The sequence below is a fragment of the Harmonia axyridis genome, chromosome 4, assembly GCF_914767665.1.
Source record: "Harmonia axyridis chromosome 4, icHarAxyr1.1, whole genome shotgun sequence".
Classification (NCBI taxonomy): domain Eukaryota; kingdom Metazoa; phylum Arthropoda; class Insecta; order Coleoptera; family Coccinellidae; genus Harmonia; species Harmonia axyridis.
Window position 1 is genome coordinate 40,823,025 of NC_059504.1, and position 144,179 is coordinate 40,967,203.

At 34.7% G+C, this 144,179-nt stretch overlaps 1 protein-coding gene and 2 non-coding genes across 3 annotated transcripts; all 3 read left to right on the forward strand.

Annotated features, from left to right (window-relative positions):
- Positions 1–62,654: 62,654 nt before the first annotated feature.
- Positions 62,655–83,742, forward strand: LOC123678443. The gene is made up of 2 exons (XM_045615471.1): positions 62,655–63,233; positions 83,460–83,742. The coding sequence occupies exons 1-2, from the start codon at positions 63,061–63,063 to the stop codon at positions 83,725–83,727; spliced, it is 441 nt and encodes a 146-aa protein (XP_045471427.1). The 5' UTR covers positions 62,655–63,060; the 3' UTR covers positions 83,728–83,742.
- Positions 83,743–99,596: 15,854 nt separating this feature from the next.
- Trnar-acg lies at positions 99,597–99,669 on the forward strand. Its single transcript has one exon. It is a non-coding gene; the product is annotated as a tRNA-Arg (tRNA).
- A 595-nt stretch (positions 99,670–100,264) lies between these two features.
- Trnar-acg lies at positions 100,265–100,337 on the forward strand. The gene has a single exon. It is a non-coding gene; the product is annotated as a tRNA-Arg (tRNA).
- Positions 100,338–144,179: the final 43,842 nt, after the last annotated feature.

A 144,179-nucleotide genomic window follows, 5' to 3' on the forward strand; every position in this document is an offset into this window, starting at 1 on the left:
GCTAATGAACTTACCCCTGCCCTGAAAAAACCTGACGGAATTCAAGTGAATTTTATGCGAGCGATGAAGCAAAAAGATGCTCTCTAAGCTGAGTGCTTTCGGATGAAAAGTAGTTCTTTTCATATTTTTCAGGTCTCTGGAAAATACTGGAGTTGTCGCGGGGATATTCTTTTTGTTCTGTTACGTCTGTATTTTAATATCTACGCATTATTTCGCTCATTGCATAGGCGTTGGTTTAATGAGTACCGAGAATAAAAGATACCTATATGAGAATTTTTAAATTTTCATTTCGTTACATCGGCATTTGAATTTACATAATTTCATGTATTGGATATGGTTTGATGAATATCTTGAATTGGGAACATTTGAAGTAATTCTTTAATTAAAGCACTGATGTGAAATTATAATTATTATAACTTTTGCTCATTCATTCATGCCTCAATTGCGATCATGAAGACACAACTATATAAAGGTAAAAAAATAACTGATAGAAAAAGAATATATGTGCCTGTCATATATCAAATGCTGTAAATAATTACGAAAGACCCAGATCATTGAAGAGGATATTTCAGAGATATTTTGTCCATATGGCTCGAATATTATTGACACAATGCCTCGAGAACTCGTCCATACAAGGAATAAGACAATATTGAAACAAAAAAAAATTAGGAAGTTGATTATTCATGAAAGATCAAAATTAATGAAATTATCATCTATAGGGATAATATGGAATAGTTCATCAATTGTTTACATGATCGTTGGGTTTAGTTTATAATGAAATGGTTTAGATGATTTGAATAATGAATTATGCTCCTGTTGTTTAATTTGTGGCAACATATTTGCGGAATTTTCATATATTTTATACAGAGCTTTTACCTAAACTTAGATAAAACAGTCTACATAAACTTGACACCTAGAACTAAGAAAAGTACAAAGTCCCTTTTAATAAGAAATGAAAGTAAAATAATAAAACTGGTCCCCAAAGCGAAATGTTTAGGCTTACGGCTCGAAAATAATTTAGGTTGGGAGAGTCAAATTGATTCGGTTTGCAAGAGTTTTTCATCCTCATGTTACGCCCTATACAGATAAAAATGTTTGAAAAATTTGGAAATAGTGATGATGTACTATAATTCCCACATCTACTCAAAAATAAAATATGGCGTGATATTCTGGGGTTATTCTTCGTTGTGTTTGAGAGTTTTTCGATTGCAGAAATGAGCTGTTAGGTTGATTGCCGGAGTACGAAGGTACACTTCTTGTAGGCAATGATTCATTGATCGAACTCTTCTCACAGTACCGTGCATATATATAATGGAGGTATTGATGTGTAAGTCTAATTTGAATAATTTCATGAAGAATAATGATTACCATGATTATTGCACGAGATATGGAAATGAGCTCTATATACCTTCTCCTAAGTTGACAGTTTGAGAAAATGACCCAGCATACATGGGAATACTAATGTACAATAAACTACCAGATGACCTAAAAAAAATCAGCATCAGAATATGCATACTTTCAAGAAAGCCGTGAAGTTGTTACTTTAAAAAACATATTATAGTGTTAAGGAATTTTTAGATGATGAATTTCTCTAAAATAATGGAGGAATGTTGTTTATTGTTGTTTATTTTGACTTATCTATATTGTATTATACAATCGTTGGGTCAATAAATTTACTTTATTGATATGTACCTATATATTTTTTTATATCGCCTACCCTAGGGATCCAAAATTCAAGAGAGCATTTCAAGCTTGATCAACCAAAAACCCTTGTGTGTAAATTCAAAATGATGTAAATCAGTCGAAAACAACAGGAATAATAAAGACATGTACTTTTTACCTGTGCTGACACTAAATCTCATGCACACATCAGGCTTTCCAGTATTCTCTTTGATGTTCTTGTCGACTTTTATTCCATGTTATTACAGGAATAATTTTCATTTTCAATTCTCCAATCAGAATATTTCCTCAGAGAAATACAAATTATAGGAGATACGATTCCATTTCATTATTTCATTCTAAAGAAATAGAGACAGTTTTTTCATTTCACCACAATTACTAATATTTTCTGATAGTCTGGGGTACATGCAAAGTGAATAATAATAAGTTTATTCACCAAAAAAAAATGTTTTACATAGATAACAAAAGAATAGTTGAGATGTAAATAAACATTGAAATCCCACTAAAACTAAAGTTGCGCGTATGTTTTCATATTCTTCCTTTTTCAATTTAATCTTTAATAAAAGGAACGGCTATATTTTTCTTTATTTTTAGCATTTTTTCGAAATTTTCTCTCTTGAATTAGTGTATAATCGAATATTGTCTATGCTCTTGTGATATTATAAATGACTATTTCCCCTCTCCTTAATTGCCAGCAATCACAAACCCTCAGTTTATGGTTCCTAGATAGAAAACTGTATGACAGCACCTGTCAGCAGTTTTTTCGAGTTTACCCGCAACAAAATTTCATAGCCAAGAACTGTAATACCTTCAACAACAAGTTATTATTATTAATTGTCTCATCAAATAGTCTTGTAGAAACCCATTCGAGTATTCAATTTGTCCAGTGAAAAAAAAATCTAAAAAATCCAATGTGAAGTAATATTTTTTCAAGAAAAAGCATTCGTGTATGTGGAAAAATCCTCGTCTTCGATTCGGATTTTTGTTGCCACCAGCACTGATGCTTTTTGCTAAAATATTACGTACCAATGTATTTTATCGTTATAAGATAAGATGCTGTTATGATTACATAAAATGTTATTCGAAATTTATTGTGAATACGGCCGAATGGATAGAATCGAATTCGAAGAATAATTCGTCTTCAGTGAGTAAACCTTATAATATCAAAATATCAGATAAAATGTCAAATCTCACTTTGGAATAATGCAGATCTCTTACAAAGCGGTCCCTCCACTCTTTCGCATATTTTATTTATCCCTTGCAGCCAAGGAAATATCCCCGTGATAGTGACAGAAGGGGGAGAAAATGAAAACGAGCAGTAGACAGCCACCCTTCAAGTTGGGGAAGTGGAAATTAAGAAATATCTTTGAAATATGACACCCGCTGTCGAGTGGTTGTCCTATTTTTCATATAGGGGGTGTAATTCGGAACGTTTAAGGCAGAATGCGGTGTGTGGAACATGTGTTAGTGCTCCGTATCAATATCTGAGGCTGTAATTCATCTGAACTGCTAAGCTCTTGAGCGCCGTTGAAATATGAATTTGTGGTGGGATTCATTCATTCCGGGAATTCATAATAACCACCTAGTTGGGAATTTTGTGGGGAGATATTCCAACCACGTATTGTTCGACAGACGACGGGAGACCCATTGTCCACGACTAGAAAAGTGTAGTGGATTTTTTTGGAATGAACTACTCGACGTCTGAAGAATATATTTTTCCACAAACTTCAAATTATGTCGACTTCCTTAATTTCAACATATGTGACTGCTATCTCAGTGACATCTGTGAAATGACATAAGGAAGGAAAGTAAATATCAGTTGAACCATATTGACGGTCATTATTAACGTATAATTGCATTTTGTTGAGATTATATCGCACTAATTTAACACACTTCCTGATTTATTGACTTTTGTTAGCGTTTAAAGCCTTGGATCTTTGTTCTTTGGTCATGAGAAACTGTATTCGCGGAAAATAACTTTCCATTTTTGGTTTGGTGAAATTGTCAAGATGAAAGTAGCAAAATTTAAAATTTTTTAATTACTAGAACAAGAAAAAGCAGAATATAGAAAAGAATCTAATATTCGCATTGTAACAGTTTTGCTACAATGCGAATATAGGGACGAAATTAAGATAATGCAAGTGAATTATGTTCACTTACACACACACACAAATTTTCCAAAAAATGGAATTGGTATTTTTACCAATTCCAAACTTTCGCAAAATTTTGTTTTCAGAACAATCTACAGTGGACATGGAAGAACAAGTGGGTATAAAGTGAGCTGCAAAATTTCTATAACGGTTTGATATCAATTATGAAATTCTACCATAAGGAAAATTTATTGCATAAATTTTGTATAAAACTTTCTTCAAATATCCAAACCCTTCTGTCGATGGCTTGGAGTATGCTAAAGGTTTTTTCAATGAAAGGTTTCATTTTGATATTGAAAAAAAGAACTTTGAGAGAATCTCTTAGCCAAGCCATATGCTTGAAATCAACTCAAGTTCAAGTCAAGTATTTATTTATAAAGTACTTGACTTAACATTGAAAAACAACTGCTTGACTTGAACTTGAGTTGATTTCAAGTCAAGCTCAAGCTACTTGAGCTTGAGCCAAGTAGCTCGAATATCAAGCCAAGCCCTGAAAGGATTAATGATTGAAAAAGGATATCATCTAAATGACCACCACAGTTACGGTTGCGGCACATCCTTTCCATAACCAGTTCGCACATTTGCGGCAGTATGTCTTCGATAACTTCACGAATTCCATCTTTAAGGTCTTGAATCGATTTGGGAGCATTGGCATAGATATATTATTTCACGAGACCCCTAAAAACGTCTAAATATGTTAAATCATATGATCTCGATAGTCAATTTTGATCACCTCTCCAAAGAAAAATACAGCCTTCTCTTGCAAAATTGTGATTGTCTCGTAGCACCGTCTTGTTGAAAATAAACATCGTCCACACCAATTTCTTCCGATTCAGGCCATGAGCAATCATTAATCATAGGCCATAGCTCAGTAGCTCAATTGCACCGTCTTCGTTTTCGAACAAGTATCGTCCAGACTACAACAGCAATATTCTGCATTGCACTTGAGTAACGCACACGGTTAGGATTCTTGACATCACTAACTTGTCTCAACAGCTAAAATTTTTCCAGCAGTTTTACTATTGCTGGCCGAGAAAGTGCTTCACGAAGACCCAAAAGTGTTTTGGTTTTGCGAATTGTGTCTGCAAAATTTTGACCATTTTGGTAGAAAATATTAGCAATTTCAGTACGTTGTTGAAATATGTATCGCTCCATTTTTAGCAATGACATATTTTTACATATCAAATGTTAAAATATGACAGTTTCAAAGGTAAGAGCTGCCCACTAGCGGTAAATTCAAAACAATACGTCTTATTGGAAAACCCTTTATAATTTGTAAGTCGGTTAATCTCATACATTCTTCGAAAATTTCAAAGTCAGACATGTTTTGAATTGAATAGTTATTTTAGTTAGGAAGATTCAAGATTGACCAATTTCAAGAAATTATACTCGGTTCAATTTTAAAGAATTTGTTCTGAAATCACTTTCGTCAAGTAGTTTCTAGTTTTGTCTTCCTAATTTATATAATATATCAACTGACAAAGAAACTGCAACACCCAGAAGAAGCTGTTTAAATATTTTTTCATTTGGTGAAACATAGATAGTATAGTAAGGAATAGATTATTGAATTTGGAGAAAAAAATGGTAAAGCCTTTTTCATGTAAACAATTTTTTTTACTTAAAATTGTAGTCGCTTGTTCCAAGTTTTTCAGATTTTTCAACAAACCGGCTGTTCGAGGAGATCCAAAGTCGATGTTTAGTTGTTGTTAAAATGCCTAAAGTACGTGTACGCGGAATTTGAAAAAAGTCGAATTATTGGTTTACGGGCGGCAGGCTTGTCATTTAGAGAAATCGTTAACCGCACGAACAGACATCCAACTGCTGTTATGAGATGTTGTCAAGTGTGGTTCAATAATGCCCAAAATAGAAGAAGAGAAGGCACCGGACGTCGAAGGGGCACAAATGAAGTTCAAGATCGACATCCAAGACCACAAAAAACGATTTGCGACAACTCGATCTTTGGCTGATGAGTGGTTTGGGGAACAAGACCATCCTGTAACTGTCCGAACGGTTGACCGTCTGATAAGGTCGTTTGGACTGCAAGATTATCGACCCCATCTTGTGTTACCTTTGACGGTTGAGCATCGCCGGCAACGACTACAGTGGTGCAGAGAACATCAACATTGGAGTGTGGAATTGTATCAGGTCGTCTTTTCTGATGAATCTCGATTCTCCTTGGGTGAAAATGATAGCCGAAGAAGGGTTAGACGACGTCGCGAAGAAAGACGTGAACCTCAGTTTGATGTTGAGCGTCATGTAAACCAGACAGTAGGCGTTATGCTATGGGGTGCTATTGCTCATTCAAGTAGGACCTTCAGTCCTTATTCGAAGTAACATGACAGCGCTGCGTTACCTTCAAGAAATGGTGGAGTCATAGGTTCTCCCTCTCCAGCAAGATAGTGCCCGTCCTCATGTGGCCAGAGTTAGTTCACACTTTTTCGATGCGACTCATGTGATCCTCCGATCTTTCGCCCATAGAGCTTGTTTGGAACATCATGGGTAAAGTAGGACAGGTAGCTTGGGATAGTATTCCTTTAGAAGAAATTGACTATCTTATTGCATCAATTACTAGACGTGTTGGGGAATGTATAGATAATCGCGGTGGACAAACACATTATTAACAAATTTATTGAAAAAAATTGTAAACGCTTCGTTTTTTCTCAATCATTCACTCCTTACTATACTATCTATGTTTTACAAAAAAAAAAATCTAAATTTAAACAGCTCCTTCTGGGTGTTGCAGTTTCTTTGTCAGATAGTATGTCTGGTCGTTTATTACTTTACTAGATGAATGCCTCACCTCACATTCAAACAAGTTTTATCAAAACAACATAAATAATTCCGGGTGTTCCATTTCCTCCGAAATTTCAAGAATTAATGGCTCGAGCATTAGCTTCCTATTCCCCTAATAGTCCATATACCTGTATAGAGCCCAAATTTCATACTAATGTTCTCAGTCGCTAATTACCAAATGCCCTCTGAAAATTCTGCCGTAACCAGCACTTCCTTCTCATAAAAGGATCTGGACTCTACTGCGAAATAATTTACGATTAACGTCAAACGAAACGACTTGCTAATTGCCGAATCGGTTTAGAACGATTCTCTGGAAGGAAACGATTCAGGTCCAGAGTAGAAACTGTGATAATGCTGAAATATAACGTGCAATCCCAACGTTGAGCATGAATATACCAAGAGAACTTCTTTCGAATAATTTGATGAACCTTTACGATGATAAAAGCAGGTTAATTCATTTTCAAAACAAATTATATACGGTGAACCAAATCAGGTTAAGGGGTAGAGAAAGTTTAAGGTTTGACGCTTCATGGACTCTTTGGAAACCAACTCAAGAAAGTACACATTTCAGAAAAATTTATTTATTGGTTAAGATACGTAGGCGATAATTTATGTTTATTCAATGTTACTACTGTTTGTTGATTTCATTAATGAATTATATCCAACTATAAAGGGGGTCACTATCTTTCTCGATAGATTCATCACTGAAGATTCATTTTGATTCGGCGCTAAAATTGATTTATCGATTCTTTCAATTTTTGGAAGAAACCTTCTCTGATTTTTTTCAACAAACAAATTATTGTTTTATATCACTTTTAAAATTAAAAGTTTCTTGAATCGTATCTCAATAATTTCAATGATGAATTTGAAAATCTTTTCATTATCATGAATTAACCAATTCTCCTGAAACATTCCTTCAAACCTTTTGTCATTTATCGATTTTTCATTTGAAAATATTTCCACTCATTGATATTCTGAATTTTCGAAATGAAATACTCGAGAAGGTATATTTTTCTTTGAAAAAGTCGAATTTGTTTGTATGTAGAATATAAAAATTCCGAAAATTTCGAAAATCATTGAAATACGATTGAGAATCCTTTTGGATGATTTAAAACAAAAAGTATCATTTTCTCTTGTGAACAAAAATCAGTGAGATTATTCCAAACTGCCATTCAAAGAAATTGATTCCTCGCATATTTTCTTTTATTAATATTAAAAATGATTTTGCACTAAGAAAGATAGTATACACCCTTAAGAGGGTTCTTGTGATCTGTCAATATTTTCCCAGAGGATGAGGGACAAAAATGAAGTGCGGTGTTGTGAGAACGATTGAAGGATCAGTAGATGTTAGGAATATTACAATAGTTTCAACTTTCGTAGAAAGGAAGTACTTTACTAGTGTTCTCAAAAATTTTCACAGAAATAGAGTTTTGCCTTTGTTGTAATGAATTTTGTAGTATTTTTTTTTGACAACTATTTTTCAAATACATACTAGTTTTTTCCTGGAAAACTGGTATCGAATACGAGAACTCTTCGTTGTCAATGCTGTTGGAAAACGTACTGCTGGCTTCGCGAGGATGTTTCCCTGGTCCGCTAGATCTCCTGAACTAACCCCATGTGGCTATTATATTGATGGTCACATGAAAAGTTTAATTTACAATAATTTAGTGGCGACACCTGAAGAAGGGAGAGGAGAGCATTTCCACTAGGAATTCACAGCTTGGCTTGATTTTCAAGACACATGGCTTGTGTTTGACTTGATTTCAAGTCAAGTAGTAGTTTTTCAATCTCAAGTCAAGTATTTATTTATCGGGTACTTGAATCATATCAAGCTACTTGATTTTCAGCAGTTTTATTGTGTAGTGTAACATCAATGAAAAAATGAAGAAACCTTGCAAAAAACACATTTATTCATTAAACTTATTGTATACCGTAAATATCAACTTTTGTGAAATAGAAACATAAATTAAATCACTATAACTTATAACAAAATAAAGTTTCTTAATATTGAGAAACCTCCAGGCTTTGATTGATTTCATAATTTTTCATCCAGGATCTAAGACACATAAGGCATCCTTTGCCTTATCCAGAGTAGCTCTGGAAAATTGTCTTTCAACAGGAGCTGAAAATGCTGGGGTTGTTTAAGAATCCTTGGCCATTTTGGACAAGTTTGGGAAGATATTTCTGAAACTACAAAATTCTACCAATAGATTCCATAGAAATTTGAGAACACTACTAATAAAGTCACTCTGGTGAATACTTCAGTCTCGGCGCTCGAGGAATCCCCTTATTCAGTCTAAACGCGCATGAGATTGTAGAAATATATGCCGTGCGACACGTGCAATCAAACTCAAGTAATATCAAGTCAAGCAATAAATATTTGAAATCAAGTAAAGTCAAGCTCAAGTATGTAATTTTTCACGAGCTTGATTTTCAAGTCAAGTAGTTGGTTAAAATGTCAAGTTACTTGGCTTGATGAATCCCTAAGTTTGATGGCTGCCCAGCATATAAAATACCATTTTTCATCGCGACAAACTGTCTCTGAAGTGCGCCATAGGTTACGTGCCTGCATAAGAAATCGGGGCAACAAGCAATTTCAACAGGACCTCTGAATGTTACTTGTATTTTTTGAAAATTATCTCTCTGTGTTAAATAACGTTATTTTCAGTTTTAAGTAAATTTTTTGTCCGATCCCATGGAAAAAGTAAGAAAGGTAAACATTTTTACCATTTTAGAAAGCTAATGAAACAAAGAATTGCTTAGCCGAGTTCGACGAAGTTTTCTCGAGTAATACGCAACTGATTAAAAAAAAAACCTCAAAAAAAAGTTGTGGCCACTAACACCAATTATTTCTAAGATGGTATAAGTTTTTGACGTGCATTCACTAAAAGTGTACTCTCATTTTTAGCTTTCAAGAAAGTTAAGCATTAATCGAATTTTGAAACTCTAACAGTTTTTTTCTACAAGCGTGCATTTTCATCCTCTTTCCCGCACGTATTTCAATTCGTAAAGAGTCACATTGCCAAACAGTGTGGGAAAAACCCCTGCTATTCCATTACCGCACGCAAATGCGTGTGGTTATGGATTAGCAAGGGTTTTTCTCGCACGCTTTTTCTAAAGAATAAACTAAATAATGATATATCTCTATGCCACCGACGACGTTACTATGGAAACGGCATGTGAATAAGAATTAATACATTGTCATTATATTATGAAATTGTGTTTAAATATAAATAATATCAACTCGAATTCAATCAGTACGCTCCGGTAAAATTGATACTTCGGGATCTGATGATGGCCTGCCCGAAGAAATAATAATAATAATAATAATAATATATTTATTGATCCCTTAAGACATACAACATGCATAGGATAAGTCAATTGGAAAAAAAGAAAAATGAAATTTCTGAAACTAATTCTACAAACAAAAAACTTAATTAAGCTGTGACAACACACTTGTCATCCAGATACTCCTTAACACTATAATAACATTTGTTATGTAAAATACATTTGATAGTTTTTGTAAATTTTATTTTAATGAGCAACTTAACAGTATTAGGCAGATGATTAAATAATGTTATGGCCTGATATACTGGGGAGGTTTCATATTTGGCTGTTGTATGTGATGGAATGTACAAAGTAGCATTATTTCTGGTAGAGTAACCATGAAAACTGGATAATGTTACCATTAAGTGTTCATGTTTCTTGATATAGGTTAAACATCTATAAATATATAGAGAAGGTAGCGTTAAAATCTTATGTTGACGAAAGAAAGGTCTACAGGAATCACGTGGGTGTAGGTGGAAAATCAGACGCATAATTCTCTTTTGAATAATAAACACCCTTTTAGCATCGACAGAGTTACCCCACAACAGAATATTATAGTTCATATGACTATATACCAAGCTATAGTAAACAGATATAACCGACTGGAATGGTAATGAATTATTTATCCTACTAATCGCATAGAAAGAACTACACAATTTTTTGCAAACAGCATCCACATGGAAATTCCACCTTAAAGAACTGTCCAGATGAATACCTAGAAACTTTATAGTCTCTTTCGATACAACATCTTGGTCGAGGCATCGAATAACTAATCGATTATTATTAATATTTCTGATACTGAAATAAATGCATTCGGTTTTGTTTGCATTGAGAATGAGCGCATTTGAACGACACCAATTTACAAAATTGAGAATCAATGTATTGCAAAGCTTAGACAGTTCCTCAAGACTCCGAGCCGAGATCAACACTGACTTATCATCAGCAAATATAATCATTAATTCGGATATAATGTGTTCAGGTAAGTCATTAATGAACAAAAGAAATAACAACGGACCAAGGACCGAGCCCTGAGGCACTCCCAAATCGACACTAAATTTTTCTGACCAACATTTATCAACTCTAACAGTCATCCACCGATCGGTTATGTAGCTTAAAATCCACTGGAGAAAAACACCGCGAAAACCAATGTTATATAGCTTGCTCTCGATGAATTTCCAAGGAAGAACATCGAAAGCACGCGAGAGATCAAAGAAGAGACCTGCAACATGAAGGCCTCTATCGAGGCTCTTGTACACGTAATCAGTAAAGGAGAATGCTGCAGTCTCTGTGGATCTACCCTCTCTAAAGCCATGCTGGCAGTCGCTTATCACCCCAAAACGGTTTAGAAATGAGATCATACGACCATACACGATTTTTTCAAATACCTTAGAGAACACACTTAAGAGTGAAATGGGTCGATAATTGGCTATATTGCTGGGATCGTTTTTCTTCAAAACAGGTATAACCGAAGCAATTTTTAATATAGAAGGAAACTTGCCTGTGTTGACAGATAAGTTTATAAGATCAGCCAAAGGTTTGGCAACAACATCAACCATCGCCTTCAATATGCCAACAGATACCTGGTCAATTCCTGTACTTTTCTTGTTTTTTAAAGTCTTCACAATTTGAATTATCTCTTCTCTCAGGACTGGATAAAAGAAAAAAGTGTTCATCGAAAGGGCAGATGTGGTGCAAACCTGAGACACAGAATTACCAAAGTGATTCAAATATTAGCAGCTTCTTATGAAGCGAGTTTAAATTTGTTACCGGCCAAGTCGAAGATAAAATATGAGAAGCAATATTCAGAATTCATTGATTGGTGTAATTCCAAAAAGGTTCAACCGAGGAAGGAGGAAGTGTTTTCGGCGTATTTTTTGGAAATGTCCAAAATTTGGAGACCAAACACATTATGGTCCCCATATTCAATGATAAAGAGTGTTTGTAAACTGAAACAGGATTTGGATATTGGAAAATTCCATAAATTAACTGCCTTCATCAAACGACAGAATATAGGATTTCGTCCAAAAAAGGCTAAAACTTTTAATGAAGAGGAAATAACAAAATTGATGAGTGAGGCATCTGATGAAATTTACTTGATGATGAAGTTGGTAACAATTTTTGGATTAGCTGGTGCCTGCAGACGAGAGGAACTTACAAAACTCACCATCGACGATATAGATGATAAAGGAGACTTGATCATCGTCAATATCAAGGACTCCAAAAATCATTCACCAAGATCGTTTGTTATATCCCAAGACACCAATAATGGATATTTTCTGAACATATACAGAAAATATATGAATTTACGTCCAAAGGAAATACCTCATCGCCGAATTTTCATAAAGTATAATCGGGGAAAATGTAAGATTCAACCTGTCGGAATCAATACAATAGGAAAAATACCGTCCGAAATTGCAGCTTACTTACGCCTACAAAATCCGGAATTATACACAGGACACAGTTTTAGGCGCTCCTCGGCTACTTTCCTAGCCAATTGTGGAGAAGGTATCACAAATATCAAACGTTTAGGAGGATAGAAGTCAACTGCTGTTGCTGAGGGATACTTGGAAGAATCTATTAACCAGAAAAAAAAAATGTCCACTAAAATTCTTAATTTGAATGGTTCTTCCTCTTCAAACTGTAATACAGAATCATTACCTTCCAAAGAGCCTTCGAACAATATGATGGCAAATATTCAACGTTTTGCTTCTTCCTCTTCAAACTGTAATACAGAATCATTATCTTCCAAGGAGCAGCTGACTTCGACCAATATGATGGCTTCTGCTATAAATTTGCATAACGCGACCAACTGCACGTTTACAATAAATATAACTAATAACTGAATATTTCTAATGAATATCAAGATAATAATGGGAAGAAACAGAATGTACATAGATTCCTTATCAAAATTCATTTTTATGTGCTGTTAGTCTAGTTTTCTTTTCAATTAATAAAGAATTTATGAATATTATTACAGTTTAAATTCATTTCATAGGCTTGTAGTCTCTATGGACCGAACGTCAACGATGAGAGTACAATGATAACGACTTGTCAGAGACTTTTGTCATTCATGTGTATTTAGAATGATCAATTCACATTTGATCTGTGTGTTGAAATAGATCTCGTATAAGCGCTTGTAGAAAAAATATTGTTCCTAACTCGTGCGGAAAATGTTTTTCTCTAATTCTGTGGTTATTCCGTTCATTCTTCCACATCTTGTAGAACAAAATCGTGCGAGAATATATCAGAAACGCACAGTTTTCATGGTAATATTTTATTATTCTATGTTGGTACTCCGAACTTTCCGCCACGGCTTTATCTGTCAATTCATCAATTTGCCTTAAAGAAATCAGTTCTGCCAACCAACATTTTTCAATGCAAAAATCACTAAAATATATTTATGGAAATATTTCATTAATTTCAATGAAAATGCAATGAATTAGAGAAAATAATGTATAATACTCGTACAGAAGGCTCATTCTACCACTCGTTCATTCCAAAACTCGCCACTTCGTGGCTCGTTTTTGAATTTTGAACCCGTGGAAGAATATCAATGCCTTCTGCACTTGTATTATAAATAACTATTCCCGCACTCAACTGCTTACCCAAACTCCGCTTCGCGTCGTTTGGGTAACGGCAGTTTCGTGCGGGAAAATATCACTTTCCCCACTTGTTAGGAAAATAACTATTACACAATTCTTTTCCGAAACAACTCAGAGGTTTTCAGAAAAATCGGAAAACCGATATAATAGTACCCATCCACTTTTGACTGGAATTAATTTGTTGCAAATGTCCTCTAGTATGACCTCTCCAATGGATGATCGAATTATTAAGCACCCTGTCATAATGGTAATAATAAATGGAAATATGTTTCATAACACCTTGAATAATCAACACAATATAAAATGTTAATACGTTGTGTTTTCCGAAATACATTTTTCATCTGGACACAGACAATGATTCCTGCTGTGTTTCAATTTCCTGTGGTATTCTCCTCCATCTGCAGCCCCGTATTTCACGTTTCCTCTCCAGTCTTTTCCTTATCTCCTTCTCGCTCTAAATCATACCTAATGCTACCAGTTTAATTCGTTCCCTGAAATTTGATACTTTAATTCTCGTCGATGATTTAAATACTTGGTCTTCGAATAATCCCCATTTCACCTCCGCCGTTGCAACCAAAGCTTTATTGCAAACATCCCCCGCCGAATTACAGGGTCGCTTTTGTCTGCTACCCTTGTTTCAGTGGAATAAACCGAGAAATATCGTTTGGACGCTTGATGTAGCGGAAGACACATTTGGTTGGGATCATCATAAATCGCGGTAATCAAACATTTTGATTTAAATACTCAACAGGGTTCGAATTTATTACAAAAGTATCAGATGCTTTGGCGTTGAACAAACGGAAAACGTAGTAGGAAAATTGAAAGAAATGATGCTGGATTTTTGCTTCCAAGTCTGCCGTAGGTAGTGGAAGCATAGTAGCAGGAATAAAAATGATAATAGTACTAGAAAAATTGCCATTTGCTAAGGAATAGATACTTCAAAACTAAGAAGGTAATCCTTCTTTTGAAGTAGGTACTGGAACTATCATCTGCTTACTACCGAAACCAGATAAGTAACATTTTGTTAACGTTGTATAAATGAGGTTTGAAAGTTTCTGCCTCTAATGAAACATCTCCATGAAAGAAAACCTTTTAATAATAGAAGAAAAGTAGAAAATGTTGAATTTATTGTGATGATGTGAACATAATTGAAGCCAGAAATCAGAAAAATATAGTTACGAAAATGCACTTAATGCAAAAATGATACAAATATACTTATTTTGTTTCAGCAGTACATCGACGATATATGATCGTATGCATTTTGTCATTAAGGCTGGAAAAACTATACTGCAGCCATTTTTGATGTGAATACTAAACGGGAACACTAAGATATGTGTAGACACACCATTAATTGATTTCAGTTACTTGATGTAGTAACTTATTTCAGCTACTTGACACGTGTAAATTCGCCTTTAGTGAAGTTGGTGTAATAGCAGCTCCATTCATTCTACGGTAAATTCTCTTGAAAAATGGATGGAATACACAGAAGAAAATTATACAGTTGCACTGTATAATTTTCATTGAAATTTGAATAACTAGATTTTCATTTCCGTTCAATAGATCATAAAATTTGGTTGCCACTCATTTTCCCATTACTGAGACTCGTTATGAACATTTTGGAAAACATATTTGATGTTATTTAGCATCAGAAATATACGGATTCAGTTATTAGGGTCTCCCTTCAAAAATACCCAAAATACGTTTTCTCGAAAATGTGAGTTATTCCCAAGTTTGTTGATTCCTCGTCTACCTTAGGAATTGATCATTCCACAAACAATATTACCTACTCCATACTTTTTATAGACTTAGGTCTTATTAAATTAGAGTTTTACTAACACTAGAGGCCAGTAAATGCCACCAATGTAGCTATTGGGCCCTCGACATGCATCAAATTTCCTCGAAAAATCATCTTCAATGATGAAGCCTATTTTCATCTCAGTGGCTAAGTTAATAAGCAGAATTATCGCATTTGTGACTTGAACAAGCCAAGAATGATCGTTGAAAAGCTTCTTCATTCTTAACGTTTCACTGGTTGATGCGATTTTTTGGAAGTTGGTGTGATTGGACCTTATTATTTCGAGAATGAGGCTTATACAAAGTTTTTGGTGAATGCATTGCACTAATGAGCTATAACTATTTTTTTTCTTGTCAAAATTGGAAGATATTGATGTGGAGCCTTTTATTCTCAACAAGACTGCGCTACTTGCCATACAAGCACCGACTCGTTTGCAATTTCGCAGGAAAAGTTTCGTGGTCGAATTATTTCGGTGAGGTGAGGTTATAACAATTAGCAACGGAGATTTTGTGATTTGAAACCTTTAGACTTTTTTCTTTTGGGCCACGTGGAAGATAAGGCCTATGCTATTGCTCCACAATCAATTCACAATCTTGAATTCTGGAAGTCATATATGACATCCAGCCGCAAATTAGTCATGGAAAATTTCATGAAAAGTATATGGCCAACTGGCTGATATTGTTTTTCATCGTTCTTGACATATTTTCCTTTTTACAATAAAATGAATATCCATTGATTCCTCTTGAAATATACTTATATTTTATATATTTTTTTTCAATATCAAAAATGAAAGTGAAACTTCTCATTACAAAATTGTGACATATCGAATGGTGAAACGCTTTCTTCATGTCATTCAATTTTTTTATTTGCTAAATTAGTTGACTTTTCAATATTGAAAATTCACGACAAAAATACCTGAAAATTCGTACAGCAACCTATAGTCAACCGACATTCCCATTGATGAAAATATATCCAAAAACGTTGTTCCCAAATGAAACGATAATTCCATATTTATACGGTAAGATCTTGCTGTGAAGGAGGATTACAAGCAAATTACTGAGTCAAGGTTTAATATCGTATCTTGTTGAAGGTACCCCGTGCCTTCCTGTAGGAGACAATCTAAAGCTGCATGTGCTTCACATGTTAAATATATCTTCACCCCTAGTAGGTACACGGATAGTAGAGCTCTTTCCAAACGAGTCCCTAGTTAATTATGTTGTCCTCAAATTAGACGTTCTGAAATATGAAGGCCCACCTACCAATTAAGAAATTTCGGTATGTTAATTGATGAAAACATAAGATGTGTGATAGCTAGGTTACTGAAGGTAAACCTAGAGCGGAAACGGGATACTCGAGATAATTTTTTTTATTAGTTAACACTTCGTCAGCAGCTGAATTTAAGGATAGAATGCGATCCCTTCCAGTTAACGTTGAAATATTACTCCCTTGTTGAAGATTTCGTTATTCAAGTTCGCTTAAAAAAAAATCAGTTAGTGATGTGGTGAAAGGACAGAGGATAGATAGCATTCTCGTCGAAACTTCTTTCTTTAGCTAGAATAAATTAGGAATGTTCACTCAATACGTCTGATTTTGGTTTAGAGAATTACTAATTTTGAGTTTTAATTTTTATCATTTTTCAATCATGTTTCTGTATTGAATTTTCCTGTTTTAAGCCCTCATTCTTTAAACATATCGCTCTATCATTTCGTTACAGTGTCTGTAACTTCCGAATGGAAATCAGGTATTATGAAGAACGTATTTATTTACAAGGAATACAAATAGAACAACTACAAATTCCATATCTCGTTTTCAATTGAGAGTAAATAAGTGACTTTTCTAATTACAAATAACAATACATGTCGTATTTATAATAAGAGGCCAATTGAAAAGTCCCTGGTCTACCATAGTAAAACACATTTTTTAGACAAAATAGTTGCCTTCGAGGGCGATCTTCCATTTTTGCGATACCATTTTTTGTAGTACGATTTGTCTTTCGCTTCAAAATTGGCTCAGTTTCGGCGATTACTTCTTCACCGGCGCTGAATTTCTTTCCAGCGAGCATTCTTTTGAGGTCTGAGACCAGAAAAAAGTCGCTGGGAGCCAGATCTGGCGAATACGGTGGATGCAAAAGCAATTCGAAGCCCAATTCATGCAATTTTGCCATTATTTTCATTGATTTGTGGACGCATTGTCTTGATAAAACTGCACCTTTTTTTCCTTCAAATGGGGACGTTTTTTAACGATTTCATGCTTTAGACGATCCAATAACGCTATATAATAATCGCTGTTGATGGTCTGGCTCTTTTGGAAGTAATCAATGAATATTATTTATACCTTGCGCGTCCCAGAATACTGATGCCATAACCTTTCCAGCTGACTGTTGTGTTTTTTCTCGCTTTGGATTCGGTTCATCGTGTGCAGTCCACTCAGCTGGCTATCTATTGGATTCCGGAGTGAAATGATGGAGCCATGTTTCATCCATTGTCTCAAATCGACGCAAAAATTGAGGTTCATTGCACTTAAACAGCTTCAAACACTGCTCAGAATCATTAACACAATGTTGCTTTCTATCGATTGTGAGCTCGCCCGGCACCCTTTTTGCACACAGCTTTCTCATGTACAAATATTCGTGAATGATATGATGTACACGTTCAGATGATATCTTCACAATGTCTGCTATCTCGATTAACTTCACTTTACGGTCATTCGAAATTATTTTGTGAATTTTTTTGATTTTTTCGTCAGTGACAGCCTCTTTTGGGCGTCCACTACGTTCGCCGTCTTCGGTGCTCATGTCACCACGGTTACTTAGCATACCAATCAATCATGGTTGATTTTCCTGATGCAGATCCCGGAATCTCTTCATCAAGACTTCGTATTTTTTCCCTTCACAAAGCAATATTTTATCAGCACACGCAATTATTTTTTTCCATCTTTTTTCAAATAACAAAAGTAGCTACACTCATAACGCAATATCTCACAAACTTATAATCGGACTTCTGTCAAATTTTGACACGTATCGTTTGAAGGTTGGTACTAACTAAGAATCATATGGATTTAATACTAGCACCGCCATCAGTGCATCAGACCGAGGATTTTTCAATTAGCCTAATACAAGGGTTTTCCAAGTTCCCAGGAATTTATTAGGGAGCAGAAAATTTATTAGCTTACCAACCGGTTCGAATGAATCCTAGTATGCTAGTTTATCGTCTATTAAAACAGTTTTTGCCTAAATCGACACATACGATTTGGTCACTTTCATTGATCACGTGCTACCGCATTGCATATTGATCGCTCTTGGTGATCTCGCTGTTTGATCTCGCTTGTTGGGAGTTGTCCTCATTCTCCAGATCACATCCAAAGAATTGGTTTGGAAAGTTATTAAGAGCCGTTTGAAAAAATTTAATCAACGAAGGATTCTACAGTTATCGAGAGAATCATAGACGTTTTTGATGATTTCGATTATGACGTTTAGCAAATTTCTGTAGCGAGATGAATAGTTTGCGATCGAATCTATTCTTCAGGAGCTTGAGGAAAATGCTCAAAAGCTCCTGAATTAACTAACGTTCTTGTAATAACTCAACTCAAATCATCAAATAATTTGTTCTATAGTCGGTTAATATCTCTACAAAATCCTGAAATACTAATTGGATCATCAATGTACAGATGAACAAACATAACGGATCTCATTCGAACTAATTGCTTCTCTAGAATTTTCATAAATAATTCACCAAAATTAATATTCACCGCTGTATGTGGTACATCGCATTTCACAATTCACTTTATTATCGATCAACGGCCATTTAATTGGTCTGAACGATTTTCATGGAAGAACGAAATTGATACAAGATATCGAGTTAATTTCATTGAACGAAATGAATGATAATTTGCCTGATCGTACACGATACATTAGCCACAGCGGATTGGATGTGTATCATGATTAAATTTTGGTTCCATGGGCACCGGAATAGATATGAGCCAATTACCGGTTTTGGTTTAATTGCTGTCAGTGTAATACCACATCAATTAACGCTGAAATTCCGCAAATCTATGGGATTCATCCTGAAAGAGGGAATAACCCAAAGGCATTCAAATATAAATCCTTTATTAAAAAAACAAATGAACCTCTTATAAAGGGTGTTTTTCTTAGAGCTATAGAACTTTAAATTGCAATAAAACAACTATGGATTATTCGATTTACATGAATTTTATTTATCCGCAAGATAATCTTGTGGCATTACATTTTGAATATGATTTCTGGCATATCACCGCCACGGCTGGCTCGGATGTAGTCCAATCTGGACGTCCAATTTTCGATGACTTTCTCCAACATTTGTGGCCGTATATCGGCAATAACACGGCGAATGTTGTCTTCCAAATGGTCAAGGGTTTGTGGCTTATCCGCATAGACCAATGACTTTGCATAGCCCCACAGAAAGTAGTCTAGCGGTGTTAAATCACAAGATCTTGGAGGCCAATTCACAGGTCCAAAACGTGAAATTAGGCGGTCACCAAACGTGTCTTTCAATAAATCGATTGTGGCACGATCTGTGTGACATGTTGCGCCGTCTTGTTGGAACCATAGCTCTTGGACATCATGATTGTTCAATTCAGGAATGAAAAAATTAGTAATCATGGCTCTTTACCGATCACCATTGACTGTAACGTTCTGGCCATCATCGTTTTTGAAGAAGTACGGACCAATGATTCCACCAGCCTATAAAGCGCACCAAACAGTCAGTTTTTCTGGATGTAACGGTGCTTCGACATACACTTGAGGATAAGCTTCACTCCAAATGCGGCAGTTTTGTTTGTTGACGTAGCCATTCAATCAGAAGTGCACTTCATCGCCAAACAAAATTGGCTTATGAAAATCAGGAACAACGGCAATCTCATTTTGGGCCCATTCGACGAATCTACGCCTCACTTGATGATCGTTTGGCTTCAATTTTTGCACGAGTTGGATTTTGTAAGCACGCAAACCAAGATCCGTCCGCAAAATCTTCCATAAATTGAATGGACACAGATCCAATTCCTATGCTCGATATCGGATAGACTCATTCGGGTCTTCCTCAATGCTACGCTCTACAGCAGCAATAGCTTCTTTTGTACGCACCGTACGGCGTCTCTGGGGATGCGAGTTATCAATAAGATTAAACGTGGTGCAAAAACGTTCCATGGTTAATTGAATTAACTGCTCTGATGGCAGATTTGGTCGACGATAAAATGGACGTAGTGTGCGATACGTATTCCGCACAGAACCATTATTTTCGAAATGAAATTGCATTATTTGCAAGCGTTTTTCAGGCTTGAGTCTATTCATGATGAATTGCCAAACCAAACTGAGAATAAATCACTTGACAGCTGTTAAATCGGTCGCCATCTTGAACAGTAATGCCAATTTAAAGTTATATACCTCGAAAAAAACACCCTTTAGTATTGTTTTCCAATGGCATATCTTTTTATGTAGGTATTGCAAAATATAATTTAGAAATGTTCGTGATATGAACAAATTTTCTATCCATTAAGAACACTATTTCTTATGGGACTTCAGTGATACTAAAAATATATGAAGTTTCAATCGGAAAGCTATAATATCAAGAATAATTATCTTAATGTGCATCAGAGCTTAATTAGTGAATTTTCTGCACCGTTTCTGATATTTTCTCACTTGTGTGGATAATGGATATGTTTGTGATTTGTATGTGATGACACAGAAACGATGAGACCTATAAAGAGAGTTAATTATTTTTCTTACAACTGAAACAAGAAGTTGAAGTTTTCAGCACATATCAGGGAACAGCCTCCTTCTATGAATAGGAGAAAAATGTATATTAACGAATAATACAATACTACGAGCCATTATCATGAGATCGGCCGAAAACATATTGAAATGACAACTTTTTTCAAGAGCTGGCGGAATATTAATCATTTTATAAAACCAAGAAGACACCCGAAGTAATTTCCCATCTTTCTGACATAGATATTAATTGTCAATCGGTGAAAATATCATAAGAAGTGAAAGTAAATCCAACAAAATAATGAATTTAATTAAATTAAGGCTGAAACTAAGAGAATGCTTGGTTACAAGAAGCAAAAACATAGTGGTAAGGAGAAAAATGTGAAGAATGTTAAGAACCCACAAAAAACACTTCAAAAAGCGGACATACCTATGCAGTGCGAAAGTAAGAGATGCTATGGTTTTAACATTGGCCTTCCAATGATGAGTGGACCACGATGTAGGAATAGTGGAGACGATAGTCGTTCAAGAACAAATTGTATCAAGTGAATGCTCATTCTTGCATGAACGAATCAAATATTTGTTTTTGTCGATCCACAAAAAAGGTTATAATACTTTTGATTTGTAAGACTTTATTGCAGAATACATTTATATGATCACAATTATGATCTGTTCACTAACTAATCTCAAAATAATTGTGAACGTCCAGTAAATACTGAACAAGGCTAAAAACAGAAACTGTTTTGTTTTGCAAAATGTTTATTAAAATATAAACATGTTTTCAAATGCAGGTGTAGGTCGTCATTAACTTCACAAATTGTATTGTTAAGATCTTGAATAGATTGAGAAGGATTGGCATAAATCTTTCAAGTGACTCCAAAGAAAAAAGTTTAAACTGAGATCACCTATGCGAGACATAACACGGCAAGGAAACTTATCTTGCAAAATTGCGATTGTTTCGTAGCTTGTGTTGGGTTATAGTGCAGTTTCGTTGAAAATAAACGTCGTCCACATCAATATATTCCAATTCTAGCTAAAAAAAACATTAATCATAGACTAAAATCGACTAGAAATCGACAAACCTGGGTTGTCGTCAACGCTACAGGCAACAGAAGCAATATTCTCAGTTTTTCTTGAGTGACGCACACGGTCTTGATTTTTTTCATCACTTACTTGGCCCAACTTTTCCACCAGTTTCACCTTTGCAGGCCAAGAAGCAAGAAGGTGCTTCACAACGAAAAAAAGTACTTTAGTTTTGCGAACTGTGACTGCAAAGTTTTCACCATTATTGTAGTGAATTATAACGATTCCAATGCGTTGTTGGAGCGTTGGTCATTCCATGTTCAGTTATGGCGAAGTTTCTACTTGTCGAATGTCAAAACATGACAGGTTCAAAAGTGACAACTGCCCAGATAGCAGGCTATTCAAAATGAAACCTCTTATTGGAAAACCATAACGTTCTGAGAGCATTAATTCTATAACTCGAATAGAAACGAACGAATCGAATCGTAATCTGAAAAGTCTGAATGTTTCACTTTCATCGCGTCCAAATTTGGAATTCTGTATGCAATTCTTCTATCGCCAAATGTAGTTTGTAATTGATATCCATAGTAATTCTACTTGATTTACAGAATATCAATTCGAAACGATATTCGGTGCATTTCTTTTCGATCTATTCCATCTCTATTCGATTCGATCCATACCAGTTCTATTCGATTCGATCCCTACCAGCTCTATTCGATTCGATCCATACGATCTCTATTCGATTCGATCCATACCATCTCTATTCGATTCGATCCATACCAGCTCTATTCGATTCTTACTTACAGTATAGGGTTGAATAGATTTGGTTTAGACAAAAAAACGGAATGGATTTGCTCTTTTGAGTGTGTCCATGGTCTCACATTACTGTAATATCGCATTTCCTCGATGCAGCTATCATCAATCGTGAGAAATTTTAGGTTATGAATTTTTGTCAGATGAATGACGTTCGACTCATTGCAATATTGACATGCCACAATAATTCCGTATCGAATTAACAAACATCCATGCATAATCTACGTATGTATTTCGCGAACGGATGAACATTTTCCCAATCGCCCTCCGAAAAATCGAAGGTTTCAACTCCGTTCGAAGTTATGCGGAAATTCATCGCTCCGAGGGTCGCGTGGAAAAAGCAGCGGAACCATCGAAGTGCACGTTTATCCAGCTATCTGTGTTGCCGAGGGCGAAAACTAGATGGCAGCTCCGTTCGCCCCGATATATACGGAGAAAAATAGACGTGCAGCTTGCTCTGAGCGTTCGTCACATATGCAGCTGGGCGAATCGAATTTCCGATTGCATTTTCCGAACCAATCTGGAAGTTTTTCGGGATTTTCGGTCGAGTGCCTTCGTGACGGTTAATTTGAAATTAAATAAGGCCGTCGTTTTGGCAGAGCTGCATCGATTGTACGACAACAATGGGGATATAGAAGGGTTTATCGCGGATTTATTTGGGATAACTTCGTGCTGATTATTTCGCATGATTTTTTAATATTTTAAGAGTTATTTGTGTAACTATCCGATAGATTATTATTGGGACCTTCTGATGAATATTCTTTAGTTTTGTACCATCTCATTTCTCCAATTACAATACTATTTTTGCGGTAATTACTTCTCAATTAATTAGATATGGTATTCATTTTCAAGAATTGCTCCGATAACTAGTTTTCCGCATTCGAATAATAATCGATAGAAATCTTCAAAAATAGGTTTAACTAGAGAAAATATAGCAGAATTGAAAGGAATCGTTAAAGAGACAGTAGTGGCCGTACTGGATTGCTATTTAGATACCATTACTGAGAAAATAATGCTCAAGATTAAGGACAGAATGGAGAAGGAGTTTAAACGGCTGAATTTTCGATTGCAAGATGATGAGTTTCCTTCTACCGACCGAAATTTGGAAGAACTAAAATCAAGGCTTCACAAGACCGAGTCTAATTTGGAACATTTACAACAGGAAAGTGAAAGACACAATGTTATTGTTTTTGGAATTCCGGAATCTGATAATTCGGATCTGAAGAAGAAACTTATAGCCACGTGTCAAGATAAAATGGTAAACATTGATGCACGATTTATAAAATCCTGCTACCGTTTAGGAAAAGGAGTCAAAAACAAAACACGTCCGATTATTGTCAAATTTTTAGATGAATCATATCGTTGTGAATTTTATTCATCAAGAAAACTTTTTGTGGGATCAAAGGTCTTTGTGAAAGAAGATCTAACCAGTAAAAGAATCGATATATTCAAGTATGCTATAGCGAAATTTCCCAAGAATGTGTGGACTGTTGATGGTATAATTGAGGTTAGAACTGAAAAAGATGTAATTTCAGTTAATGATAAACAAGACGTAGATTCCTTAGTTTAAATGAGTTGATAATGATTGAATTGAATTGTATTATTATGTTGTATGATGTAGGTGATTTCTATATAGGTTCAGCTCTTATACGTTTATAGGGGTAGTTTCACTGTACATACTGCCTACAATTGTTGTAGAGTTTGATTGTGGAATTTTTTTTACTATATTTTTACTATTCTTTTGCTATTGTAGTTGTATAATGGATTGCTTCGAATCATTGGATGATACAGAGAACAAATAGTTTGGTGTTGATGATGCTAGAAAGGAGATTGAATTCGACATGTCTATCGAATATAAATATGGTACATTTTAATATACGTAGTTTACGAAAAAATTGTGATGATTTGATGTTATACTTAAATGCCTTGGAGTTTGATAAAAAAAAATGTTATAACCTCCTCTCCCAAGAACTTAAATCAACAACCAATGTAAAAAGTAAAATTTTCAGATGTCATCTCCGAATTTATGTAGGTAATTGTTAATTCTGATAGATTCGGAGCCATCCTATCGGCATAATTTTTTGTTTTCTGTTTTTTTTTTGCATTTCTTTGGCTTGTTATGCCTTTCAATTGGTAATCTACATTTTTGTTGTTTCTCTTTCAACAAATGTATTGATTTTTTGTATAACTGGGGAGAATGTTCATCAGTTGTAGAAGCAGATAAGGACAGCATACAAGCTTGCTTAGGCTGTATATTTCGGCAAGTGAAGTTTTTGTCTGATGTATATTTATACCTATTGATGAATAAATTGAATTGAATTGAAGAAGAGCTATGAATCAATAATTCTAATGGAAATAAAATCAGAAATTCTCTTCAGGAGCAGGAGTATTTAGCGTGAGTATAGAGTGGACTTCAGCCTAAATTCTAACCAAATAATTTTTGCCTTACAGATAGAGGGGAGACCATGGATAGTACACTCAATAAAAAAAAAGTTTTTTTCAGTGGAACTTATACGAACTCTGATTCTACTAGTATATTTATCTGTTGAAGTTATATCTAACTTATGAACTGGTCACTTCAAATTGGCATTTGGTATATTCAAACGGAGTCATGTTATTATTATTGTTCCGCAGTTATTGCATATAACGGGTGTTTTTGTTCGAGGTCCATAACTTTAAGCTGGTATTACTGTTCAAGATGGCGACCGATTTAACTACTGTCAAATGATTTATTCTCAGTTTGGTTTGGCAATTCATCAATAGACTCACGCCTGAACATCGCTTGCGAATAATGCAATTTTATTACGAAAATAATGGTTCTGTGCGGAATACGTATTGCGCACTACGTCCATTTTATTTTGTTTAGCGATGAAGCGCACTTCTGGTTGAATGGCTACGTCAACAAACAAAACTGCCGCATTCGGAGTGAAGCTAATCCACAAGTGTATGTCGAAACACCGTTACATCCAGAAAAACTAACTGTTTGGTGCGCTTTATGGGCTGGTGGAATCATTGGTCCGTACTTTTTCAAAAACGATGATGGCCAGAACGTTACAGTCAATGGTGATCGGTATAGAGCCATGAATACTAACTTTTTCATTCCTGAATTGAACAACCATGTCCAGGAGCTGTGGTTCCAACAAGACGGCGCAACATGTCACACAGCTCGTGCCACAATTGATTTATTGAAAGACACGTTTGGTAACCGCCTAATTCCACGTTTTGGACCTGTGAATTGGCCTCCAAGATCTTGTGATTTAACACCGCTAGACTACTTTCTGTGGGGCTATGTAAAGTCATTGGTCTATGCGGATAAGCCACAAACCCTTGACCATTTGGAAGACTACATTCGCCGTGTTATTGCCGATATGCGGCCACAAATGTTGGAAATTGTCATCGAAAATTGGACTTCCAGATTGGACCACATCCGAGCCAGCCGTGGCGGTCATATGCCAGAAATCATATTTAAAATGTAATGACACAAGATTATCTTGCAGATAAATTAAATTCATGTCAATCGAATAATCCATCGTTATTTTATTGCAATTTAAAGTTCTATAGCTGTGAAAAAACACCCTTTAGATGTGGAATTCAATAAGTGTGGTATCCTCCAGGGTCGATACTGAGAGCTGTTCTGTTCTTAGTCTATGTGAATGATCTATCAGCGGATATATCGGTATCAGGTGATTTTTGCTGATAATGCTAGCTTTCTACGAAAATGTAGATACCCAAATACTATCTATAACCGAATGAAGAAGATTCTTGAGCTGGCAAAACTATGTTTCGACGCCAATAAACTCAAAATGAATGACGAAAAAACTCAACAGAAGAGATGTGCTGTCTTGGTCTCGGTCTCGATTCTTCACCCTCTTAAGAGTCCGTTCACACGGCGCAAATTCAGGCGTTTTCTTAACTAATTCGGTCTTGATTTTCTCAGGAACGGTAAACGCTATCGAGATGATTCAAAACAATATTGGAAGGTGTTTATCCCTTGTATGTTCGTTAGGTAATAATTTCACTTTAAGTTGAAAATTAATTGTTTTATTGACGTAGAAAGTACGATTTTCAATACCAATTTTGAATAATTTATTGTCGCTTCAGTTGACCTAAACTCGAAAATCTAATACAACATGGTCATAGCCTATTTCTTCTTCTTTGTAATGATACCAATTAGAAATATATTACATCATAGTTATGCAAAATTCTATGTGACGTTGTTAATCTGTTTTTAGTGCCAGAATTTTGAACTAAAATCGTTGCTCCTCCCTGAGGGGCGTGGCTTGTAGCTATCAGGACCGTCTTTTAGGAAAAATATTATTGAAAACCTGAATTATTTGTCACAAACAAAAAAAATATTTTGTCGCTTATACCTGCATGTTACTATTGCACCATTGATTATCTTTAGAGCCATACGACCGATTTTCATGTAACTTTCTCGAATGAAAAAATGGATTCCTCATGGAAAGTTTTGGATTGGATCCAAAAGTCAATTAATTACTTCGGACCGAAGGTTTCGTAAGTTTGGGAAAAAGTAAATGTCTGTTATTATGAAGGAAAGCGATTCGGATGTAATGATGGCTGGCAAATTACCTTGTTTTCACCATATTTCATATAATACAAAATTTGGGAAGTTCAGAAGCTCTCTTAGATTCGGTATTGTGCATGAGGATAATACTTTGGAAGTTAACAAGAAGTGATTTCGTGTAAATTTATTTGAGTTATTTCACGATTATATTGCCACATCAGATAAACATCAGTTGTAAATAAAGGTTATTCGGTACTCTTTTGTGTACCGTATTATTTCATTGCTGGACAATTTGACAGTTTCTAGGTAGGTTCAGCATTGCATAGGTACCTGAAAGAAGGCAATTTCGTAGTAAAGATTTAAAATAGTCTATTTTTGTACCGATACGTATATTTCTACTTACTCAATGATTTTATGTAGAAATGAAGAATATTAACTATACCTGACTTTAAAATAACGCATTTTCAAACTGAAATTTCGAGAATGGTATTTTCAATTTGGGGTTGAAGTATTACTAGAAGTTTTCATATCTATTTGGCCTGTGCAGTTCCTCTTATAATTTTGTTTATGTGTATTGAATCGAACCTTTTTTGCTGGGAAATATCTTTGGATCAATTTCGAATTGTTTATATCCTGCAATTGATAGATTCTCTGAAAGAACTTTCTAATCACTCCGTTATTCTTTTTGAATGAAATTTATCTAATATGCGTTTGGTGAAGGAAATAAAAATTGGGTTTCAGTCGAAATTAGTTTTCATACGTGATATGTGTAGAATTTCGAAAACAATATGTACTTGTCCAGAACATCCAGAAATACTTGATATAAGCACATCCGCCGTCAGTAGTGTCATGAATCCTGGTGATGGTTATGCACAGCTGAAGAAAATAGGAATGATATGAATATCCCTTGTTTTTTATTTTCACTGTAAGAAAGAAAGAAGAAGAAAGAAAGCTTATTCAGAAGTAGGTAACAGAAAATCATTCAAATTTTTTTACAATGATCATAACTATAATAATTTCAAAATAAAAGACTACACAATAGAGTATGTAATGCCTGGGAACAGATAGGGTTGGAATCTATGGAAGAAGCCGCAGCAGAAGAAGTGAAATAAGCGATCGAATGTGGAAGTATCGACATAAATGGTACACCTTCAATAACGGTATTTTGTGATGATAGTTGGGCTAAACGATATTATGGAAATTGGGGAAATTATAATTCACTCTCCGGAGTTCCTCCAATTGTTGGGATGCAAACTGGAAAAATTTTATACTTGGGTGTGAAAAAAAGTATTGCATAATATGTCAAAGAGTTCAAACTAACAATGACACACCAACAGAGCATACATGCTATAAAAATTGGAATTCATCTTCGACCGCCATGGAAGCTGAAGGATTTTGTTCCAGTTTATCTATGTACAACTTGATACAGCAAAATGATTGCCGATGGGGACAATAGTTGTTACAAAAGTAATCATTCAATTAAAATCAAATGCCCTTTTTCAGTAAGAAATAATATGATAAAGGACGTTAATTAAAGGAAACAAATCACATATTTGGAAAAAATGATGATCAGGAATATCGATTGAAACAAAATCAGAATTATTATTTTCAAGTTCAGGGACAATTAAAAATAGCTAAAAGAGAAAAATGCTTTTGTCGTGTGAACTGTGAAGGACACTTTATTCATCGAAGTCAACATCGATGAAGAGTTTTTCGAAGGAAAATTTCATTAGAACTGTGTTTTACCTGTAATAATTGACCTAAGACATAGATGCTTAAAAATAAGGATCCTCAATACAAACTAGATCTTCAGGATAAAAAAAATTGAAGAAAACAGAAGGCAATTAGAAATATATCATTATGAATCAAGCTAATTTTTTTTTCAATTATAACAAAGTACTATTCCTTAAAACTGTAGATATTTATGAAATGAGTTCATCAAAGTTTTCAATGAAACTTTTTTATTTCGGATTAGATATTTCAAAATTCATTCCATTTAATTCATAAGGGTTTTTAACAATTCAAAAAATGAGGATAATGGTATATCAAAGCGTATTTGGATTCTCAATTCGGCATCAAGTAATTATGGAAAGTAGAGTCTTTTGCAAAACCAAAAAAATAGTTCGTGTTTCTCAACTCTGTTCTTATTATAAAGAAACCGTCTTTACAACCATAATCATAGGTGACCATTTGACAATCATTTAATTTCATCAAAATGTCGAATATGCGGCTGCATATTCCGACACGCACTAGTAGAACTCGAGAAAGAAACGAGATCATCCCAATGCGTTACAAATTCATTCAATCTGGGCTGAGGGCCTAATACGGTCTCTATATTTTTACTACGATAGTCGACGCCCACCCGCTCTTGCCCCTTCACGTTGCGACCCCTCTGCTTTCCAAACAGTGTGGTGTAAACAGACTCTTAAATTTCAACATTGGTTGTTTACACAGTGTGCCAACCTGCCTTGGTTTTGATTTTGTTATAATTGATTTGAGTGGAAACAATAAAGTAGATATTTTCATGGGAATCATTCTTTAAAATAAGCTAACATAAAAGCATACTAGCAATCCACCGAAAATTTCAAAACCAACTGAAAGTCTTTTTTTTTTTGATCCATTTCAACTAGAAAAATTTATTGACTGAAACCAGAAATTACTTTATCAAAAATTGCGTTCCATCATCGAATGACACAAGGCTCTTATATTTATTGTAGCTTCTGATAAATGCCAGTATGTTGCTCACAACATTTAGTAGAGTTTAAACTGCAGATTTTTGAATTATGGTCTCTTTGTCAATCTATCTCTGTATTCAACTTAGTCCCCCTTTTAATTTTAATGATCCTTATTCGAGACTCGTTTTTCGAATTTATTTGTCTATAATATCGCCACAATGTCTGTATTTTTCGAATTTTGAACCTGAAATGGTAACAAACAATCAGGTTGGACTCAGTGAGGAAAAATCCGTCCTCATATTGCCCTCATCTGGCCATATGCATGCAACTTTCAAACGGAAGGACCTGGCAACATGATATTTTCACGCTTGATTTGAATCTCGAATGTTGCGGTTGGGTTCGTTAATCACCAAAATCCCACTAGATATTCCGTAAATATGGCCATTCGGAATTTTGGGTTAATTTCAAAACCGCAAGTGAATTATTATTGAAATCATCGTGCGAAATTTCATTTTGATCGAACGATCAGAACCGGAGAAAATTTAAGAATAATATAAAAAAAAAATCACCCAACATATCCGTGACCTAAGAAAAAGAATATCCAAAAAATCTTTTCCAATAGATTCGTAGTCACGAAACCGAAGAAATTTCAAGCTATGTACACAATGTTAAGCTGATTACATAATTAGTTGACAGTTCCATAGAAAATTCAAGCATAATGTTGGGAAAAAGACTACCTCGGTAGTACAGTGGACTGAGAAGTTGGCTGTGGTGCCGAAGGTACCGGGTTCGAATCCTGGCTAGGTCATGGATGTTGTGTATGTCTGGTGGAGGTTTATGAGTTCGATATAATAAATATGACATGTTCGCTGTGTAGATGGTCTTAGTAGCCAAGCACATATAAAAGAATAAAAAAAAAAAATGTTGGGAAAAAATACTCAATATATCTGTGATTAATGATCTGATCGGGTGAGATTTTGGGTAAACACCCAAAATCTCAAGAAAAACCATAACCATTGATAACATTATCGGTGCTATAAATAGCTAAAAATAATACATAAGAACAAAGAATCATTCTCGAAATAAATAATTCAATATTCTGTTCTTCAGATGGATCTCTCCCCTCTATTCCCCGTGCCTCTTCCCATTCCCTTCTCCTCGTCCATTATTCTATCAGGATTAATTTATTGAAATTATGTTAAGATTTCTTCGATGTATAATATGTAACTCGGAAAACTCAAATTGTAACAATATTGAGTTGTAGATTATTCTGTAAAGGATGGCAGGAAGATATCGTTTGGCGACATTCATGCCTATTGGAATCTGTCAAAAAACTGTTGTATAGGGTGTTTTTTTCGAGGTATATAACTTTAAGTTGGCAAAACTGTTCAAGATGGCGACCAATTTGACAGCTGTTAAGTGATTCATTCTCAGTTTAGTTTGGCAATTCATCATGAATAGACTCACGCCTGAACAACGCTTGCAAATAGTGCAATTTTATTTCGAAAATAACGGTTCAGTGCGGAAAACGTATCGCGCACTACGTCCATTTTATTTTGTTTAGCGATGAAGCGCACTTCTGGTTGAATGGTTACGTCAACAAACAAAACTGCCGCATTTGGAGTGAAGCTTATCCTCAAGTGTATATCGAAACACCGGTATATCCAGAAAAACTGGCTGTTTGGTGCGCTTTATGGGCTGGTGGAATGATTGGTCCGTACTTCTTCAAAAACGATGATGACCAGAACGTTACAGTCAATGGTGATCGGTATAGAGCCATGATTACTAACTTTTTGAACAACCATGATGTCCAGGAGCTGTAGTTCCAACAAGACGGAGCAACATATCACACAGCTTGTGCCACAATCGATTTATTGAAAGACACGTTTGGTGACCGCCTAATTTCACGTTTTGGACCTGTGAATTGGTCTCCAAGATCTTGTGATTTAACACCGCTAGACTACTTTCTGTGGGGCTATGTAAAGTCATTGGTCTATGCGGATAAGCCACAAACCCTTGACCATTTGGAAGACAACATTCGCCGTGTTATTGCCGATATACGGCCACAAATGTTGGGAAAAGTCATCGAAAATTGGACGTGCAAATTGAATTACATCGGAGCCAGCCGTGGTGGTCATATGCCAGAAATCATATTTAAAATGTAATGCCACAAGATTATCTTGCAGATGAATAAAATTCATGTCAATCGAATAATCAATTGTTATTTTATTGCAATTTAAAGTTCTATAGCTCTAAAAAAACACCCTTTACAACCTTTTATACAATGAAGCATTATATAATATTATTTTAATAATCTAGTATTGCGAACGGTAAGGACATTTTACCGATCTGTGACAATAGTTTGGAGGAGGAGCGCATCAGCGACGACTACAATTATTGTCTGAGATCGGTGGTCCTCAACTTTCGAGATACATACTTATAGCGTTTCTTGCACGATAGACTTTTCACTTGAACTTCAAATTAATTATCCAAAAATATTAAATAGTCATTCGTAGCTTCAATGTCAATGCTGTATAATAAAACCTTTGTTGAAAATTTTTTGCATACTTAGGAACGTAGCGGGTTGAAACAACAAATAATGAATTTAGCAGCAGTTTCTGTGAATCAAGCTACTTCTCAAGCCAGCGGTTTTTCTATCAGTAATTGTTATAATTGTACTTTTAATTGCAATCAAATTGCTTTTGAATTATTTCATTATTTCAATGATTAGTTAATCATTCTCAATTACTGTTCTGTTCATCTTAGCAACTAGTAAAAATAATCTACCGGTCTAACAACAAACTAACGAAAGTTGTTCTATCGTACAAGAAAAATATTTACGCTCATATCGAAATATATGGCAATAGTCCCGTGAAATATAACAAATTGAACATTTTGCAAGGTGGGGTGGATATTTCATTTCATCTGAAACTGAGAATATAAATCAATACTCTGGTGTAGATTTCCAATTTTTTATATTTTTGTTGACATCGTGTTACTCGTTTTCTATATTTTTGAATTTATTTTGATGAAATTATCATTTATTTTTTATTAGAGGTCTTACTTCATATCATTGTTTGCTAAACAAACAACCCGAATTGTTTCATGTCTTCCACATCCCAAAACCAACAAATGCTTGAATATTTTCTAGATAGGTTCAATCGAATGCACAAAATGCATTAGTGGTCGATCCTGGCACGCCCAATTCATCAATCACCCGATGTCTGCACGGACTGAAGCGTTGAAATTGGCACTAATAAATCATGAAGTATATTCAATTCACACGGAACACGATGGAAAATCTGATCGGGAAAACTGATACACAGAAATAATAGAGTGTCCACCACAAATTCCAACCTGAATGATCATGTTTGATGCCACATTCAATTTACAACGTTTCTGATTTATCCACAATTCGACAGGAAATTGTTGAAACAGTGGAATTATTTTCTTCATCATCAATTCATGGATCTAGCCACAACAAAATTCACACAGGCCTCTAATAAATTAATATAACACCGTTTTATGTACGCTGATTGGTCCATGATTGGTGGAAAATATGATGTATTTTTCTCATTTGATCACATTCAAGGAGAAGCCAACTACCAAAATGCCAGTAGGAGAGCGCCGAATCATGGACATCTCAACATCCTTGGATCGAGATTGAGGAAATTGGAAAATACAGGGCAAGCTCTAAAATAAGAGAAAAAGAAGATGGTATTAACAGAAATGGAAATTTCGTTAAATAAACCAATATTACTAGTCACATGATGAAACCAACTTATTTCGAATTAGATATTCAAGAATAATTGTTGAAAAGCCTCTCCATTCTCAACGTGTACTCTTTGGTGCATATTTTGCGCTGATGGTTTGATTGGACCTCACTTATTCGGAAATGAGGCTTAAGCAACTGTTCTTATGGCCGGAATTGGCAGATATTGATGTGTATTACGATCATTCTCAACAAAATTTTTTTTTGTAACTGACCTATTCAATTGTTAGCCACAATTGTTTCGCCACACTGACGCTTCGTCATTCTAAATTTTTTGACTGATGAGACGTTAACAGAAAACGTTCTGTCAACGTAGAGTTTTTTGTTCATATAAAGGGTGTTTTTTTAGAGCTATAGAACTTTAAATTGCAATAAAACAACGATGGATCATTTGATTGACATGAATTTTATTTATCCGCAAGATAATCTTGTGGCATTACATTTTGAATATGATTTCTGGCAAATGACCGCCACGGCTGGCTCGGATGTAGTCCAATCTGGACGTCCAATTCTCGATAACTTTTTCCAACATTTGTGGCCGTATATCGACAATAACAAGTCGAATGTTGTCTTCCAAATGGCCAAGGGTTTGTGGCTTACCCGCATAGACCAATGACTGTACATAGCCCCCACAGAAAGTAGTCTAGCGGTGTTAAATCACAAGATCTTGGAGGCCAATTCACAGGTCCAAAACGTGAAATTAGGCGGTCACCAAACGTGTCTTTCAATAAATCGATTGTGGCACGATCTGTGTGACATGTTGCGCCGTGTTGTTGGAACCAAAGCTCCTGGACATCATGGTTGTTTAATTCAGGAATGAAAAAGTTAGTAATCATGGCTCTATACCGATCACCATTGACTATAACGTTCTGGCCATCATCGTTTTTGAAGAAGTACAGACCAATGATTCCACCAGCCTATAAAGCGAACCTAACTGTCAGTGTTTCTGGATTCTAAATTTTAGACATTTCCAAAGAATACGCTGAAAACACTTCCTCTTTTCTCGGTTCACCTTTTTCGAAGAATACCAATAAATGGAATGAGAATATTGCTTCTCATCTTAGAATATGGATAGAAGGAACGGAAAGTGAACATTTGTGCGATCCTGAATACAAGAGAGATGGAAGTTTTGTGTCAACAATCACAATCAAGCTAGCGAGTGTGCGAGCCATAGGCGTGAAGAATCCTGATTTGTTTGTTGAACTTCATAGCTAAATCATTAAATTCGAAAAAACATTGACCCTTTCGAAACACGAAAGAATTTTTATGAATAAACCACATTTTAAACAAGGAGTGACGAATGGCCTCATGAGGTGCTGTTAATATTTCAAAGGGCAGTTCATCATCAGATGTCAATTGTTTTAGCAAAATACGATTATTAAATAGGTAATTTTTAGTACAAATTCCCAACTAACCCTTACTATCGACTATCCTCCGTTACTAGGCAACATTACTCAACCACACAAACTTATATTACAACAAATAATACACTGATATACAGATCTAATTTGATTTGATTAATTATTCATACATGAATGACAGACGTATTTCTGCATGTCATTTGCATAGTTATCTCATCATTGGCGTTAATTGGGTGTTCGGTGCATAGAGCCATGACAGGATTAAATTTACTCTTTAATACTTGCGTGCGGTAAAAACCCCTGCTATTTCTTTTCCGAACGCTTGTGCATGCGAAGAAGAATTAGCAGGGGTTTTCCCGCACTCTGTGGGAAAGTGACTTTTTGCGACTCAAAATGACTGCGGGAAAAGGGTTAAAAGCGCACGGTTGTAGATTAGTATATTCTAAAACAAGTAGCAAATTACAATATGAAATTGTAATAGGTGTGAGTGTTGGAATTGCCTTCTGCAACGAGTATTAGACGATATTTTCTATATTTCAAGTTTTGTGGAATATTGTCGAAATTCAATGAAAAATTCAGATTATACATCCTAGTGATTTTTGTATTGTATTTTAGGAGTTGGTATGACTGTAAAACTAATTCGATTTAACACCACCAGAATTGAGAGAAATTGCGAATAATGTTGCAAATAATTTCACTATATCCAAATTATATTATATTGACCATTGTTGACGTTTGTTGAAATTTGATAGGATTGGAAGTCAGTAGAGACAACCACAAAAAAAATATAACTGAAAACGATGCTGTAATGAGTTCATTACAGCACTGGTTCTATGCACTGGATTAGAGAGAGTGTCAGTACTTCTGGTCGAATAATTGTGGAAATCAGACAGGATGGTAAATCTATTTATATTATTTTTCACATAAATCAATGCTCTATACATATATATATATATATATATATATATATATATATATATATATATATATATATATATATATATATCGTGAATCTTTAAGGGAATTCGACTGATAAGAAGGATTTCAGTTTTACTCTTTATTCATACCAAGCTTTCGGAACTGGTTAGTTCCTTCCTCAGGGTTACTACAATTTTAACAATTAAAATTAAAATTACACATACAAAAAGAACTTTCCCAAATCTTTAAAAACAGTCACTTACAGAATTTGAGGTTGTCTCCTTAATAAGTTAAAATTCATCAATTAACGCAAATTTTTAAGTAAATTAGTCTCAAATACTCTATCAGTTGGATTAATCTTTCTTTGTCAATTGGATGTGAAGTATAAACAGTGTGTCTATATATATATATATATATATATATATATATATATATATATATATATATATATATATATATCAACAATTTTAATTCCCAATATACAACAATAGTTATAAGTATGATAAGGGGTGTGGGAAAATTGATAAGTGTTATAATTTCACTCTTCTTTATTTCATTTAGTCGACGTTTCGATCCTTTTGACTGTTTTCTATTGCTATTGTAGAGTCCTGAAGAAGGTCCCCATCGGGATCGAAACGTCGACTAAATGAAATAAAGAAGAGTGAAATTATAACACTTATCAATTTTCCCACACCCCTTATCATACTTATAACTATATATATATATATATATATATATATATATATATATATATATATATATATATATATATAAGGAGCAGTGAGAATTTTGTTATCTTTAAAAGTTGGTCGGCAAGAAATGCTGGATGCAGACTAAAAATCAAGCGTATTATACGTTTTTGGGATACCAGAACTGTGTTAAAATCAATAGAATCACCCCAGATCAGAATGCAATAGTCTATATGACTATATACCAAGCCATAAAAGAGATTTAGCAAAACTTCAAAAGGAAGGGAATTCTTCAAACGGTATATAATGTAGAAAGATGAGCTAAGCTTCTTACAAATCTTTTCAATATGATGACACCACCTCAAATTTGCGTCAACATAAACACCCAAAAACTTGACAACTTCTTTCGCTTTCAATGATATGTCATTGTAGCATATATATTGAAGGACACTTTAGAATTATCATATTTATTGAGTGAATTATATGTAATAAGTACCTGAAATCGAGCTTGAAATATACTCGTTACAATCATCAATTACTAATTTCTCGCATTTGTTCGATTTGAATACGGATTAAGTTCGATTTTTGAATTTCCAACCACTCTAAATAATTGATGAGCTTTTTATCAAAGAGGTTTAATTGTCTATTATAAATATCCACTCAAATAATTATATTGCAAGAAAATATCTGTGACGGTTATACAGAAGCAAAACGATGTGACTAATGCACATTTCATTGAATTTTCGATATTAACCAATAAAAAAATATAAGCGAATTCAAATAATTAAATAGAATGATGAAATTTCTGTTAAATTCATTAGTTCACCTCTATTTTCGTGCTAGTTTGTATTGAACAAGAATGCGGACGCTTCTTACCTATTAGTCATTATGAAATTAAACAAATAGTTCCAGGTGACAATGATGGATTTGATGTATTTTCCTCTAATCCCGAATTCATATTTTCATCAACCATTAAGCGTTAATATCAAGGTTCGAAATTTACATAATACGTAATAACGTTTCACCAGCGAATTGTGTCACCATAAAGATAAAACAGAGTCCAATCCTGAATTCGCTTCATGAATTTTTATAATCAGCTCCGATGTGATAAATGAAGTAATTTTGAGATTTTGCACGTTCAGTCGAAGGTAATCCGAAATGAAACGGTTTCATTATATGCCACCATTCGCCGGATTATGCAAATCGCACTTAAACATTGTTAAACATTAAGAGTGGAACTAGGAAATCGAAGAATTTTCGGCGGGAACTTAAGACTAACCCAATTTCCTCTATCGGCGGATAAAATTGCTTCTTTGTATGGAGGTATTAGCGGAAAATACGAGGATGGACTTATTATGGTCGGATTATCTGGGACGGTGATTATTTTTTGATATTTTCAATAATAAACCTGAAATCGATAGGGGACTAGGTAATTGAGAAAAGCGCTGAGTTGACTTTCAGACTTGAATATATCACGATGATTTCGGTTATCTGAGTTTGCGCCTTGCTACATTATGTATTAGATGAACCATATTAATATTCCCTCCTGAAAATGCACTAAGAATACATTTTAAAGGGTTTTCCAATGAGAAGTTTCATTTCAAATAGCCCGCTATCTGGGCAGTTGTCACTTTTGAAGCTGTTATATTTCGACATTTGTCAACTAAAAACTACGCCATTACTTAAAATTAAGATATAAATACTTTATCAACGAATTTAAATTGTTAAAATTCAATATAAAAATGATGACAATTCTGTAGACACAATTTGTAAAACTGAAGCTCTTTTGGGTAGTCCTGAAGCACCATCTCGGCCGGCTATAGTGAAACTGGTGGAAAAATTTGTGCTTTTAGGACAATTAAGTGATGTGAAATATCGAAACCGTGTACGTCACTCAAGAACAACGAAGAATATTACTGCTGAAGCCTGTAGTGTTGACGAAAATTCAGGTTTGTCGATTCGTCGTCTATATTGGGAATTAGGTATTCTACTTGGCCTGAATTGGAAGATACTATGTGCTCGACGTTTATTCTCAACAAAGCAGTACTACGTCTCACACAAATAACGAAACAATTGCATTTTTCCAGAAAAAGTTTTCTAGCCGCGCTATTTTTCGAAGAAGTCATCACAATTAGCTACCAATATTTTGTGCTTTGAAACATTTAGACTTTTTTCTTTGGGACCACAATCGATTCAATACCTGAAAGATGAAATTCTAGAAGTTATTATGGAGATACAGCAAATGTGCGAATTGGCCATGGAAAATGAAAAGGATATAGTGCTGCAAGTTGGCTAATATCGCTTTTCATCGTTAATGGCATACTTTCCCTTTCGTAATGAAATAAACATCCCTTGATTTTTCTCAAAATATACTCGTTTTTTTCATTATCAAAATGAAACCTAGATAACCCTAAAGAATGTTTTTCTCTTATATAGTTAGTGAAAAGTGGAAGACTGTGGAGAATGCAGCATTCAAGCGTAGTAGATACCAACTGTACCAGAGACCCATAATTACTTCGTACTTGATTAGCAATAGTTATTGATTTGAACAGGATGCTGCAATATATCACACATACAGAAATTGGCAATGTTCAATGGTTGAATTAACACCCGATATTGTGATTAGGCCGCTTCCAAACTACTATTGGACAGCTTTGGACTATTTTTTGGAGAACAACTAGTCCACAGAGAATTAGAATTATTTTGTTCTAATTGGTAATTATTGATTTAAACTAGAAAGAGCCAACAAACTGAAAATCTGTATGTATTATATTCGATGGTAGAATTATCAGCACACAGTCTGATGTGGCCACTTCAAAGCTACCATTTGACGCGGTTGAACACAATACTATTTTCTCATATACTATCTTTTTTTATAGCTTTTACATGATTATTCTTCCAATCAATTTCAGCGTAAAGTTTTATTCAACATTAATTGCCGAAGAAAATATAAAGCAATCTTTCAGAAATAAAGAGGACATAGCTGATGAAATATTTTAAAAGAAAAATGTGGAAGATAAATCGATACTATTATTACTGAAGAAGAAAACAGCAATGTAGCAGTATATTCAGGTGATATGTAAAATGATCGATGAATTTAGAGCAGCTTATAAGTTAGAGAATGTCGTTTTAGGTAGAGTTCAAGCTGTGTTTGATAATTGTACAAACTGCAATATAACTATAAACATAAAAATAATGTCATCATAGTGCCAAAACCTACACTATCTGATATATATCTTATTGATAATAAATTATATACTTTTTGTCTGAAAATACAATTTCAATTGACCAAATATTAAAACCAACCAGAGGAAAAAGAAATTATCCAAAAATGTACAGACCTACATCGACATAAACATAAAATACATGGAAGCATATAATTGTTGGAAGTTTCTGATAAAATGCATAAAATATACTGAATATACGTATCAGATGCCCCTACTCAATTTTTGAGAGAATTAATTTGGTGGAAACCGCAACCTCATAAGTTCAAAAATGGAGTGAAATGAAAAGTTCTCATAACTTCTTCATTACTAGAGCTATAAACATAAAACGAAACAATTTTAAGCCACTTTTTTTAGTAAAATTCATTGATGTTATCATTTGTTTTTCATTGCAAATAGTTTTGGATTTAGAATACAAACACATTTTTTTTTTTTTTAATATATAAAAACTTAAAGAAAAAATAAAATCACCTTTTCTTCTTTTTCAAGAATATACTACATGATGTATAAATTCCTTAACAAACTTTAAATATAAGAAAAATGTCAGATTCACGCACTGCAAAACTGTAACTTTTCGTTTCATGTTGATAGCGCTAGCCAATAAAGAAGTCATGAGAACATTTCACGCCATTTTCTAATTTTCTCTTATAGCTTGAATTTATGCAGTTGTAGTTTTCACGAAATTCATTCTTTCAAAAATCGGGCCCGAAAATGTGCCATGCATTTCTTCTAGCTAGAAAGATATTCCAAACTAGACTATGAATTCAGGACACCCGATAAATACTGAACACCCCATATAATGTAAAATTTTGAAATCTCATACAATATATTACATTATAGTCTGAAGGCGAATCCTCCATTCTCTGGGAATATCCGAACAGTAAATTCCTCCACGGTTTTATAAAAGTGTCTGTTTAAAATTCGCGTAAGTGAATAAAATATGAAATATAAGCATGATAAGACTTGAAATCATTTTCTCGCTTTATTCAGAACCCGTCGTGTGACACTAAATATTCATTGAAGATTAGCACGAAAGTTATCGACCTCTATGGAAGTGTCCATTGTCTAATTTAATTCCGCTTCAGTTTCTATCATCAAAGCAGACTGAGAATCTGCGAAACTATCCCAAATAACCTTGGGGCCACTTACTGACCTGTTCTCTCGAACAAAAGGGAGCAGGTGGAATATTATGAAGCAGGTGCTCGCTGTCGTCTACCACCGAAGTGGTGGACCACTTGGTTTTTTTGGGATTTCTTGAATCTAATTGAAGATGATTGTTGGAATTCTAGTTTTTTTGGGGTAGCAGGGTGGACAGGTGAGCAACTGAGGTGGTATCTCGTGAGACTGAATAGGGAAATCTTCATTTTTTTTTTTAGTTTAGATGCAAGTCGACAAGCACCTGCAAGGGTTGAATACATTTGAATATACGGATTGTTTTAGGTACAGAATGTGGTATCAACGAATATCATTCGCAACTCTGGGAAAAGGCATATCCTTACGACTAGTGAATCAACCATAGTTACAGTGTTTTTTGAATGAAGAAATCCAAATTTTTTCCAATAATTCCACAATAAAATTCCTAATATTCTAGTGAAATAGTTGTGGAATTGCTAAGCCAATAAAGATTGGAAATTTCGAAGAAAGATATATTATGTTGATATTAATTAAATAAAAGATTAAATAAAAATGTTACATACACATATATGTATAATCTTATATTTATCATATTTCAAATCATTTATATTTTTTGTTACCTACAATTTCTATTTCTTGCTACAAATAAGTTCTAAGTTTTCTGTTACAGACGTCGTATAATATTGTCTGAGAGAAAAAAAACCAAATTTACACACAGTTAGAGTTAGTGTAAAGCGACAAATAAAAGCAAATAGTAAATTAATTCTGGCCTCAGAATCTGTGGATGATAAAAATTAGTTGACGGAAAAATCAGCTGTTGCAAAAAAAGATAGGCTTCTGCCTATCTTTTTAATTTAATCTATTTAATTTTTAGGAAATAATTTAATTCTATAATTTCATATCATTTTATAAATGAAGCATATTCATATAATTCATTCCATTGATTTTTTATTTAACAAAGGACCTTACATAGAGAGAACAGACAAAGAAGCAGAAATGATTTGGCATAATATTTGAGTTCACAGATTGACATAGATAAGCACAAGATTGATATGATGTGTGAAATCGGAAGTTTTGATAATTTTTATAATTTGATACAAAATTTATATATCATGTATTTTTTAAAGAAAAAAAAAGCGATTTGATTGGTTACAGAAATTCATATGGTTCACATTAATACAAAAACAAATTTGTATTAATACTTCAAAAATAATAGCAATAATAGACAAATGATTACACCAATAGATTCTACTGAAAAGTGGCCTGTAGAATTGTTTTATTTCATGTTGATAGCACCAGTAATCAAAAAATTATGAGAACTTTTCATTTCACACCATTTTTCAATTTTCTCTTATCTATTAGGTTGCGGTTTTCACAATAATTATTTCTCCCAGAAATCGAGCTCTTAAATGGGCCATTCATTTATTTCTAGCTCAGAAGAATTTTGATCTTCCCTCTCTAAAAAACCAATTTGGGGCACTCGTTGCTCACTACGAAGTACAAAGTTCACAATAATATGTATACGTTTTATCAAATTAAAAATAAAAAATAAAATATCTATTCATTAGAAGAGGTTCACAAAATTGATATACTTTTCCTCTACAATTATTCATAAGGATTGCTCGAATATTGTACTGTTTCAGCAAAAAAAAATGAAAATGAAATAACTTGATAAATATACTACACAATCAAAATATACAAAATTAAAAAGTATTTTTTTTTAAGTATTGATTTGTGCTGCATGCATTCCATCACCAATTTGTGTATTTTAGGTTTATAACTTGGTAAATTTTTCAGAGTGTGGCAACGGAAAACGCAGATTAAAAACATTGTTAAAAACATTTCAATGAACAGGATTATAGGGATCAGGAAAATTACACAGGGTGTCCTAAAATTTACCCAAAATTATTAATACCATATTCAACGTCAACTTCATATGGTTCCTTTCGTCCAATAATGGCATTTTCACTAAACCAAAACCTACCATCAACTTAACCAGATTTAAATTCAACTAATAACAGTATTTGGCGTAGCAGATTTGAATGGGATACTTGCCAAACAATCAAGCCTCCCTCTAAAAAAAATTACCTGAACGCTTTGAGTCTCTCCCGCGTCCCTCATTACAACGTAACAACCCCTATTTAAACCAAAGAGACACACCACCCACTGCAAAACGCAGAATTTAAACGAGACAACCGCAATGATTTATCGAGTCAAACCAGACGTCATTGTCGTCGCCAGCGGGGACCTTAAAAACCGGGAATTTTCCCGTAATTGAAAGCCGCTCGAAGTTTGGTTTTCGTTTGGGGATCGCAAATTTGCTAAAAGGTTGTTCTGGGGACACGCCTTGGGAACCTCTAAAGTAGACCGCTTCCTCGGTGCCGATCTATATAAGTATATCGAGTTTTCAAAAGTTCACCGAAGACTGCACACAAACATAAACTGTGGAGCCAGGGGGCGTATATCCCACTCGATCGCTCCCATTCATCTTCTCGATGACGGTATTTTTGTATATTGGAAGAAAGCGACAGGAATTCGATAAGTACGGGAGATATGTGGAGGCTATTCCGTATAGCTTATGTATATCTGGAAAGCTTTTTGATGATGTACGTATACGGTTTTCCAATGAGAGGTTTCGTTTTGATACTGTAGAAAAACGAATATATTTTAAGAGAAATTGATACGAAACAAAATGCTTTTTCGTTTTTATTTTCTGTTGATGTTCTGAAACTTTTACACATTTATGTTATTTAGGTTCCCCTGTATATTCAAATTATTCTGTGTTCTAAAGCATATGAATACCAAGCTTCGTTAAATGCATTTCCATTCATCTTCTCGATGACGGTATTTTTGTATATTGGAAGAAAGCGACAGGAATTCGATAAGTACAGGAGATATGTGGAGGCTATTCCGTATAGCTTATGTATATCTGGAAAGCTTTTTGATGATGTATGTATAGGGTTTTGCAATGAGAGGTTTCAGTTTGATGCTGAAGAAAAACGAATGTATTTTAAGAGAAATTGATACGAAACAAAATGCTTTTTCGTTTTTATTTTCTGTTGATGTTCTGAAACTTTTACACATTTATGTTATTTAGGTTCCCCTGTATATTTAAATTATTCTGTGTTCTAAAGCATATGAATACCAAGCTTCGTTAAATGCATTTCCATTCATCTTCTCGATGACGGTATTTTTGTATATTGGAAGAAAGCGACAGGAATTCGATAAGTACGGGAGATATGTGGAGGCCATTCCGTATAGCTTATGTATATCTGGAAAGCTTTTTGATGATGTATGTATAGGGTTTTGCAATGAGAGGTTTCGTTTTGATGCTAAAGAAAAACGAATGTATTTTAAGAGAAATTGATACCAAACAAAGTGTTTTTTCGTTTCTTTTTTTGGTGATGTTCTGCAACTTTTATACATTAATGTGATTCAGTTTGTTAATTATTGAGTATGTATTGTAAGTTTAGTTTGTGACACGATCTATACCTTTCTGTATTTGTAAGGAAACATCAATCAAAGTATATCAATCTAAATATCTATTTCTGTTTTCCAATAAATTTTAAATTTTTCTGTGTTTTAGAAAATATGAACTCTCCAGTTTATGCAGTAATTTTTTTAAAGGAGATGCAATGTCAGAAAAGTATTATAGAGTTTTTCAATAGGAGGTTTATTTAAGATGACGAAAAAACTAGTGTAAAGGGTGTTCCTGAATTGGAGGTACAAAACCGACAGATTCCTCGGATCAATTCAAGAAAAAGAAGAAAAAAAAATTCTGTAAATATTGGCCGACAAATGTTTTGTTTCCTAGATACAAAATCTTGAAGTTTGATTTTTTTCAAGTTTTTTTCTCATAGCACCTTTCCTTCACAAAATATTCAACTTAAATTTGGAATCTAGATAAAACAATTCAAAGTTTTCCTCATGTCGACGTGGAAGTATGGCCATATTCAATAAATTTTCATATTTTTGACTTAGATCTCTTGTATCGGTACTGGTATTGACGGCCTCCTTAAGTTTCATGAGTATAATTTAACTGTTGTTCCTCTTCCTTTGATATGTTTTTTGATCCACTATCTTCTTGTTGTTGCAGTCAAATGATCTTGGTAAAACGATGCGCTACAAAGGCAATTGCACATGTGAGATTTTGTTGAACAAGCAATCTCGAACAGAATTAATCTTCCTAACACTCTCCAGGAACACATACTTGCGGCCCAAGAAGAATGGAACAACATCCCAATGGAAACCATCAACATCAACTCTATTATTGTTTCCAAGCACAAGCGCTTTATCACTTTACCACAAAATGGGAAAGGATAGATTAAATATTAATGCATTTTTGATTTCGCTCTGAAGTGGTTTTCTTCTTCATTTTAGTTTCTGGTAATCATTGTATATAAATCGGATGTTTTTTTTCGAGGTATATAACTTTATGTTGGCATCACTGTTCAAGATGGCAACCGATTTAACAGCTGCTAAGTGATTTATTATCAGTTTGGTATGGCAATTCATCATGAATAGACTTACGCCTGAACAACGCTTGCAAATAGTGCTATTTCATTTCGAAAATAATGGTTCTGTGCGGAATACGTATCGTAGCGAATTTTGTTTAGCGATGAAGCGCACTTCTGGTTGAATGGCTACGTCAACAAACAAAACTGCCGCATTTGGAGTGAAGCTAATCCTCAAGTGTATGACGAAACACCGTTACATCCAGAAAAACTGACTGTTTGGTGCGCTTTATGGGCTGGTGGAATCATTGGTCCGTACTTCTTCAAAAACGATGATGGCCAGAACGATACAGTCAATGTTGATCGGTATAGAGTCATGATTAATAACTTTTTCATTCCTGAATTGAACAACCATGATGTCCAGGAGCTGTGGTTCCAACAAGACGGCGCAACATGTCACACAGCTCGTGCCACAATCGATTTATTGAAAGACACGTTTGGTGACCGCCTAATTTCACGTTTTGGACCTGTGAATTGACCTCCAAGATCTTGTGATTTAACACCGCTAGACTACTTTCTGTGGGGCTATGTAAAGTCATTGGTCTATGCGGATAAGCCACAAACCCTCGACCATTTGGAAGACAACATTCGCCGTGTTATTGCCGATATACGGCCACAAATGTTGTAAAAAGTCATCGAAAATTGGACGTCCAGCTTCGACTACATCCGAGCCAGCCGTGACGGTCATATGCCAGAAATCATATTTAAAATGTAATGCCACAAGATTATCTTGCGGATAAATAAAATTCATTTCAATCGAATAATCCATCGTTGTTTTATTGCAATTTGAAGTTCTATAGCTCTAAAAAACACACCCTTTACAAACTATTTTTCGTTTGTAATTCATTTGCTTGTTCAGTTAGGATTAAATTCGGCTATTGCATTGGTTACATAAACTATTTGAATGTACTGAGAATAATTCCACTGTTGTTCCTACAAAAGCAATTGTATTTTTTCTATACTTGAATATCTCATCGCATTCATTTTGTGCTTTTCTATTGCCAATAATTTCAATGTTCCTAACTCTTCAATTCGACCTCCAACATTTCCTTGAATTTTCACTTCGCATTTTTCAGTTCTGAATGATGAGATTTTTCACCAATATAATATAATTGTTTGCCTCTCTTAGAAATGAATTTCATTCAAACGCAGATATTACCACAACAAAACGAAAACAGAAGTTGCGGCACCATTGCGTCACGATGGCTGAATTGGGACACGACAATGGACGGAGATTAATCTCAATTTTTTTAATAAGCCCCATTCATCCTGGGAAATGCCTCATATCGGACAAAAGATGAACAAATAATATGGACACATTTCATCAGGGTTTTCAATTTAGCTGAAAGCGTTTCAGTGTACCGTAGCGGAGTATTCTGAAAACGAGCCCACTCACTTTTACCCACCTTTATATTCCTCTGGTTTTTATACGCGAGATGCGATGAGCATCAATTTGATGTATGAAGTATAATATATATAGGAAGTCTCTTTCAACGAGAATCGCAAAAAAATTGAAGTGGTTGCTTACTGCCTGCCGGTTGACTTTCCTGGAATTGAATGCTCGGAGCTATGTGAAGTTTGAAGAAATCGTATTTTATCAACGAACCGCCGGAACGCTGAATATTGATCTAGTCAGTTATTCCTACATATTCACATGAGAATAAACAGAGTTTTGGAAAGGTACGGCAACGTTGGATATCAACAGTAAATTGAAAAAATGCCAAAATATTGGATAATTATGATGTCACATTTATTCATTTGTGTGAGATAAAACTATTGATATGTATATATTCCTTCGAGAAAGAGCAATACAAAAAATTAAACTTCACACAATAAGCATGTGTGTATAAATCTCTTTAGGAAATGTGAACGTATAATACAAGAGCACCTATGAAAACCTCAGAAGAATTCTGTCAACCCGTATAGTTAGTAGTGATTGGTTTGTGTAATTGTTTACATAAGCTGATATAATATATGTATATTGAAGGGCTTCCTCTTCATTCTAACAAAATCTTTTCATCCTTCCTTTTCGCCAAAATTAGTTATATATTATTTTATAATTAAATCTGAAACTGAATGGATAGCTCGGAAACCATTAAATTTACAAAGTGGACAACTATTCATCAAGTGGTTAAGTCGAAGATATTACCAGAACAGCAAATTTCCTTGTCACTTCCATTAGATTTGAGGAAAGTATTAATCCATAATGGTTCACATGAATTTAAACTGAAAGTTCTAGTATTTAGGAGGTAAGATGCAGTTGGAAAGAAGTTCTGGTAGAAATGAAATTTATCCCAAGATTTCTTGACGACAACCTGTCTACGAATATGAAGCGGAGGTATAATGTGATAACGCTGGTAACCATTGTAAAGATTTGGATCTCTAATGGTTCTACTGATAATTGTCATAGAAACTTTAAGCTATGCATCAATTTCATAAATATGATCACTATTAAACCAAACAGAACAACAGTAAGTATTCAGCAGCAGAAAAAAAACCATGGTTGCCGAACGAAGAGTGTTGACATCAGAACCTCATGAGTACCAACTATTTACCAAGTGGACTTCGACAAAAAAGAATCAAGTTCAACCCCAAGATATTTGGGAGTATGATTATGATTCAAGACGGAATTTTGAAAGCTACTTTCAAGGTTCTATATTTCTCTTGATTATTTCAATTATAACATTCAATTTCTGTTTTTTTTTGGATTATCAGTGTTCAATACAGCAAAAATAGTGACTTTGCATGATGAGGGTCTGTCGAATCATCAAATCACGGATAGACTAAGGATTCCCCACACTTCAGTTATCCGAATAGCAAAGTGCATAGTTGTCCAGTTGTCGTATGCAGCTTATTCCCATTCTAGACACTATGAGAGGGGATGGATATGTTCAAAACATTATTGAACACATTACTTATACTCTCAAACATGAAATGCTGAGCTCCATCGCACGATAAGAGTATAAAACACACTAGATATTTCGAATATTCATAGATTACCGTGGCCATCAAATTCGCATAAATCATATTGAGCGCATGTGAGATTTTGTTAAACTAGCAATCTCGAACAGAATTAATCCTCCTAACGCAGGAACTCATACAAGATTGGAACAACATCCCAATGGAAACCATCAACATCAACTCTCTTATTGTTTCCAAGCACAGGCGCTTTAACACTTTACTACAGAATAGAAGAGGATAGACCGAATATAAATGCATTTTTGAATTCGCTCTAAAGTGGTTTTCTTATTTATTTCAGTTTCTGGTTATCATTGTATTAAGCACTATTTTTCGTTTTTAATTCATTTTCTTCTTCAGTTAGGATTAAATTCTGCTATTGCATTGGTTACAAAACTAATTGAATGTACTTCGTAGTACACTTCTTGACTTATAATAATGGTGTCTCATTTCGACAAACATAAGGGGGTCCAACAATTTTGGCAATGTGTAATTTTCCATCATTTCAAATCTTCATTTAGAGTATTTTCAATAACTCCGGAATCAGATTGACGAAACTCAAGAGCAATATTATCGGCATAGATGAATTTCTCACATGAAGTAACAGGAATGTCACACAATTATAAATTGATAAGGCCTTATCAATCAAATATTCAATCTAAAACTTATTGAACCTAATAACTGTTCCGATGATCCAATTATTATTGCACATTGCTGTTGTTCATAGATGACAGTAGTCGAATACAGAATTGGAGAGGTCATTTTCCAAATACAAAATGGTCTGCAACCTACAACGATGCTTTCAGCTTCGAAATTATAGCTAGGTACCGTACTACGAGTATACGAGTATCGTAATCGAGTGCGATGCAGTGGCACAAATCGAAAGCGTTTAGACTCCGAATGTTCAGAACTTTGCCTGAATAGCAGAGTAATTCGGTTGCAATTTACTAAATATCAAGAGTATTGTCTTGAAGGTTCCCACTTCCTGGAAATTGGGAGTTTGAACCCGAATATAAACTTATGCCACCGAAGGGCCTTTTGGTCCGAATAGATATTGGAATATCCTAATATTCGCGAATACTATCGATATTGAAAGAAGATGGAAGTTCTATGTTGAAGATTTATTTGTTCGTATTAATTTGCTCTCCTTTAATTTTATGAGAATTTCTTTATTTCTATGAAAAAAATGTGTTTTCAGACAATGGTAGGGGTAGTTAAATATAGACTTTGAAATATTGAACTGTTTCAACCCCTACTAAAAAGTTTGATCATGATTAACATAAGTTTAATACTCTTCATATTTTTACTACTAAAAGTATGATATTCGTCATTCGTTGTTATCACGTTTTCCAGCGCACTGAAAAAACTGGAACTGAAGGTGGTAAGTTATTCATAAACCTATCAATAGAGCAGTTTTTGTTGAAAAACGCAATTTGCTAACGATTCATACTGAATTGTAGTATTGTTCGAGGAGAAAATAAATCTCATTATAAAATTAGCAATTTAGCATAGATATTTGATATTGCACAATTAATGATATATTGAATATTAGGTCGAAATGAATAAAAATTTTGAAGTACTCCTAAATTTTTCAAAAGAAATCATAAAATTTTGTATCCTAGATTTTATACAAACTATCTTAACTGACTTATTTCTGAAAAAAAATGATAAAAAAAGGAAACTTACCTCTATAGAGAAAATTGAAGAAATATTAAGTAACAATACAAGGCAATACAGATTCTAAGTTTTTTTAGGAAATATAAAGAGCCCAAAAACTCATTCGATTGATGGTTGTTGGAAAGTCAACATCCTGAAATAATAATAATAAGAACCACCTAAAAATTATGGTCAAACTAGTGGAAAGTTTTTCGAAAGATGTAGGTATGAAATTCGAATTGGGCAAGTATCGTACTCCCAGCGTAGCGCAAGGAAGAATTCAAGATGAACCGATTACCTTTGTAAATGGATATGAAATAGAAGGAATGAAGTCGGATGACCTTTACTAATACTTACCTTGGAATGAAGCAGAACCGACGAATCAACCACCAAAGAATGCAGCAAGACTTAACGACTAAGTTCATTAGGAGAACCAAAAAACCAAACCTCAACAGCAAGAACATGACGAGAGCCATGAACACATATGCATGTTCAATTATAACATATTCATTCGATATAGTTCCATGGAGCAAAACAGACATCGAAAACTTGCAACGTAAAATGACAAACGCAAACAAGCACCATCCGAAAAGTAGCATTGAGTTGACTACACTGCCGAGAAATAAAGAAGGCAGGGGTCTGACGGACATCGTGGAAATTGCTAGTGGGCAGAAAGAAAGCATACGGGAGTACTTCAGAGATCAAGCAAGTACATCAGAGTTCTACAAAATACTGTGTGAAGCAGACGAATCAACACCTTTACAACTTCACAAGGAGCAATTTTCATACAACCACCAGACAATCCAAGAAAAACTACAGAGATCAGGTGCAATGTATCCAGAACCGGAAGGTTTCCAAAATCAAGTGATCTCAACGAGAAATTACTCTAGGCATATCATAAAGGTTCGATCTATCACGATATGGGTGTCCAACAAATGAGACAATCCATCATCACTTGTGGATGTCAAATATTTGCAAGAAATTAATATACAGTCAGACATGATGAAGTAGAAAAAATGATCCACCAAGACTTGGCAACCATATTAGAACTAATTCATCTGGAAAAAGTGCCATACTACAAGTACCGACCGGAGGCCATCCTGGAAAATGAATGCTATAGACTGTACTGGGATCGTACAGTTTTGACTGATAAAACAGTCCCACACAACTGACTGTTTTATTTCACTCTATATATTTATATATTTGAAGACACTTTCTGTTTGAACTTATTTATTTTATTAATTTACAAGTATGTGGCTGTTGTTGTCTGTAGACGTGCAAGCACCTAACCTCTCTCATCTCGAAGTTGTTCGATATTCTGTGGTCCTATGACCACAGAATATCTTCATCTTTTTACAATATACAACGTTTGCAATATACAACACCGACCAGATATTTTACTAATTGATGAATATCAGAAGACAGCAATACTCATCGATGTAGCAATACCAAATAGCAACAACATGCGTCAAAACGAGGACGAACGAATTTGAAAATATAGAGACCTCGAGTTTCTGATGAAGCGCCAGTAGGGAATGATATCAACGAGAACTATTCCAATTATAATTTCAACAACTGGAATAGTACCCAAATATCTCAAGAGAAATATCAAGCAACTAGGACTTAGTGATTATAAATATATGTGATATAATTTTAATCCGAAATTGAGAACTGAAGTGAAAATTTAGTTATTGAACAAAAGTACTGAATCTGATCTCAAAGTGTAAAATAAAAAAAAATTAAATTTGGTATTTAAACAATCCATAAAAATTTACCTATACCTTACCATTTCTTGACTTGAAATGTTAAATCAGATTTCAAGTGCAAAAGCACAAATGCATGAACTCATAACCTACAATTTCTACATTTTCAAAGTAAATTATTATTCGTCTCTCAACTCAAATTAATATATTATAAATTCAAATCAATCAAAATACCTTAATACGTACTTAGATGGTGTGGCATGATGCTTTCATCGTTCATGGAAATCGTTCCAAGCTGCCTGGCACATCTAAAATATGGATCATGCATCATAATTTAATGAAAACTTCCGCAGGAAAATACCCCAACTTCCTGCATATTCACTGAAAGCCCAAGTGCCGTTAGTTGAGATTAATGTTCGTGAAAGAATAGAATTATTTCAGGGAATTTCATCACTTAAAATACCTCTTTCCTAATAGACGACCACTGCAACGCAGAATAGTAAAAATGGATAAGATCTTTTTCGTAATCGCATGTCAATCTGGAACTCATATAAACAGGTAACTAATAGAGCAACACTGCTAATTTATGACACATTCATTCTGGCTTTGGCTGTTTGAGAATGGTTTTCAAGGATTTTTTTTTTTTAGTCGTGAAGTTCTGATGAATTTTGAATCTGTTCTGATATGTCGCAATAGGGGGCCATCGAATGAGCCTACTGGGTCAAATGTCAAAAGATGACAGCTCCAAAAATGACACCTGCCCAGACAGAGAGCGGAAAGCATTCAAAATGAATCCTCTTATTGAAAAAACTTTTGTGTTTCTTCTCATCTACACATAAAGATTGATTTTTTTCTGCAATTCCATTTGTTTGTGTTTAGTGCAATGAGTAATGGCGTAGCCAGAATTTTGTTTTGAGGGGGGCCGAATATCGAAGGAATTAGGCGAAAGCGTGGGGATGGGTTAGTTTTTTTTTTGGCTTGAGCTTGTTGATAGTATAAAAAAATTAAATGTGAAATATGCATTCTATAATTCGTAAATTGATTTGTAGGTCGATGTTAATAATAAAGATAATATAAATGAATAATTTTGAATATTCAGCTTTCTTTCAGATGTTCCTAAGATATCGAATAATTCTCAATATCGAATTCAAGATCATGGTAAATATGCAACAGAGCGAGCCTCGTCAATCTTTCAGTTCAGGTCTCTTAAGGGTGTTCAATACCTTGTTCATACCACTGCTATTTCAGTGCTAATTTCAGTGCATTCCAATTCCAAAGTACAGGTCGGATTCATTTCATTTTTGAGTGAACAATGACGTGATATAGTGAACTTGAAGATCCCGTCTCGATTTCCAAAAAAAAATCGATAGTATTCCGCAAATCGAACTTTGAAATTGAACACTTTCTTTAAATGACTATTCAGCTTCAGAGAGACTTCTCATTTCAAGTAACTCATCCACAAATGTTCAGTGATATTATGTGTTTTGAATTGGTGCAAAAATTTTTTTAAAATTGCTTGATTTGCTCTAATTGTAGATGTTTTTCATATGGAATTATGCTTTTTGGAACGCCTCCCAAAGGTTTACGCCTTTTTGCAACATGAACGCCAATAGAATCTTGGACTGTATTTTATGGCTCGAGATGAATGACACTTTTATGATTTACGAGGGTAGGGTTTCTCTGATTGGCTAAAATTGTGTACATTACTAGTTTATGACAATATTGCACTGAAGAATAGGGAAAGGTAGAAAACTTGTTATGAAATCATTGTTAGAATTAGAAACGATACTGTTCCTAAAATATATATGCTAGCTGATTTTATTCGTAATGATGTCTGGAGAAGTACATTTTGAGCGCTTAGTATCATAAAGAAAATTTCAAAAGTCATAAAGAAATTAAGATGAAAAAAAGGTATCTGGATTTTTGCCGAAATATGGAAAATTATTAATATTTCAGAAATCTGACAAAAAATTCTCAAAAAAAAAAATTTCTTTTGAAAAACTCCCTATTCCCGAAACTCTATCTACAATATTTACCATTTAAATTTAACCCTGAAAATAGGCAATTCTTGATTAAGAAAATTTTCTCGTACTTCCTTCATTAATATTAACTTGAAAAAATTTATAGTAAAAATTTTTCGCTTCGTGAAGCCATTCTTGTATACATACCTCCTTGAAAATTTCATGTCATAAAAGTTTAAGAAATTGCAATATTTTTTTTAAATAATCTTTTTCGTTAACTCAACTCTCTTGATTTATTGCCCTAGAGAAAGAGAACAATATACATCTCTTTCAACTCGAAGAGTTGAACGTTAAATCGTTATTCCAAATTTGAATTTAAAGCAAAGAATTGTGAAAAATATTGAGAATTTTTCTACCTGAAGTAAAAGAAATATTACCAATTCAAAAGATGATTGAATCGAATATTACTTATCTTCACCTATAGCCAATAAGAGTATTGCTGATTCCTATAAGCAATTATTTATATGTATATTATATTTCCTTGAGAACAATGTCAGAAAGGAGTATGGTCTAAAATTTCTCAATTTTCCTGATTCACATGGTAGAAGTTCATCCAAATATATGCCATATTTTATTCCATCATTGAATTAGGCAAATCGAAATGATAAATATAAAAAAGTATGTAAATTTCATTCTATTCAGTTCATAAAACGTATAAAAAAATATCATGTCTTTATATCTTTCAATCAGATGATTTTGACATTTGACCATCTCAGTGTAATAAATCACCTATTTTATTGCTTTTAGGTTCTTGACAGATTGCCCTCAGTAGCATCTCTGTTCGAATCAAGAGAAATCATATATTCTTCTCTCTGTAATGCTTTCTCCTCTACGAGCTTCTGAAAAATCACGTGACACTAGGTCCATGGATATTAGGTCTATGTGTATGACTCACTGATGACGAATCCGTCCTCAACTTCGATTCTGGTCAGTCCTATTTATGACAACTAGATGGATTTATGAGGTTATGAAAATAGTTTTATGATATGCAGCCCTTTCTCACTATCTATAAATCAAACTAAAACCTTATGAAACGTCAAATTTCAATTTTGCAGACACATATCAATCAGTAAAGTATTACTTTTCCTGCCTACGCAGCAAAGTAAGTACTTTCATGCTTAGGCATCATCAGAAATGATTAATGGGAAAAAAAAAATTCAAACTACAATTATTATGGACATATACATTTCCATGACAACCAACCATACGAACAATTGCAATTTGTATGAAATTTCATTTCAATTTATCACTACAAAAAAAATTAAAAGATCAATACTTATACATGGCCGAGCGAGTTTATCCGATTTGAAAAAATTATTAAATATTGAACTTAGATGAGCTGAATATATCTGTAAAAACCCCAAGTGTTCCGATAGACAGAACAAAATACAATCTTTTTTTTCTATTCTGTTACTCTTTTCTTATTGCCTTCACTAATTTTTTTACGTGTCAAATGTCAAATAATCATTTTGAATTTCAGTAGAATATCAGAAATTCTCATCCAAATAAACAAACCGACAACAATAACCTAATAAATCACATGTCTTATATTCCTATACCCACTTTTGTGGTCTCCAAAGGCGCATAAAATGAGAACTCAAAAGCTTCTCGAATTTTTCATTCTAGAAATCTCAATATGCACTATTTATGATTTTCTCTGTGAAATCATACACTCAGAGATAATCATATATTTTTTTCTATTATCCATATTCGATATACGTCCATGACAGTGGTTCATTGTCATTTCTGTATTCACAATATTTACAGTAATTATCTTATTTAGTAATATATAACTAAACAAATATAACAAATTTTCCTTCTTTTGAAGAAGTTTTCCAAAGAATTTTGCTTACTCATAATAAGATTGTGATATATAAGGTTGTTACATATAATGGATATTCCTTCTGGGGGGTATATATCCCCCTTCTCCCCCCCCCACTAGGATACGCCACTGTATCTTAACTGAACTGAATTTCTAAAGTTTACAGAAACACAAATTTACTCTTTGCTGGGCTTCATCGAGAGTTGAGATTTTATTAGGGGCAATAAATACCAAACAGGCGGTTCTTCAACTTGAATGGGTGTGCCAGGTACAAATCTACCAAAAATTTTCGGGTAGCTCCATCTAGCGGAATTGCAGTTTCAGCGCAAAGTAGTCTACAACCTTAAGGGTAGAATAAGTGTACAAAATATTCGAGTAATACAGATAAGTTAAGAAATAACTATTCATTGCAGGATATAAGCTACAACAAAATACAGTGGCGACGCTAGGGGGGGTCCTACGGGGGCCCGACCCCCCCCTAAAAATCTGCTGGCCGCCTCTAAAATTTGACATGATAAGGCTAAAAGATTAACAGAACTATAATTTAGATTTTCTTTGGACCACCCAAAAAAAATCCGGCCCCCTCTTGACCAGCCCTATTTTTGAAAGCTGGCGTCGCCACTGTATGATAGCCTAAGGTATAGCCAAGTGCCGTCTTCCCGTTTCCTTCTTCTAGGCCTCCCTATCCAATGCATCTTCCTCTCTTAAGTTCCGAGCTATCATCGTTTCCTTCATGAACCCATTCCAGGATCTTCTTGGTCTGCCCCTCTTTCTGCTGCCAGGAGGAGTCCACTCAAAGACTCTTTTAGAAATAACTGCACATCACACTGAGTTTTTTCTTTCACATCTTAAATTCACATTCAAGGGTTATTTCGTTGGTTGTTTCCTAATTCATTTCATATAATTTCGTCAATTTCATAAATGAGTCGAAGAGTTATTACTTCGATCAATTTAACCTGTAAATGATGATAACATATTATCTGTTCCTCATTCGGAAATTTTGAAGCCAGATGTTCCTATTGCATCGGAACCTTTCCGATTAGCATAATCGCAATTTTTTATGATAGAGCAATAGTAGTATTCGTCGTCAACGTATACTACTTCCTAATCCTAAGTGGTGGCAATAAAATTAGATCTTTCAAAAGAAACCCTCAAGAATTTCTGTCTATATTTAAGTTGCCGAACGAAGTAATTTATTATGCTGGTTTGAAAATTATGAACTTAAATCCATTAGGGATATAATTTGGGGTGTGGGATGTTTTGAAGCCCAAAGCACTCCCTAGCTGCGCTAATGACAATAGGTATATCATAGTTCAAAGTACGGTGTGTTATCAATAAACACGTCTATGTGCGCTTAGGCAGAACAGTAAAAACATGTTAAAAATTATTAGCTTGGCTTTGGTTAATTTTTGAATGGAAACAGATCGATTGCCTTTGTTCCAGTATAATGAAATTGTCCACTGAACCATCGAGTCTATGTACTCCTCTAATGGATTATTAAATTTTCATTCGATTTTCTAGGAACGTTTGTGTTGACATTTGCATCGAAAGCTGAACTGGCAAGTACTAGAACGGCTTTTGATTTTCACTCTTTGCTAATTGCCTCAAGATATAAATAATTTATACGTTTTGGAAATATTCCTCATAAATATCTCGCTTGAAAAATACTATCGTAAAATTCATTCAGGAAGAAATGAAAAGTTACATTGTACTTGTACTGAATGAAAATCAGCTGTCCCACTACCGGTCTTACCTTTGGGTTCTGAAGGAGTCTTTGGTTGTGCTCTCGAGATTGGTTGTTGCGAAAAGAGTCCATCTTTAAGGTCTTGAATGTTGAGACTTTATCTTCACGTGGCCTAAAAGACAAAAGTCTAGAGGTGTTAAATTACAAGATCTCAGTAGTCAATTGTGATTACAAAACAAAATAACCTCCAATCTTCCTCTTCACCAAAAGTACACGACATTTATATAAGAAATAAATCTGAAATCAAAAAAGAAAAGAACCAGAAAGAAGAATCTGAAACTAAATAGATAGCTTGAAAACCAGTATGAAATTCATAAATTGGGCAAGTATTCACCAAATGGTCAATGGTTTCTCTTACACCACTCCCACATAGTGGGCTTTCAATAGAATGGCATTTGAAGAGCATACTACTCCAACGACCATGACCAGTCCTGAATTGATTTAAAATCACCAAATTTTTCTAGGGAGATTGAAACCTGGAACTTTCTCTGAAAGAACAACGATTAGACTTTTGTTGAAAACATTACAAGAATTCCATTTCGAACGCCGAATTTCCTTATCCACTTTCATTATTTTAGATTGAAGGAAATTATTAATCCATGAAGGTTTGCGTGACTTTAATGTGTCAGTTCTGTAGTATCTGGGAGCTAAGATACAATTGGAAATAAGTTCGGGTATAAATGAAATATATCCCAAGATTTCTTGACTGCAACTTGTCTACGACTATGAGGCGGAATTATATGTGATATATGTGACTGGTAACCAATGTAAAGGTGTAGACCCACTGATAATTCTCATAGAAACGTTAAGCTGTGCATCAATTTTATGAACATGAGCACTATTGAACCAAACAGGACAAAAATATTCAGCAGCAGAAAAAACCATGACCAAAGTTGCCGTACAAAGGGTGCTGACATCAGCACCCCATGAAGAACCATCTAATTTTTGAAGAATATTATTTCTCGACTTGAATTTCATACGCAAAAAAAAATCATTTATCGTAACCTTATTCTCAAGATTGGCCTGGGTTTTCGTCAACAACTTCGAGCTACAGTAGCAATATTCTAATTCTAGAAGAACGCATACGGTTTTGATCATCATTTCCACTACTGCCGGAGGAGAAGGAGTTTCGCGTGGCAGCAAATTTTCGCCATTTTGCTGTAATTTTTATCAATTTCAATGCGTTGTCGAAGCGCGTATCCTTTTTTTTTAGTAATGACGCAATTTTCAATTGTCAAATCATAAAAGATGACAACTGCCCAGATAGCGGGCCACTAAAAATGAAACCTTTTATTGGAAAACCCTATACAAAAAAAAAAATTGAATGATTTTTGGAATCCCCATCGTTCTCAATTTATTTTTATTGGATTCTCTCAATTCCAAAATTCTCACTCTGAAAATCCCAGGGGAGGCTAAAATTTTTATCCCTAAAATGATTCCAAAGATATATAATTGAAAAAAATTAATCAAAAGTGCCCCAAAGCTTTCAACTCATAGTCCTCTTCGAATTCATAATGAAACACTGATTGGAATATCCGAGCAACAGTTCTCTCTTCAAAATGGCTCACCCGGTTTTCGACCATCAAGTGGAGATGAGAAGAGCAAATTTATGAGTAATTGCGTCCGAATGAGAAGCCATACATTAAGACACTCATAATGGCATCTGTTCGAGAGAGAGAATGGCCGAGACTTCTCTAATGGGTATTGCAAACGTGGTCTTACTCTGGCCCCACTTATCTCCTTGTTTATGCATGAGTTCTCGCCAGAACAAGCTGTACGTAAGCGCTGCAATTAGATCAGAGGATGGAGAAACTGCAAACCCAAGTTTTGTGTGGACTTCCCACGTGTCGGGGTTGTTGCTAGACCTTGTTTAGGAAACTTTCTTTCTCTTATCGACTCTGGAATAAAAAAAAAATGGATTTTGAATAGAAGGTTTCATATTGAAATAAAAAAGAGTATATTTTAGGATAAATCTATGAAAGTTCATTTCATCGCGAAGAAAAAAAAAAGGAGTCATCGTTAGGGTTGTAGAACTATGTCCTCATAAAATTTGCCATGATCAATTCGTATATTATGTCTTCGATAACTTTCATGATTGTGGGCCAGAGACATTGACATAGACCTTATCTTTTACGTAACCCCAAAGATCTAGATGGCTAATTCTAATCAGCTTTTTGTGAAATGACAAGGCCAGGATTGTGATTGTGTCGGTGCTTATGCAGCAAGTAGAGCCGTCTTGTTGAACCTATTTCACATCAATATCTTTCAATTCCAGGCATAAAAAATATTAATCATAGCTTGGTAGCGCAATCCATTCTCCATAGCAAATGCACCAACCTCATTTTCGGATTAGTGAGGCCAATCACACCACCAGTCCAAAAACCGCTCCATTGATATTAATTTTGGAGAAACAGACGTTGCTATCAGATGCGTGCGTTTTGAATTGGTGTCGGAAATATACCCCCCTCCAAAATAAAGGTAATTTTTCTTCATTTATGAATCGCAATCGCTACTTAACTATCGTTTACTGCTCGCCGCTATATTTTTTCTTGCTAATCTTCACGCATAGATTCTTTTCTTTTCCCAACTGCATTTTACGGTGTATGATAAATTGATCAGTGAAAGTGCTGTGCTGTGCACTAAGGATTGGACAATACGGAATCAAGGAATGCCCAACTCTTTTTAACAGTAGTAGCCAAATCATCAAGACAAAGTTTTTGGTAGCAAAGCGCTTATACAGTCCACTCATCTCTACCAGCTTAAAACTATCGTTTTAGCTAACATTTTGGGATGGAGATGCATTTCAACAATCGTTCTTGAATTTTTTGAGTCCCAAATAAGACAATTCTGCTTATTAGCGTAGCCTGACGTGAAAATGGGCCTCGTCACTGAAAATGATTTATCGATGAAAATCATTTTAACGTTTTTCAAGGACCCAATCGGCGCAGATAATTTGTGGCTGGTGATCGACCAGCTTGAATTCTTTTATTCACTTAATTTCAATTCCAAGATTTGAGACCTTATATTAAAATGCGATGAAATATGGAATGCCTTATTCTACGAGCCTTACGATACTCCACATCACTAACTTGACCCAACAGCTCAAATTTTTTCACAAGGTTTCACTATTACCGGCGCAGATGTTCCCTCACGCGTCACTTTTACCTAAAAATGAGTAATTAGTCCACTTTCACCTTTTTTTTAATACAGGGAATTCCACCTATTGGACAGCCCACCCACTGAACCCGTTGAGAAAGGTTCCAAGAACGCCTACCTTCCTCTTACTAGTACAGCCTCAGTGCGACCGGCTCATCAAGGGTTTGATAATCTACGGCGGAATGCCCATCTTTGTGTGTGGCTGTCCTACCATAAGGAGTATGGAATAGGGTTGAAGTAATTCATTTCTGGTGGTAGAGCCATTCAATAGGTACCCTAAAAAGCTTGAAGCAACAACCCATCAATGTACTTCCTCGTTCCGTGGTTTCCCTCATAGCTCTGATTTCGAAAGTGAAGCCTGAGGTAGTTCCCCGCAGGAAGAGGCCTCTTGACCCTGGTCTCTACCCAAGAGTCTAGAGACCTTTGTGAACTAGCATACTATGACAAATTCTCACCTCATAGGATTTCCCCTCAATTCGTGCCGGGGTGTTATGAGAGGAATTTTTTTTAATTTAATGTTGGCATCTTCATGCTTCCTTCTCGACCACTTGGGTCTCGTTCTGTTAGACCTGTTAATAATTTCCGCCTACCTTTATGGCCTCTGTCTGATCGATTCTGCGTCTTCATTTCCTCTTTGGTGGACCCAAAGGCCGGCAGGCTGGCTGCCTGCTCTGCTTTTCTTCTCGTGTTGCTCGTTCTGCTAGATCCTGTCGCTTAGAAGAGTAGGGATTAGAGGATATTCTTAGGAGTGGTCGAGGTATTGGCAGGAATGTAATGTTTGGGAGAACATTGGATTTTTGAGGTAGGTATGGGGAACGAAGCAGGCTAGGATTAACCACGCCACATTTTCTGGTCAGTCTTAGTTTCACTGTCTACTTTACAGCAGGCAGTTACTACAAGCCCTTCCACCACGACAAGGTGCTGACTTCGGAAGAGAGTGCACTACCTAATTTTTAGGGTTAGAAGATTTGTCGAGATTGGATCCAGAGAAATCACTAGCGAATTTGACAGAGGTATTTCTGTATGATAGTTTATCCATTTTTGAAAATTGACGTCACATTAATTTTACTAGAGTCGAGGTGTTGCCTGTGGACCGAAGAACTAGTCAATCGAGATGTACTAACATACAGAGTCGCAAGGTGCTTCAGATTACAAGCTCTACAATACTGTTCTGCAGCACGTTGCTCTGAATCAGGTCGCTGATCTATGGTTTAGAAATAGTATATTATATACCGCGGGACTGAAGTAGTACATTTAATCCTGAAGGTAAAGTTCATAATTTACCTGAAGGATTAAATGTACTTCAGTCGCAAGGTATATACGATACTTTTCGTACTTCCGGTATGATTTTATTAATTATTTCAATAATTTCAATCAGTTTTTTCTCTCTTCAACTCATTTAATAAACTGTCTTTAAAATAAGTTACCATAGTAACATTGCGTTGTGACAATTATAATTCAGAAACATTGTCATTACTAGTGTCATTGTAAAGAAACATTGTTATTGATAATTATTGGTATCATGAGTGGAGAAGGTGTATCTGATATTGATAAAAGAGCAGCCGAAGTAGGTGAAGAATTGTTACCACCGAAATCTAGAAAACTGTACGAGCAGCAGTACGATGCTTTTAAAAAGTGGTGCCGCTTAAAAAATGTGAGACAACCTACTGAAAATGCGCTGTTAGTCTACTTCAATGATAAATCAAAAGCGGTTTGTGCCTCAACTCTCTGGGCACATTACTCAATGCTGAAATCGGTTATTAACATTAGAGAAGATATTGATATAAGTAAATTTCCAAAATTATTAGCTTTTTTGAAGAGAAGAAATGAGGGATTTAAGCCAAAGAAGTCAAGAACTTTCACGTCTGAGCAGGTAGATCAGTTCTTACGGGAGGCTCCGGATGATAAATATTTAATGCTTAAGGTAAATTTGGAAATTTGTTTATATTCAGAAATTTTAAGAAATCAATTTTTTTGTAGGTTGCACTTATTTTGGGCGTTGCGGGAGCTTGTCGTGGAAAAGAGTTGGTTGATTTAGAAATCGACGATGTGAGAGATTTGGGCGATTCCTTCCTAATTGCGATAAGAAACACCAAAAATAAAATTGACCGAAATTTTGTGATCAAAAATTCAGAAAACAGTGCCATCAGTTTTGTGGCGATATTTCGAAAATATGTGACATTGCGAAAGACAGGGACACCTCATTCAAAATTTTTTGTTCAATACATCAACAAAGAATGTACTACGCGAGTAGTAGGAAAAAACATGTTTGGTACATTTCCACGGCAAATAGCAGCTTTCTTGAAATTAGAAAATGCGACGTCTTATACGGGACATTGTTTTAGACGCACATCTGCGTCTTTGTTAGCTGATTCGGGAGCAACAATAGACGTGCTGAAGAGACATGGAGGATGGAAATCCTCCAACGTGGCCGAGGGATATTGTTAAGGCTTACAGAGGAAGAAGAAGAATCCTGCTTCGATGCTTTCTCCCACCATTGCCCCACCACCAGAGAGGGCTTCCAATTATTCAACATTCACAGTGACAATCAACCATTCACCAGTTATATTCAGTATTCAATCACTTAACACACCGGCAATCAGTAACTCAACAATCATTATATATTCAAGTATTCACAAGTTATTAATATTATAATTTTATACAGTGTTTGTGTTAATATATATTAAACAGTAAAAATCACACGTATTTTCTTACAAACAAATCAAGCATAAACACCACAAGTTACTGGAGCCGAATCAAGCAAGCAAGCAATCAATCTATCCAACTGTTCATGGTCCTTCGACAGCCAAATTCACAACGAATCAGTGAAAATACTAATCAAGAAACAAGTGATTGAATATAACATCAAACAAGAAGGCCCACATACACGTTCATGGTCCTTCGATAGCCAAATTCACAAGAATCAGTGAAACAGCAGAAAAACACAGTAAGTCATTCACTATCCTTCTATATATTATTATCCACATCAATTCCCTATTTTTGAGTATTTTCAATCTGACAAAATACATATATAACTAAATCAAAATGGTTGAAGCATTGAAACTCAAAAGAGGACAAATCAAAGGGCAACTAACTCGATTTAGCAATTTTCTATCTAATCTGTCGGATGGAAGTTGTAAAGCGGACATTCACCAAATCAATAGTCGATTAGAAAAACTGAGAACGCTTTATGACAATTTCGATCATATTCAAGGCAACATCGAGTTAGAAACCGGGAAGATAGATGATGACGAGCGAGCATATTTCGAAGAAACGTATTTTGACTTAGAAGCTCAGGCACTCGAATTAATTTCCAAAAATTCTATAAAAACTTGCCCTTCAGAAAACGGATCTGTTCATTCGAACAATCCAATAAGTTCAATACAACTGCCTCATTTAACCTTACCCGATTTCCAGGGTTCTTATACGCAATGGTTAACTTTTCACGATACCTTCGATTCATTAATAAATTCAAACTCTCAACTTTCTGATGTTCAAAAATTCTATTACTTAAAATCATGTTTGAAATCGGAAGCTGCAGAGTTAATACGATCAATAGAAATCACCTCAGATAATTATAATATAGCATGGTCACTATTGAAAGAAAGGTATGAAAACAAAAGATTAATCATCCATACACACGTAAAATCAATATTTGAACTACCTCCTGTCAAAAACGAAGCATACTTTCATTTGAGAAAACTTCTAGATAATTTCAATAAAAATATACGATCATTAAAAGCTCTAAATCAACCCATTGAAAGCTGGGATACTCTTTTAGTACATATATTATCATCAAAATTGGATTCAATCACCAAAAGAGAATGGGAAGAATTCGTAAACGCAAATTTAGATAATAAAACACTTCCCACATTATCAGAGTTGACTGATTTCCTGTCTAAAAGATGTCAACTTTTGGAAACAATAGAAAACAAAACTTCAACCCCGACTTCAACTAATCCCTATCGAGAATATAAAATAAATTCAAATTCACCAAAACAAAAACAAACATGTTCATTTTGTAAAGAAAATCATTTGAATTTTAAATGTCATAAATTCTTAGAAATGTCTACAAACGAAAGATTAGAAGAAGTTAAGAGAACCAAGCTTTGCACCAATTGCTTAAGGGATAATCACTCGCAATCAAAATGCAAATCACTTTCTAATTGCCGAATTTGTAAGAAAAGGCACAATACGTTACTCCATAACAACACTAAAAGCGATACTAAAAGTCCAAATTTCTCGGTAAATCACGCATCTAGTAATTATTCAGTACCTACTCAGGTAGAAGAAAACGATAATCCAAAAACCCATCAATCAAATTCGACTTTCACTTCGATACTAGAAAATAAGCCGACTAATTCTCTATTCTCAGAAAGTTCTCAGGTAATATTACCAACAGCTAAAATCAATATTTGTGACTCAAAGGGAAAATTAATACCATGTAGAGCAATTCTAGATACTGGGTCACAAAGCAATTTTATATCTTCATCTTTAGCCAAAAAACTTAATCTCAAAGTTTCTAAAATCAATCTCCCAGTTATAGGTGTTAATGGTTCCGCAAGTTATATTCAAGGGAGATTGGAGACGTCATTTATTTCAAATGATCGAAAATATCAAACTAAAGACACATTTTTAGTTGTTAATAAAATTACAAATCGTATGCCTCAAAATTCTTTCGACATTTCAAATTTAAATCTGCCAGACAACATTACCCTAGCTGACGATTCCTTTAACAAATCCGGTTCTATTGATGTATTGTTGGGTGCTAGTATATTCTTCGATGTCCTTATCCCTGGACAAATTAAAAACAATCATAATTGCCCCACATTACAGAATACCAAACTAGGTTGGATCGTTTCAGGCTCAATCAATAACGAAAGGCATTTGAATTCACCCGTCCTTTGTAATATAAATATTAACAATAATGAAAAACATCCAAATTTTTGGAAACTTGAAAGTACAAGACAAGAAAAAACTCATCGAAATTTCAAAATCAGAAAATCTTCTCATATTCGATAAACATAATGATATTATAAACCCATTAGGATTAATTCGGAGTCCAATTAAATTTATTTTAAGATTTGTACTGAAACATTGAATATCCGTTCTCTAAAGAGAACACTCGTCGGTAATCATATAGCGGAAATTCAAAAAATCACATAATTTCACAATTGTCGATTCAGAAAATAATCTTTTGCAAAACTATATTACTTCAAGGCTCATTCCGTAAGGTCAATTTTCTATTGTTGGTATTGACTTTGCAGATCCCATTAGTATTAAAGCTGTTCAATTAAGATCAAGAAATCGGTAAACTCATATCATATATTTGTTATTTCATAACTGAGGTTGTTCATATTGAACTTGTTGGAAATATGATTTCAACAAAAAATTGAAAACTTTGCAAACTATCTTTTAGTTTCGATTTGTTAAAAACGCTCATCTCACTTTTGACGGTTTATATACAGTTATTTGTCAGATTGAAACTATGCTCAACTCACGTCCTATTACCTCATTGTCTTCCGATCCTAATGACCTATCCCCCTTACACCTAAACATTTCCTTGTGGGTGACTCATTGATGGCTGCACAACAACGGGAATTCACAGAAATTCTCTATACACCTTTGAAGATATCAAAGACCCAAGCAGATTGCACAACATCAATGGCGTTTGGGAAGAATCGCGGATCTTCATCCAGGAGTGGACAATATTGTACGTGTCGTAAGCATCATCAGTGATGTTTTCAAGTGCAGTCCCCTACCAATGGAGGTTTAATATCAACAAGAATCAAGTCATTACCTGTCGCCTGACAATAGGAAGGTCATGAAAATCCTTTATTGAAAGTCAACCTTTCAAGGTGGCCGCGATGTTAAGGCTTACAGAGGAAGAAGAAGAATCCTGCTTCGATGCTTTCTCCCACCATTGCCCCACCACCAGAGAGGGCTTCCAATTATTCAACATTCACAGTGACAATCAACCATTCACCAGTTATAACTCAGTATTCAATCACTTAACACACCGGCAATCAGTAACTCAACAATCATACATATTCAAGTATTCACAAGTTATTAATATTATAATTTTATACAGTGTTTGTGTTAATATATATTAAACAGTAAAAATCATACGTATTTTCTTACACACAAATCAAGCATAAACACCACAAGTTACTGAAGCCGAATCTAAGTATATATAAAACCGCTTGCACATATACGTCAAACTTTAAACGTAAAATCACAGCCCAAACGGGACCATCTAGAGCAAAAATGACAAGAATAAGACCCCCCTCAAAATCGTCTGGAGATCCCGGGAAAAATCCCAAACCCTCGATTCTCCCCGCGGTTTTCGAGTATACGGGGTGTTTCGGATCATTTTGACATTTCAAGTCCCATATTTCTGTGGTATCTGTGGACAATTTGGCTGTCAGTGTCATGTTAATAATAAATATTCCATTTCGATATATGAAAGTTCTTGAAAAAGTTTGCAGTTTCCAAAATTGTTATTCAATATTTAAATAAATGCCGACAGATAAAATGCAAAGTTTTCGGCGAATCGAAAATTCGATAGATATTTGTCAAAATTTGGAAATGAACATTGATATCATCGAATGCATTTTCCTCAATTCAGGTTTGTTTTAAGTGTTTGTATCATTCAATTGGATATGAATGTTACTTTATTTCAGGAATTTTTCGTTTATTTTCCACAAACTATAAAACTACATTCTCTTTCGTGAGAATTTGAATCTATTGCGACAGAAGATGGAACTACAAAAGAGAACAGAAGCTTCATCTGATCATGTATTAAACAGATAGAAAAACTCCTTATAGATAATTCACAATTGGCTTTATTACTGGAAAAAGAGCCAAGTTAGTCAGATGACATTCAAAAATTTCCATGTGTTTTTGGAATATCTAAGATATACACTTTTACGACTGAAGAGTGCAAAAATGTAAGTTACCTATCAGTTTTTGAAGAATTTGAGTGCAGTGCTGTTGAATTTTTAATGAAGAAATCAAATCGTTGTGAAATCTTTCATACGAATAATTTCAACCATATATACCCTGTTATATTATCATAATATTATTTGTCGTTCAACTGAAACCTTGGAAATTAAGAGACTCTCAAACTTATAACCTGATTTCTCAAAAAGGTTCTACCTAGATATTAAATTTGCTTATGAGGTAACATAAGCCATGGGTATTCGAAAGGCAAGTCTATTCATTCTGTCTCTTTTCAGGTTGTTCATTTATAGCTATACTATATACATATATAAAATCAGTTCAAATTTTTCACTTGAATTACTAGTCAAAATGTTACAACAGAAATAAAATTTGAAGGATCATTCAGTATATGAAGAATTTTGACATGGCAGTTACTTTCGAAATTGGTATAAATTTTCCAGCAATTCAATGTAGGTATAAAATACTTTATACTTGCATCTTGAAATGAATTTTGCACTTTTTCAGTGTTCAATAATGAGATAATTATTAAATTGACTCAAGAGATTAACAGAGTATGCTTTATCAGGATTAGTTAATACTGCTAAAGACGTTAATAAACCTATTAATTTCTTATATGGTTCATCATTACAACTCTCTTTTGTTGAATCAAATTTCAATTAAGTTTTCAAAGGAGTTTTCATATGTTTACAATTAGACATGCTGAATTATTGCAATACATACTTGAAGAATATAAACAATTACTATACTACCTTTTTCATAATTTCTAGTGATATTCATCCCTAAACATTTTTAGCTTTCCCTGAATTCTTTATGATGAAATTATCACTTAAATATTCTATCAGATATATTCATTCAGAATTAACATTTGTTAAAACAAAAAAGTCAACCACGTACAATGCAACAACAGTTAGCATGTTATTTTTTGATTTTATGTGAATACAATGCTCAATTGTTGATCTTTTTTAACTAATATCTCTCAAAATTTCATTTACTATATATATTTCCCTGTTCAATTTACTTCTGAGTGAAACCCAGAGCTACAAGCTTGCTCTATAACGTAACGAACCATCACGATTAAGCTTTAATTCAGCTGTCCTCCACTGAATCAGAATTATCTAGTGAAATTTCTATATCATCTCTTATCAATGATAACTACATCTCGACTGGTATTAATGAAATTGTTACCTGTATCCCTTTGATCATTCACCAGAACCCACAAAAATCATTTTTGTCCATATACCTTCAAGAAATATGGAACAGAAAAGTATGCAAAATTCATCGATACAATTTTCAGACTTTAAAAACGCCTTAGTTCTTCAGGAATGTCCAATTGGTCTTTCAATATTATAAATTATGGAAAATAACCTACTATTAACCAAATTTTTAGATTTCAAAAGGTGTCCTTCCTTGTATTTCTCAATAAATTATGAAATAGAAGAATAATTTGTTGCTCAACTGAAAAAAGTATTGATGAACCTCGGAAATGAGGGACTTCTAATAACCTGATTTCTCAAAGATGTTACTGATATGATTACGATTGCTTGTAAGGCAACATTAGCCATGGGTTTTTGAAAGGTAGATCTATTCATTCTGCCCCTTTTTAGTTTATTATAGCTATACTGAATATTCCTAAAACAAAATTTCACTGTAGGTCTTTTCATAGATCTTATCGAATGATTATGTAAATTCAATATTTGTCAAAACTGAAAATAAACATTGAATGCAGTTTCTTTTTCAGGTAGTATTTCTATTGACTGATAATAACTCTCACATTTTGATTATGCATTTTTCCCAAATTTTTCAAAGAAGAAAGGAATTGCCATTTCTAGAGAAATGAGAATTTCAGATTTCAAAATGTCTAATTACTACTTCAAATATATATACACCCTATATAATTGTTGATCAAATATTGTGTATTTCTTTACAAATTAGTTAATAATTTGAAGCTTTAATCTCAATTTTCAGACTTGAATTGGCCCAACATCTCTAGATACTTCTAATTGATATTCGACAAATAAATATCCTGTATAATTATTCATCCAAACGAAAATAATCCATATTCTGAAAAGAAAAACAATGTTTACTATATAGAATTAATTTTAATAATGATTCAAAAGTGATGAAATTTTGCAGACTTACTTATTTTGGATCTTAGATCACGAATCCCCTTTCATAAATTCCTTAATCCAGCTAGTTTTTTTTTTTATTTGGGAAATTGGCCTAATGAAGGTGAGGTTATCCACATTAATAGCTAGTTTTCTTGTATTTTATTAACTGATTCTCGTAGGAAATGATTAATTAATCACATTTCAAGCTTTCCCTGAAATAAAAATGCCTTTTTTTCGTCAAAATCGATGGTTTTATCCATTGTTTATATATGGCGGCGGCCATCATGTTTAATACGTAAAGTCTGTCAGATGCAGCGTTGCCAGGTCGACAAGCCTAAAATATCGTACCGCGTGTTTAAAATCATCGTATTTTATCGTACATATTATCGTATCCCACTGATTTTTATCGTACACATTCGAAATAAAGGAAATTTTTGCGAGAATATGACAATTTGTGGAAAAGGATGAAAAAACAAGCAATGTATCGATTAAGTAATATATTTTTTATTTAGACAAAACGGTTAATGAATAATTAATTAATTATCAGACAAGATCAGAGAACCTGTATTTTCCTATTCACAGATTGTCGGTATTTTCACTTTATTCAGAATACACCTTATTCTAATGTCTCTTATGGTTAAATTTTACTTTATGAATAGGATAGATAGTAGAGATGCGTACAGATTCGAAAATAAAACAAGAAATTTTTTAAGGAAATCGTGAAAGAATGGATCGAATTTTACTTATAACATCGTGAAAATTGTTTCTGTTATTTTTGTGTTTTTTTTTTTTTTAAAATTACTCATTTTCATACAAGTTCTTTTCCCAAATAACTTAGAATATTGCAAAAAACATGCAATCGTCGACAAAGATGTAAAGGAAACCGAATAAACAATACCCAAATACAAAATTCTTTGAATATGGGTGTTCGAGGTACTAGATACGTTTCGAAATTGAATCTGAAATACTAATGAAAAATAATAATAAAAAAAATGAAAAATTTTTCGGAAATAATTCAAGGATCCTATTATTTAATGATACTTATACATATACTTAGGGTTGAAGTTTGTAAGTACGATTTCAAGTAACAAATTTATTTTGATAATTATATTTGACTTCAATAGTCTTTCTGAATTAAAATTAATGAATTTATTTAACATGCAATGTCATGTATTTCTTTTTCATATTAATTCAATTAAATATCTCTAGTGTGCTTTTTTGCAGATACGCCCTTTTCAATTGAAATAGCAGTATATTTTTGATGGTCTTTGTTATGTGCTTTCAACAATTGAACATTTGCTCCCATATCCACATATTATAAAATAATATGAATCTAAATACTTGAATTGATTGGAAATACGAAGAAATATCTTCGTAAAAATTCTCTATGAAATAAGGGTCATCAAAAAAACGATTTTGTTGTGTGAAATGAATATATTCAAATCTGAAATATTCAGCCACTCAAATATGTCAATGAAATACCTGTTACAAACAATTTTTTTTCACTAAATAGAATACCAAATATGAGATAATGGTATATTTTCAACTGAAGTTTGAACACCATCTGTTTTTAATGAGGCACCTACCCTTCGGATATTCCATGATTCTTTGTATTTATTTTCAACCGACAGCCAGAAAAGAAATTTTATGATTTTATTATGTTTAAGTAGGTTCGTTCTTCTAGATCCACGTAGAACGTAGAACCCCAATGAACTATGAATTGATTCATCGGAACATTCTAAAGTCTAGACTTTCCCAACCGTTTCGGTTAGATTTTTTAAAACTACTAAAATCTACCAAATGATTTCTTCCTACTAAAAACTTCATGAAAATGCGAAAAATCTACTAAAAAAGAAAATTTCTACTAAATCTGGCCATACTCAGTTTCATTATATTTTTAGTATCTATGGAAATTTCAACTCAAATGATAGGTACACTGAAATGATCGTACAAAACGCTATTATCGTACATGCGGTATCGTACATAGTACCGATCAGCAAATTATCGTACAAAACGATAATTATCGTACGAACGGCAACGCTGGTCAGATGCGAAATAATCTGCAACGTTGCCTGTATGCCAGATCTTCTTGATGGGATCGGTTTTTTACTTGGTGGAAATTCATATTAATAGATTGTTTGAGATTATGACGTATTATAAAACTGTATGGAAACTCATAATTTTCGCACAGCTATTCGAGCAGAAAATTCGGCAAGTTTATTTTCGAAATGAATAAATGGTAGTTCATATGGTGTTATTCTGGTTTTTTCGATATTGACATCGAATTCAGTATAGTCCTCCTGAACATATACAGGGACATTGATGATGACGAGGACGCTGTGATTACAAGGTTTTCAAGGGGTTCACAGACCAAATTAGATTTTGTGTTATACTTGCCAATTGTCTTCTTTTTTTTTTAATGAAACAATAGATTTACTATTTTTTTTTTTAATTTCTACCTGAATGGCTAAAACCGTGATAAGTAAATAAATATATTATAATATAACAAATACATAAGCGTACACATTTTTTTACCGAAATTTGAGGCTTTATTGTAAAACACTGGTTATACATTTATGATTCGAAATATTGCCCATCGCTGGTCACTATACTTTCTCACATCTTTCGGGCAGCGTACGAATTGAAAAAACTGGTCATCTTTTGAAGCGATCCAAGTTTTTAATTCTTCATAAGATAGGAAGTGCTGGTCAGCCAGGCTGTGTGCTATTGATCGAAACAAGTGATAATCCGAGGAAGCAACGTCTGGAGAATACGTCAGGTGGGGTAGGAATTCCCATTTTAACTCTTTCAAGTATATCTTGACTTTCGCAACATGGAGTCGAGCATTGTCATGCAATAGAATCCATTCATCTACTCTCTCGTCGTATTGCGGCGGTTTGTCTCTCAATGCTCAACACAAACGCATTGATTGCGTTCGATAACGATCGCCTGTGATCGTTTCAGTCGGTTTTAACAACTCATAATACACTACACCGAGCTGGCCCCACCAAATACTGAGCATGACCTTAGAACCGAGAATATTCGGTTTAGCCGTCGACGTGGAAGCATGGCCGGGATATCCACATGATCTTATGTGCTTGGGACTATCGTAATGAACCCGTTTTTCGTCTCCAGTCCCAATCCGATGCAGAAATTCCTTCCGTCTTTGCCTCGAAAGCAGCTGTTCACAAACAAACAAACTCCGTTCAAACACCTCCCGGCTTCAACTCGTACGGCACCCACTTTTCTTGTTTCTGAATCATTCCTATGACTTTCAGGCATTTTGAAATGGCTTGTAGGCTTAATGATCCTGTCAATTATTGTTGCGTTTGAAATGAGTCTTGATCAAGTATTGCCTCCAATTCTGCATCTTCAAAAACCTTCTCTCTTCCACCGCGATGCTGGTCTTCGACATCAAAATCACCATTCTTGAAGCGTTGAAACCACTCTCGGCACGTTCTTTCACTAATAGCGGCCTCACCATAGGTATTTGAGAGCATTCGATGAGCCTCAGCCGCAGATTTATTCATATTTCAGTAGAAAATTAAAACCTCCCTCAAATGACGAGAATTTGACTCGTAAGCTGACATGGATAATCGTGAATAACTTTATGATGCAGACACAAATCGACTAACATGTCGATGGCGTTATGTTCACAAATAACTAAACTTATTGTATGACATCTACGATATATTTATTTCGACTATCACTTACCGTTACAGCCAGCTATTGCCCAACGGCAGGAGCAAAGTTGTAGGCCTAAATCTAATATTTCGGAATATGACATTGTTCAGCTAAAATATTTTCGAAGTTCAGGCGCTTCCGGTTATATAAGAATTAAAAAAATTTTTTTTTTCATTTTATGTCTCAGATATTATCGAGATTTCCATTCTCAATTACTCTTTGCTAAAATTATTGTGTTAGTCCTCATAGTTTTCAAAATATCAAGGAAAAACCGTAAAAAAGAGAGAATTTCCTTAGTCACAATTACCTGAATTATTTTTACTGTGAATATCCTATGCCTATGTCAATTCACTTTCTCAAACTAAAATGATGTTGGAACATCGTGCATATCTTGAATTTGAGAAATATCATCACAGGGTGCCAAAAATTGTAAACAAAATTTGATCATAACTTTCGATTTTCAAATCAGAACCCTATTTTTTTGTGATTTCGCTGGATTCTACGGTAAAAAATAAGGGTAGTGTCCAAACGTGATTATGCTCTCAAATTCAATAATTCAAGAGTTATTTGAGATTTTATGAATTTATGTTATACGTAGGGTCAATTTTATTCGATCTGTTTCCAGACAGACTAGCAATAATACTCTATGACCATAGAAATTTAAATATCTAATTACTTTACATGTGACAGGTATTTTCATTATCAAAGCTTCACTAATTTGATTTCACGAATTGTATTTCCGATATTCAAATGACAAAATTCTGGATATACTTTTCTCTAATTATGTGGCAAATCAGTTCTTTCCGGCACATTTTGTGGAACAAAATAGACTGGAACGGATTTATATATTATTTGTCAAATTTGTGATACAGAAAACTGTTCTACCAACCAACATTTTTCAATGCAAAAATCACTAATAGATATTTATGGAAATTTCCGTCAATTTCAATAAAAAGGCAGTGAATTCGGGAACATAATGTTTAAAACTCGTACAGAAGGCTCATTCTACCACTCGGTCATTTTGAACTCTTGGAAGAATAACAATAAGTTCTGCACTTGTATTATAAATATCTTATTCCATATTCACGATGAATGCATTAGAATTATTGGTAGAACTCATCAAATTTTAAATCAGAAATTTCCTCATCTTCTTGAAAGGATGTTGCATACTTCATGAATATCCATTATACTGGATGGAGTACCTACCTAGAAGAAAAAAACCTCTACCTACCAAATGAAATAAAATCATGCAGGACTCCTGTGTGCCAATTCTATTGATATGAAAAAGCGGTAGAATACATTTTATGAATTCAGGAAAAAATCAGCGTGGTGATGAAAAGGGAGTAACAGAAAGTTTGAAACATCCTTCCGAATTATCTTCTCGTCAATTGGTGATAAATGTGGATATTTCTGATTGAATGCTCGACAAGTTCTCGAAACAATTCTGTTACATTCACCGTGGATATGGAATAGATCCAGAATTTCATTATTTGAATAACGGGGATTCATATCGTCAAATTATAATCTACTAGATTCAATAATGAGTACACCTGTCACTTTGAAATAATTGAATATTTGAAACGCACTCTAGAAACAGATTGAATGAAATTGACCCTACGTATAACATAAATTCATAAAATCTGGAATAACTCTTGAATTATTGAATTTGAGAGCATAATCATGTTTGAACACTACCCTTATTTTTACCGTAGAATTCAACGAAATCACAAAAAAATAGGGTTCTGTTTTGAAAATCGAAAGTTATGATCAAATTTTGTTCACAATTTTTAGCACAATATTTGAAACACCCTGTGATGATATTTTTCAAATTCAAGATATGCACGATATTCCAACATCATTCTAGTTTGTGAAAATGAATTGAGTACACGCATACGATATTCACAGTGAAAATAATTCACGTGATAGTGACTATGGAAATTGTCTCTTTTTTACGTTTTTTTCTTAATATTTTGAAAACTATGAGAATTAACGCAATAATTTTAGCAAAGAGTATTTGAGAATGGAAATCTTGATAATATCTGAAACATAAAATGAAAACAAATATTTTTTTCGAAGAATTTTTTTTTAATTCTTGTATAACCGGAAGTGCCAGAACTTCTAAAATATTTTAGCTGAATAGGGCATCATGAACAATGTCATATTCTGAATTTTCAGATTTCAAATCGGCCCCGTTCTTCAGAAACGTCTAATAGGCCTTCGAACTTGAAACACCCTGTATAAATATTCATATAAATATCTAAATATAAATATTTTTGAGAGGTTAAGCTCGATATCGGTGTAATCTGGGATTTGGTACCATAGAAAAACTCGAAACCCTTAACGGCGAACCCCCTCAAACTTAAGGCTAGGACCGCCCTTGATTTGTCGTCATGGAAAGTTATTTGCATCAAATATTTTCATGTGAGCAAGGGCGAAATGGTATGTTCTAGGAAAAAAGTCATATAGAATTCTACCCTAGAATCAGCATAGGATACCGAGTGAATCGTCTAAAATCAGCTAACGATACAAGGTTTCCGAAAAAAATCTTTTATTTTCTAGAGGGATACCCAGTGAAGGATCTACCGGCATAGTGACGGGGTCCAAGGGGCGGAGCCCCTTCGGCGAGCAGAGCGAGTCTAAGTATATATAAAACCGCTTGCACATATACGTCAAACTTTAAACGTAAAATCACAGCCCAAACGGGACCATCTAGAGCAAAAATGACAAGAATAAGACCCCCCTCAAAATCGTCTGGTGATCCCGGGAAAAATCCCAAACCTTCGATTCTCCCCGCGGTTTTCGAGTATACGGGGTGTTTCGGATCATTTTGACATTTCAAGTCCCATATTTCTGTGGTATCTGTGGACAATTTGGCTGTCAGTGTCATGTTAATAATAAATATTCCATTTCGATATATGAAAGTTCTTGAAAAAGTTTGCAGTTTCCAAAATTGTTATTCAATATTTAAATAAATGCCGACAGATAAAATGCAAAGTCTTCGGCGAATCGAAAATTCGTTTGTCAAAATTTGGAAATGAACATTGATATCATCGAATGCATTTTCAGTTCAGGTTTGTTTTAAGTGTTTGTATAATTCAATTGGATGAATGTTACTTTATTTCAGGAATTTTTCGTTTATTTTCCACAAACTATAAAACTACATTCTCTTTCGTGAGAATTTGAATCTATTGCGACAGAAGATGGAACTACAAAAGAGAACAGAAGCTTCATCTGATCATGTATTAAACAGATAGAAAAACTCCTTATAGATAATTCACAATTGGCTTTATTACTGGAAAAAGAGCCAAGTTAGTCAGATGACATTCAAAAATTTCCATGTGTTTTTGGAATATCTTAAATATACACTTTTACGACAGAAGAGTGCAAAAATATAAATGATCAATCCGTTTTTGAAGAATTTGAGTGCAGTGCTGTTGAATTTATAATGAATAAGTCAAATCGTTGTGAAATCTTCAATAAGAATAATTTCAACTATATATACTAGGATATACATATAAAAAATCAGTTGAAATACTAGTCAAAATGTTACGACAGAAATAAAATTTAAAGGATCATTCAGTATATGAAGAATTCCAACATGGCAGTTACTTTTGAAATTGGTATCACTTTTCCAGCAATTCAATGTAGGTATAAAATACTTTAAAAAGTAACTATTCTTTAAAACTTTCCATTTCATGAATGAATGATTAAACTCGTATAAACATGTAGTTACCTATTTCACTAAAGTTTTCAATCGTTATAGGAATAGTGGCAGTCATTTCAAATACTGAACACATCTTCTGACTGAAGTAAAACTTGAACAATGATCTTTTTTTACTTGCATCTTGAAATGAATTTTGCACTTTTTCAGTGTTCAATAATGAGATAATTATTAAATTGACTCAAGAGATTAACAGAGTATGCTTTATCAGGATTAGTTAGTACTGCTAAAGATGTTAATAAACCTATTAATTTCTTATATGGTTCATCATTACAACTCTCTTTTGTTGAATCAAATTTCAATTAAGTTTTCAAAGGAGTTTTCATATGTCTACAATTGAATTATTGCAATACATATTTGAAGAATATAAACAATTACTATACTACCTTTTTCATAATTTCTAGTGATATTCATCCCTAAACATTTTTAGCTTTCCCTAAATTCTTTATGATAAAATTATCACTTAAATTTTCTATCAGATATATTCATTCAGAATTAACATTTGTTAAAACAAAAAAGTCATCCACGTACAATGGAACAACAGTTAGCAAGTTATTTTTTGATTTTATGTAAATACAATGCTCAATTATTGATCTTTTTTAACTAATATCTGTCAAAATTTCATTTACTATATATATTGTCCTGTTCAATTTACTTCTGAGTAAAACCCAGAGCTACAAGCTTGCTCTATAACGTTACGAACCATCACGATTAAGCTTTAATTCAGCTGTCCTCCACTGAATCAGAATTATCTAGTGAAATTTCTATATCATCCCTTGTCTATGATAACTATATCTTGACTGGTATTAATGAAATTGTTACCTGTATCCCTTTGATCATTCACCAGAACCCACAAAATCATAATAATCATAATAACCTACTATTAACCAAATTTTTAGATTCCAAAAGGTGTACTTCCTTGTATTCTAAATATATACACCCTATATAATTGTTGATCGAATATTGTATTTCTTAATAAATTATGAAATAGAAGAATAATTTGTTGCTCAACTGAAAAAAGTATTGATGAACCGAAATGAGGGAATTCTTATAACCTGATTTCTCAAAGATGTTACACCAAAATATGATATTATTACGATTGCTTGTAAGGCAACATTAGCCATGGGTTTTTGAAAGGTAGATCTATTCATTCTGCCCCTTTTCAGTTTATTATAGCTATACTGAATATTCCTAAAATAAAATTTCACTGTAGGTCTTTTCATAGATCTTATCGAATGATTATGTAAATTCAATATTTGTCAAAACTGAAAATAAACATTGAATGCAGTTTCTTTTTCAGGTAGTATTTCTATTGACTGATAATAACTCACATTTTGATTATGCATTTTCCCAAATTTTTTAAAGAAGAAAGAAATTGCCATTTCTAGAGAAATGAGAATTTCAGATTTCAAAATGTCTAATTACTACTTCAAATATATATACACCCTATATAATTGTTGATCAAATATTGTGTATTTCTTTACAAATTAGTTAATAATTTGAAGCTTTAATCTCAATTGTCAGACTTGAATTGGCCCAACATCTCTAGATACTTCTAATTGATATTCGACAAATAAATATCCTGTATAATTATCCATCCAAACGAAAATAATCCATCTTCTGAAAAGAAAAACAATGTTTACTAAATAGAATTAATTTTAATAATGATTCAAAAGTGATGAAATTTTGCAGACTTACTTATTTTGGGTCTTAGATCACGAATACGCTGTCATAAATTCCTTAATCCAGCTAGTTTTTTTTTTTTTAATTGTGAAATTGGCCTAATGAAGGTGAGGTTATCCACATTAATAGCTAGTTTTCTTGTATTTTATTAACGGATTCTCGTTAGAAATGATTAATTAATCACATTTCAAGCTTTCCCTGAAATAAAAATGCCTTTTTTTCGTCAAAATCGATGGTTTTATCGATTGTTTATATATGGCGGCGGCCATCATGTTTGATACGTATTACGTAACGTCTGTCCATAGACCTAATATATATTAGGTCTATGCGTCTGTCAGATGCGAAATAATCTGCAACGTTGCCTGTATGCCAGATCTTCTTGATGGGATCGGTTTTTTACTTGGTGGAAATTCATATTAATAGATTGTTTGAGATTATGACGTATTATAAAACTGTATGGAAACTCATAATTTTCGCACAGCTATTCGAGCAGAAAATTTGGCAAATTTATTTTCGAAATGAATAAATGGTAGTTCATATGGTGTTATTCTGGTTTTTTCGATATTGGCATCGGATTCAGTTTAGTCCTCCTGAACATATACAGGGACATTGATGTTGACGAGGACGCTGTGATTACAAGGTTTTCAAAGGGTTCACAGACCAAATTAGATTTTGTGTTATACTTGCCAATTGTCTTCTTTTTTTTTCATATGAAACAATAGATTTACTATTTTTTTTTTTTTTAATTTCTACCTGAATGGCTAAAACCGTGATAAGTAAATAAATATATTATAATATAACAAATACATAAGCGTACAAATTTTTTTACCGAAATTTGAGGCTTTATTGTAAAACACTGGTTATACATTTATGATTCGAAATATTGCCCATCGCTGGTCACTATACTTTCTCACATCTTTCGGGCAGCGTACGAATTGAAAAAACTGGTCATCTTTTGAAGCGATCCACGAATCGATCCAAGTTTTTAATTCTTCATAAGATAGGAAGTGCTGGTCAGCCAGGCTGTGTGCTATTGATCGAAAGAAGTGATAGTCCGGGGGAGCAACGTCTGGAGAATACGTCGGGTGGGGTAGGAATTCCCATTTCAACTTTTTCAAGTATATCTTGACTTTCGCAACATGGAGTCGAGCATTGTCATGCAGTAAAATCCATTGATCTACTCTCTCGTCGTATTGCGGCGGTTTGTCTCTCAATGCTCGACACAAACGCATTGATTGCGTTCGATAACGATCGCCTGTGATCGTTTCAGTCGGTTTTAACAACTCATAATACACTACGCCGAGCTGGTCCCACCAAATACTGAGCATGACCTTAGAAGCATGGCCGGGATATCCACATGATTTTATGTGCTTGGGATTATCGTAATGAACCCGTTTTTCGTCTCCAGTCCCAATCCGATGCAGAAATTCCTTCCGTCTTTGCCTCGAAAGCAGCTGTTCACAAACAAACAAACTCCGTTCAAACACCTCCCGGCTTCAACTCGTACGGCACCCACTTTTCTTGTTTCTGAATCATTCCTATGACTTTCGGGCGTTTTGAAATGGCTTGTAGTCCTAATGATCCTGTCAATTATTGTTGCGTTTGAAATGAGTCTTGATCAAGTATTGCCTCCAATTCTGCATCTTCAAAAACCTTCTCTCTTCCACCGCGATGCTGGTCTTCGACATCAAAATCACCATTCTTGAAGCGTTGAAACCACTCTCGGCACGTTCTTTCACTAATAGCGGCCTCACCATAGGTATTTGAGAGCATTCGATGAGCCTCAGCCGCAGATTTATTCATATTTCAGTAGAAAATTAAAACCTCCCTCAAATGACGAGAATTTGACTCGCAAGCTGACATGGTTAATCGTGAATAACTTTATGATGCAGACACAAATCGACTAACATGTCGATGGCGTTATGTTCACAAATAACTAAACTCATTGTATGACATCTACGATATATTTGTTTCGACTACCACTTACCGTTACAGCCAGCTATTGCAAAACGGCAGGAGCAAAGTTGTACGCCTAAATCTAAAATTTCGGAATATGACATTGTTCAGCTAAAATATTTTCGAAGTTCAGGCGCTTCCGGTTATATAAGAATTAAAAAAAATTCTTTCAAAACAAATTTTTTTTCATTTTATGTCTCAGATATAATCGAGATTTCCATTCTCAATTACTCTTTGCTAAAATTATTGTGTTAGTCCTAATAGTTTTCAAAATATCAAGGAAAAACCGTGAAAAAGAGAGAATTCCCTTAGTCACAATTACCTGAATTATTTTTACTGTGAATATCCTGTGCCTATTTCAATTCACTTTCTCAAACTAAAATGATGTTGGAACATCGTGCATATCTTGAATTTGAGAAATATCATCACAGGGTGCCAAAAATTGTGAACAAAATTTGATCATAACTTTCGATTTTCAAATCAGAACCCTATTTTTTTGTGATTTCGCTGGATTCTACGGTAAAAAATAAGGGTAGTGTCCAAACGTGATTATGCTCTCAAATTCAATAATTCAAGAGTTATTTGAGATTTTATGAATTTATGTTATACCTACGTAGGGTCAATTTTATTCGATCTGTTTCCAGACAGACTAGCAATAATACTCTATGACCATAGAAATTTAAATATCTAATTACTTTACATGTGACAGGTATTTTCATTATCAAAGCTTCACTAATTTGATTTCACGAATTGAATTTCCGATATTCAAATGACAAAATTCTGGATATACTTTTCTCTAATTATGTGGCAAATCAGTTTTTTCCGGCACATTTTGTGGAACAAAATAGACTGGAACGGATTTATCTATTATTTGTCAAATTTGTGATACAGAAAACTGTTCTACCAACCAACATTTTTCAATGCAAAAATCACTAATAGATATTTATGGAAATTTCCGTCAATTTCAATAAAAAGGCAGTGAATTCGGGAACATAATGTTTAAAACTCGTACAGAAGGCTCATTCTACCACTCGGTCATTTTGAACTCTTGGAGGAATATCAATAAGTTCTGCACTTGTATTGTAAATATCTAATTCCATATTCACGATGAATGCATTAGAATTATTGGTAGAACTCATCAAATTTTAAATCAGAAATTTCCACATCTTCTTGAAAGGATGTTGCATACTTCATGAATATCCATTATACTGGATGGAGTACCTACTTTGAAGAAAAAACCTCTACCTACCAAATGAAATAAAATCATGCAGGACTCCTGTGTGCCAATTCTATTCATATGAAAAAGCGGTAGCATACATTTTATGAATTCAGGAAAAAATCAGAGTGTTGATGAAAAGGGAGTAACAGAAAGTTTGAAACATCCTTCCGAATTATCTTCTCGTCAATTGGTGGTAAATGTGGATATTTCTGATTGAATGCTCGACAAGTTCTCGAAACAATTCAGTTGCATTCACCGTGGATATGGAATAGATCCAGAATTTCATTATTTGAATAACGGGGATTCATATCGTCAAATTATAATCTACTAGATTCAATAATCATTTTTGAACACTACCCTTATTTTTACCGTAGAATTCAACGAAATCACAAAAAAATAGGGTTCTGATTTGAAAATCAAAAGTTATGATCAAATTTTTTTCACAATTTTTGGCACAATATTTGAAACACCCTGTGATGATATTTTTCAAATTCAAGATATGCACGATATTCCAACATCATTCTAGTTTGTGAAAGTGAATTGAGTATACGCATAGGATATTCACAGTGAAAATAATTCACGTGATAGTGACTATGGAAATTCTCTCTTTTTTACGGTTTTTTCTTAATATTTTGAAAACTATGAGAACTAACGCAATAATTTCAGCAGAGAGTAATTGAGAATGGAAATCTTGATAATATCTGAGACATAAAATGAAAAAAAATATTTTTTTCGAAGAATTTTTTTTTAATTCTTGTATAACCGGAAGTGCCAGAACTTCTAAAATATTTTAGCTGAATAGAGCATCATGAACAATGTCATATTCTGAACTTTCAGATTTCAAATCGTCCCCGTTCTCCAGAAACGTCTAATAGGCCTTCGAACTTGAAACACTCTGTATAAATATTCATATAAATATCTAAATATAAATATTTTTGAGAGGTTAAGCTCGATATCGGTGTAATCTGGGATTTGGTACCATAGAAAAACTCGAAACCCTTAACGGCGAACCCCCTCAAACTTAAGGCTAGGACCGCCCTTGATTTGTCGTCATGGAAAGTTATTTGCATCAAATATTTTCATGTGAGCAAGGGCGAAATGGTATGTTCTAGGAAAGAAGTCATATAGAATTCTACCCTAGAATCAGCATAGGATACCGAGTGAATCGTCTAGAATCAGCTAACGATACAAGGTTTCCGAAAAAAATCTTTTATTTTCTAGAGGGATACCCAGTGAAGGATCTACCGGCATAGTGACGGGGTCCAAGGGGCGGAGCCCCTTCGGCGAGCAGAGCGAGTCAATCAACATAAAATCAATCCAATTCGTTCAGATATATTGAATCGTCTATTAAAAATAAACAAAAAATTTCAGATAAAATATTTGGTCAAGTCGCCGATTCGTCCACTATAGTTATGTCACAGTCCTCATTCTCGCTTCCTGTTTCCGCAGGATCTTCGAAACAAACACCAGTTCAATATGAAAAGGACCTATCTGTTACTCGTCAGTTACCTGGTGCATTAACCCAGGAAAGACTGGTCAATATGAAGAACTGTCACAATATTAATTTGAATATTAACGTTAATTACCATTCTAATTAATTATATTTTTCAATAAAATATCTCTTAAATTCGTTTGTTTGTGATTTAATCGTTCCGGGAGTTTCGTCAATATTTAATCCCGGAGGGATTAAATGTGACACTTTAGTACCTGTCACAAGGGAGTGAAGTTGTCACTTTAGGCCCGGAAGTGCGAAAAGGAAATTATCTGTTGCTGCAATCATACTATCATACCTTAGTGATACCATCCACGATTAATGTTTCTTTTGACTACAAAGCAGTGTGGCTAAGTTTCAAACTGGTGCAGAGAAGAGCGGCATTCGGAGGAAATATAGCATAATGAGCCTCAGGAAGGAATCGCTTATCTGTAATGTTCTGCAAAAGCCAAATACCATAAGTTTCACCAGTACATAATTCGAAACTACCAAGTCTCTTTGTAGTCGAAAAATTTTTCACTTTCTTCAATTTTTTATTTATATTCATTATATGTATTTGATCCATTTTTTTTATCGTTTTAGACTTTTTCCGACTCAAAATTCAAAAATACGAACAGAAATGAACGATATGTTGGAAAAACGACTCTTAAAAACAATTGGTTCCAGTTGCATCCTCATCTGTTGTCATATGTTGAAAACAAGACATTATTTAAAATGAATTGAAAGTTGATTCAAGCTTGGAAATATAGTTATTACCCCTATACTCCAACTTTTACTTCGGCCACGTCCTTTTCATGCTTCGTAAGTAGGCACAACAGATGGATCAAAATTACAGCAATTTTTAGGAACATCAACACCTCTCTTTATGATGGCAATACCAGAACAGGCTGAAATTACAGGTTACTTCTATTGTTGACTTCATTCGAACCTACCATTACTATATTCGCTGGTAGAAATAAAACTAATAGTCGGTCATTTGAGTTTTTGTTCTGTATTTTGGTTGTCAGGTTGGACGACATCTGGCGAGAACGGGCGTGATTTACATAATGTATCATGCCAACTCAACCCTGGTCTATGAATTATGCACGCTGTTTCTACACAAGTAAATGTAGCGTAATTAAGACATGTATTTCTCTTGTCAGTGGGCGTGAAAATTAACCTTATCGTGAATGAAAATATTTCGCGATATTATACATTTGAATGAAATAATTGCGAATTTCTTATTTGATCTCCAAATAATTCACACTCTTATCCACTGAGGCTCATTTTTTTCACTTCTCGTCGGATTACTGCCAAAACCAGATAAGTAACATTTTGTTTATTTTTATGTGAATGCGGTTTGAAAGTTTCTGCCTCCAATAAAATAACTACATGAAGGAATAGGTACCTTTGATAAGTAAAAAAAAATTACATTAATTGTAATCTGTGAAAGTAATTAATGCCAGAATTCTGAAAAAAAGATACGTCGGTAATGCAAAAAACGAAAAATTTTCTCTACAAAAGCTGTTTTATCTGAACTTATTTGAAACTTGTCTTACAAGTGTCATTAACTCAAATATCAATTGAAGAATTACTATCTTCAGGAATGAATGAATATTATTATTATATTGATGCTGGTTCAGCAATATCGACTCGAACATCTTTGGATTATGGCAAATTTTGATAATATGGGTGGAATTCTTCTGGAATCACTCCCGATATGCAAAACTTTGGTAAATCTTATTTTCTGTTCAACTTATAGGTCGTATCTTAGACTACGTGTCTTTGGCGTAATTTCTCTGAAATTGGGTACTTTTCGATTCCTCCCAAGATTGTATTCTGAGGTATGATCATATGTATGTGTACTCAAAGATTTCTGGTTTATCCTTTTGATAACAGAGACTTTCAACTTTGAGCCGGTTTACACTTTCATCAGTGACATATCGCGTCTTACCTTTCATAAATTCAAAAAAACTTTCTAAGTCAAGAAAATCTTGAAATTTGAGTTCCTGCACAAAAAAACGGCTTCTTTCTTGATCCTGTTTCTCTGGCTATGCGAAATAGTACTTACCAATTATGAATTGTAAAAATAGGAACATACTTCTGGGCCCGTTCAATGAGTTTGTGCATGCTGTTCCTTTTCTTTTTCGATATAATCAATTTTTATTTTGTTTTTGGCGGTTATCTACTTCTTTTACCTATCGATAGGTACCTATAAATATTTGACCTTCACGCTTATTCAAAATTGCATGCTCAAATGTTTACATAATCATTCACTATGAAATATTTCATCAAAAATCAAGATACAGTTTTAATTTTGTTCTTGATGTTGTAATTTCAGGGATGTAGATCCATTTTCGGACATTTACCAAGTAGCGGTTGTTGGCAACAGCTGGCTTGTCGGCATTATTATTCCATAAAATGGCCATATGCTCCTTGTATCTATTTACATATTACTCATTGTAACATTCATCATTCATTCGAACATTTATTCTCATACTGGCCAAACTACTACAAGTTTAGGTTTTCTTGATATATTCTGAATATAAGTTTTATGTCAACTTCTGGAAAATATTTAGTATCATTTTATATTATCTCATGTGAACATTTGAAATCGATGTCCCCTCTGCATTCACTTGACAAGGATATACAGGATAACGCGTTTTAAAAGATCCACTGAAATAACTCCTTGGCCTGGGTCAAATAATATTTTCGTAAGAAGGTCTTCATGGAGACATTGAATGCAGACATTCAATATGACCTTGAAGTTTCATTTCAAGGTCAATTAGGAATATACATCATTCATTGCAGAATCTCATTTTTTGTAAAAAACAAGAAACATCTTGTGAGGTTTGTTTTTTCCATGAAATGAACCCTTGTGGGGATATTAAGTGTTTTATGCTTAGCAAGATTATGTTGAAAATCTTCTACACGCAAACTACTCAGCATATTTGAAGAAAAGGGAATTTTTTGAGAGGTAAGTGACAAATCAAAGATGAATATTTTGATCGAAAAATGCAAACAAAAATCAAATCAATCGCACATTTCACCTAATCAAATATTCGAAAGATTTCCTATGATTCGATATGCACAGTTTTATCCTCTGTTCAAGCTTCGAACGGTTGATAATAGTGTATTCTCTAATTCTGTGGTTATTCCGTTCATTCTTTCACATCTTGTAGAACAAAATCGTGCGAGAATATATCAGAAACGCACAGTTTTCATGGTTATATTTTATTATTCTATGTTGGTTCTCTGAACTTTCCGCCACGGCTTTATCTGTCAATTCATCAATTTGCCTTAAAGAAATCAGTTCTGCCAACCAACATTTTTCAATACAAAAATCACTAAATTATATTTATGGAAATATTTCATTAATTTCAATGAAAATGCAATGAATTAGAGAAAATAATGTATAATACTCGTACAGAAGGCTCATTCTACCACTCGTTCATTCCAAAACTCGCCACTTCGTGGCTCGTTTTTGAATTTTGAACTCGTGGAAGAATATCAATGCCTTCTGCACTTGTATTATAAATAACTATTCTAAAACAAGTTGCAGAATGGGCTCCTATTCCAACACGAATGCGAAATTCGAAAACGAGTTACAAACGAGCGAATTTTTGAACGCATGAGTGTTGGAATTGCCTTCTGAAACAAGTATTATACGATATTTTATCTATTTCAGTTTTGTGACATATTATCGAAATTCAATGCAAATTTCAGATTATACATCCTAGTGACTTTTGTAATGTATATTGGAAGCTGGTGTGACGAAAATTGACAGATTACGGAATTTGAATTTGAGTCGTATGTTTCGAATTTTGAAATGTAATTTTAATTACGTATTTAATTCGTGAATTATGTCTGAAGAAATCGATTCAACACCAATAGAATCGGAAGAAATTGCAAATAAAGTTGCAAATCATTTCAATATAGCCAAATTATATTATATTGACAATTGGAGTATGTTGAAATTTGATAGGATCGGAAGTCAGTCAAAACGAATAATATAACTGAAAACAATGCTGTAATGAGTTCATTAGAGCACTATTTTTGGTACTTTAACGAACTCATTGAGATACTGAAATAGAGAAAAGCATTAATTAACGAGAAAAAATAATAGGGTGAAATAAATGAATAACAAAAATAAAACTAAAGAAAATTGTCTGAAATTAGGTACATACAATACATAGATACAATCTAAAATTCACAATTATGTATACCAATCCATCTGTTTGCAATTGTAACAATTTTAAAATTCGACATGTGGTGAGATTTTATTTTCGCGGTGTTGACTAATATATGCGTTTGAAAAGAAGGCAGAAATTTTTGAAAATTTTCATACGGAATACAAATAGTCTATGAGAAATAACAATGAAGTATTTTGTCATGACCATCTTTAGCATTTACACATATCGCCAGAGAAATTAATTTATGAGAAAAACGAAGTAGATAAAATGTTTATAGATTTTTTATAATTTGGTAATGGTGTAAACGTGCAGTTTAGTATTCATTCGAGTGTTCATTATGAAATTATTTTGAATGCCTCTGTGTATAATTTCCTAATCCGATTTGAATTATCCATGTTCAGTTTTCAATATCAAGAAAGTTGATTGAATTTTCTCGAAGAACTTCCCCTCAATTTCAAATGAATCAGACATACCCCTCTCCACATAGTCATTATTTTCTCAAACCGCACGTCTCGAATCATATTCTATTTATATTCAGGGTTCCTCAATTAAAACTTATCGAATTACCGACCCCACATCTTATTGGGATCGAAATTCAATGTGGTCTAACGATAAAGTGCATATTTTTATCCCCTTGTAGAGCACCCCCTTGCTATGCCATACACCCCATATGGCATCATTAATGCCTCACGTCTCTTAACAAGATGGTTGCTTAAGAGGCCGCGACGAGGATAGGGCATTACCCATGTATCTTGAAAGCTGTTTTTATTCACCATAATTAAAAAAGTGAAGTCACCCCGAAAATTAATATGTTATAAATTGAATTAGAGGGGTGGTAAAGATCAGAGTGTTGGAGTGGTTTGATATAATCTATCATGGGGTTTGATACGTCATGATCAATATTTTTAGTGGGATGAATAGGATATGAGTACTACTTGTAGAGGGTAGATGCAAAATCTTCGAATTTTAAAAACTCATAAATTAAGAATTAAATATATTTAAGAACTGGTTAGCCGAACTGATAGCTCTTTAATTTTTTGATCCGGAAATAATCTCCAACTATTATTATTAGAACTTTTTATTGCATAAAACGTTATAAAACAAAGTGCAATAGGCAAGCATATCGCAAAGCGATGTCTTCAACTGAATATTGTAACAAATTGAATTTTTCAAGATCTATATAAAGGGTGTTTTTTTAGAACTATAGAACTTAAAATTGCAATAAAACAACGATGGATTATTCAATTGAAATGAATTTCATTTGTCCGCAAGATAATCTTGTGGCATTACATTTTAAATATGATTTCTGTTATATGACCTGGCTCGGATGTAGTCCAATCTGGACGTCCAATTTTCGATGACTTTTTCCAACATTTGTGGCCGTATATCGGCAAAAACAAGGCGAATGTTGTCTTCCAAATGGTCAAGGGTTTGTGGCTTATCCGCATAGACCAATGACTTTACATAGCCCCACAGAATGTAGTCTAGCGGTGTTGAATCACAAGATCTTGGAGGCCAATTCACAAACGTCCAAAACGTGAAATTAGGCGGTCACCAAACGTGACTTTCAATGAATCGATTGTGGCACGAGCTGTGTGACATGTTGCGCCGTCTTGTTGGAACCACAGCTCCTGGATATCATGGTTGTTCAATTCAGGAATGAAAAAGTTAATAATCATGGCTCTATACCGATCACCATTGACTGTAACGTTCTGGCCATCATCGTTTTTGAAGAAGTACGGACCAATGATTCCACCAGCTCATAAAGCGCACCAAACAATCAGTTTTTCTGGATGTAACGGTGTTTCGACATACACTCGAAGATTAGCTTCACTCCAAATGCGGCAGTTTTTTTTGTTGACGTAGCCATTCAACCAGAAGTGCGCTTCATCGCTAAACAAAATAAAATGGACGTAGTGCGCGATACGTATTGCGCACAGAACCATTATTTTCTAAATAAAATTGCACTATTTGCAAGCATTGTTTAGCCGTGAGTCTCTTCATGGTGAATTGCCAAACCAAACTGAGAATAAATCACCTAACAGCTGTTAAATCGGTTGCCATCTCGAACAGTAATGCCAACTTAAAGTTATATACCTCAAAAAAAACACCCCTTACATGAAAAAATCTCAACAAAAATCTAAAATACTTTCCCGACCACGGAACCGATAAAAATTCAAGCAATCACATTGATTATTAATTTCAAGCTAGGTGTAGAATTTTAAGCTGATCACATTATCAGAATCATAAAAATTTGTTGTGGCGTGAAAAAAATGAGTTGAGCAATGTTTGTACCTAACTATGGGAAATTTACGAATTCTATTGGTTCATCAGTAGATGAGTTATATAATTATTCAAATATCACACCGTACCTTCAAACGGAAAATCTATTTTTGAAATGAACTCATCTAAATATCAAGTTGGAATGAATAAACTCGAAAATAACGATAAATTCTTTATCGAAATCATGAAAAGAAGGCTGACCCCTAGAGATGCTGCCGAGTTGACTGCTTGTGGTGTAGACACGTCGTCTGCTCCTGAATCAGTTCAGGATCCGTTGGAGACCGTACCTGCAACTGAAGTTATTACAAAGCCTCATAACCACGAATATATCCAGCTACCCAATCGAATTATACAAGTATAGTTGGTTACATATCAAACATGATATCAAGACCGCCGACAGCTCTAACCCCAAGCGCGGCACTGTCAGGAATTAAAAGCGACTTCTACTAATATAATTACGGTGAAATGCGACAAGAGGCAGCTGCAGCAGTTGCAAGTCAGTCCCGCATTATGTTCCTCACTTCCAGCATTCAATTGGAAGAGAAATGACTGCATCCATCGAAGGAATTATGCCCTATTGTGTCAGACCATTAGAAATAAAATACCTATTTAATTACTACGGCTCTTTGTAACGACTATATGTATGCTGTGCGCTTCGAGTGTGAGGGTGAAATTGGAGAATTTCGGCCACTTTTCCTACCCTAGTTGACATGAGTCACGAATAATTTGTTCCGCAAGACGAAGTAAATTATTGGATCGTTAGGGAATTCCTAGATGTCCCTAGTCCGTAATGATGGTCTTTGTTTTTGGAATCTGCTCTTCATTCCGAAGTTGTTCCATGAATGTTGTAGACCATTTGGAGGAAATCGAGATGGAAATGAATACGAAAGTAGGAAAAACAAGAATATTCTATTTCTTATTGCACATTAATGGTTTCCTTATTCGATCAAGCATATTATCCAGTAATACCGAGAAAGTATACAGACCTACCAGATATGTGCCTAAGCAATGTGTTCATTGCTTTCGAAGGCACTCGAAGCGTTTTTCTGCTCCCGAGCACTTTTTACAAGCAGTGCTTAGTGCTTAGCAATAGAAGCACTCCAACAAAAGGCTTAGTGCTTAGTGATCACAAAAGTGCTTCGAGCACTGCGGATTACTAAGCACTAAGCCTTTCCCAATTTTTGTCGTAACCCTGCATCGACGATTTGATATCAAATCGATTCATTAGTTAAGAAGATGGAGAATATGAAATTAAATTTTAATCATTTCGCAGGATATTTATTATAAAATGAAGTATAGGAAGGATTATTATGAAATTTTGGAATTGTACATTTCATTTCAAATCTTAGATATAGGTAGGTAATGAAGAAAGTACAGCTCAGTTACCTAGAAGCTCGAGCTCTAAAGTCACAACTCTGGTAAATCTTAAGGTTTTACCAAAGTGAGATTTCATATTGAATAGCACTCTATCTTGGCAGCTGTCACTTTTGAAGCTGTTATCTTTTAACATTCAACTGCATAATTCCTGAAATGGCAACGGACACACTTCAATAACGCATTGAAATTGTTTAAATTGACTACAAAATTGGTGAAAATTTTGCAACCAATTTTCGCAAAACTAAAACTCTTTTGGGTTGTGTTGAAGTATCTTCTCGGTAGGCAATAATAAACCTGGTGAAAATATTTCAGCTGTTGGGACAAGTTTGTGGCATGAAGAATCTAAACCATGTGCGTCGCTCAAGAACAACTGGAAATATTGCTGCTGTAAAACGCATTAAATTACGCATTCGACAAACTACAATACACCGTATTTTGAATAAAGACCTAGGTTTTTTCAATCCGGTTGATCAGCAGTTACGTCATTGATTGGGCCCTTGGATCGAAATGATCCGGAGTTTTGGTTGATAAACAGAATTGTCGCATTTGGGGCACGGAAAACCCAAGAATAATTGTTGTTAAGCCTTTCCATCCTCACTATCGATGCGGTTTTGTTTGCTGGTGGTGTGATTGGACCTTATTTATTCGAAAATGATACTACAGCACTAGAGCAACTAGTAAATGTATTGTGGTACTGAGCTTTAATTGATAATTTTTTATGGCCGGAATGGGAAGATATTTATGTGGACGTAGTATAATTCCAACAAGACGGCACTACGTGCCAAACAAGCAAAGAAACAGTCGCAATTTTGCAAGAAAAGTTTCCTGCTTGTGTTATTTCATATGATCACAATTGGGCACCGAAATCCTGTAATTTAACACCTTTAGACTTTTTTCTCTGGGGAGAATGCCCCACAATCAATTCAATACAATAAAATCATTTTTGTGATGAAAGTTTGGATATTGGTGTTTGAGGCAGTGATCTTTCTCTCTGAAATATTTTTACACCTCTACATTTTCCATTTACATCGGACACAGACTGCTACCTTCTTATTTCAAATGGCACATTCAGTATATCACTGCATCATCAGATATCTCCCTCGTCATCGCCATTCTTCTCATAAAAATCCCATTAACTCATTAACCATTGAGTTTTTACCCAAGGTAAGGCATATTGCTGAAATTGTCGTCAAAAAATCTAATGATGCAAGAAGATATTGGGTGTGCCATTTGAAAAGGGGAAGAGTAGTCAATTTGCGGTACAACCGGTAGTCGTAGAGATCTGAAAATATTCCAGGGAGAAAGATCATTGTCTCAAACCCCAACACGCAAATTTTCAGCGAAAATTAATGATGAGTTTTCCATATACTTCTAATAAGGCATCGCGCGGTGAATCACCCTGTATCCTGGGAAAGCTCTTTTGAAATAGGAAAGTAATCGTCTGTTTCCGATATAATCAGAAGTTGTAAAGGTCTGAAAACATTTCAGATTTCATTGAAATCAAGTCAAGCTCAAGACAAGTACCTAGTGGTTTTTCAATTATTTATATAATTGTCTTAAAATAATAACTTCAGGATACAGCATCTTTAGATTGATGATGGATACAACATAATCCTGATGCGATGTCCCATAGCTTTGGCAGGCAGATTTCTATTGAATTTAGCTCTTACTGCTCCAATTGTACCATGGGGCCTAGTTACTTTTCCCCATATGGCCCTTACTTTAGATTTACAAGTCAAGTATTTATTTATCAAGTAGCTTGATCTCAAATCAAGTCAAGTTCAAGTATGTAATTTTTCACGAGCCGAATTTTCAAGTCAAGTAGTTGGTGAATCCCTTCCCTGTATACTGGGAGAGTCATTTGAAATAGAATGTTTCCGGTATAACCGGAAGTTGTAAAGATCTGAAAATATCCCAGGAAAAAAGATCATTGTCCAAACCCCGAAATGCAAATTTTCCCTACAAAATTATGATTAGTTTTCCATATACGTTCAATAGGCCATCGCGAAGAATGTAACTTTACTAAGTCGAAGAAAACAAGTATTTCGGAATGCGATTTTTCGCTTCAACCCCATCAATCCAAAAAAAAACTGGAATGGAACACCGTTGAACGAAAAACGAACCGGTTTTGAGTTATTAATCGCAAGGTTTCCAACCGATTCGGCTTCTTTTTATGCAGTCATATTTATTATTCAGACACGCGATCACGTACTTACCATAAAAATGAAAAATTTCGCTTGACAAATTCATTTCCTCTGCAGACACGAACTGGGTGCGTTTTCATTCATAATTCACCGGAATGGACTCAGGAGTGTTCTCGATTTCGATGGAATTTAACAGGGTTGGGATTCGAAGACGATCGTGCAAAATGGCAATTCTTCAACCATTGATACTTTTGATATCAATATGATGACGAAATAATAAAAATATTCACCACAGGAAATGACACTACAATCAGATGTCGTAACCTCGGTCGTAACCTTATAGGTAAAATATAATAATAATAAAAATAAACTTTATTTAGCACTCGGCTATTGAAGACAATACAAATGTAATCCACTAACTTAATTGAATTCTTCATAAATATAACTCACTCAACATTTTTTAAATTCTCTATAATTATTGAAGTGTTTGATCTTTTTAGGTAGTTTATTGAAGATAAATAATCCCCTGCTAAATGTGGATTTATTCATTAATGTAGTATTAACTTTTTCCATGTAAAAATCATCTCGACGTCGTGTATTATAATGATGTATCTCATCAGCAAATATAAGGTTTTCACTCAAATATTCAGGTAACATTTCATTCCTTGCTTTGAATATTAAATCTAATGTTCTATAAACAATTCTTTGATTGACACTCATCAATTTCAAACAATTTAACATATTTCTTATGGAAGTTATTTTATTACATATCGAAATAATTCTCATACCTCTATTTTGTACTTTTTGTAACTCATCTATGCTACCTATATTCAAATTAAACATCACTGACGAGAAATAATTTACATGAGGAAGTACCAATGATCTAAACAACATCAGTGACGTGTTCATATCAATTTTATCCCTTATTCTAGATATGAAACCGACCTTTTTGGATATTTTATTTGCAATATAATCCACGTGAAACTGGAACTTTAAATTCTCGTCTAATATCAATCCTAGGTATTTCATTTTAGTAAGCCTCTCTATTTCATCTTTATCAATATTGATTCTGAAATTACTTATGTCGGTACTACGTGTCCTATATTCACTACCTATTAACATATACTTCGATTTTTTTATATTGACTTTAGATCGAACAACCTATCCAAATCCTCATTAATTATCATAATTTGAACAAAATTTCAACATCATATCCAGAAACATATATCATAGTATCATCTGCAAACAAAGTAATCTTACAATTCCATACATATTTCACTACATGATTTATGTGAAATAGAAATAAAATTGTTCCCAAAATTGTACCCTGAGATACCCCAAATTCATTTTTCCCAATTGATGACACAAACTGAAAAGAAGCTATTTCCAAATATGTATCTTTGGAATTATTTAAGAAATTTTTACTGTTTCCATTTAAGAACGCATGAAATCATAAATTAGAAATGCTCCTTCGAACTTTTAGCTACTAATTCTTGAACAAACTGTATGCAAATTGCTCCTAAATTCTGAAAAAAGCTCTAGAGAACGAATGAATGGATTTTGTTAGTTTTTTTTATTCAGCCAATTTTGGAATATAAAGGGTGTTTTTTTAGAGTTATAGAACTTTAAATTGCAATAAAACAACGATGAATTATTCGATTGACATTAATTTTATTTATCCGCAAGATATTCTTGTGGCATTACATTCTAAATATGTTTTCTTGCATATGACCGCCACGGCTGGCTCGGATGTAGTGCAATCTGGACGTCCAATTTTCGATTACTTTCTCCAACATTTGTGGCCGTATATCGGCAATAACACGGCGAATGTTGTCTTCCAAATGGTCAAGGGTTTGTGGCTTATCCGCATAGACCCATGATTTTGCCAATGACTTTGCATAGCCCCACAAAAAGTAGTCTAGCGGTGTTGAGTCACAAGATCTTGGAGGCCAATTCACAGGTCCAAAACGTGAAATTAGGCGGTCACCAAACGTGTCTTTCAATAAATCGATTGTGGCACGAGCTGTGTGACAGTCTGTTGGAACCACAGCTCCTGGACATCATGGTTGTTCAATTCAGGAATGAAAAAGTTAGTAGGTAATCATGGCTCTATACCGATCACCATTGACTGTAACGTTCTGGCCATCATCGTTTTTGAAAAAGAACAGACCAACGATTCCACCAGCCCATAAAGCGCACCAAACAGTCAGTTTTTCTGGATGTAACGGTGTTTCGACATACACTTGAGGATTAGCTTCACTCCAAATGCGGCAGTTTTGTTTGTTGACGTAGCCATTTAACCAGATGTGCGCTTCATCGCTAAACAAAATAAAATGGACGTAGTGCGCGATACGTATTCCGCACAGAACCATTATTTTCGAAATAAAATTGCACTATTTGCAAGCGTTGTTCAGGCGTGATTCTATTCATGATGAATTGCCAAACCAAACTGAGAATAAATCACTTGACAGCTGTTAAATCGGTCACCATCTTGAACAGTAATGCCAACTTAAAGTTATATACCTCGAAAAAAACACCCGTTATGTATTTTTGGAATTACATATTTTAGAATATTTCCCTCCTGTCAAAAATTCTATGTATATGGAGAACAATTATCGAAAATTACAGCGATAATTGCATTGTAGGAAGCGAAACTGCACAGCGATAATTGTTCTGTTCATAGATGCATAGTTTCTATGCATCTTACACAGTTCGAATCTATGGCAATTCCATTCTAAATCAGTTTGACAAGTAATGTAACAGTTTATTCGGGAAATATTCCCCCGAATTACACTCGTGCATCAAAATGACCGGATAATTTCGCATTCCAGCGTGTTTTCTTTGAAAAACTGCATTCGGTCATTTTCATTTTTGGAGAAAGAGCCCTCCACCTTCGGTGTCGGGCTCTTTCTCCAAAAATGAAAATGAACTCATGCAATTTTTTTGACAACACGCTGTCATGCAAAATTATCGGTAATTTTGATGCACTTGTGCAATTACTTACGAAAATTCTACTGTTTCCATTTTAGAACGCCTGAAATCCTAAGTTAGGTAATTAGAAATGCTCCTTCGAACTCTTAGCTACAAATTCTTGAATACCCTGTTTTCAAATTGCTCCTAGTTTCTGAAAAAAAGCTCTAGAAAACGAATGAATGTATTTTGTTAGATTTTTCCGTTCCGCAAATTTTGGAATGTATTTCCCTCGGTATTTCCTAATCTTTGAGAGTTTCAGTGATGAAGGTTTTTCATTTTGAGTGATTCATTATTTGAGAAATAAAGCGAAATCTATTTATGTATACCCGAAATCTACCCTAGAGACTTCAAAAATGTATCTATCGCCTGAAATTTTGCTAGGGTTGGTCTGAAGTAGAAATCCTTCTATCTTGAAAAACTGTAAGGTTTTAAATTCTGAATCGAACGAAAACAGTATCTGAATATTTAGTAGGTAGTAACATTTGTGTTCTTTATTGTTGTTATTGAGAAAATAAAATTCATCAATATACAGGGTCTTTCACGAGGAACCTCACCCATATTTATACGGGAAACTACTGAACGTATTTTCTTGAAATTCAGCACTTATGAGTATTTCACGATGCTGATGAAATCTAAAATATTTTCAAGGCATGAGCACCTCCAGTTTTTCCGGAAATGACGTCAACTTCCGTTTTTCAAATTAGAACACCATTTTTTTATTGCAGAAATAGATTCCTTAGAAAATTTCGAGTTATTTTGATGTAACAATTTTTAGTTTTGGTTGGAAAATTTTCTCTGAGCGGGAAAATTCGAAAAAAAAATCGAAAATAGAGCTCCGCTGAAACAAAAATAACTTCGAGGTTTTTGGATGGAAAATTTTCATTTTTGGGATTTTTCAAGATGTAAGATTGATGTATCCACTTTGAAAATCGAAATCGCGATTCATGATACAGGGGGTGAAAAAATCGCTTTCAAAGTTAGGGATGACAAAATCGTGAAAAATCAATTTTTTCAAATTAGAACCCCATTTTTTATGGCAGATATTGAATCTACGTTAAAAAATAATGTGAGTGTATGCATCACACCCTTGCCCTAAAGTGGATATTTTCTGAGTTATTCACAAAAAACTGTTTTTCGCCTTGAATTTTCAGCTATTTCTTTTCCCTTCACGCCAAAAAGATGAAATTTTCAGGAACTGTTACTTGAACCATGTTTTAGATTTTACTACCCTAATAGGCAAGAGAAAAAAGTTACAGGTTGTTCCTTAATAGATGGCGAATTTTGATTCGAATTTGTATCGGAAACCTCTTTATTTCAACTAATCGGCCATCGGTTTTCTCTCCAGTGATAAATGAATAATTCCTTATGTACCATATGCAAAAACTTACCATGTTTTACATTCTTCTTCTTTAATGATAGATATCATTAATTACATCTGCCAAATTCCTCTTTATTCAGTAGCATTTTGTGTTTACTATTAATTTGGTGATAATTCGTATAAAGTTATAAAATCGATCACTATGCCTCATTTTACCAATGAAGATTATTTAAATCTCATTCTACTTCATGAAGAATGTAATAAAGTTGTAGATAGAACGATTCGACTGTTCATTGAGAGGTTTCCTGACCGACCCAGACCAACGAGAGATACCAATAACAGAACCATGACAAACTTGAGAAATGTCGGATCTTTCGTTAAGAAAACTATACACAGAGAAAAAAGTGTAGTAGAAAATGAGAACAACGAAATTATAGTTCCTGAAAATTTCATCTTTTTGGCGTGAAGGGAAAAGAAATAGCTGAAAATTCAAGACGAAAAACAGTTTTTTGTGAATAACTCAGAAAATATCCATTTTAGGGCAAGGGTGTGATGCATACACTCACATTATTTTTTAACGTAGATTCAATATCTGCCATAAAAAAATGTGGTTCTAATTTGAAAAAATTGATTTTTCACGATTTTGTCATCCCTAACTTTGAAAGCGATTTTTTCACCCCCTGTATCATGAATCGCGATTTCGATTTTCAAAGTGGATACATCAATCTTACATCTTGAAAAATCCCAAAAATGAAAATTTTCCATCCAAAAACCTCGAAGTTATTCTTGTTTCAGCGGAGCTCTATTTTCGATTTTTTTTTCGAATTTTCCCGCTCAGAGAAAATTTTCCAACCAAAACTGAAAAATGTTACATCAAAATAACTTGAAATTTTCTAAGGAATCTATTTCTGCAATAAAAAAATGGTGTTCTAATTTGAAAAACGGAAGTTGACGTCATTTCCGGAAAAACCGGAGGTGCTCATGCCTTGAAAATATTTTAGATTTCATCAGCATCGTGAAATACTTATAAGTGCTGAATTTCATGAAAATACGTTCAGTAGTTTATATATATGGGTGAGGTTCCTCGTGAAAGACCCTGTATAATAATGGAGTTTGCAATAAAATTAAGGCAGGGCCGCTGCCAGACATTTTGGCGCCCCGGCAAAATAAAATTTTGCCGCCCTGCTTTGCCTGATTTATCTGAATTTCGTTTGAAGGAGCCTCTGTTATTCCCCTCAGGCATCATTTAGATTTCATATGAAATCGTATTTTCAATTTGAAATCACCTTGTCAAATTTAACAAAGGACGTTTTGTCTATTTCATCAAAAACGTCCTGCATACTTAAAAGTACGACGCTCTATAAGTTTATAGTAAAAACACGACGTAGGTCTTAAAGGTGCATTTTGGTACATATTTGTATATTCATAACTATAGTTATACAATTGGGTTGAAAGCTCCTATTCAATTTGAAAAAAATTGGCCATTGATAATTTTATTATTTTACTAAAAAAAAGGTTTTTTCAGTAAGAAAACATTTTTGTGTGAAAAAATATGTCTTGTTTCATTAAGTGACTGCGCCCCTAAAATGTCCGGTTTTCCGGTCCTAGTAGCGGCTGAATTAAGGTAAATTTATCATCAATCTTCACCTGAACATTGAAGTTAGTCTTGTAATTATTACAACCATTCTTAAAACAACTTTGACCAAGAGGTCCTGTGGCGCAACGGATAACGCGTCTGACTACGGATCAGAAGATTCCAGGTTCGAATCCTGGCAGGATCGAAGTCATTTTGCAACTAGACGAAGAGTTGGTAGTTATTTTAAGCGCTTTAGGTCTTCGCATACCTTAGCGTTTACCAGTGGCTTTATCTTGGAAGTTCGCCACGTTTGAAATCATTCGCATCTCATAACGTTCGGTCGTTCGCGAGATCCACTGTCATTGCGAGTGATAAAAACAAAAACCACTCACATATTTAAAATTTCAATAGATTGCGGCTACAATAAAAATATTACCATATCTCATTCGAATCATGGCCAGAAATCTATTCTGAAAATTCACTTTCTTTTTTACCTAAAATCTGGTGTTTACGGCCGAGGTGTAATAAATTCAATCAGCAATTTTATTACAACGAGTACAACATAACCGTTAGAAAGCCTATACCTAATCCTAGTTATCAAAAATCGCAAATAGCACATATTTGGGCAAAATGAAATGGGTAAAATCAAGTACTCTTTGTGCCAAATTTTTATTATCGAAGGACTTGCTAACTGAATTCCGAAGCATAAAAATTTTGAAAATCTGATTTGAAATCCACAATACCTGTGAACGTGATATGTTAAGCTCGGGAAGAAGAAGATCTTAGTTACCACTTAACGGGGTCCTGTGGCGCAACGGATAACGCGTCTGACTACGGATCAGAAGATTCCAGGTTCGAATCCTGGCAGGATCGAAGTCATTTTATTCCTAGATGATGAGTTTCTTATGCATTTGCACACCTTCTATCATCCTCTGGTTTTATATTGGCTCTTCATCACGTTCGACATCATTCGTATTTGAAACATTTGATTGCTGGTATTTTCTTGAACGTTCGTAATTGAATTCTCAAATTTTTTCAACTTCAACTTCCTCATCTACAATATCTAGACAATATTCACCAACCGGAATACAAAACTCGGATAATAATATCAAAAAGGAAAGAGAAAACGCAACACAACTTACTTTCATTTTTTCAAATCTGATACATGAATTTTTAGGACAATCGCTAAATTCTTCTACTGCCCACCTTTCCCTTGCTTAACTCTGTTTTGGCCCACTTGCTGTTCCATAAGAGAATGAGATCCAGTATCCGTATGCCCCTCAGAACATTAATAAGAGGAATAGAAATTGTCTTGTAACTGAGGCATTTGTTTTGATGCCAACATTCGTCACTCCTTATCTGACCGGACACTGTAGCAGTAGCGTAACATAATTTGATTAATTTCGAAATTATCAATTGATGCCCAAAAATAGTTTACAATTTTGTGATTTATTCATAAAAATTCTTTCGTGTGTCAAAAGGGTCAATGTTTTTCTCAGTTTAATAATTTAGCTAGTGTGAAGGTAATAAAAAAGGATTCCTGATAAAGCATACAACAATTAAATCAGGATTCTCCACGTCTATGGCTCGCTTACACAATCGGCTAGCTCGATTGTGATTGGCGACCTTATTGTTAGGTAACTTTTTACTGAACCTTCCTGAGTTTTCAAAGTAGAGTGTGTAGTCTACAAAGTTTGATACGAGAACGTATTTTTGTAACTCTCGCTTTTAAGCAGTATGTCTCTTAGTCATTCTGAAATACTGAAAAAATTTTGTTTTATATTCAATCAATTTCTTAATAAACTTGTTTCTCTTTTTTTACATGTCTCGTGAACATACTCTTGTTTCTTCTTGTGTTGTTTCACCTCCTCCTCATTCAAAATTAATGTTATGATAGCCAGTTTGTTTTTCAGAAACGTCATACCAAAAATATAACTTAGTATACTAAAAAGCGAAACCTTGATAAAAAATGACTGACAGTCAAAATAATCTGACGGGTAGATGTGAATATTGCCGCTTTTCTAACTGTAACTGACCGGTGAGGGCTTTGATTCGGAACGTTGACAGAACTGAGGCATGACTGATATGTGTGAGTAGGGATTCACGCCTTGGCTTGATTTTAAGTCAAGATCAAGTCAAGTAGTAGTTTCTCAATCTCAAGTCAAGTATTTATTTATCAAATACCTGAATCATTTCAAGCTACTTGATTTTTAGCAGTTTTATTGTGTAGTATCACATCAATTAAAAAAAGATGAAATGGGAAGGAACCTTGCAAAAAACACTTTTCTTTATTCAACTTATTGTATAAAAAACCGAAAATATCAACTTTTTTGAAATAGAAACATGAATTGAATCACTATGTATCATAGCAAAATAAAAAATTATGAAAAAATGTTGCTTAATATTGAGAAACCTCCAGGCTTCGTTTAATTCATAATTTTCCATCCAGGATCTGAGATACATGGACTCATGGATTTGTCGCCTAACCAATTGCAGGTTTTTGTAACTGTAAGATCAGCTCTAGAAAATTGTCTTTCAACAGGAGCTGAAGATGCTGGCGTTGATGAAAAATCCTTGGCCATTTTGGCCAAGTTTGGAAAGGTTTTTCTGAAACTACCAAAATCTACCAATACATTTCATAGAAATGTGAGAAAAGTCCAGGGCCGCCACCAGGAGCGGCATACCGGACATTTTGCCGCGGTGCCAAATTGTAGGGGCGCAAAGTCAGTTAATAAAACAAGACAAAACGTCGTTCGATAAATTTATCAAGGATAAAGTTCAAAAAATACGATATCAGATTAAATCAAAAATAGGCCTTAGAGAAATAGCAGAGGATCCTACAAAACAGGCGAATCAGGGCGGCGAAATTTTAGTTTGCAGGGGCGCTAAAATGTATAGTGGCAGCTCTGATAAAGTCACACTGGCGAATGCTTTAGTCTTTCAACGCTCGACGATACCCTTATTTAGTTTGAGCGCGAGATTGAAGAAATATATTCTTGCGGCGCGTGCATATCAAGCTCAAGTATTATCAAGTAGCAATAAATGTCTAAAATCAAGTCAAGCTCAAGTATGTAATTTTTCACGAGCTTGATTTTCAAGTCGAGTAGTTGGTTTAAATGTCAAGCTATTTGGCTTGATGAATCCCTATCAATCTTAACTTGAAACAAATAGAATACCTTAGTTACAGAAGTAATTCAGTTTGATTTTTCTGTTTCAATGATTTCAATTACTTTAGGTAATGCTTTTATCAATGATATTATGATAAATTACATTCCACGAAGAAAAAATGAAACTGTTTTTGATTCCCCCTCCAGTAGTCATCTGGGCGCCTTGTACAGCTACCATTACTCATACTCAGATAAAAATTGGAAATATGATTTCTACGTAAAAATCCCGAATTCAATGATTAATTCGGGCCATCGATAACTCCCCGATAAAACTCCCGACTGAAGTTAATCCAATTTTTCGGGCCCAAAATCCCCTCCCGGTCCCGATGAAAAATATCATGGCTCACCTCGATTTGCCTGATCGTAAAAATTCCGGCGAACGACGTAAACTTTGAATTGCTCATACGTGCCCCATCTACATATTTCTCGCATTAAATTAAATGTTTGTAAAGTTTTGATCGCGTAACTTCCGGAGCGCGGCATTTCCGTAATAATTGTTTGCAATTTGACGACGTATTAGATTTGTCTCCTTTGGGACCTTCCGCTACGTTCCCATTTTAATGAAACATTTAAAATTGAGTTTCGGGATTGAGGAATTTTCCTGGGAAAGTTGCAGGTCGGGATGGTTTTTGTACACGTGTCACGAGAATGAAAAAATATGAATTTATTACACAATAGTATGTTACACTCCGTGAAATGATTTTAGCAATGAAAATTGAAACAATAACATTTTATTCGAAAGTAATATGGAACGTTTGGAACATTGTGTGGTAATTTTTTTTGGGACAAATAAACATTATTATTATTGAATATCCTTAATTGATTACAAATTCGAGAAAAAAAAGCTTTTGAGCGCTCAATCATTCATTCGCCCAACGCCCATTGGGCCATTGCTCCATTTTCCAATGTCCTTTGACGGCATTACTGTCGGTCAGTTCATATTGTTCAACACTGATGATTAGATATTCCTCAAATTTTGAACGAATTGTTGGGTTATATTACTTGCAGGTTTGGAATATACATTCAGAAAGATAGGATATTCAACGTTATTCGAGGCAATAGGTACTTAACGTCTAGTGAAACAAGGCAACAATCAAATCAGCTGCGTGATAAGTGAACGAGTGTTTTCTATCAATGGCGAAGTGGGGATGGTCGCATTTTGGCTTGATAATCGTTCTCCATCAATATTAGTCGTCCAATTGTAGCATGGGTTATAAGACCATATCGTTTGAAAATAAATACGACAATTTTATTCCATTGCTTGCCACAAATTTATTTTCGACAATGAAATGATCTACCATGTTGAGTCAAATCTATTACGAAGAGATAATCTCATATATCTCTAAGCAGATTCGTCATTGTAACTTTTTTGGCACAAAATTGAATCATTTTGAATATTATTTCAATGCTATTCGTTGCTCTATCTTATTCTGTGAAAAAAAAGTTTGGGAATTCTAGCTGTGATCTGGGAGACCATTCATTCGTGCCATTTGTGGAAATTATACGGCCCGAATAAGTCATCCTGAGATATTGCGCCACTACGCTTATGTTGTAAATTGGACAGCCATCCTGTTCAAACCATCCAAACAGCATCTTAATCAATTAGTAGCTGTCGAACTGTCGGAAAAATTGTATTCTCTAATAGCTCCAGATATTTGTCAGCGGTTTGTGTTTAGATAACTTTGGCTGAAAAACGGTATTATAAATTAATTCCCCAATATTTCTGTTCGAACATTGAGTTTTTGAGCATACTGGGAACTCACTGAAATAATTGGTTGCCTATTCTACCTGAATCAATATCTGTTTGGGATTTTTTCTATTCAAGGAAAACGATGAATCATCAATGAATAAGAAATGCATTTTTTGAAACATCTTTTCACATCATTCTTCACCTTTCATTTTGTCATAATGAAAAATTTCTGAAGCTCATATCGAATTGTTCAGGGGTCTAAGTTTTCCTCGGATGATGACATTGAATGAATAAACGAAAAGCAATAGTCGTAAATCGAAATTGAAACGCATCATTTAACCAGTTGATCTCCCTTACATAATAATAATCATAGATAGAGGGAGCATACGTCATTTTGAGTAATTTTGTCCCCAACATGATTTATCATATTTGACATAAGGGGCTCGAGTATGAAAACATATCAGTAATACGATATTTCACTCAATCGCAAGTTTCTCCAAAAAGAAAACACTTCCTCAGTCCCATAGTGAATAAACGTTTCATGGCTCAAAAAAATATTGAGATAAATACTTAAATATGTATATCAGAAATTCTGAAAAAAAACTTCAAGTTCGTCAAACGACGTGAAACAACCGATAACACTAGGAGCGCAATAGGTCCAAATCTTTGATTTCAGCAGGTAGCTAGAGAAAATAATGAATATTCTGCTTATTATGAATTCGGCAATTCGGGAGAATATCAAATCCCAAATATTCAAATTTGCATATTCAATCGTGAATCACTCAAAGGAATATATTTCATTCAATATAATATACATAACGATAAAGTGAAATTGTGGATTTGAAAATATATCACAATCCGACAACGTCATCTAACCATGTTGGGGACATATATAAATTGCATACATATTATTTTTCATTGCAGTGCCATCAAGTTTAGTTTTATATCTACACATTTTCAATTTCTGGGTGTCTCTCATTTCAGGAAGATTGTATTGCTGATTTATACCAATGACAATATTTATTCCAAATTTATCTCTTCTTGTTGTTCCTCGCCAAAAAATGCTTTCGTTGAATCATTGCACAGTATCTCAACGAAAACTGCTGGTCACCACTCAACGAAATTCACCTCGAAATGAAATTGATTTTTAATATCTGATTTTCTCCAATAACATACCCACTAAATACATGTTACCTTCATGAACTCAATATTTTACGCAATCCATTCATGTATTCAAATCAGCGAAGCATGTAGCTCTCGTATTCATGAAATGAAAAATATCATACATAACCTTCGAAAGTGCAGCGACACTCTCAAAAGGCCACATACAGGATATGCATAAACTTACACTTCACTCTAAATAGTCTCAAACTTTGAATTTCGTTCTATGGATTAATGCTGTAGGCTTTCACACAATTTCAACAGAATGAGCTAATTCCGGGTTTTATAGCCCGGTGGTCTATTTAGTTTTTCACTTAACGTTTCGCCTACGAATGTGGTGGGTATCTTCAGAGGTTTCTTGATCTTATATTGTAACTTGAGACTGGAATACTCCGAATATACAAGAATTGTTATGTAACAGTGTTCAGGTTGAGATATTGGGAATTTAGGGTAACAAAATTATAAAATATAATTTCTAACTTGATTTGTAGCTTATTTAGATCTTATAGAGTTCATTAAGTTGTATTTTAATTCTAAGAAGAATGTCAGGAGCTTGCTCATCCATCCATGCACCAATTACTCTTTTGGAGCCTCATATACCTAATAACAATTAATTCGTCATTAAAGTATCGTTTGAAACCATGTCGATTCAGAATTCGAAAAATACTCAATTGTGACGAAATGATATTGCGATCTGTTCAGGGAACGATCACTCGAAACCATTTAAAGGGTTTTCCAATGCAAAGTTTCATCAAGATGAGCCCACTATCTGGGCACTTTTTACCTCACTTTTTACGCTGTCATCTTCAATGGCGTAGAAATTCTCAATACCTACTGTAGTTATCAAAGAACGGAACTGAGTTATTCGCATCTGAAAATTGTGTGTGCTGTGTCTGTGTTTTACAATTCAATGAGTTTCATTCAAATTGAAATTTAATTGTAAATACATCAGTTTTAAATTGACTATACAGGACACAGGTTGTTCCTAAATTGGAGGTACAAACGAAAATAACAGATTCCTTGGATCATTTTAAGAAATAAACTCCTATAACATGGGTTCGGAGACGAATTCTTTTCGGGATTCCGATGTTGAAGTTCAAGTTTCTTTCTCATAGCACCTCACATTCACAAGATATTCAACTTAAATTTGGCATATACATTTTAATTTAAAGTATTCATCATGGGATAAGCTTTTGAATGCAAATTTACAGGTGATATTTTTTCTGGAAGGATGCCCGCTTCTTTCCACCAGAATATTTTTTGGTTACCTGCTGGTAGTTTAGAGATTTGTAAATTCTTCTTGTCAAACAATCCCTCAGTAATCCTCAGGAAAATTCAAATTATTATAAGATGCAATATGTTTTGGTACTTATTTACCTAATCGCTAGGGAAGAATAATAAAGATTCAATAAACTTTTATAAGCATCACAAAGAGAAAGAAGTAGGACTACAAGAAACACCCTTCATCTCGAAAACAAAGCGTATGCAGGCCCATGTAAAGGACATTTTATTCTTTAAATTATACAAGAAGTCTCTCATTTTTCTTGGTACCTCCAATTTAGGAACTTCCTTTATAAGGTAAGAACGATCTAATCGGTAGTAAAAAAATACTATTATTTCGAGTAATTTTCTGATCAAATTTCAGTTAAAATTTTTGGGTTATCCTGAACGACTTTTTGGCAGGCAATAGTGAAAATGGTGATATTTGCACTGTTGGAACAAGTAATATAAAATATATTGCTGCCCTAGTCCGTAGTGTTGACAAAAACCCAGGTGTGCCAATTTCTCGATGATCTTGGACTTTAGGATTTTTTATGGCCGTTATGGAAGATATCGATGTGATCAACGTATTTTCAACAATACGCCAAACAATCAACAGAACAATTACAATTCTGCAAGAAAACTTTTCAGGTCGTGTTATTTCTGAAAGATGAGATCTCAATATTGGTAACAGAGATCTTTTGATTTAATACCTTTATACTTTTTTCTTTATGACCACGTGAAAGATGCCAATGGTCTATGCCTCTATACCAATGCTCCACAATCGATTCTGGCCCTCAAAAATTGAATTCGTGGAGTTGTCGAAGACATAAATGTGCAAATCGGTAATGGAAAAAGTGCAGAAGTTTTATTAACCTAGTTTCCACAAAGAAAAGCTCTACACCTCATATTATACGAACACCAAAAAAACTCTGCGTAGAATCGCAATCGAATTTACGGCCACGCTGTATAAGACGTAACAATCCGTCAATTGACCGCCATAGGCGTAACGGCCAATCCACGGCCGTAGTAATTATTCCTCTGACCCAATTGTCCCTGCATAAAAAGCGGTCCATATCTGCATATGCGTGCACCGAACTGGGGAGGGGGGGGTTGGTACCTACCTGTCCGCAATTGAATAATTGCCGCAAGGCCGTAACTCACGGTTAATGCGAGATGTAGCAATGAGATATGCATATGCGGGATGTGCCAGGGTGACAACCCTGGAGCCGGGGTGTCACCCCCGGAGAAGGGTAGAAAGTGACGATATTTTATGCATCTGCTCTGGCTGCGTGCTGGTGCCATTGTGACTGGGGAAGTTATATCGGATGTAGTTAATTATACAAGACCGCATAGTGGAGGTGGGAAAGGCTATCCACCCTCGCTTGAAGTTGGCTGGTGGCTCGTTCAGGTGCCTAGGATCGGGAAGAGTGTTATACCTGATTGAATGTTTTGTGTCGGAAATGATCAATTGAGGCCCTCTATGAAACAATGTATTGGGTTAATACAGGGGCAGCGATAAACGAATGAAAATTCGGTTATTACCGGTGATTGGTTCTGTTGGTAATTCTATCAAATTTGTGGTTCTACTCCATAGACCTAATATCCATGGACCGAGTGTCACGTGATTTTTCAGGAGATCGTAGAGGGGAAAGCATTAGAAAGAGAAGAACTCAAGAGTTACCTTGATTCGAACAGAGATGCTACCAGATGGGTCATCTGTCAAGAATTTAAAAGCAATAAAATAGGCCATTTATTACTCTGAGGTAGTCAAATGTCAAAATCATATTGAAACAAATCTAGACATGATATTTATACGTTATTCAATTAAATGAAATGTACATACTTTTTTTATATATTTCATTTCAAATAGCTTAATTCAATGATAAAATAAAATATATATGATGAAATTTGATCATGTCATATGGGAATCAGGAAAATTGAGAAATTTCAGACTTTATTTCTTACTGAGATTGTGGAGATAGAACAGGATTAAATTCAACAATGCCAATGAAATAAAAAAAAAGGAATATTTTTCAGGAACCAACAGAACTTATTGGCTATAATGTGGAAATAAGTAATAATGGTCATTTCTATCAACTTAGATGTTTCGAGTTGAAATTCTGAAAGTCTTTTCTTCTCATAACATAAATCTAGTACCAAATTTTGACTGAAAATGTCTCTTCTTCGCACTAGATTCTCCCAAAATAAAAGCCCACTGCCTTGGAAGCAAAATTCGTAAGCAAATATTCACTATCACTTTCGTTAAATTCAAATTTCAAATAACCTTTGGGAGAGAGGTTATATTGTTCTCTTTCTCTAAGGCAATAAATCAAGAGAGTTAACAGATAGCCCACTAAAAGTTCCATCTTATTCGTTCTCCCGACTTCTCTCTCTAACGCGACGTCCATGGATATTAGGTCTATGTTCTACTCGTAAGGTTAGGTTGGGTTATTATTCTGATTCCACCTCAGAGTAATAAACATAGATAGAGGGAGCATAATATGTCATTTTCAGTAAGCAAATTTTGTCCCCAACATGAACTGTCAAATTTGACATGGAGCGCGCGGAAATGAAAATATATCAGTGATACGATATTTCACTCAATTCGCGAGTTTCTCCACGAAGAATGCACTCCTTATGTCCCATAGTGAAAAAACGTTTCATATTAGCTCAAAATATATTGAAATGAATACCTAAATATATCAGAAATTCAGAAAACAAACTTCAAGCGCGCCAAACGACGTGAAACAACCGATGACATTAGGAGAGGAGAGCAAAAGTTGTCAAACCTTGGATTTCAGCAGGTAGATACAGAAAAAATTAAATATTCTGCTTATTATAAATTCGACAATTAGGACAAATATCGGATTCCAAATATTCAAATTTGCACATTTAATCAGGAATCACTCAAATAAATATATTTCATTCAATATAATATAAACTCATAATGATAAAGTAGAATTGTGGATTTGAAAATATAACACAATCCGACAACATAATCTAACCATGTTCAGGACATGGGAAAAATTGCGTATACCTACTACCTCTAGCAATGTTTATTACTCTATGGATTCAACCAACTTGTTTTTCAACATATAGTGTAGATGGGAAAGGCTTTCCACCCTCGCTCGAAGTTGGCTGTTGCCTCGTTCAGGTGCGTAGGATAGGAAAGAGTGTGTTATACCTGATTGAGTTGATTGAATGTTTTGTGTTGGACATGAGCAATTGGGGCCCTATATGGAATAAAGTATTGGGTTAATATGACGGTAGCGATTAACGAATGACATTTCGATTATTACCGGTGATCTACGAATATGAAGAATAAGAAGAGGTCTATTTTGATTTGTTAGTTATAGGTCTCTTATGTTCCTAAAATGCTCCGCATCGATGTTGCTTACTGAAAATATTCGTTGATCCTTGATATGGTTTTTTATATATTTAACAACATCCGATTATTGGAAGAGTGAATCAACGGAAACATTATTAATTTCATATTGTAGTTTGGCGATGCCATATTCCCACTTATTCTATCTGTTAAATGATAGACAATGTCTGTAAGTTCCGTAGGTAAGATGATATAGCGAAAACTATGGAATGATGTGTTTCAATGCAGTATTCGAAAAGAGCTGAAACCAAGAGAACTTAGATATTCATGAAAATATTCACAGATTTATGATGATTATGATATATAAATTTTATACAGTATGTGATATATAGAAACAATAGTTTGGCAGAATATTGCAATTACTATGTTGACATATTCTATGAGAATAGAAAAATAATTATTATTTTTCAAATCCCATTGTTTTTCTCAGTGCATACAATTCAATTTTTTTTCGCAAAATTTCCCACTTGCCGCATAGTGCAGGTGGGAAATGCTATCCACCCTCGCCCGAAGTTGGCTGTTGCCACGTTCAGGTGCCTAAGGATCGGGAAGAGTTGATTGAATGTTTTGTGTCGGACATGATCAATTGAGGCTCTATATGAAATAACGTATCGGGTTAATATGACGGTAGCGATGGACAACTAACATTTCTGTTATTACCGGTGATTGGTTTTGTTGGTGATTATATTAAATTGAGGTTCTACAGGTTATCATTTTGGTACAACCAATTTGGTTTTTAGACGGTCGTATACGAATATGAAGACAAGACGTGAAGGTCATATCAGCTTGCAGGTTAGGTATTGGTCTCGTATTTGACAAGAAGTGTAAATCAACGGAAATATTCTCATACTCATATTGAAATTTGTTAATGCCGCTAATTCCATATGTCAAATGAGAGACAATATCTGTAAGTTCCGTACGTAAGATGATATAGCGAAAAACATGGAATGATGTGTTTCAGTGCAGCATTCTGAAAGAGCTGAAACCAAAAGGACATAGATATTCATGAAAATATATAATAATTATAATATATACATTTTATACAGTATTTGGTATATGAAACAATAGTTTGGCACCATATTACAATTACTATGTTGTCATATTCAACGAGAATAGAAAAATAATTGTTATTTTTCAGAACTCATTGCTTTTTCCGGTGCATAAAATTCAATTTTTTTGCAAAGCTTTCCACTGGCCGCATGATGTAGGAGAGATCCACCCTCGCTCGAAGTTGGCTGTTGCCTCGTTCAGGTGCCTAGGATCGGGAAGAGTGTTATACCTGATTGAGTTGATTGAATGTTTTGTGTCGGACATGATCAATGGAGACCCTATATGTTATAACGTATTGGGTTAATATGACGGTAGCGATAAACGAATAACAAATTGATTATTACCGGTGATTGGTTTTGTTGGTGATTATTTTGAATTTGGGGTTCTACTGGTTATTATTTTGATACAAGCAATTAGGTTTCCAAACGGTTGTATACGAATATAAAGACAAAACGTGGAGGTTTATTTTAGCTTGCAGGTGATGGGTCCCGTTGCTAGTGATGAAGAAGTTTCTATATCAGCCAGAGGTATATCCAAAATCCAAATATCCAATATCCAAAATCACTCGAACAACACCATAAAAACGCTCGGCCAGATGTTCCTTTGAAGTGGATACCGCGATCTGCTAAATACCGGGGTTTATTTGAAAGTATTGTTAGGCAATGAATTCACTGACTTCAAAGGAATTTCTGGAAACTTGGACAACCCTTGTATAATAGAAATATTCTGGTTCCTACAAGTGACTTTGGATATACTATACCTAATATTGGGTTAGTCATGTTGTGGCCCAGATTTCACAGCCCTTTCCCAATGATTTATGTCAAAAAGACCTGTCATACGAAGCGTCATATGTTTAGTTGACGGTAATCCATTTAAAAATATGGATCGTTTGTCTACTACTGAATGTGTGAAAAGTTGTGAAAACTTACTACAAAACTAATGATAAGTTTCGTGTATTAAGGGGATATTATAGTCACATAATCGTCCAACTGAGCATACAATTGGTGGGACAGTGCAAAAATGTGAAGAGACTGGATGTTCTAATGCCCATACTTCATCGAAATGTGCTGTCGACCGAAAATCTTGCTGTTTTAAGTGAAAGTGTTGAAAAGAATCCATTCCTCGTCGCGCACAACATTTGGTTCTCTCTTACGGTACATTTCTATCATTAAAAGGTTCAGTCATCACAAGAGCTAAAGCCAGCTGATCGTGGAATACGTAAATCATATACCGACTGGATAAATGTTATATGAACAACAAGGTTTGAATGATGATATTTCGCATGGCGTCATCTTCAGGTTCAAAATGATCTAGTCCTGTAAAATATCACGCGGAGGACATTTACATGATGATGTATTGCGCACAATGATATTGGACATAAGTCCAATCATTATTTCGAAATAAAATTGTATTTTATTTGCTTCCACTTTGAGATCCACCAAATTCTATAACCTTTTCCAAGTACATATTATACTGCATTAAAAAGTGGTTGATATTTTCAATGAAAATTTGATTTATTGAAGTCCACTTCCGGAAGCACAAAATGGATAACACTTCATCAATTTACCGAAAACATCAACATATGTTCTTTCAAATTGAAATTAGTTGTTGAGTTGCATACTCAATTATGGTTTGACATCTCCAATATTTTATCACAGACTAACCAGACAATTCACTCTGCCGTTTTTAGGCACGGCGTTTCGTTGACCTTGAATTTCACTATGAACTACTGTAGTAAAAAATGACAAAGATAACCGAACTTCCCACTCTTTCTAAAAGGTTCAAAACGCATGTGATTTGTCAGATTAACCCATTCAAATTTTTGAATTCACCCAACTGCTTATATTCAACTCCTATTCTCTTTGAATATTGAATACCAAGCTAAATTTATCAAAGTATTCAAAATACATGTTTTTTTAAAAACATTAAATATATTTCTTTGAATTAAAACAACAAAGGAACTAAATATTTTATTATTTATAATATATTTGGAATTAGTAAATATGGAAGCCGGTCAAGGTAAAATATGTACGAAGTGTTCTGTTAAAAATTGTAATAGAGCAAGATATCAAGGGATTTCTACGAATTCCATAAGATTCTTCAGATTTCCTAATCCCAGTTCATAACGACCGAGTGATTCCTAATCCAGTTTATAAGGACCGAGTGATGCAATGGAAATTGGCTTGTAGTGATGACATAATAATGAACAAAGATGCAATGCTGTTATACTCAAATAACAGTATATGCAGTATCCACTTTGATGCCAACCTAATGACAAATCACCATTTATCGAAAAATGCAATTCCAATATTGAATCTGTATCTGAAAGTATGTATCATAATGAAATTCCTTGGAATACTAGCATGATTCTAAAAAAAAAACGTCTATTGGTTGCTTCTTAGAATCTCATTAATGTTCTAAGGGTTGCTTGGTATCTTTGAGATTCAAAAAATCTTTTTCGTCTTACTGATGAATGACTCCTCTGTTTACGGCAGACTATGATTGCAAGGAGAGCTCGAGCAGCGATCCTACATTGAGAGAAATATTTGAATGTAGAATTATTTGCAATTAATATTTTAAATCAAGCAAGAACAAAATAAAATTTATTTTCTTAGAACCGTCATTTTCAATAACATAACCTAAGCGAACGCAAAATCCACGATTCAAATTGAACTATCGCTGCGATTAGTCGAAAGAATCAATCTAGCTCTCTGATTGGTCACCCCGAATCACCCCGAACTCATTCATGAATACGAGTAGAGCGAATTCGAGGTCAACGAAACGCCGGTGACGATTTCCTTTGTAAATGCATAGAGTGAAACATCTGTAGTAATCTGTGATTTTATATTACAATTTACTTTACCGAATGTCGAAAAAAATTTTAGATTATAATATGATGGGATTATAATAGAATAAAAAAATTTGGGCATGTGATTATATCTCTACTATAATTTCACACTTTCCCAAAGGTATCATTTCGATAGTTGAAATACACTTGCAACATGATTTTTACTGTTGATAAAGCAATAATCACGTTCTGCTGTCTCCAGTTATTTAGCGAAAGGCATTGGTGATATCGCCATAATCCACTTCCACAAGGATGCTGTTCCTTTTGATAAAAAATGTTTGACAGTTCTAACAACCAATTAAATTTTGTCATATGAAAGTAGAGAGAAAACACTCTTAACAATATATATAGTATTTAAATCAGCCCAAGATGCCCACGATGCAATGGTAATAGATAGTCTATAGTAGAGAACAGCAAGGAATATGATGTTTAGTTGAATTTTAATAAAGTCATACTTTTTTTCTCAAAAAATTTTCTGATGAATATCCCTAGGGTATTGACAAATGCCTCATAATTTTATGACGAATTTCTCAAGCCCTCATCTTTCGGCATCGGACTGTGACCAAGTAACAAGCTTCCGATTGTAATAAATTATCTATTATTAATGTCCTAGGAATTTTACTACAGTTTTCCGATAACATTTGTAGAATAATTTCAATATGCCCTTCATTATTTTAAATATAACTTTTTTATATGGTGTTCATGTCACTTCAAAATGAAGAAGTCGTTTAAAAAAATAGAGAAAATTTAGAAACAAATCTTACTGTATCCATAAAGGTCTCAATTCGAAATGAGACCAATTCGAGATTAGATTTTTTTGTTGAAATGTCAATGTAGAAGAAAACGCACGTGAAATTTGAATAGGTTCTTCGATGTTCTAAAACGCTATTAAAGGACCCAAATCTTTTCCAGAAAAAAAAACTTGAAATGATATTTTAATGTATAACAGTGAAATTATTCGAAAAAAAACACAGTTCCGACTAAACTTGCTCAACTTTCATAATTCGAAAAACTCTGAAACTTTCTGAAGAAACTATGTAGGTACATAATTTCAAGTGAAACAAAGGATACAGTATTCGTGCCTTGTGGAGATATGAAGTCGTTTGAGGAAACGGTAAGCGGTTGATGGAAGTGAATACATTTCGTACCCCCCTTGCTGTTGCTACTTGCGAGTCAACTGCCGTGGGGCCTTCTGTCTGTTGCCCGTAATTTCCAATTTCTCCTCTTCTGGTATCACGTTGCAGCCATCCCGGATACATCAAAATAGAGAGAAGTGAAAAAGTTCATGCAGTATTCCAATTCGAACGTTTTGTATCCCGCTGGGACTGAGGGGGGGAGCAAACCTCAAGGCATCCCCTAAATTATTGATTATCTCGTTTCTTCCCCTTTCTACCCCTCGGAATTTTTTCGGACATTAGTCAGATGACTCGCAATTTTGTGTTGGAGGCACTTTTGATGGTGGAATCAGACGAAAATTAGATATCTGACGTCGTCATCTGTCACTCTTTTCTCGTTTCTCCAGCGGAACGAGCTCAAGAAATGTAATCCTCATCTGGTTGCAATTAAGTGCATGAAGACAAATTATCGCTCAGCTTCCTAACCTGTCGTCATCAGTTGAGATCTTTTCGAATGAGAAATTATTTCGTACAAAAGGTTACAAGTGTCTACAGAGGTTTATTTCCGAAATGACACTTGAGAAATTGGCGGTTTTTACTAAATTTTATGTTGAAGCTCTACTTACATGGTTAGGATCATTGGAATCAGGTGACCCATTTGGACTAAACCAACGTTTCGTTTATACTAACAAGAGTTCAAGTGGTCATACATTTATGATTCAAAGTATTGTCCATCGCTGCCCGCTGGCCACTATTTTCTCTTATCTTTCGGACATCTTACGAATCCCGCGTTCAAAAACCTGGTCATCTTTTGAAGCGATCCACGAATCAATCATTACTATCAAATTATAGTCCGAAGGATCAACGTCTGGGAAATACGGCGGTTGGGGTAGAACATTTCAACATTTCCAAGTATTTCTTAACCTCTTTCGCAACATGGGGTCAAGCATTATCAAGCTGTAAAATCACGTTTTCTCACCTCTCTCGTTGTATTTTTGTCTTTCAATGCTCGGCTCGAACGCATTAATTGTGTTCGATACCGATCGTCTGTGATTGTCTTAGTTGGTTTCAACAACTCACAGTCTTTGCATTGCAAGCATCTGCTCACAAGCAAACAAACGCCATTCAATATCTCTCGGCTTCAACTCGTACGGCACCCAATTTCTTTGTTACTGAATCATTCCCATGACTCTCAGGCGTTTCGAAATGGCATGTTGGCGTCCTTCCTAATGATCCTCTCAAGTCTTGTTGCATTCGACACGAGTCTTCATCAAGTAATGCCTCCAATTCTGCATCTTCAAAAACTATCTCTCTTCCACCGCTATGCTGGACGTCAAAATCAGCGTTGAAACCACTCTTGGCACATTCTTTCACTAATAGCGGCCTCACCATAGGTATTTGTGAGCATTCGATTAGCCTCAGCCGCACATTTATTCATATTGAAGCTGAAAATTAAAACCTCCTGCAATAGTTCTCTAAGAGGAGAGTAAATGGTATTTCAATATGAGATTCAATTTTGAATGAAACGCTTTATGGGCAGCTGTCACTTAAGAAGCTGTTATCTTTTGGCATTCGACAAATGAAACCACGATATTATTGAAAATGAACCATAAAAGCTCCAACAACGTATCGAAATTGTTAAAAAAAAAATAAAAATGGAAAAAGATTTGTCGTCAATGATGGCAAGACCAAAGCACTTTTGGGTGGTCGTGGAGCACTTTCTAGACTAGCGATAGTAAAACTGGTAGGAAAATTTGAGTAGTTGAGGCAAGTGAATAATCTGAACAACTGAGAATATTGCTGATGTAGCCTTTAGTGACAAATTTTTTTTTCTGTTAATTTCAAAACTGCATATTTTATTGAGATAAAAATTCTCATTTAGATGTAAAATTACCATTCTGACCTTCGTGAGGAATTTTCGGATGATCGCATAACCGGAACCTCAAAAAATTCAAGATGAATATTGAAAAAAAATTCCCAATATTTCAATAGCACAAAACCGACAGAGTTGGGATTTCAAATCTCAGAAAAACTTAATATTTCACTGCCAACAGATCCTACGGAGTTAAGGTTGTAAATGTGAACATAAAATGACAATTTCAAGCTTTATGAAAAATTCCATGTTGATCACGATACTGGAATCAATGAAAATTCGAGCAGAATATCAAGATAAAAAATAAGGAAAGCACTGACGTGAAGTTAGTTGATTTTCTATGCTTGTTCATTCGAACGCCTATTGCACCTTTGGATCTACTTAAGAAATTTAAAAACATGGTGTATGCACTTGTCAATTTTTGAATGCAATTACATTCGACCAAATTGAGAATATTATTTTTATTTCTTGGCAGCGCCTCAATGTCATACTTGTCATTACGATCATTTTTTCGTTGATTTTGATTTGAATTTGATTGATGTAACAAATATCAAATCAAAAGTGCATCGTGTCCAAAGAAAAGTGCAAGGAATAATCATCTTGCGGATATTTGTATTTCCTGGGAATTTCAAGAAGAAAACAATGAATAGACAGACATTTGGTACATCTTCAGTGAAATATTCACAAAAAATTTACTAGAATAAATTTAAATATTTTAAATAACCAGAATCTGTAATAATTTGTTAATAGCGCAACCTACAGTTGACTTAATGAAGCTTAACTAATATTCTCAAAATTGGCAAAACAAAATCTAATCAGTGCATTAACCAGATTTTTAGAATTGAAGTCTGCATGGACGCAGTTGACTTAAAAATAAACTATAAATCAAACCTCCTGACTAAAATGAATGCCACTTCCAAGATAATACATTGACGTTAACAAATAACTCAATCATTAAACATTTTTCAAACATTATCAGAAATAGATTTCAGTTGTCGCCGCGAATTCTTTTATGTCATTCATCAACTGAAAATTATTGTGTAATGGTTGATCTGTAGAGTTTTCTTCGTTCAGAAGTTCGATATCGTGAGTTTCGTAAAGCAGAATACAACGACCTACTTCTCGCATCTGATATTTAATGAATTTATTTCCAAAAGTTGCGCGTCATCGAATTTTCTTAAGAGAAAAGATAACAGCAATTTCACTAAATACACCATGACGATCTCCAACAGAATCAGAATTGCTTTTTCAACTTTAATTTTTTCTTTTCCTTTGATATTCTCATGGAAACAATTAATATAATCAACATCACGAGAAAAGTTCAGGATTTTATAATGAACCTCGTTCCACTGTATGTACAGGGTATTCCAATTCGTTCACTGAAAGCTTCTCGAGAACTGCAAGACTTAGAGAAAAAAATCTTCAACTACGATTTCTTTTTTCGCAATAATAAAATATCAGAATATAGATCATATATAAGTTGATTCGTTCTCGAGTTACAGGGCGTTTCTGAATAATATTTCGCTATATCTTGGTTTCAGTTCGAGATAGATATTCGAGAAAAAAAATTTTTCTTAGTAATTTTTATAGTTTATATGATAACAAACAGAGTGTTTTGAATTAATTTTATTGATGGGACACCTTATAAATAAATATTTACTACTCATTTCGAGATTTAATTAATTTTGTGTCATCAAGCCAACTAAAGGGTGCCCATTTAAGAAACACAAACTCTCCTTTATCTCTAAAACGATAATTAATTTCTAATTAAATGTGTCACCTAATAGATAACTTGATTACAATTATACTATGGACATAAAATGATTTAAAACTATGAATAAAAAAAAAATATCAATATCCAAGTTGTCCCATCAAATAAATTATGTTTGAAAAAGTCAAGATCTTTTGAATGGATGAAATTATTGAAATAGATTGATAACGGGATGCTTTTCAACAAATCTGCGGATAAAAAACTGCGTTGGAAAATATAGGGTGTCCCTTTTAAACCAGCTTCTAAAAACCACCAACTCGTCTCTACACTGTGTCCGTAAAGTATGGAACAAATTCATTTTTAGCTAAACAGACCATTTTAAGAAATAATCCTGAAACATGTCGATTTTTATTTTAATTCACCGTACTTTAAAATAATAATCTAATATACAGGGTGAATTAGTTTGGAGTAATGACGTCACCGTCATTTTTGTTAAATGGAACACCCCCATTTTGTCTCAATTCTCCGATTACTCCAGCTGAGCTGATTCCAAAAATGTATCACATGTAGATTTCAATTGGTACAGGGTGGATAAAAATACAATAGTTTTGTGTGTGCTCATAAAGTATCGCGTAACATTCTTTATTAGTTAAATTAACTATATTATCAAAAATACTTCTTGTCTAGCGGCAATTGGTTTGTATATAACACTCTGTAGTTTGTTAAATTTTTAGATCAATAAAAATGAGCTGTTTCCAAACATGTTTGGTACTTGTGGTCTAGCAGACAGAATATGAAAGAAATTATTTCTTATCAATTCAAAAAAAACATTGTCGTCTAGTTTTTTATGAAATGTCATTATTTGTTTAGTAATTTATTGGTGTTCAATGACAGTTTAGTACTACAATATTTTTGGTAATTTCGGAAGAATATTATTATTACGATATTGTATTTTTGTCCACCCTGTACCGATTGGAAAAAACATGTGATACATTTTTGGAATCAGCTCAGCTAGAGTAATCGGAAAATTGAGACAAAATGGGGGTGTTCCATTTGAAAAAAATAACGGTGACGTCATTACTCGAAAGTAATTCATCCTATATATTAGATTGTTATTTTAAAATACGGTGAATTAAAATCAAAAATCGACGTGTTTCAAGATTATTTCTTAAATGGTCTGTTAAGCTAAAAATGAATTTGTTCCATACTTTACGGACACAGTGTATATCTATAAAACGGTGATTGATTCCTATGATCTATTATGAGTATCATATACCTAAACTATAAAAATTACTGAAGAAAAGTTTTAGATTTTTCCAATTTCTCGAACAGAAACCAAGATATTATAGCGAAATATTTGAAACAGTCATTTTTGAGAAACTCCCTGTAATTCGAGATTGAATCAAGATATCTTTGATCTTTTTTGTGATATCTTATTATTTCGAAAAAAGAGATAGCGGTTCATTGAAAATTTTTTCCTTAAATATTATTATAGTTCTCGAGATGCTTTCGGTGAGATTTGAATTTGGACCAGCCTGTATTTACGCATCTTCCTTCCAATGTATTTTTTCAGATAAAGTAATTTTGATATCACTCTTCTACTCGTCTTATAAAAAATGAAGAGAAGAATTCAATTTATAGCAGACGAACATCTGTAAAAGACCGCTTTCGTTAATCGAGCACTTTTCATCTTGACGAAAAAGCTTCTTGGTATCCAGCCAACACACGATCAGAAATTATTCCTTTTAATTTCAAAGATTAGTCATATCGTGCTCCAGGGCTTTTCCACCGTATCTGGCTGAAATATGGCTTGTGAAATTATAGTGTCGGGCGGCAACTCTAAAAGGTCTAGAAAAAGGTTTCGGTATGGAACCCGCCATCGCAAATTATAGTTAGTTACTGGTCCACGTCTACAGATGTTACTTCCCAGAATCATGTCATTTTCGGAGAGCTCGAGCCTAGTAGGAGCTTTCTGTCTTAACTTATTCTTGTTATAAAAACTGGAGGTAAAATGTATTACCTAGAAATCACGTTGGTTCTTGAAATGACAATCTCACAAAATTATTGTTTTTGAATATACAATTGAATGACCTGTATGAGAATTTTGTTTTTATTTTGGAATTACTGCTATTTGGCTGTATAGGCACCATTGATTCGGTCATTATACAATTATGGTATTATACTGGGTGGTCTACGGTGGATGGTACCCTTAATTTTTACGGAGAACGGAAGGTACCATTTTATTCAAAATTTGGTTTGTTGAGTAGGAATCCCTGCTCTATCTATCTGAAATACTTTGAGCTGTGGTGTGGCCGCTTGTAACAAAAAGTACTAAAAACTTCGATGTTTCAAATAGAATACCCTGTCTATTATTATTTTTTTCGGTTTGCCGTAACTTCTTGATAATTTATGTATCGGGTGTTTTTTTCGAGGTATATAACTTTAAGTTTGGATTATTTTTCGAGGTGGCGACCGATTTAATAGTTTTCAAGTGATTTATTCTCAGTTTGGTTTGGCAATTCATCAAATAGACTCACGCCTGAACAACGCTTGGAAATAGTGCAATTTTATTTAGAAAATAATAGTTCTGTGCGGAATACGTATCGCACACTACGTCCATTTTATTTTGTTTAGCGATGACGTGCACTTCTAGTTGAATGGCTACGTCAACAAACAAAACTGCCGCACTTGTAACACCCTTACATCCAAAAAAACTGACTGTTTGGTGCGCTTTATGGGCTGGTGGAATCGTTGGTCCGTACTTCTTCAAAAACGATGATGGCCAGAACGTTTCAGTCAATGGTGATCGGTATAGAGCCATGATTACTAACTTTTTCATTCCTGAGTTGAACAACCATGATGTCCAGGAGCTGTGGTTCCATCAAGACGGCGCAACATGTCACACAGCTCGTGCCACAATCGATTTATTGAAAGACACGTTTGGTGACCGCCTAATTTTACGTTTTGGACCTGTGAATTGGCCTCCAAGATCTTGTGATTTAACACCGCTAGACTACTTTCTGTGGGGTTATGTAAGGTCATTAGTCTATGCGGATAAGCCACAAACCTTGACCATTTGGAAGACAACATTCGCCGTGTAATTGCCGATATACGGCCACAAATGTTGGAAAATGTCATCGAAAATTGGACTACATTCGAGCCAGCCGTGGCGGTTATATGCCAGAAATCATTATGTAAAATGTAATGCCACAAGATTATCTTGCGGATAAATAAAATTCATGACAATCGAATAATCCATCGTTGTTTTATCGCAATTTAAAGTTCTATAGCTCTAAAAAAACACCCTTTACTTTGAATCATAAATGTATAACCAGTTTTTTACAATGAAGCGGAAAAAAACGGCGGAAGCAAAGTTGTACGCCTATTTTGAATGATAAAAATGCGTTTTCTAAAATGGAATAGCCTGCATATCATAAGATTGAAAGAGAATGAGAACTTTCTTCAATCAAATGGTATTACATATTCCTATACTTACATAAATTGTAAAGTTTCAGATTGAAGCTATGTTTTGCACAAAAAAGGAAGTAACTCAATAAATTACTCGAAAACCGCTAAAAATAGGGACAATGAAGTTAATATCTAAATAATCAGGAGCCTACGGTAAATTGAAGAAATGATAATATACAGAGTGTTCTATTTGGAATATCGAAATTGTTAGTACCCAAGAAACCGAATTTCAGTAAAATCGTACGATGCACTCTCCAGGCTTTGTTATTTCTACAAGAGGTAATAACATGTGGCCACCGAGATCAACACTTTTAGACTTTTATTCCTGTGTGCCGGGTGAAAACATGATCTATGACAACGCTCCACAATCGAGTCGAGATCTTAAAGCTGGAATTCGTGAAGTTATCAAGGACATACATCCCCAAATATGCAAATGGGCCGTGGAAAATTTGAAGAAAGGAATATGGTGTTGCAACCGGTAGCCGCTGCTATTCGGCTGATATTTTTTTCGTCAAAAATGACTCATATTATTCCTTTTTGCAATGAAATCAAGATCCATTAATTCCTCTTAAAACTTGTTTTTTGTCAATATCAAAATGAAACCTTATTATTGGAGAACCCTTTAAAAATGCATTGAAGGCATCAGATCACATGAAAACAGTGTAAAGCCAGAAATTAGAACATTACTCATCTTTATATTTTTAACCTGACAATGAATTTTTTCATATCTTTATGATTTCAGAAAACTATAACGTAAATGTTGCTACGTTCGAAACATAATCTAACTTCAAAAATCGCAATAAAATCTGTTCGGTAGTTTCAGAGTTTAATTCGAATAAAAGGCGCTGGCAATAAAAATTCGATACTCTTTGATCGACACATGATCAGAGACCCTCCCCACATACATTCTCACAAATTCTCTTGCTCAAACAACTCCGGCAGAAGAACGGAATCAAATCGGACGGAAAGCCGACAAATGCATTTTTCTTGTCGGGGGTCTCTTCAGTGAAAACCTATTGCCCTGCTGCATATTGATTATGAGTGTAATCCCGCCGAATATAGAGGGAGGGTAGCTCCTGCACTCCTCTGAAACAATATTTATATACGTCCTTTTCGAAATGGCTAATAAAGAATGCACCCCGGTGGATGCAGCCAGGGCATGAATTCGCTCCCCAAGGCTAGCATCGAGACCGCCTCCCGCTAGTCGAACTTTCGTTCGGCAGATGGAGCAAGACCCGAATACTGATTCGCACTTCTCTCAGACGACAAGTGGCTCGCGAACTCCCTGTAGGATTTCCCGGAATGAAACAAGAACGCGACCCCAGCTATCTCTGCTACCAGGGAAATGTGTCATCGATAATAAAACCCAATTTTTCCTCTTTGAAAATATTTTCACGTCATGTCTGCCTGATTTACTGGGGTGAACTGAGGGACGGTAACTTCAGGTCACGATTTGACCTACTCCCCATTAAAAGGTCGAGTCTTTAGAAAGGTTCTCGTTAACCATGGTTCTCCACTCTAATGTAGAATCGAACGATGTGCATAGCTTGTGCGGTGCTGCTAATGAGATTGTCAATGAAGCCTTTGTGGGCATTAAGACAAAGTCGTTTGCTTCAGGAAAACCGAGGTTGACAACAGTTATTTAGTTTTCAGTTGTAATAACCCAAGAACATTGATAATTGTTCGAAAAAATATATAATAGACTTCTAAAAGCTCGCTGTAAGCAACAAGTTTGAGGAAGTTGTTCAACATTTTTTGAGCATTTATCAATGTTCAACTGACCGCGGTCGACTTATTTGAGTGATAAATAATTTTTCCTTTCTTTGGTATTCAAGTCAATCACCCCGACGATTTTGTCCAAATTTAAATTGTATTTTTTCTAATATACACATTATAATACCAGTTTTTGGCTCTTTTAGCAATAATATTAGGGTTTAGGTTATTCACTGAATCGGGGTCGTTGAAACTGTTATCCCTCTGGGAACTGTGACTACATTGATCTTTTTTTCTTAACCCTACCTATTCATACATACCCAAGGAGGTCGTCGATACGGTTAACGAAATCGACGACATCCTTAAGGGCCTTGGCTATTACTTCGTGAGTATCTAGAACTGACTTCCCCATGTGAGTGGTTTTTTGGCCTTTCAACCCCGGACATTTGCACACTATGTGTTCGGCTGTTTCTACCTCCTTTCCACACAGCCTGCAGATCTCATTTGCTGACCTACCCATGCGTCTAAAAAGTGTATTTGCACCGACAGTGTTCTGTCAGCAGTCCCACCATTACCCGAAGCTCAGCTCGTGGTAGCTTCAGGAGCTTCCTTGTATAGGTCGATGAAAACACCACAAATTCTCTGCAGAGGGATTTTCTATTATCCCTGCCTTATATTGGTCTTTTTCAATCCCACAGAAGGAAAAGACCAATACAAAGCTGCGGTCCAGCTATGGGAGTTGAACAGTAGGACAATCCACTGGACTAACACTCCTAGACTTGCTCAGGCAAAGAAATTCGTGAAGTTTTCACCTACTTACACCAGAAAGCTCCTGAAGCTGTCGCGAGCAGAGCTTCGGGTGATGGTGGGACTGCTGACGGGGCACTGTCGGTACAAACATCATTTGTAAGTCAGCAGACGAGATTTGCAGGCTCTGTGGATCGGAAGTAGAAACGGCTGAACACTTGATATGCAAGTGTCAAGAGCTGGCTGGCCTAAGAACCATTCACATGGGCAAGCCGGTCCTGGATACCAGAGAGGTAATGGCCAAGGCCCCTAGGGAGGTTCTCAATTTTATTAAGGTCGTTGACGACCTCCCTGGGTTTCTATGAATGAGTAGGGTAGTGAACAAAAGATCTGCATGGTCGCAGTTCCCGGAAGGCTTACCGAAGCAAAACGACCCCAGTTCAAATAATAATAATAATAATCCCACAGAAGGGCTCAGGACCAACAGGTCTTGGCAGGCTTTGATGCCTTTGTTGTAAGTGAATCGGCTTTTTCGTTTCCTTCAATACCACAATGCCCCAGTACCCAAAGTAGAGTTACTTTATTCCTTCTGGTCAGTTGCTTTATGGGATTTTGGCACTCTCATGTCAGTAGAGACCCTGGTTATAAGATTCCAGGGATCCCAGCTTAGCCTGGCTGTTCGTAGAGATGAAAATACGCGCCTCTTTGAGGTGTTTTTTGGGATACTATTGGGCGCAAGTATAGACAGCTAGTGTCTCGGTTTGCAAGATAGAGAGCTAACTTCCCAGGGATCTAGAGATTGATCTTAGCACTATTCTATTGGATTCAATATTTGGGCGTCTTCTTGATATCAATTTTCTGACAGGATGAACGATACTGTCCTTGTTTCCGACTAAAAATTTGATTCCAGTACACATTTTTGAACCACCTTGACAAGTCAGCCAAATGGTCGCCACAATTTCATTGCAATTGCATTGCCATTTCATATCATTCTCATATAATTTTCCGTGACAATTCGCACATTTGCTTCTATATGTTTTCGATAACTTCACGAATTCCATCTTTGAGGTCTACAATCTATTGGGAAGCATTGACTCAAAACTGATATTTCACGTGGACTCAAAGAAAAAAGTCTAAACGTGTTGAGTCACAATATATCGGTGGCCAATCATGATCACCTCTTCGAGAAATAACGTGGCCAGGAAACTTTTCATCATCAAGCATAGCTCGATAGTGCAATCCATTCACCTGAGTTTTCTTCAAGACTACGGCCTACAACAGCAATATGCTCAGTTATTCTTGAGCGAAGGACACGGTTTCAATTGTTCACATCACTAACTTGTCCTAACAGCCCAAATTTTTCCACGATTTTCACTATCGCCGTTCAAAAAGGTGCTTCAGGATAACCCAAAAGTGCTTTAGTTTTGCTATTATGACTGCAAAATTTCCACCCTTTTTATGGTTAATTTCAATCCGTTATCGGAGCGAGTAAAGTTTCATTTTGCTGTTGTTTTGACTTGCCAAATATCTAAGATGCCTAGAAATCCTGGTGTATGCACTGATTAGATTTTGTTTCGAACTTTTTGGAATAGTCCACCTATTACTTCAGCTAGAATTCATCAGAGTTCTTTGAGGTAGTACATCTAGAACGTCAACATCAATTTATAAAGCTAACTAACAACAGAAATTATCAGTCAAATATTCCCTCACTTTATAATATGCCTTCTCACAGGAAAGATTTTTTAATTTGTTTTTGAAGCTTCTATGACCACATTCGTTTTTTATAGATACAGGCAGAGAGTTGAAGAGTTTTATCCCAGCAAACATAGGACAATTTTCATAAAGTTTTGTTTTATGTTTTGTTGTCCTAAATAATGCACCATGTCTCGTTTGGTACGAATGAGAATCAGATATTTTTGGCACTTCATTTACGTTTTTTTTAAAGAACATTATACACCTATATATATAAATACAGGGTAGCGTTAGAACTCGGTACCTTATAAAATACGGCCTGCATGAATCGCGCATAGACATTTAATTTCATTATTTCATTGTAGTCAACTAAAAGTGAAAAAGTAGGTATTGTAAATACCTAGTGGTGCAGTCAGTATAAGATACTCATTCAAGAAACCTTGGAAAATCTTTTGAATATGTGCATCTTGATAAAGACCAATCATAAGTTACGTGACGAAATCACCATACATTGATTTCCTTCATAATACAGCACTCGGTAGATTTATTCAAATGCTTTCTCAAAAACACATAAACAGGAGAATCCACGTGACGAAATTACCAAACATAAAATGGCGCTAGAGGCGACTCGAGGAGTCATGTGGCACCCGCTATGTTAAATTAATTCCGCTCTTGTTCTTGAGCCTCACTCCTCTCGCCTATTTAATGCCCCAAACAACAGATGTGAAAATGACTAATGGAATTGTTGTGAAAATTAAACTGAGAAATATCCGTCATATATCTCAAGAAATTGTATTTTATAAGGCAAAATCCCATACAACATCATTTGTCTAACTCAGGGTCCCTAAAGGTGACACACATACAAGATTAATTACGTCGGAGAATCATTAAGAGGACCTTGGAAGAAAAATGAAGCGAAACACTCTCGAAGTTATCAGAAGCATTTCCTAAATAGATTGACGATGGCCTTTGTTCGTGGTTGTACGCCTTTTCGTTTTCTCCTCTCCTCTGTGAATTACAGCGGCAAAAATACAGTTGATTGAGTTACAACACTTCGGAGAGAGAGAATGCTTATTATCGTGCTGTCGCATCATTGTTCTTCTTGCTCGGGACGATCGGTTATGAATTTGATGAATGAACTTTATCTCACTGAGATGAATTATGTCGAAGAGAATTACGTTCCGATGGATGGGAGTGTTAGAATGAATGATTTTTTCCTCTAGATAAAATCTATGACAGGTTTAATGGAGGCCCTCAGTAATGAATGTATATCGATAAGAATTTCTTCTTGAGGTGAGTGAAAGGAATCAACAGTTCCAGTTCTTCTTGCTGCCCGAGCTCAAAGGAGTCAATAATAGTCTAGATTGAAAGGTTTGAACTTTTCCGAATGCATCTTTCTTTGAGAAGAAATCAGAAAGGAATTCCCTTCTCAATATGTCAATTCAAACCTAGCATTCTTATCTTATCAGGTGAGATGGGAATATTTTCTGTGAGATTCTTGGAACGAACACTTTTCAAGGATTCGTTCTCCGAACAGATCGCTTTATGATTTCGTCACAACAATGTCTTCTTTTTTTTCTAATTTTGGACTGAAAATGCTCTCAAACGATAAGATGAGAGCAAATACCTCACTCAAATTCTTTTCGATTGTAAATGAATAACTCTCGAGCAGAAATAAAGCAAAATGCAATCCCTTCGCGCGAAGAAAACCATATGGAACCCAAGATTAAAAACATAATAGTAATTATTAAATTCTTGTTTTTTTCATTATGACTTCTGAAGAATAGATGAAACTTCAATAATGTGAAAGATAACCAGACCATTCTTCAGCAGAAAATGAGATTTTGAGGAATAATTTGTTAGAGCAGTAGTTCACATTTATACCTTTTTTTGGCGTAGATTTCACCTGACCAATAAAAAATAGTTACTCATTTGAAAAAAATTAATTGTTTGATTGTCTCAGTCTTTACTTGTCGGAAATTCATCTTGATGATTAAAAAGTAAAATAACCTATTTCCGCTTTATATATTTATTTTCACAACAGTTGTGAAAATGAATATATAAAGCGGAAATAAGTTATTTTACTTTTTAATCATCATAAAAAAATTAATTTTGAGGTTTTTGTCAGACCGACTTTGACAATCAAATCGAAACACCCTGTATGTTTAATTGAATTTTCAATTAATGGACGAGAAACATTGGTATATCTTCTGAAAGGAGCTAGAAAATTAAAAATTTATATGCGGAAAGCTCAAAGTTATTAAATTGGGATGAAGCTCTATAAGAGAAAATTTGGAGATTTTTTCTTAAGATTTCATACTAGTTTCCAAAAAAAATCTATAAATGATACATTAAAATAATAATTCAGAAAATATTCGAATAATATTCAATGAATAATTTGATTACGAAAAAATAACTTGGTGTTATATTTAAAAAAGGACAGTTTGTATAATTTCGGGTAGAACCGGAAGTTGTTGAATAAACTTATGGCCCAGAATGCATATTGAGGGAGATATGTCCTTCCAAAGTGGATTAAATTAAAAAATTTTCTCCGCATTACTTCTAAACGGTGAATGCCACCAAATTGAAATTCAGTGCATAAATGTATGCTACTACTTACTAGAATACATTTTTTCATTACACTTCTACATTTCTAATATTGTTATAGAGGGTGAGTCATGTTTTTTTCTACCATTATCGACGAAGCTCGCGATGAATGAATTAGCTGACATCATGTGACTTCAAAAACTCAAATATTTCGAAAACGGTTCAATTTCTTGTATTTGTAAAAAAAAAATTTCACGTAATTTTCTTCGCTCTATGAATGCCTTTTTTTCACCAAAACGAATTCAACGAGAGAAGATGTCCCAAAAAAATCATGACTCACCTCTTTAAAACACCCGTTATAACAATATCAGAAATGTGTGATAAAAAAATTTTTTTCAAGAACATAGATTTATGCACGAAATTTCAATCTGGTCACATTCACCATTCAGAAGTTACGCAGAGGAATTTTTTTAATTTTATCAACTTTGGAAGGATATCTCTTCCTCAATATACATTTTGGGCCATAAATTTATTTGTAGGATTTCACATATGCCTACTTATGCGTTTCGTCCCTGGCACACACACCGGACTCATCAGTGTGACTTTGGTATATTTGTGTGTGCCGTGTCACAGACGCTTGGGGAATTTATTATTATCGGGAGCCGCCGGGACTCGAACCCGGCACCTTGATGAGTGAGTCTAGCTCTTAACGTCTAGGCTACCGAATGCTGTGTTTATTGTTATTGATCTTGAAGGAGAATATGTAGGAACTGTAGAGTACGATGAACAGAGTGTCTGATGACAGTGGGAAATATGGGTTGTCGCTTAGTGCTAAAAAATGAGTTAATGGTATTCTTGAATAAACACTAGCCTGACTGTAGAATACAAAAACAGTACACTTACCTAAAAGTAATGATCAACAACGGAAATGAATACATCCAGAAAATAAGAATAAGAATTGAAAAAGAACGAGCCAACTTCATTAAGATGAAAAAAGTATTTCGAAGCAAATACTTGAGTATTACTTTGAAACTTTGGACATTAAATACTGCAATTCTTAAAAATATTGGAGCGTTTGAAATGTGGATATTCAGAAGGATCCTCAGAATATCATGGACGGGGAAAGTGAAGTTTCTGAGACGCGTGGGTAGGGAAATAGAGCTTGTTATCTTGGTCACATCATGAGAGGGAAGAGATATGATCTGTTGTAGCTCATAATACAAGGCAAATTTTGGGGAAAGCATAGTGTAGGTAGAAAAAGAAAAATAGAGAAATAATAAAAGAATTATAAAAAAAAACATTATGTGTGCAAAACAGCTTAGCAATTATACTATATCCAAAGTCACTTGGAGGAAGCCTGAATATTTGGATTATACAAAGGTTGTCCAAGTTTTCAGAAATTCCTTTACGGCCAGTGAATTTTTGCCTAACAATATTTTCAAATAAATCCTGGTATTTAGCGGATCGCGGTATTCACTTCAAAGGGACATCTGGCCAACCTTTTTTATGGACTAGTTCAAGTGACTTTGGATATACTTTAACTTTTTCTTCTAGTTATGTGGTAACTCATAAGGAAAGACGATAAATATCCCTATAAATAATACGATTAAAAAATTGGCGATCAATGGAGAATAGCATTTTTAGCTGCAAAGTAGCGAACAAACTATTCAAATATGTTCCCCAGTTAAAAACTTATGAAAATATTACATTTGTCGTTTTTATCGCTATATCTACCTTGAACACCTTATAACTTGGAATTGGGAACCAGCGTTGACCAGAGTCTTCTGATCAGCTTTTCTGATTGAAGGCTTACATAAACAATAGTAACATTTGAAATTAACCGGTAATTATTTTTTATAGATTCAGGTGCCTGGTCCTTTAACATTCATTTAGAGTACCTAACCAATAAGTTGAGCTCTCTTGAAAGCATGCACAATTGCTCTCCCACAAAAAGTTTTAGCGTCATCACTGATTTTGTTTGTTCATAGCACATATCACTGCATTTCTACTGGGTTTTGACATTTCCAAAAAAGATAAAATATTGAACAAAAACTGTCTTAAATTTTGCATTGTAAATGAAAATTCCTATTATGAAGCATTAATTAAAATTTTTTGAATGAAATTATCAAGAATTTCGTACGATTATAAAGCACGGTAACGAATTTCCTGCCAGAATGAGGGTTCAAAAATATTTTATTCCAATATATTAGTCAATCGGTTCATCTGTTATGTATGAAGGGATCGATGAAATAATGTCTCGAGGGAAAATGTAGTATCACATCTCTTTCCGAGGCTTCGTATCCTTCTTCAGCCACCAGGAATGTGAAAGATAACCAGACCATTCTTCAGAAGAAAATGAGATTTTGAGAAATAATTTGTTAGAGCAGTAGTTCACACTTATACCTTTTTTTGGCGTAGATTTCACCTGACCAATAAAAAATAGTTTCTCATTTGAAAAAAATTAATTGTTTGATTGTCTCAGTCTTTACTTGTCGGAAATTCATCTTGATGATTAAAAAGTAAAATAACTTATTTCCGCTTTATATATTTATTTTCACAACAGTTGTGAAAATGAATATATAAAGCGGAAATAAGTTATTTTACTTTTTAATGCACAAAAAGTTTTAGCGTCATCACTGATTTTGTTTGTTTATAGCACATATCACTGCATTTCTACTGGGTTTTGACATTTCCAAAAAAGATAAAATATTGAACAAAAACTGTCTTAAATTTTGCATTGTAAATGAAAATTCCTATTATGAAGCATTAATTAAAATTTTTTGAATGAAATTATCAAGAATTTCGTACGATTATAAAGCACGGTAACGAATTTCCTGCCAGAATGAGGGTTCAAAAATATTTTATTCCAATATATTAGTCAATCGGTTCATCTGTTATGTATGAAGGGATCGATGAAATAATGTCTCGAGGGAAAATGTAGTATCACATCTCTTTCCGAGGCTTCGTATCCTTCTACAGCCACCAGGAAGGTAAACATCGACATAGTTACGATAAAACGACATAATGCTATTCTGCTTCTGAACCACATTTCACATACACTGAGAAAAAAGTGAAATTGCAGTAAAAATCATGAATTTTTTGTTCCTCATGATGAGAACTATAATTTAACAATAAAAAAAACCTCGTTTTTAAAAACAAAAGAATTGATTCACAAGAAACGAGAATAGCTATGTCAAAACAAAACTAGTTCGTTAATTCAATACAAAATATCTTATTAAGACTTGCTATCTAATTGAGACTGACTCAAAACCACCATACATCTGTTATTTATAACATTGTCTTATCTCTAATGGTAAATGATGGAATCATAGGCACACACCTGCAAAATACTGAAGTGAGCAAAAATAACTTGTATCTGAAATCTAATATCAAATAGAGTACCGAATATTTTTCTACACTCTGCTTGAAAGTAGCTGACTTGACAATAGGGATTCGAAAATGTCTCGTAGGGTCATATTATGTAATTATAGATATCCAAAAGCTTTCAGTCACAAAATATTCGCCTCTACCCTACATATTTCTTAAATTCACCCCACGATATAACTCTCGGCACGATACCTCCTTTCTTTTTTTCTCCATTCAATCCTGTATTGTATTTGTATAAGGAACTTTTCCCTTCTCTAATTTAGATCGATTGTACGGCGTTTTAATCGACCGGAACAGGAAGAGACCAAGAACTAGGCCCGTCCGTAAAAAAGACTCGGAAACGCTCAACTTTCAGACGTATGGATCTCGAAGCGAACTTTCAACGAACCGTTTAACGAACTCAGGAAATAATTCAGACCTCCCCGTTTGATTTTGCCAACTGCATGGCGCAGTTGAGTTATAACCACATAGCCTAACGGATTCATGGGAGAAATAATGAATGGCTGATAATGGCAGCTGTATGATGCCAGAATCTCTCTGAAATTGTTTTATTTTATAAGGAGGCTGCTAGAAGATTAATATTCATTGGGAATTATTTTATTTTATGTCCAGTTACTTCTTTCAAATTAAGGCTCAAAAGTTACTGCTATCAAAGTAGTAGGCTGCTCCAAATTCTACCTACTGGCATTTTGTAGTTTCAGAAATGTATACCGGAATAATTTCATATTATGATATTTTTTTCAACTCGGATTTCTCAGAACTCTGAAGGATATTTCAAAATTTTTGGGATTGCTTGATTTGGGAGAAGCGATTATTGAGTCTTGTGTGTCTCTGTATACCTGTCTATAAGTCATATAATGCACAATTCATTAACCTTCATGGAACACCATCGGTACCAGCAAGTCAGAAAATAGTAGTAGAAAATAATACAAGTACAAAAGGCATTGGAATTCTCAAATGAGTTCAAAATTCAGAAGCGAGTCATGAACTGCCAAGTTTTTGAAAAAAACTAGTGTTAGAATGAACTTTCTGTACGATCATTATGAATTATGTTCCCTAATTCACTGAATTTTTATTGAAATTATTTAAATATTTTCCTAAATATCGTTTGGTGATCTTTGCATTGAAAACTGTTGGTTGGTAGAACTGTGTTGTGTGTAGCAAATTTGACAGATAATAGATAAATCCGAATACCAATATTCAATAATTGAATACAACCATGAAATATGGGTAAAACTGAGATACTATCTCACGATTTTGTTCTACTGTGTTCCACTATGGCATAGTGAACGAATTCATCACAAAATCGGAGAACAAGAGAAAGTTCCTTCCTCTATGTTCATCAACCAAACTGAATATTTCCAATGAAGAACTTGGAAAAAAATGATCGCATTGTTTCTGAATTAATATTAAAAACAAAAAATCAGTAAACAAGCCCTGACTTGAAGTCCATAGTTTTCAAGCGTTCGTTTGTTCATGAGTCAATTCCGCTCTTGAAGACCACATAATACATACATGGTGAGTCAAAAATGTGTACTGAGCTTTCTGGGGGTGATAGTACATGGAGAAATAAATATAGTTTGATGAATATGTGGCGGCTTCTCATAAAGCTCCACATAGCAACACTAAACACAGCACTCGGTGGCCTAGAGGTCAAGAGTCTAGACTCCCTCACCGAGATGCGACAAGGTGCCGGGTTCGAGTCCCGGCGGCTCCCGATAATAAAAATTCCCCAAGCGTCTGTGACACGGCACACACAAATATACCAAAGTCACAATGGTGTGTGTGCCAGGGACGAAACGCATAAGTAGGCATATGTGAAATCCTGCAAATCCAAAAAATCAGGTAAATGCAGAATGTAAACCAAAAATCGCCATAATTAGGCTCAGAAACCGGCAGCCATCAAAAACGAGACTCGTGTCGCCACTGTGCTTTATTAAGTCACTGTAGCGTAAACGAGCAGTTGTACATTGACTACAGTGGGGACAATAATTTCAAATTGAGTCTAAAAATGGTGAATGGGGCGGGGCTTGACTATAGATCCCAAGAATACGATTGACCGAACTGAACTCCAAAATTGAAATTATTTGGACTGACAAACTTGAAAATAGAACAAATTTGTCCAACTGAAGAATACCTACACAGTGACTCAATAAAAACATGCCTTACATTTTGAATAAATCCAAAAAATCAGGTAAATTCAGCATGTAAACAAAAAAATCGCCATACTTAGGCTTAAAAACCGGCAGCCAATCAAAAACGAGAATACTCATGAGGCCACTTTGTTTTATTAAGTCACCGTAGTGTAAACGAGCAGTTGTGCCGACTTTCAAGAGAGTTCTTCAATTGATTGGTTACTTGCAAAGTTCGCATACTTCAGTCTAGGAACATCCTGTATATCGTATTCTTTCCACGAAAGAAGAAACAATAGATCATCAATTCGCGTCACAAAAGAAACCCCTAATTATCACTCGCGAAAATGAATTAAAGGAGGAACAGAATCGAACGGACACACCTTAGCAGACTTCCTCAAATTTTAATTTTCTCGATTCCCAGCCCCGCGCACCGAACCGAGTTTCCGTCTATTCACCACCCTTGTCGGTATGCGACAAGCACCCCAACTAATTTACTATTACTCTTTTTCAATCGTCTGGAGCCCAACTTACAGAGCAACACTCCAACTTTGCAACAACTTTGATTAAACTTCCGATCGATGGTCCTTTTATCGTTGCTCCGCACCGTTTAAGTTTCGCCGAAAATTCTCCTCACAATATGTTACCGATGACGGTGTTGAACCTCATTCAAGCCGAATATTTCACGGAAAAGGCTGTTTTACAGCCATATATCCAGAGTAGGAGGAAGAAAGGATCGATCAGTGTTGAAATTTCAGGAGTGACACCCTTTGAACATGAGCCTTGTGCAAATGGGAATGACCAATTACCGACGCCTCAGACGAGAAAGAAAAATGTTGTGTTGCGACTTCTCCAAGGCATTCAAGAAGTGTGGTAGACAAGATGTAGTATTACAGTGTGCGGAGTATAGCTCTTTCCATACTCAAGTCCTTTCTGACAGATAGATCCCAGATAATTTTTTGAAAGGCAATTACTTCGGAGAGAATCCGTGTCTCGCAAGGTGTACCGCAGGGCTCCATCCTGGGCCTCCTCTTTTTATCATTTAAACCAACGATCAACCAGAGAATGTACTTTCCAGTAAATCTCTGCATGGCGCCGACGAAACGAACATTCTAAATGGGGTAAATTCAATAAATGAACTGAAACAGCTTTCATCTTTGTCCTTGCAGATATCGGAGTATTGATTCGCTACTAATGGACTAAAGATTAACAAAGAAAAACGCAGAAGTGTTTTGAATGTGGTTGAGTTGCAGGAAAGATAAAGTTGGTCCTTTTATCGTTGCTCCGCACCGTTTAAGTTTCGCCGAAAATTCTCCTCACAATATGTTACCGATGACGGTGTTGAACCTCATTCAAGCCGAATATTTCACGGAAAAGGCTGTTTTACAGCGATATATCCCGAGTGGTAGCGAGAAAGGATCGATCAGTGTTGAAATTTTAGGAGTGACAACCTTTGAACATGAGGCTTTGTGCAAATGGGAATTAACAATTACCAACGCCTTAGACGAAACCGAAAAATGCGAAGTGTTGTCCTGTGACCTATCCAAGGCATTTGATTATGTGGTGAAGGAAATACTGGTAGACAAGATGGGGTATTACGGTGTTCAGGGAACGGGTCTTTCCATACTCGAGTCCTTTCTGACAGATAGATCCCAGATAATTGATTGGAAGGGAATGACTTCGGAGGGAATTCATGTCTCACTAGGAGTACCACAGGGCTTCATCCTGGGACCGCTTCTCTTTATTATTTATACCAACGATCTACCAGCGAATGTTTCTACCAAATAAATCTTAATGAACTCATACAACTTTCATCTTTGTCGTTTCAGATGGCAGAAGATTGGCCTAATGTGACTAATGCACTGAAGCTCAACAAATAGAAAACGCAGAAATTTTTTGGATGTGGTGGAGGTACTGGAACGATTAATAATAATAGGGATACACAGCTTGGCTTGATTTTCAAGCTGATTGCCGTGATCTTGACTTGATTTCAAGTCAAACGCGAAACAAGTAGTATTTATTTATCAAGTACTTCAATCACATCAAGCTACTTGATTTTTAGCAATTTTATTGTGTAGTGTCACATCAATAAAAAAAATGATGAATTAAGAAGGAATCTTGCAAAAAACACTTTTATTCATTGAATTCATTGTTTAAAAGAACCGAAATTATCAATTATTTTTGAGATGGAAACTTAAATTAAATCACTATAAATCAAAACAAAATAAAAACTTTTAAAAGTTTCTTGATATTGAGAAATCTCCAGGCTTGGATTGATTTCATAATTTTCCATCCAGGATCTAAGACACATGAGGCATCTTATAGATTTGTCGTCTAACCTATTGCGGGTTTTTGTAACTACTATAAGAGCAGCTCTAAAAATTGTCTTTCAACAAGAGCTGAAGGTGCTGGTGTTGATAAAAAATCCTTGGCCGTTTTGGCCAAGTTTGGAGAGATTTTTCTGAAACAACCAAAATCTACCAATAGATTCAATAAAAATGTGAGAAAACTACTAATAAAGTCACACTGGCGAATGCTTCACTCTCTCGGCGCTCGAGGAATCCCCTCATTTATTCTAAGCGCGCACGAGATTGCAGAAATTAATGCCGTGCGACGCGTGCATATCAAGCTCAAGTAATATCGAGTAACTTGATATCAAGTCAGGCAATAAATATCTAAAATCAAATCAATTGAAGTTCAAGTATGTAATATTTCACGAGCTTGATTTTTGAGTCGAGTAGTTGGTTGAAATGTTAAGCTACTTGGCTTGATGAATCCCTATTCCATATCAACCAACAGTATTTTTCTGTGGGGATACAGCTCTGCAGCGAAGAGAGTATGTCTCAAGCAAAAGGAGGCAATAAGAGCCTTATGTGGGGTCTCAAGAAGAACAACTTGCAGGGACCTTTTCAAAGAAAACAGAATAATTATTAATTACATACTCTACTTTGTATATACTGAGCAGCCTGTTATATACACTTGAAAGTGGCCACGAATTTTTTCCTCTAGAGAACTTCCATCGACATGACACGAGGAAAAGAGCTGACTTGCTTATTTCACATCACCGTATTTAAAGAACCTGGGTAGTGACAACATATATGTGCATTAAATTATTCAACAAGATTCCCAACTATCTCAAGATATTATCAAAAAATCAATTTGTGAGAGTGGTGAAAGAGATTCTCATTGAAATAAGCTTCTATTCTGTTGATGAGTTTATGGCATTTCAGATTCAGGAATTTTAATGCGATTGTTGACTTTTCAATGTTTTTAGAGGCTTTGCGAATTCCTCTTATTTACATATTATATTCATTTTGACTTACCATTGATTATGGAGCTACCAATATTGAAATTCATTCAACTCTGCCAAATATCTACTATGCACAGTTTACTCAGATATATCAGATGTTTCGCTAAACGATTTGGACTATTTAAATGCTTAATTTAATATAAAAACCTTCGAATTTCGTCGTTTTTTTTTTGGAAATCGCTTATTGAAATCCCAAACATACAAACGTTGGTGAGCGAGGAATTGGTTACAGAATAAGTAGAACATCAGTTCAAACTCTCTTTGTTTAACAAAAACAATGAAAACATGATTATTTCAGAAAATATTTTCCAGCAAAAAAAAAAACACGCTTTTGAATGAAAACTCTCAACAGATATTGAAAAACTGAGTTTGTGATCAAATAACTCTTTCCCATTTTACGGACTTAGGCAACACCATCTACGCATGTGAGTAATTTACGGAGATTTTCATTATTTGAAATAAATATCACGGAAAAAGCAAAAGCAACCCTGAAATTGGATTCCAGAGGTTCTTAATTGGAAATAATGAACCAAAAATTGACCCTGGTAACTCCGTTATAATATCTTGAACCCATAATCAATCAACTAATTTTTCCTGAAACAAATGATAATTTCAAGGAATTTTGACCTTTCCCATCCTTTGGTAGGGATGGTTTCTTCGAGGGGTAATTTCTTTCGGTATTCATTTAATGCCGTCATAATTTATTGATGTTTTCCTTACCCTGAATTATTTATCGAATCAATTGAAGCTGGTATAGGTATACGTTCCGCGTATCACCAGAAATAAATAATTCAGTCTCCCCATGTAACTAATAACACCTTCCATGCGAGCTATATAAGAGGTCTGAAATATGTATAGAGAATAGGATACCACAAGCAAGCGAACGCTTCCAAATCAACATGGGAAATAATTGCAGCATTAGATCGGTATCGGAAATAATTCCATAGAGCCTTATCCAAATTAGTGGTTTTGCTGCGTTGGACAGATAAAATTACGAAGCATGTTACCAGTTCGGACGATATGTTAACAATGCATAATCTAGATGCTATTTCGTCTGGATATTTCAACTGTATTCGTCATCATTAGGGATTCATCGATGAAGAGGTAGTTTTGTTAGCTGATGATAGTGCGGGTCAATAGCTGTGAAGGCTGTTATTTCATTGGAATATGTACGTGTTCGTATTGGACATGATTGTGGAATTCGAATGTAGGGTAGGTACGTGTGTTCGATTGAAAAATGTTGTCCTATATGCGACGCACTCGTATTAATGAACATTTGGAATCGTCCGGCAAAAAAATCTCACTTATAAAGTGCAGTTTTTGGTAAATGAAGATTTCAAATATCAGAATTATTATACACAAGATTTTCCATGTAATACTCAGTACTTTCACGCTAGAATATGAAACACCTTCTGGGTATCGCCTTTGAAACTACCCAATGAAGATGAGTCTAGCAGAAAATGACTAGTGCAGATTCTATGGGGATGATGAAGAAACTCCGGATCACCTGGTGACTGAATGCCTCGCTATCGCTAGCCAACGCTTAAAAATGTTTTGGACAATAGACTTGTAGAAGTGAGGAAGTAATCTCCTTGAATATATAAGGCCTTGATTACGAAACAGACGTCAAACGGCAAATATAAGATACAAGAGTAGCAAAAAACCTTTCTATGGTATACCTAGGTAAATTTACTTGCAGTAAAGCGTTTCAGGAGAAGAAGAAACCGAAAGGAGAACACTCTCCCGAAATCTCCTAGGAGCCTGGGATCATTCCAAAAAGTTTCTTCAAAACTCTGATTCTGCGAGATCTAAGAAATAGTATCTGAATCTTAGCAAAATTATGCAACCCATCCTGAGTGCTTTCCTCACAAGATATTGCCGCCTCAGGAAGCACATTATGAGAATGAGTTTAGCAGAAAACAACAAGTGCAGATTCTGAGGGACGAGGAGGAGGAAACTCAAGATTACCTGGTGACGGAATTCTTCGCCATCGCTAGCCAACTTTATTGGACAAAAGTAAGGAATTAACCTCCTTCAAGCCATTCCATATACTGGAGTTCATTAGAACTCTAGAACTGGAGGAGTAGTTGTAGACTACGACGAGTAATGACGAGAACAGCTCTTATGGGGCGCACAGTAGACCAATAGGTCGGAGTATAATGAAACTCGCCTTAAATCTACAATATTCAGATAGTAGATTGAAACTCGACGCTGGATTTCTTAGAACTGAATGGAGATTGCGTCTTCCCTCCCATCACTGCGGAACTATTAGTGTTTCTTCTCTTGGTTGATATTTATCATATATTTTTTGTTTCCTTTTATATTTAAGAGTAGTAGCTTTTAATATCTGAATCACAGATCAGCTTCTAAGAGTCGTGTATTATTCTTCGACCGGTTTCTAATGGTAACTGGTGAGATTTTTCTCGCTGTTTCTAAGGATTTCGACACGTTATGGCACGAGGTTCCCGTTTTCAAATTTCATGACGTGAATGTGCCCCTTTCAATGTTTCCAATAATTCATTCCTTTCTTCAAAGTTGCTCCTTCAAAAGCAAAAATCTTCAAACGAGTTTCTGAGCCGAGATATCTCAAAGCCGGAGTTCCCCAAGGAGGTCTATTGTCTCCTCTTTTGTATTCAATATGTACATTCGACATCCACATGACGGAGTGATCTTTTTTAGCCCTATACCTACGCAAATGACACTGCAACTGCAACGTCAAGGCAAGCTCAAAAACCTCCGATTGGCAACCAAATACCTTCAAGGCAATGTGAGCCATCTGGAAGAATGATGCAGTAAATGCCTATTTGAACTGAAGCCAGAAAAGAGCGCTGCTCTTCTTTTGTCATGGTAAAATAATTGGGAGTTACCTTGGATAAGAAACTCTCATTCAACCAATACCTGAACAAGGCAGTCTGAAAGGGTAAAATGTTGCTTGCCAAATTGTCTTTTCTGTTCTTTAGTTATAGAAATATTCAGAACCAACTTATCTTGTACGCAACCATTGTCTGTCCAAATTTAACTTATGCTCCAACGTATTAAGCATTTACTCCCTCCGCAACGAAAATCAATAATTACTCATTTAGAATGAATTACTTAGGACCGCCTTCAACGCGCCCAGGTTCGTTTATTATACCCAACATCATCGTGAGGTGGACCTATCACCGTTATTGAAATTTCTTCATGAAATCGCTCTCAAAACTTTTGGGAAGGCGATGAGGCACTTCAATTATTCCTAAAATCCCTCAACTACCATGAATCTTCCATTAGATACAAGCATCCAAATCTTCTACTCCAAATCGGGTATTTCGATGACCGCCAATAAATGGTGGTGGTCAGTGAATGATGGTCCGTTCTGCCGATGTATCCTTTCTTAAACGGCCCCCGAAGGTGACAGGCAATCCCAATTTCTGCCATTTAATTTTTTTAAGATAGGGATGAAGGAGTCTATGATTCGTATATTCCAAACAGCAGGTTAGGTTTAGTGAGTAAGAGTCTGACCCCTTAACGTTCTTAAGGTAGTCGTTCATGAGCTCTCCCTCTGCTTCAACATAACAAAGATTAATATTCGAAAGAACCTCTGTCTTCGAGAATAAGATGTTATGACAATTGAGAGATAAACAGAAAACTAAGAATAGCGGCCAATAGTACTGACAAAAGAAGAAATTTAGTCGAGCAATATCTAAAGGTTGACGGCACACAACTTGAAAATGTAGAAGAATATATATATTTAGGACACTCAATAAGAATCGGCAAAGAAAATCACAAACAGCAGATATAAAAAGAAGAATCAGGCTAACTTGGATGGCTTTTGGAAAGATGAAATATATATTCAGCAATAACGACATCCCAATAAACCTTAAAAGGAAAGTTTTCGATGCCTGCATATTACCGGTAGCCTGGAAACTATAGCAATAACTAAGAAGACCGCGAATCAGCTGAGCGTGATGCAAAGAGCGATGGAAAGAACTATGCTCAATGTCAGTCTGGAAAAGGAATGAAGAAATCCGACAAAGAACTAGAGTCGTAGATATTATAGCGCGTATTGCAGAATTGAAGTGGCAGTGGGCAGGACACGTGGCTCGACAGGATAAACCGAGATGGACACATAAAGTAACACACTGACCACCAAAAATGACGAAACGCGGTGTAGGTAGAACACAGAGAAGATGGCTTGATGATATAAGGCAGTATGCGGGAAATAGATGGTTTCAGATAGCTCAGGACAGGACAGCATGGAGGAACATGAAAGAGGCCGCCTACATCCAGGAGTGGATAAGGGAAGGCTGACGAAGAAGAAGAAGAAATATCTAAAGGAGAGCAAAGGAAAGGCATTGAATTGAAAGAGACACGAAACGAAATAGTCATAAAATCAATTAACAACCCTATGTCATGGCAAAAAAAAGATTGAGTTTGGTAAACTGATGACTTAAGTTAATTATTCATTCAGGTTTGTGAGTGAATTTACTCACATATGGTACCAGACCTCTTCCTCCTGGGAGAAGACAGAATATTGGCACGTATTTTTCAACCTGCAGACATATATGATCGCTTGTGTTATCAACTGTTCGCTATATTATAGCTAGCCAAATCGCCGCTTTTTCATGTTAGTATATTGACAGAGACAATTTTCGTTATAACATATGCTGCTATAAAGAAAGTGTGTGTGCAATATTTTACTCAGAACATCTATTTATCTCAAGAAGTTCCAGCAAGAAGTTCCAGACATTCATTGGAGGTAAGGGTGTCTGATACCATCGCATTGATTCAAATAAAGATAGAAGTAGTTGCAATGGCGATAAATACATCACAAGGTCTGAAAGCAAACTCTTCCACCTAGTTAACTGTTAAGAGACAAAATCAAAAGTTCTATTTATATAGATAGATCAAATTTATAATTGAATTGAAACATAATGAAGGTATAAAAAACAAAACTTGAGATTGAAAGAAAAAGAAACCCGACTCAATGCCAATATTTGTTCTCTCCAATGAACACAATAAGCTAACTAACTTCATATCGCACCACTTTATTATAAAGTAGTTAGAAATTTCGTTTAACACGCTTTTCATGTTGAGAATTTCCTCAAGCATCCCCAGCGTCGGATCCTAAATGGCGCAGTCGAAATTTACAATATAACTCGAAGTCAAACTGAAGTAAGTTTGAAACTTCGTTAACGAGTCAGCGTTAATCATAGTTTAAATTGCGGACAAACCCTTCAGTTACATCCGAACGACATCCAGTCGGCTAATCGCACGAAAATACCCGAGGGAGAATGTAAAGAATCATCTCTCAGAAATGCTGGAGATGTTCGACTAACCTCAACTATAAGCTTTATCATTCCGCTGCTTGGCTGAAACTGGAAGCGACAACTAACTCTAGCACTCAAAATGCATCCGAGTTGTCCAAATATTTATTCTGCGTTTTAATTAGTTCGTTAATGGGGAAGTACGCTAAAAACTCTATTTTCTGCGCACAAAGTAAGAGCAAGTAAATATTCTTAACGAGTTAATTAATTTTTTTTCTATGACGAGATGAGCGATTGACATTTTATTTCTGCTGACCGGTAACAAAATATAACTTTCTATGAAATTACTTTTTTCCCTGGGAAAAAGTGAAGTACAGTAAGAGTAGACATTTAGCTTGAATAGTATATTACATAACAAGAGTTGTCAAAAGCATATTACGCACGACTAGTTAAAAGTTAATTCTAGAAGTGTGTAATTGTCTTACCACTAGAGTAGTGTGTTATACTTTTCCTACAACTGCTATGGAAAGTAGCGTATTCTTCATAGCTTACTCAATTTCAAAACTATGTATTGCTTATACTGTGGGAAATATTATTCCCCACGGCACTTTGCCCACACCTCACTTGGTAGACCAATGAAATTGGGTTTTTGAGTCGTTTCTATGGAAATGCAATAAATTGGCTCATACTGTCAACGAAGGTCATTTTGATTTGAATCAAGTCCATTACTTGAATTATTGAAATTTGTACAGTTGTACAGAAGTCATTTTCTCGCTCGTGTGTTTGCGGCACTCGCCTTTCAGGCTCGTGCCACAAACTTCAACACTCGCTAGAAAAGTTGGACTTTCCCCACTTGTTGCACAATATACTAATTTTCTACGACCGCATTCATTTCTATGAAAGCTAAGGCAAATCCAAAAACTGGAAGGAAATCGCGACACAATAACGAAACGTCAAAGAGATTATCGGCTGCGCGGACTGTTTGTTATTCGTTTCCTTGGCAACTATTGAAGGATTTTTACCTTATTGGTTATTCGCCATGCGATATACTTTACAGATGCTACCGTATTGGTTGTTGATCGTGCTTTCTGTTTACGGTAAAGAAAATCGCACAGTTTTAAGTTGCACAGTGCTTAAATAGAAAGTGACATAGTCGTCGAATTTTACACTTCTTGTAATTTTCTGTAGGAGGGGTAGAAAATAGTTATTTGTT

What these genes read in the sequence shown, in the direction of transcription:
- LOC123678443 (XM_045615471.1), top strand. Translation starts at nt 63,061, where the DNA reads ATGTTTGGTACATTTCCACGGCAAATAGCAGCTTTCTTGAAATTAGAA. An exon ending in TCCTCCAACGTGGCCGAGGG is followed by an intron (nt 63,234 to 83,459) that starts ATATTGTTAAGG and finishes CAATTCGTTCAG; the next exon opens with ATATATTGAATCGTCTATTA.